We start from the raw sequence: 144,179 nt of genomic DNA on the forward strand, positions 1-144,179 counted from the left end.
AATGAAAACTGACCTTTTCCAGTCCTGTGGCCACTGCTGAGTTTTCCAAATTTGCTGGCATATTGAGTGCAGCACTTTCACAGCATCATCTTTCAGGATTTGAAATAGCTCAACTGGAATTCCATCACCTCCACTAGCTTTGTTCATAGTGATTCTTCCTAAGGCCCAATTGACTTCACATTCCAGGATGTCTGGCTCTCGGTCAGTGATCACACCGTCATGATTATCTGGGTCATAAAGATCTTTTTTGTACAGTTCTTCTGTGTTCTTGCCACCTCTTCTTAATATCTTCTGCTTCTGTTAGGTCCATACCATTTTTGTCCTTTACTGAGCCCATTTTGCATGAAATGTTCCCTTGGTATCTCTAATTTTCTTAACGAGATCTAGTCTTTCCCATTGTATTGTTTTCCTCTGTTTCTTTGCATGGATCACTGAGAAGGCTTTCTTATCTCTCCTTGCTATTCTTTCAAACTCTGCATTCAGATGGGTATATCTTTCCTTCTGTCCTCTGCTTTTCACTTCTCTTCTTTTCACAGCTATTTGTAAGGCCTCCTCATGAAAGAATTCCCCTGGAGAAAGAAATGGCAACCCACTCCAGTAGTCTTGCCTAAAGAATTCCTTACGGGGACAGAGGAACTTGGTGGGCTACAGCCCATGGGGTCACAAAGGGTTGGACATGACTGAGCAACTAACACTATCACTTTAACTTTCTCACATGTATATATACAGATACACACATACATATTTGACATTTGGTTAACTCTTATGTTGCTAACAACTAGAATTATGTCCAAAGCATATCGAAGATAAATGATAAGAAGCTTGAGGTTGATGTACTGGGCCAAACACCTGCACATTATCATCAAGATGCTTTTTCAAGTAAAAAATAAATGATACCGTTCAGCTGCTGCTGTACCAGCACTGGTACAATTAGCAGGGTATTCAAATCCAGGGCTGATGGCGTCCAAGAGCTCAGTTCTGTCCCTGTGACCATACATGTCCTGAGTGTGTAGAGATATGCCTAATAGTCAGAAGACCCCACTCAGTCTGTGCCGTACATGACTTGTTACTGCCTTTCATTTGTCCTGTTGTAGAGTGAAATAAACACGGTGCTGAGTAAAACCTGTTCTTTCTCTCATGAGTTTAACAGTTCAAACCTAAACCAACACCACTGGTCGGGCAGAGTGGACACTGCAGTCTTAATTTGCATCTCTCCAATTACAATTAAGTTCCCATCTGCATTTCTTCTCCAGACCATCTGTTTGTATTTGTGAAAAATTTTCTCTGGGTTGTTTGTGTTTTTCTGATTCATTTGTTGGGAAACTTCTTTTATATTAGGTGTAGCAACCCTTTATCAATAAGCATTAGGCTGTTTCTCCTAGATTACTGTTCATTTTGTGATTTTGCTTTAATAGTGCCTTTGGCTGTGCAGAAGTTTTTATTCTATGTGATTAAATTTGTCCTCTTGTTATTTGGGGCTTCTGGATTCCTGTGATTTATACAAAGAGTATCCTTTATTTTCTTCTCACAGTTACATAACTTATTTCATATTTTTTTCATTTGGACTGCAGTGTACCATTCCTGATTTCCTTCAAACAAAGTAAGCTGTCCCATTATCATTATTAAATTTACCTTCCCCCCTCCACTGAATTGAAATGCAGGCTACACAGATACAAAGAAAATTCATATTTACAGGTGCACTGTTTCTGCTTTCTATGCTGATCTACCAATGTATTTGTCTATTTCTGTTTTTATTAATCATAGTAGCATTAAGTTGGAGAAGGCGATGGCACCCCACTCCAGTACTCTTGCCTGGAAAATCCCATGGACGGAGGAGCCTGGTGGGCTGCAGTCACTGGGGTTGCGAAGAGTCTCACATGACTGAGCGACTTCCCTTTCACTTTTCACTTCCATGCATTGGAGAAGGAAATGGCAACCCACTCCAGTGTTCTTGCCTGGAGAATCCCAGGGACGGGGAAGCCTGGTGGGCTGCTGTCTATGGAGTCACACAGAATCGGACACGACTGAAGTGACTTAGCAGCAGCAGCATTAAGTTGTTTTAAATCTGATATGCAGGTCTTCCTCCATTATTATTTGCCAAAATCTTCAGTTTCTATTGAGTATGAGATAGGCTACATGGGTGTATTGTACACATGGGAAATATAGTCAATATTCTAAAATAACTGTAAATGGAATATAATGTTTAAAAATTGTATAATTTTATATTGAAAAATAATACAAAAATATCTTCCTCAGTTTCAATTGGCTAACATTTAAGTGCTTACACTGGGTTTGCAAAAACGTAATTTTGATCAAGTCGCGTTGGCTCTCTGGAAGTCACTTAGCAAATGAGGTGAGTGGTTCTCACTGTGCACCATTGCAGTTCATGTACTTATTCTCTAGTTTTCAGTCCTTTCCTAGTGTTGCTGGAGATTTCTTACTTCAAGCTTAGTTGTGTGCTTTCAGTAAGATATCAGTTACCTATCTTCTTTTCTGTGTGAATTTTTTTATTTTTTAAATTGTTTTCTTTATTGGAGCATAGTTGATTTACAATGCTGTGTTAGTTTCTTCTGTAGAGCAAAGTGAATCAGCCATACTCGATTACCTTTTATTCAGCATCCCAGGTAGCTGTGTATGTGTTGTGGGGGGATGTATTCTTGCTATACAGGTAGTTTTATTAGAAGTCTTCACCTTTCTAAGTCTGCAGGGATTTTTCTCTGAAATAAGGGAGTTGGACCAGATTTTCCTCCTCAGTGTGCTCCCTGGAGTAATGACCTGGGCATCCCTTGGGAGATTATTAAAAAGGCAGAACATAACCCCCCACCTCAATGCTATGTTTTTAAGAAGTCTCAGGGCAAGTTTGCATATTTGAGTATGAGAAGCACTGAACTGAGTGTTTCATGTCTTTGCAACTCTAGCCATACAGAAGTCAATAACTAAGTTACAATCCTGGTTCCCTGATTTTTCCTACGTCAGACTGAATTAAGCCTGGGAATATGCTCCAAGTTTGAAGAACTTCTCAAAAGAGTCAGTGAGAGGGAAGGAGAAAGCAGTAATCAGGTTTACCTGAAATTTTCCCAATTCATGGTAAATACAGACAGTGTCGTCCTGGTCACTGGCATGATTGTATGTCCTCTCCTGATCTCCTGGGCTTTCCTGATGGCACAGTGGTGAAGAGTCCACTTGCCAATGTCGGGGACACAGGTTTGATTGCTGGGTTGGGAAAATCCCCTGGAGAAGAGACCCACCCCAGTATTCTTGCTTGGAAAAGTCCGCAGACAGAGGAGCCCGTCAGTCTACAGTCCATGGGGTCACAGAAGAATTGGACACAACTTAGTGACTAAACAACAACAACCTGGTCTCCTGGCCTACAGACTCTTCTCCCTTCCATTCTTTCTGCAAGTTTCTCCTCCCTTGCTCAGCAATATTTCACTGACTCTTGTTCTCCTTCCCTGACAATCTGCTTCAACTGTGTGGCTACACTCTATCCACTTTATATACAGAGTTTCCTTCCAATATTTTATTTGATAATGGGTTCCCTAGTTCAAAAAAAAGAAAGGAAAGAAAAAAGAACTCATCTCTGGCATTCTCATATTTTAGTATTTTACAAGTTAGAAAAGAAAATTTACATAATAAACATAAATAGCCAATAAGGATAGGAAAAAAATTTATTCTCTCTAGTAGCAAGGAAATGCCATTTAGAATACATAGTATTTTTCAACTATCAGCTTTTCAAGGATTAAAAATAATGGGAAAGGTTATGCAGGATAAAGTTGTTTCTCAAAGTGAGAGTATACAACATTGCTTCATTCTGAAAGAAGAAATATGTATCAAAATTCCTTAGAAAAAAAATCACAGTAATCATATTTTCAGGAGTTTGTCCTAAGCAAATATTTAAGTGCACAGAGATATAGCTATAGATAGTCATCAAAATGGTGTCCCTTTTAGGGAAGAGAGAAAAAAAATTGAAATGACATAAATATGAAATAAATGTGAACTAGGTTCAGTTGTTTATGGTAAAATTATACAGTGGAACATTTACCTAGAAAAACCTTTATTTACAAAATAATATGATCCCATGTTAATAAAATAAATATGTGTATTTGCATGTATATTTGGCTTGAGGAGAATGTATTAATAAATGACTTGTCATCTTTTGTTCTGGAATTACAAAGTGTTTCCCCCTTCTGTTTTCTTTTCTGTGTTTTCTATTTTATCTATGATATATATGGCTTTTAACTAGAAAAAAAAATAAGAAAAAAGTATTGATAACTTTCAAAAAGTACAGTCTTTCTCCCAAGGCTGATAATGGATGAAAAAGAGATAAAATCTAAGAAAAAGTTCACCCAGCCTTGTTCAAATTCTTAATCTTTTGTCCTTTTTGATGAAAGCTCCAAATTGCCAAATCACCTTTTCACGAGCATGACTGTCTTGATGGGGCCAATTACTGGGGGGCATTATTCATTAAATAAAAATGTAACTACTTGTATCCCTTCAATAGCCACAGTATCTAGGGCCTTTGTGTCTTTAGTTTCTCTCTGTATCTGACAAGGCATGTTTTAGCACTTTTGCCAAATGGGCTCAAGACAACTGCATATATACTTATCCAGATGACTCACTTTGCCCTTTTTTTAGCAGCTTCAGTCAAACTCCAAGTGTTAAAGTGGGTGAGAAAAATTGGTTAAAGTTTGGGAAAGAACAAGAGATTTTTTTTCAATTTTTCTCCATGTCAACAAATAGGAAAAACCAAATATAAGAGAAACCATTGTATTTCTGATTTCAGCAAGGTTAAAATAGGCACTAATGTTTTGCAAATTGAGATGAAAACTAAATTTATTACTTGTAATTTTAATTTCTAAGCAAGATGGAATAAAATCTAATGAAGAATTTGCAAGTATAATAACTATTGTTTTTTCATTTTAGCAAATAATACAGCCATTTGAATAAATTAAGAAAAAATAGATAAGCAAAAGAAAAATATATTAAAATTACCCATCAATCTCACTGCTAAGGAATGATATCTTTGCCATTTATAAGCTTATTGTTTCAGTCTATTTTCTATTCAAAAATATATGTGTATGCACAGCTTATATAACTTGAATCATAGCATGCTTATTCTTTATAAGCCTTCATTTCATTCAAAAATACATCATGAAGATATTCTATGGATTAAGATTTCATAATGGTAAGTGTAATGACAAAAGAATGATCTACATGACTAGGTGTCCAAATTCTTTTTCATGTAAATTTTAGACTTACAGAATAGCTACAGTAATAATACTTTACAAAGAAATCCTAAAATCCTCCCACCTAAATTCTCTATTATTCTCCTGCCTATGTGTGTCTGTGTGCATGCCTCTTTGACTCCTCTTTGTGTGTGTATGCATGTGTATACTACACTTATTTTCTCGAACCATTTAAGAGTAAGCCACAGAGAAAGTGATACCTGTTTAAACAGTAGCATGCAACTTTCTAAACTGAAGGATATTATCTTGCATAAACACACTACCAAGATTAAAAGCAGGACATTAACATTGATATGATACTTCTGATATACAGAATTTATTCAACTTTTTCTAATTGTCCTATTACTGTCTTTTATAGAATTGAAATTTTCTTTTTCTTATCTGGGACCAATCAATGACCACACATTGCATTAATAAGTTGAGTAAGAGTCAAATCAGGGTGAACATTAAGATGTAGGACTATTCAGCAAAAGACAAGTACTCTATGATACCACCTACATGTGGAATCTAAAACAAAAAATTGATACACATGAACTTATTCATGAAACAGAAACAGATTTATAGACACAGAAGAGAAGCTTATGGTACTGAAGGGGTAAGGGGTAGGGAAGGGATAAATTAGGAATTTGGGATTAACATATATACACTATATAAAATAGATAAACAATAAGGATGCATTGTATAGCACAGGAAACTATATTCAATATCTTATAATAACCTGTAATGGAAAAGACACATATATGTAGGTGTCTTTTTCAGGGTTTACCTGATGCAAAGAGCTGACTCATTGGAAAAACCTTGATGCTGGGAAAGATTGAAGGCAAAAGCAGAAGGGGATGGCAGAGAATGAGATGGTTAGACAGCATCACTGACTCAATGGATACAATTTGAGCAAACTCTGGGAGACAGTGGATGACAGAGGAGTCACAAAGAGTAGGCTACGACTTAAGTGAGTGAACAACAGCATGCACATACATATATGTATGTGTGTGACTGAATCACTTTTCTGTACACCTGGGGCACTATAAATCAACTATACTTCAATAAAAAATAAATGAATTAATATTTTTAAAAGATGTAGGTCTATTAAGAATTTTTTACTTAATCTTATAAAAATAGAAGATACTGGGGGTTTTAAGCAGGAGGGAAGGTTTTGAGATTGTTTTATTTTTTCAAAAGGTATTTCTGTTGTTAAACAAAATTATTTTATAGAAAAAGGTACTTTAATAAATTCTTGGAATCATGAGAGAAAGGAGGACAAGGTAGTGAGTGTATGGTTAGAGAAGAGGGAAAATAAGAGACGGATGAAAATCCAGTGTGCAACAGTCACCCCACACTGATATTCCATAACAGCAATAAAACAGTTTAAGTCTGCAATGCCAGAGCTGCTCTTATCACTGGTATGAAAATTCACACATAAGAAGACAAGGAATGTTCCCTGATTTTAACTTATGCTTACAAAGGATGTCTTAAGATTGAGTCTGTAATGAGTTGCCTATTTCTCAGTGGAAGGGGAGAGCCCAGTTTCACACCTTCCCATTTCATTTCTAAAAGTCCTTCTGTACCATCACAGTCCCTATTATTATACTCCAATTAACCAGTGAAGTTGCTCAGTCATGTCCGACTCTTTGTGATCCCATGTACTGTAGGCCACCAGGCTCCTCCATCCATGGAATTTTCCAGGCAAGAGTACTGGAGTGGGTCACCATTTCCTTCTCCAGGGGATCTTCCCAACTGAGGGATCAAACCCAGGTCTCCCACATTGCAGGCAAACGCTTTACTGTCTGAGCTACCAGGGAAGCCCAATATTCCAATTAAGACAGGACCTAAACACTTAGTCAATGTAATGTTAAAGATCATTTTTTAGGTTTTACTTGATTTTAACTAATCATCTCCTTAGTTATTTGTAATGCTGAACTTCTGTCATGTAACAAGCTAAGCTAAAGAACAATCAATAGCTTTATGAATTGAAATGAAAACATATATACACATGTGTTGTTTTCAAATTCTATAAAGCCTGAGAGGCTACTCTAACCAAATATATCCATCAATTACAAGTCCAATCTGAGAACTTAGTATCTTGCAGATTTCAACATGCACATGACTCTTCCAAGAATAGAGTTAAAATGTAGATTCTGATTTCATAGGTTTGGGCTAGGGTCAAAGATTCTGCTTTTGAACATTCTGCCAGGATTGGAGGTAGGGCATGGCACTGGTTGCTAGACCACATTTTGAATAAAAATGTAGAGATCAATTACTTACCACTAAATAATAGATTTTTCCTTGAAAATGGAGGTGGAACAGCAGGTTGGAAAGAGCACAGGGGTGGGTTTAGGATAAGAAATCCAAGCCCTGTCTGCCATCAGTGAAGATCCTTTAATCATTCTGAGCTTCAGTTTCCACAATGTAGAAATCTGCAGTAGAAGAGTGAATTGCTTTCTAGGACATAAGGTATGCTTTCAATAAAACTTTAAGAAAATTTAAGACTTTAGGATGAATAAACTATAATTGGTTTAATTGCAGTAAATATATTTATTTAAAAATGGTAAATCTTTTCCAGCTGAGAGTGCCACCCCAAATAGCTACCATGTGATTTTATGGAAAATGAAAATTTAAATTACCTCCATAAGAAAGTGACCCTTTCTTTTTACAGTCACAAGCTGAATGACACAATAAACAAAGAACATGACCAAAAACCATGAACCAGAAGATTAAAGTATCTTTTCATATAAAAAAATGGATATACTACTTTTCTGCCTCAGGCATGGCTTTTAGCAAAATACACTCTTTGAACTTGGAATGAAGCAGATTTTCCTTTCAACATCTGTCCCTGAACTGATGGGAGGTAAAGAAAAATCAAGTGTTGAGTCTCTTGCTTAAGGAAGCGTTCAGATGAGTATTGGCAGAGCTCTCCAAGGAACAAAACTGGGAGACTAAAAATCCAAAGGTATAGACATTATACAAAATATTATTTCATAATAATCAGCAAGTGATCAAATAGCAAGGATGGAGCTTTTAAATTCAGAGACAGACAGACAGAGATAGTTTAACTTGGTCGAGGTCTTCACTGTTGGCTAGATGGTGAACAATCCACCTGCCAATACAGGGGTCATGGGTTCAATCCCTAATCTTGGAAGACCCCACATGCCATGGAGCAACTAAGCCCATGTACCACAACTACTGAGCCTGTGCTCTAGAGCCCAAGAGCCACAACTACTGAAACCCAGACTCCCTAAAGAGTTTGTGCTCTGCAACAAGAGAAGCCACCTCAATGAGACGCCTGCACACTGCAACTGCAGAGTAGCCCCTGCTCACCACAGCTAGAGAAAAGCCTACACAGCAGCAAAGACCTAGGCAGCAAAAACAAAAATAATTATCAAATTAAAATGTTTGATTACATTATTAAATACATTACTTTTTTAAATAGTGAGAGAAGTTTTATTAAAAAAAGAAAAAAACTTGGTCAAGCCTTATCCTGAACACATTCATTTACTTCCTCACAAATGTCAGGATCAGCTGTGTTTTTGAAGCAGATGAGTATCCAGGGTCACCTTCTGCCAGCTGCCTGAGTCCTGTTGCTTTTGATCACCTTCTCTGGCAGATGTGATGTGATTCTTTCTGCCAGCTCACTCCTCTGTGTCTGCTAACTTGCTGCAGCCCGCTCTCATCTCACTAGCAAGGCTGCCTCTGGGTGAAGGCACTTACTCCTGCTACAGGTCCCTGTCATCTCCTGACAGCACAGACTCCCGTGGCAGCTCTCCCTCTGGTCCTGGTGTCAGATTCAAAGGCCTGACCAGATTCCACTGGCAGAAGCTGCCTCTTAATTGCTATAGATCAGAAAGTACTGAACATGTCAATTAAAATAGAGTGGAAGAGGGCAGAGAGATCTGGCATTTACCAAGATAACCCATTCCCTGATGGGTTGATGGCTTTCTTTATGCCCCATGGTCCTGCCTGATTAATGGGCAGTTCATTTCCCAGCACCACCACGAGCACAGCAACTGATTGCAGTGTCTGTCTCCTTTGCCCTACTCTAGCAGACTTTTCTCTTTCCTATCATTTGTTCTCTTCTTTAGCAAAAGGGTTTGTCCCTAGAACTAGCTACATATTTCCAGGAGAGAAGAAATCTCCCAAACCACACACACAAATATGAGGAAAGAAGCCCCAGTTCTTTTCATTCACTTATACGTCCTTTGTTCTTTTCTGTTACATTCCATTCATGGAATGTGTGTATGTAATTAATGACATGGCTAAAAACTTGATTCTTAGAGCGGCAAGGGGGCTTCACCATACAGAGTCTAAAAATCAGTGAATGAAGATCCAGAGATTTGAGCTGACTTGCACAGGGCTGACTTGCACAGACACTTTCCTTCCTACCCTGCTTTCTGGGCGATGCACACTTTCATTGCATGGCTACATTCCCAGGCTCGCAGTGTTTCAAGAATCCGATTAAGACCTAGAGAGACAATTCCATGTAGGACTGAAAACCAAGCCTACTGTGCTCATTGGTCCTGCCACCTATTAGCTTCTTTTTCTGTACATTGGGAAGTTACAGAAGTAAGATGGTCAGTGTTGGCAAAGCTCTTGGTCTGAACACATAGTGAATTCTACTCACAGACTCTTAATTATGTGGAAATTAGTATTCAGAAGGTTGATGGGTCCAGGACAAACCTGAATTATGGCGTCTGGGCATATTGAAAATCTGGGGCTGGAAGAGTTTGAGAAAAAAGCAGAATTAGAAAGTTCATCCTGACCTTCCCTCCTTGCTCTTCTTCCCTGAAGCAGGTCATAAACCTCTCATGTGATGGTTCCCTCCCTTGTATCAACTTACTTCTTGAGTTGGGGAGTTTGGAGTTGAGGAATCTGTATAAATAAACCTTGTTAAACTTGCCTTTGTCTTCCCAGTTACTTCTTCACCATTTAGAACTTCAAGTTCAAATACCTTGCCATCTTGCCATTTTTTCATGGATTTATTGTTTCTTTGCCCTTCCTTGGTGGCTCAGTGATAAAGAATCCGCCACCAATGCAGGAGGCCTGGGTTTGAACCCTGGGTCAGGAAGATCCCCTGGAGAAGGAAATGGCAACCCACTATAGTATTCTTGCCAGTGAAATTCCATGGACAGAGGAGCTTGGCAGGCTAGGGTCCACAGGGTCACAAAGAGGCAGACACAACTCAGCGACTAAACAACAACATTGTTTCTTTGTCTTAAAGATATAAAAGTCTCCTGATTTGGTCATTTCTTCAGGTCTTCCTTCTCTTGTAAAACGTCCCATGGACATGTGAAAATTATGCTTTTCTCTTGTTAAATCCTTGTCAGTTTTATTTTCAGACCCTGCCAAGAACCGTAAGAGGGTAAAGGAAAAATTTTCCCTTCTCTACAAAGTGAAAACATCATTTAATGTATCTAAATGTATTATTTAATGTATGTAAATAAAATAGAGACTAATACTCTCTAATTTGGTAGGTCAACAATTGGCCAAATTTTATTTTTCCAAGTAAGCAGATAAAAAAATTCTATTTCCCACCACATCCATTTTGTAAATTAAAGAACACTTAAATTCAAAGTAGTAGAAAGGGTACAATTGGAAAAATAAAAACATTCCTTCTTAAAAAGGAACAGTTCTTTTGCTTTTGATGAGAAAAGATTGTCAGGGCCAGTGTTGGCACAAACCCTGGAGCTCACACGCCCCTTGTCTCTGGTTCACGTTGGAAGAAGCACGTTGCCAGAGGCTGTCTGTAGCCTCCTTCCCTTCACCTTCCTGTGGCAAGGCTCAGGGTCTCTGACTGTGAAAGACAATTTCCAGGCTTCTAAATGGACACCTGCCAATCACCCAAGCCTTAGCCAGTATTCTTCAAATCTGCACATAAACCCAATTTTCCAGAATCAGAATGCCCAAAACATCATCAAAGGTAGATGATAGGCAGATCTGCAAAATGAGCAAGCCCTACCCTTTGTTGAAAAAAATCCATCTGTCCTTCTGGGGAAGTCCATAAAAATGGTGCATGAGAAACAAACAAAACACTTAATAAAAGATCAGTGTGGGCTTTATATTTGGAGGCTCTAACCTGCCATCTTCTCGGTCAGCCAGCTCTCCAATTTTTTGGCCTTCCTAGGTGGTTCTAGTGGTAAAGAACTCGTCTGCTAATGCAGGAGATGTTAAGAGACATGGGTTCAATTCTGGGGTCAAGAAGATCCCCTGGAGGAGGGCATGGCAACCCACTCCAGTATTCTGCTTGGAGAATCCCATGGACAGAGGAGCCCGGTGGGCTACAGTCCATAGGGTCACCAAGAGTTGGACATAACTGAAGTGACTTAGCATGCATGCACATGGGCTTTAACTGCATGAACTGTGTCCATACTTAAGATGGTGACAGCCCTACTCAGCACCGTGGGATTCAGCTGGGAGGTGAGGTACCTGTGGGGACAGAGACAGATTAAGGCACAGCAGTGATCAGTGGTGCCAAAGCCCTAGTCCGCGTCACAAAACGATACTGAAGACCCAGGGATGACTACAGGGAGACAGTCACTGACTCCAAATGTCTGAGGAACTGTCATGAGAAGAGAAAGCAAAACTGCTGGAGGGCATAAGGTCAGATGACTGGAAACAAGGAAAACAGATTTATGCTACAGAAAGAGAAAACTCTTAACTCTTACAGCCATCAAGAGGAAAGAAAAAGAGAAGAGAGAAGACAGAAGGGGAAAGGAGAGAAGAGAAAAGGAGTAGAGGGGAGCAGAGCGAAGGGGAGGAACTTACAGATTTTAACAAAAAGTCAGAGATCTTGATAATCCTGCAGTTTGATCTTGAACATCTCCTGGCTTCGGTTTTTCTTTGCCCACGATTGAATTTATTATTGATGAACTCAGAACATCCTTCCAGTTTGAATATGTTCTGGCTTTTATCAATAAATATGTCTAAGTTTTTTTCCCTTAGTTTTGATTACAACTATCATTCATTGAATATTTTCTATGAAAAAGGCACTGTAAATTTTTTAAGTAGATGATTTTATTATCCCCATTTTTAGGTAGGGAAATTGAGTTTCAGAGTTGATATTTAATTTGTTCAAGTCGCACAACCAGCATGAGAGTCAAAAACTTACTTCTAAACCAAATCTATCTAATGTTTAAATCCCAGGGTGTGAGGCCTGAAAACAGTTTAAATTTATTACCTTGAAAGAATATTTTTCTCATTTTGCTCTAGGAGCCTTTGTTTCATTACCAAATTCTATGCCTAGAAATTGACACAAATTTCTGGTTCCTCAAGGACTGCCTTCAAGATCAGCATCATACATTTTTTGCCCTTCCCAGATCTGTTTCATTCGCTATCAATGCAAACTTCTGTGATGACAACTTCTGTCATGCTCCGTGAGTCTTGGCCCACATAAATGACGTTAGATCACTAAGGGTTCAGTGTCCTTGACCCCAAACTATAGCCATCATTCTTTGCACTGCACTTCAGTCACTTACCTTCTTGGGTTTAAGTCCTTTTCCATATGTAAAATATCCACCTTCTGACCAAAACATTTTATTCTTTACACTCACTCCCTCATTCCCTGACCCCTGCACCCTGATCACCATGATCTCTTGGAAAACTGTTCTGTCTTCTTCAAGAACGTTACTCCCCTGACCCCTGGAGCTCAACCCAAGATCTCATCATACCTCACCTCAACTTCTTTTTTTCCAGCCCTGTGACTCTGCCATGCGTGTCCATCTAAACCCCAACAATAGATCACTTCCAACCATTCAGATCTCCTGCCTCTACATATGGGGTACTGATGTAGCTGCTGGAAAGCAAGCATTCATGAAGACTGATGCCACCATAAATGTAGAGATTCCAATCCCAGCTGCTCTGTCGATCTACATGCTCAGCAGTTCCTAGGCGTCCCCTTCATCATTTCCCACTGCCATTTTTCCAAACTGTCACCATTCTCCACTGGCTTCTAAATCCCACATTTTTTCATAGAATAGAACTTTGCTTCTTATTTCACACTCCTCAGACTTCCAGGCTTATCCCCTCATTCTCAGCACAGGAAATTCTTTTCTGCTACACAGAAGAAAAATAAAGGAATGAAGGGAGGAAGAAAGAAAGAAAGAGAAGGAAGGAAAGAAGGAAGAAATGAAACTCCATCTACTTCCTACCACCAAATCTATGTCATTTATACTTTTTCTCTTGCCTTTATATTATATATAACCTATTCTATAATGTGATCTCTAAGGCCAAATACCTAAATATATACATATATATATATACACACATATGTATATATATGACTATGTCTCTGGTTCCTCACCATATCAGAAATTTTATTCTATGAGTAGTGAAATTTCTCTATTAATAGTGCAAGTTCTGAATAATTATTTTCATCATGGTTGATCAGTCTCATCAGCTTTGAAACATACCCGGATCTCTCTGAGCCCACATTCCCCTTAATGTAACCACGATTACATAGAATTAAATTCTATGTGCAGAAAAGAGCCTGGAACTTTTATTCATAGTAAAAAGTATTTGTGTTTTGGCGGGACTATGGGGGTGATGCATTAATTAATGTAAATTCTACTTATTACAATTATAAAAATTTCTGTAATTAGCACCTAATAGTTTCATAAGGTATTGGTTTTGTAAGAGTATGATTTTTCCTAATTGAACCACTGTATTGGTTTTTACATCCAGCCAATCCAGTCAGTTAAGAGTAAGTCTCTAGTACGTCCGAGTTAAAGACGACTTGTCAGCTGCGAGCGCCCTCTGCTGGTAAAATTTGGGTACAACAGGCAAACTAATGGAATTTACAGTTATGTGAAGGTTAGAATTCAAAAATAGCTCAGATGAAATGGTTGGATAGCATCACTGACTCAATGGACATGAGTTTGAGTAGACTCCGGGAGTTGGTGATGGACAGGGAGGCCTGGCGTGCTGCACAGTCCATGGGGTTGCAAAGAGTCAAACACGACTGAGTGACTGAACTGAAGATTAGAAAACACCATTTGTTATTGATCAACCACTTTATAATTTACAAAATGCCTTCACTTCCATTGCTGTATAAGAGCTAGTTAACATGATAAAATGGGACTCTCCTAGGCTCCGTTTGGACTGATGTTATGTAATAGACCTGTGCTGTTTGTTAGAGGAGCCACTAGCCAAGTCCGATTCCTATATTTGAAATGTTTGAATTGACAGGTTTTGTGAGTATAAAATACACACCATATTCCAGAACTTATTATTGGAAAAATTAAGGTTAAAATATTAAGTTTTTGGAAGTTCTCAGCTATTATTTCGTTCAATAAGCTCTCTGCTGTCTTTTCCTTCTGGGATACCCATTACCTTAGGGTTGCCCTTTCTAAAAGAGCTGATTGTTCTTAGACAATTTCCTCACGTTTTTACATCTTAATTGTCATTTCCCTTCTACCTGTGTCATTTCTATTTCAGGCTCACTATGTCCCTCTTCCAAATCCCCTGCTCAATTACCAATGCTTTTAAATGAATTCTTCATCTCATTTATTAAGCTTTTCAGCTTCAGAATTTGTTTGGTTCTTTTTTCAGAATTTTAATTTCTTTGGTAAGGAAATTAATTTTTAATCAATTAATCTTGTCCATTAATTTTATCCCTGAGCTCATTAAATTGCTTTCCTGAGTTTCCTTGCAGCTTGTTGAGTTTCTTCATGACAGCCACTTTTGAATTCTCTAACAGATTCTAATATTTTGTGATTTTAAGTTTGAATTCTGAGGAATTGTCATTTTCTTTCTGTGATACAACGTTTTTGTGGTTCTTCATGGTGTTTGATGAGCTGTTCTTTTGCTGGTGCATTTAAAGTAGTGAAAGCGCTAACTACTACTAAAGTAGCATTCCTGCTTGAGATAAAGCTTTCTTTTTTTTCTAACTTGATTCTAAAGAGTGAGTCAACGGGTTGGAAATGAGAGGCCTTTCTTTTGTTTCCCAGTAAGTGGCACTACAGCACAACGTTTGGTTTCTCTTCTCTGAGCTGTTTCTGGTTGTATCATCCTCCACCATCTCTGTAAGAGATTTGGTCAAGTGCTTTGATTAGCACTGCTTGCACCTTTGCAGATGCTGGCACTTCGCCTGGAGCACTAAGGTGGTGAGCACTTCCGCAGCATAAAGATCTTTCTAGTTTCTGCTCCCACAGGGGGAGAGAAATGGGAAGACAGGGAGCCAGGGTCTGCCTTGTCCAGGGATGTCAGGTTCCCAGGTCCCGACACTGTAGGCCACAGTCAGGGGGCTGAATTTGTGGGCACCTCCACAGTTGAAAAGATGTGGTATCAGATGCCACTACCTCTACTGTTCAGTTGGGTTTCCCTGGTGGCTCAGATGGTAAAGAATCTGCCTGTCATGTGGGAACCCAAGTTCAATCCCTGGGTCTGGAAGGTTCCCTGGAGAAGGGAATGGCAACCCACTCCAGTATTATTGCCTGGAGAATCCCCATGGACAGAGGAGCCTGGTGGACTGTATTCCATTGGGTCGCAAAGATTTGGACAGGACTGAGCGACTAACACCCACCTCTGCTCTTCAGTTACTTGTGGCCACAGGCACCATTACGGCTGGGGGGCTGGAGTCCTGTACACCACGCTTCTTGCTGATCCTGGGTTCTGTGGGGCTGCAGGCTCATCTGCCATGTCCAGGGGACCAGACTACAGGCACAGCCTTCAGTGTTCCCCTGGCTTTATCTCCTCTGTTCCACCCACCTTTGGATGTACAGATGTGTGGAACTCTCTAGCATCCTGGTATGGTGGGTAGAGGAATCTTTGTTGAGTAGTGGATGCTATACTGGTTGTAGATTGAATGGGACAAAAGAAACACCTCACTCTACCATGATGCTGGCATTGTTCTCCCTTGTTCTTTTATTCTTCATCCTATAAATGCTTCCAGCCTTTCACCCCATTTTACAGTTCTCCAAAAGAAGACTCTGCTTCAGTTTGTCTGCTTAAATAGTTCATTTGTATCACCTAAATTGTCTTCTTTAATAATTTTTTAACACTCTGCATAGTTATGAGGATCCCAAGAATGTCAAAGTTGGAGAGGGCCTTATGAGTCTTCTTTCCATCGATCAATTCACCATGAAAACTTCTACGCTGAGTTCCTACTATGTGTCAGATACTGTGCTAGGCAAGAATAAGATGCAGTCCTAGCCAGGGTTGTATTTGATTAGAAATCACTATTTCTCAGTGTAGCCTATTTCACCTTGAGAAATTGTTTGTATTAGAAAGATTTTGTTTACATCTAAAATAGAATTATAAAACAACCTGCATGTTTGGAGAAAGCAATTTCACTGGGGTTGGAGCATAGCTTGATAGGTAACTTACTACTTCCTGAGGCAGCCTAACAGCTTTAACTGTTAGAAAATTTCACTGACCACTTTGTCAAATTCATCCTGGTAAAGTTTGCAAATTTATAAAATGCCTCTTTTTCACTAGTAATATTTTTACTAAAGTTTGCTTTTTCTGAAATTTAGCACAGCTTTCTTTTGGTTAGTGTTTTCATGGAACATTTTTTTTTTTACTTTCAATTTTTCTGAATCATATATTTTAAATATTTCTCTTATAATCAGCATAAATTTGGATTTTCTCTAGAACATTTAGTTCACAAACAATATAACTACTGAAATGTTTTGGTTTGAATTTACCATCTAACTGCTGGCTTTCTAATTATTTCACTTTTCCCATGTTCCTTTTAGAGTCATTATATTTTATTTTTCCATTTCCTTCAGTATTTTCTATCTTAGTAGTCTTACATTCTTTTACTACTTTTTGTTGTTATAATAAAGATTACAGCAAGCATATTTGACATACCAAAGTCTAATAAAAGTTAGCATTTTTACTCTTCCAAGATATCGCAGAAACTTTACCTTGCTACTCAGTATGTTCTGGGACCAGCAGCATAAATATCACCTGGGAGCTTGTTAAATTTCAAAATCTCCAGTCCCACTCTAGACTTTTTGATTAAAATCTATGATTTAACAAGATCCCTAGGTGATTCGTATGTTGAAAGTTTGAGAAATATTGCTTTGTGGCACTTTAACTCCATTTACATTTTTATAATTCATATACAATGTTTGTATATTTATGTATGAAACTGCCAAGATACCTTACTATTGTTTTAGATTATCATTATTCACTTATATTTACCAACAAATATATACTTTTCATTTATGTTTTTCCTTTCTGTATTTCTGACTTTTCACCCAAGATCTTTTTGCTTTTGCCTGCAGTATGTATCCATCTTTAGTATAGCTTTTCATAGTTTTGTTTCAAAACTTGTTTCCTTGTCATTTAAAAAACTTTATTATGGACGTTGATGTGTGCCGAGTTGCTGCAGTCATGTCCAACTCTTTGCGACCCTACGGACTGTAACCAGCACAACCTCCTCTGTCCACAGGACTCTCCAGGCAAGAAAACTGGGATGGGTTGCCTTCCCCTCCTCTAGAGGATCTTCCTGACCCAGGGATTGCATCACTGTCTCTTGTCTCCTAAATCGGAAGGTGGGTTCCTTACCACTAGTGCCCCTTATTATGGACATTTCCAAAAACATACTGAAATAGAGTTCAGTTAAGTCGCTCAGTTGTGTCTGACTCTTAGTGACCCCATGGACTGCAGCATGCCAGGCTGTCCTGTCCATCACCAACTCTTGGAGCTTGCTCAAACTCACATCTATTGAGTCGGTGATACCATCCTGGTTATCTAGGTGAGTGATCACAGCATCGTGGTTATCTGGGTTATTAAGATCTTTTTTGTATAGTTCTTCTGTGTATTCTTGCCACCTCCTCTTAATATCTTCTGCTTCTGTTAGGTCCATACCATTTCTGTCCTTTATTGTATAGGAGGCAGTGGTCAAGATCATGCCCAAGAAAAACACATGCAAAAATAGAGAGAATAACATAATATACCCCATTTACCCATTCCCAATTATTGATATGTGGCCAATCATTTCTTTTTTATACTTCATTTATATCCTATCCCCTGACACCATATCATTTCATCTGTAAATATTTCAGTGTATATCTCTGAAATAAAAGAACTCTTTTGTTTATAACACAACCCCAATATTATCGGACCAAATAAAATTAATACTAAATTCCTAATATCAACAAATATGAAGTCAGTGTTCACACTTCCCATATCACCTTATAGATTTCAGTCTATTTTCAACTGAAGTTTGCTAGTATCTTATACCCTCCCAATTCTCCATCGTCCTCACAAGTATATTTTATTTTGAAGAATTTTTGCTATTTGATAAAGTTTATCAGTCTGAATTTTGCAGTTCAATTTTATGTTGCTATTTAAAATGGTCCTCAATGCCCTATAATTCCTATATATTAGTATATAAACTAACATTACCAGAAACTTGGTAATTTTGTTGATAATATTGTTATTTTCATTTGGAAGGATATAATACCTGATTTTCCCTCCTTTTAAAATACCAAATGTTGGTGATCATTGTATAGATCTATTAATTCTTTGAGGGTTGCAAAATGATTATAATATCATTCTGTCATTTTTAAAAATTTGACTATTAGTTAAAATGTTCTATAAAGGGAAATTTATCATAATCAACAATTCATTTATTCACCAATAAGGTATAGATCTTAATTTTTTTTTAATTGGCAGAATAAATCCTTGATTATCCCTCTTATTCACCAGTTTTCAAAATAACAAACTGACCCACAGCATCTGAGGAGCCTGGCAGGCTACAGTCCATGGGGTTGCAAAAGAGTAGGACGTGACTTAGCAGCTGAACAAAAACCCACCACAGCATCTGCCACAGGTGATCAGTGTGGGTCATCTTAAGCAGATAAAATCATTTTAAATCATTGGTTTAAATATATTTGATATGTTTCTATCCATTTCAGTTATTATCCTTGTTGATGCACAAATTATCCTCTTTGGCTGGCTGGGGATATACTGACACAATCTTAATTTCTTTGACAGCTTCCTAAGCTAGGACAAACCAGTTCAGTTCAGTTCAGTCGCTCAGTTGTGTCCGACTCTGCGACCCCATGAACCGCAGCACACCAGGCCTCCCTGTCCATCACCAACTCCCGGAGTTCACTCAAACTCACGTCCATCGAGTCGGTGATGCCATCCAGCCATCTCATCCTCTGTCGTCTCCTTCTCCTCCTGCCCCCAATCCCTCCCAGCATCAGAGTCTTTTGCAATGAGTCAACTCTTCGCATAAGGTGGCCAGAGTACTGGAGTTTCAGCTTTAGCATCAGTCCTTCCAAAAAACACCCAGGACTGATCTCCTTGCAGTCCAAGGGACTCTCAAGAGTCTTCTCCAACACCACAGTTCAAAAGCATCAATTCTTCAGTGCTCAGCTTTCTTCACAGTCCAACTCTCACATCCATACATGACTACTGGAAAAACCATAGCCTGACAAACCAAGACAGTGTATTAAAAAGCAGATATTATTTTACTGACAAAGGTCCATATAGTCAGAGCTATGGTTTTTCCAGTAGTTGTGTACTGTATGTTAGACCATAAAGAAGGCTGAGCACTGAAGAATCAGTGCTTTTGAGTTGTGGTGTTGGAGAACTCTTGAGAGTCCCTTCGACTGCAAGGAGATCAAACCAGTCAATCCTAAAGGAAATAAACTCTGAATATTCATTGGAGGGACTGATGCTGAAGCTGAAGCTCCAATACTTTGGCCACCTGATGTGAAGAACTGACTCATTGGAAAAGACCCTGATGCTGGGAAAGACTGAAGGCAGAAGAAGGCATCAGAGGATGAGATGATTAGATAGCATCACTGACTCAATGGACATGAATCTGAGCAAACTGTGGGAGATAGTGGAGGACAGGAGAGCCTGATGTGCTGTAGTCTATGGGGTTGCAGAGTCAGACACTAGTTAGTGACTGAACAACAGTTATTCTATTTTTTAATTTTGTAAGGAACCTCCATACTGAGATTTGCTATAAGAGTAGATCCCAAGCGTTCTCAAGACACACACACACACACACACACAGAGGTAACTATGAGAGGTGATGGTTATGCTAGTTTGATTGTGATAATCATTTCACAGTGTATACATACATCAGAACATCACACTGTACCTCTTAAACATATATTTGTCAAAAATAAGCAGTTTTTTTTTTAAAGGATACAAGGTCAGAAATGAGGCCTTTCAAATGAATGCCTAGGAAGTTTGTGGTTTTCCAGGCCCCCAGTAGTGCATGAGATTCTTCTTTCCGGAGCATCTTAAAGGAACCCTACACATCTTGACAGGATCCTAGAATGTTACAACTGCAGGAGTACTTACAGATTACCAACCTTCACTGCAACAAGTTTATCAGTAGAAAGATTAAGTGCCCCGAGGCCCTGAACCAAGTTCACAGCAAAGCCAGGACTGGGACCCAGGAGGTCTCCTTACTCCTGGTGATTTCTTTAGTCATGGCTTTGCTGCAGTGTTCGGTTCTTGTTTAAGAATGTGACTCAGATATAACAGGGAGGAAACACATGATCTTTCTGCCTCTTGATATGTGGGTGAGATTTTTTCAAATCCCTACCCTATGACATGGCGTAGCCCAAAGTCCTCTCAGAGATGTCTCCAAACTTCCAGTGTAGGAGGTGGCTATGGTTCTTCTCGATGCCTTTAAAGGAGGGGGGTGTCTCGTGTGCTTCCTCTCCACACCACATGGCCAGAACCTGACATTCAGATCCATGCATATGCACAAGACCTATCCAAGAATATTGGGTACCTCCTGCTGCAGATTACAGGAAGTTACCTTAATTACGTACTTAAAGTTTTGTCTTCTAGAGTGCACACTTTTATCCCTACCAAGCTTCATCCATTCTTTAGAAAATGAAGGCTGAATCAGCACACTGAATTTCTTCAACTTAAAAAATGGAGAGTAATGTCTGCACATCACTGGTGCTCCTTCGGTGTCTGGCACTGACACGGTGTTAAAACAGAGCGAAGAGCAATTTTGCTTAGGCAAAAATGAGTGTATTTGGGGAAAGGACTTGCAATTTGGGACAAGCAAGCTATGTTGAAACATAAGCAAGTCAGGAGAACAAAGTGAAGGGCTGTCTCAAACGAAAGTTTGAGGAGAATGAGATTTCAAAGTGGTGGTGTCTTCTCATTGGCTGAAGCATAGGGCAGCTTAGAGTTGCCAAGTGAGAGGAAATCTTCCTTCTTCCTGCTAAATTACACGAGCAGCAACGCGTGGGACGTGTGAGAGCCCTCCTCTCGTGGCTTCCCAACTCCAATTTTGGATTGGGTTTCCTTAGCACATTTTCACAGTAGTATAAATACATAATGCAGATCACTTAGACTCCTTGTAACATTTGCCAAAGAAGAAAGTGAAGTCTAGGGTCTGGTCCACGGAAACTAAATAGTTATCTCTCTTAAATCAGTTTAATAGTCATTGAAAATAGTGTCTTAGCTTTAAGGAACCAGCTGAATTTCTGCAGAATCACTTTCCACATCATGGCTGGTCTAGCAAACAAAATTAGATAAACACACCTCATAAAGCTAAAATGTTCAAAAAATGGTAGTTATTATCGATGCCTATTTTCAACATCCATGGAATACATGTGTGGTGCAGACTGTTTTTGGCCTCACGGGGTGTAATCACTCTGATTATTGTGTGAACATTCACTCATCTGTTTTTCTCTCAAATAAATCAACCAAGCTATCAACCACCACACACAAAACAAAGCCACTTCTCTAATGGATTTAGATTTGGGAACACTTGTTGAGTACACTGAGTTGAATACATTGAGTTAATGTACTAGGCATCAATATACGCTTCCCTGCTAGCTCAGCTGGTAAAGAATCTGCCAGCAATGCAGGAGGCCCCAGTTCAATTCCTGGGTCAGGAAGATCCCCTGGAGAAGGGGCAGCCTACCCGGTAAAGAATCTGCCTGCATTGTGGGAGACCTGGGTTTGATCCCAGGGTTGGGAAGATCCCCTGGAGGAGGGCATGGCAACACATTCCAGTATCCAGTATACTTGCCTGCAGAATCCCCATGGACAGAGGATTCTGGTAGGCTACAGCCCATGGGGTCACACAGAGTCGGACACAACTGAGTGACTAAGCACAGCACATAGGCATCAGTATAATGTTACACATGGTTACAGTAACCAGTGTAAGAGAAAAAGCTGCTGTCATTAAATGACATTTTAGGGTTAACCTTATAAAGAAAAAACAAAAACAAATGAATGTTCCCATAACTCCCCAAGTCCTTGAATGCAGTAAAGAAAACATGAGACAGAGACCATTGATGCAACAAATGAATGACTTTATTAAGAGAAAATGACAAGGTTGGTGTTTGCCTCCAACCATTCAGGAATACAAGCACACAGACTTATACAATACTTTGGTTTAAAAATTATTCATAATATCAATGTTAAACCTGACGTTAAAGGAATCAAATGGGATGCGAGGTGTAAAAAATGAAGCACTGAAACACAAGCTTGCATAGATGAATAGATGGAGATGTATAAGTGGCACTGAAGGGAGGCCTGAGTACCGGAGAGTCATCACCACCTCAGCCGCCCAAGACACAGGAACATCTCCAGCACCACGCTTCTCACTTTCTCCAAAGAGGTCATGAGCAGGAATGTGTGCTGTACGAAGGTGAATTGAAATAGTCTGTTTCCATAAGCCTCGTCCAGAAGGATGCACACATACCCGCCAGCACCCAATCAGTCACCTTTAAGGCATCCACAATGTCTCTCAGTTTCATTAATCTCTAGACAGGCGTGTGATTTGAGGTGGCCTCCTCTTTTTCTGAACTGAGGCCAGTAACTCTATTCCATTAAGGTTCTGTGAGAAAACTATGTCAAAGCTGCCTTTCCCCTAGGGCGTGGCTACAAACCTTAAGTGCTTGGGATAACACTCCACTTGTTTAAACATCCACATTCCAAATGTCAAAGGGCTTTTTACCAAAGCATCCAAAACCTTTTGGGCACTGTGCAGTTATTAATCTCTCTCTCTCAAGAGCGTACTTTTCCAAAATTTGAGACAAATGACAGCACACCTCAAATTTCCTGAGCAACTTGATTCATATGAAAAACTCCTGTACTTTATAATTCAGTACCTTTCAAGATACAACTGTGTTGGGATGGATTTTTCTTAAGGACAACCACATTTACAGAGAATTCTCACTTCGGAATATCATTTTTATACCCTATCATCTCGTAATACTTCATGAACAAATACTACCTTGCTTTCAAGAGGCAGGTGGAAAATACAGCTATTGCTGGGAAATGGCATTTGGCTTTCAGTTGATGGCAAACCTGAAGTTATAGCCTACAAGGATTCCAGCGGCTAATTCAATGAGAAATTTAAAAAATTCTAACATCAAAAACCTTCCCATTATATTTAACAGCTAGAAACTATTTTACCAATGATGGTCTGAAACTCAGGGCAACAAAAGCTTCTCCCAAGCATATGAGGTGTAACAGTATATCCTCTCAACTTTCTCTTTGCTGTCCTTAATCCTTGCTCTTCTGTGAAGGAAATGTCACTCAGACCCTGTCTTTCAGTTCTTCCACTCTTTCTATATGAACCTCAGCAATGAGTCACGGGGCACTAAGTTACACAATTAACTCTGTCCTTACCTGAAATGCTGAAATCAGCACAGTGCCGGCTCCTTAGGCTATGCACATTTACTCCAAAGTCAGAGAAACATTTTCTAGTTTGCAGAGAATACATAAAAACATTTAAGTCTATTAGGAACATAGTTCTAGGCAGTGTTCACAAATATTTAAGGGCAGAAAGAGTGATCTTTAGGACCAGACATTTCCACAAATCAACATGATTACTTAGATGACATTGTATTACTCTGTGGCATCAAATGCAAGCCTAAAAAACCACTCTGGTGTCTTCCCTGCCCTAGCAAAAGTTTTTCTGATTTTCTCTTGAAAGTAAATAGAAACACTTTTCACATCAACAAATCTCCCATTTGAGTAAATGTCTCTGTTTTGTTTGGTTTTTCTCCTTTTTTGTTAACGTATGTATGCATTTCAATACATAAGAGTGTTAGCAAAATTTTTACAGAATAACTGACTTCACTGTGTAACAGAACCTTTGGAAACATCGTTTACACAAACACCGTAGGAAATGAAGACAGTCAACTCTCAGCTATTCAGGAAGTGATCACCTGAAGAATATGCTCAGGAAATTCTCACTCTCCGACCACCAGCCTTCCTGATCATGCCACTGCTCATTCACAGACTGAGAGGCAATTGGAAATGAAATGACACGCCTATCAGTGTGCACGTCACTCATAGCTCGGTGGGAGGAAGTCCAAAACGTCTGATGACAAGGAGGTTTGGGGCTCACCTGTGAATTTGATACCTCAATGGAGAGTTGACAGTCACTCATCTATAGGAAATACAGTACACTGACCTTGGTCAGAATCAAACTAATTTAAGGCAATACTGCTCCTCACAGACGTTGCTGACCTAAGTGTAAGTCTCATAAGAGAAATGACTCTGTACAAGTGAGGGTTTCCTTCTTTACCCTTCTGTTCTTGACTTCTCTAGAAATAAATCTACCATTTCTAATGAGAGTTAAACAGCAGGAGCAACAGCAGCCTCAACTCTTCCCTTTGATAATCTTATGTACCACCAGGGATGAAAGAGACTCTTCCTGGAGAACCCTGGGTGACACTGCGCCCCGCACAGCACTATCAGGACAGTCTCTGGTGTGCTTCTCCCTGCCCAGCTGACCTACGACAGACGAGGGAGAAAAAAGATCCTATCACCAGGAAGACCAGCAGTTATGGCTTTAAGACACAGGCACCACCGGATAGAAGGAAAAATGGGATCACTTTATCTAATCACTTCTCTGACTCTGAGCTGTAAGCAGTAGACAAAGTATTATTACAAATGTTCTTTTTTTTTTTTCCTTTTTGCTCAAACAGCAGGTTTTGATTCTTGTATGTTTGGTTCCAAAAAACTGATGTTATCAGAATATGACACACTATGTAACAGTGAGATCTACCTGAAGGTTCCGTTTCTACATTAAAGTCCCCAACACAAACTAAAGGGAAACGAGGCTTTGAGAGCAAGTTCTGTTTTGTTCCCAGTTCTTCAGAAAGCTGCTGACATGGCAGTCTCGTGCCTTTAATAGGCTGAGGACATTACAATCACCACAGTTACTTTTCAAGAAAATAAACACTGAATAAATGAATAATCTCCCCCAACATGATTTTTATATAAAGGCAACACTCATTAAAAATCAAGGCCCTAAAATGTTAACCACTCATGTGGTAAACTAAATGCACCATATTATACCGGGGGTTTCTAAAGAGCAATTTGGCACAAGACAAAATTCAGAGAATATCTGACAGAATTAAAGAAAAATAATTATCAATTATTTAATAAAACTAATAAACATTAGTTTTATACTAAAAAGTCCCGACATTATGCGAAAGGTATGAACAAAGTCAGCAATGGATTTATTCATCATCCAGTTCTGCTGCAGGCCACGCAAAGAAAAAGGGAAAACAGGTCTGGTTGCTAATTTTCTCAAGTGAGTTCAGTGGAGCACAGGCCCAAGGTTTTGCTTTTTGGAATATGTTGATCTAGATCCAAGCAGCCACTGCTATTCTAGAAAGGTTTTTCTCTTGGGAGCATCTATCCCTATCTTTTCCACTTCAGATGTTTCCCTATGATCAAAACCCATGAAGTCTTTTCTGCAGTTCGTCTGCTGCTGGTTATTGTAAATTCACTTGATAAATATTAAGTCACTGTGTGCAAAGTCACCTTCTAAAAATCTCAATGTCATTTTAAAGCATGTGAAGCAATCGTCTAGTCGCCCAATAAAATTATGTCTAACAACAATTTGACAATACAGTCACATTTTTTCAACTCAGAACATTTAAACTGACCCTTTTCTAACCTTGCTTCCAGGTGATGACTTACAAAAAGTTAGGTTGGGGCGATGGGGTGTCCATGTCCAGCAGCCTCATGATAAGGTTCCACAACACACTGTGCTCATTCAGTAACGCTGATGTTAATGGGGTCTGGCCCCTGGGAGAACAGAGGTATGGAAACAGGAAGATTTTCCAAGGCCAGAACGATTACTTTACATCACAACATTAAAGCATAATACACTGTGGATCTAAAAATTAAACTGTGTGTGTTCCAGCAGTAGGAAAAGAAATAAAATAAATGCTTCCATATTTATATAAAAATGACAAGTGGAAAGCAGAGAACACAGTGAAGATGTTTGGCAGTTTCTTAAAATAAAGTGCTAGTTGCCTCTAAATGGGGCTTCTCAGGTGGCGCACTGGTCAAGAATCCACCTGCAATGCAGGAGACCCAGGTTCGATCCCTGGGTTGGAAAGATCCCCTGGAGTAAGAAATGGCAACCCACTTCAGTATTCTTGCCTGGAAAATTCCATGGACACACACAGTTGCTTCTACAGTCTCAAAATTAACAATAATGAACAATTAAACTATTTGAATGAGATTAAGAGGAATTCAACTGGTTGTTTGATGTGTCTTCTTATTCACAGGAAAAGAATTACTCTGATACTCCTTAAAAAGTGTTTGCTTTACAAAAAAAAATTAAATTAAAATATTTAAAAACTTTGATCTTTTAAAAACATTAAAAAAAATAACAAATTTTCAATACAGATGCTGAATTGTGTGTAACGAGGGAAATACTACCCTTGGTCACTTACTAACAGAGCTGAAACACTAACATCCTGGTTATGTGTAAAGTGACCTGATATTTTTTGAGTAAAATACACCCAGTTAGCATTTTACAGTAATAAATATGATTGCATGAAGTAGTACATGAGAGGATAAATGGAGAATTTGAAAAGAACTGATCATTGTATGAGATAGAAAAATAAACATTTATAAAATAAAAATACGGCAAATGATGTTGCCCATTTGCCTGATTTTCAAATAAAAATACATTGTTTTTCTTTTCTTTAAAGCTACCATAAAAAACTTTTAAAAACATGAAGCAAATCACAGGGCAGACAAAGAAAAATATAGCATTACTATGAATCAAAAGGTCTAACCTTTGATATTGAAAACATCTTCTGGAATTTGATTTAAGGTTAGGACCTCCATTTGGTCTCCTCTTGTCTATTTAACCACCCGCTCCAGTGTTCTTGCCTGGAGAATCCCAGGGACGGTGGAGCCTGATGGGCTGCCGTCTATGGGGTCACGCAGAGTCGGACACGACTGAAGCGACTTAGCAGCAGCAGCAGTCTACTTAACTGAAGATTTTTCTTCCTCAGTCATTTCATCCTGGACATGCAAAGTTCTGTTCTTTTTCCTTTCCCTATTTCTCCAAAATGACTATAACTTTAAGGATTTTATTTCTAGATTATTATTTTCTCAAAACTTAACTCTTAAGTATCCTTTACTTAAGTTCATACAATCCAAAAACTATGAAACTAAAGCTATTCCTCAAAATGAAAAACCCAAATCCTCTGAGAAGCTAGTCTAAAAAACTTCATGAATATTGCCCAACTAGAAAGACTATTTCAAAAGATAAGGCAAACAGAAGGCAGTTCCCTGCCAGAAAGGAATGGATTAACAACTTTTTTCTCAAGTATAAATATGCTGAATATACAGCATGACTGATATTTATGTTAACTAACTGGTATAGAAAAGGAAGCATTTCCATGAGGCTAGAAGATTAACAAAATTCCAGATTTCCTGAAGAGAGGTTTAAGGTCTGGCACAAAGGAATCCAGCGCCCATGTGTCACTAACGTATGTGCAGGATCGAATACTTGGATGAAGAACTTTATCAACTTCAAGTCCAATTAATCTGCTTATTGACAGATACACAAAATTTTTTTGAGAGGTTGCCAACCAATGCTGCTATGTTTTATATGCAAGAGGAAAAATTCAATCTTACAGCCAGAGAAAATGACAGCATCATTACTTACATAAACATCTTTCCAATTCTAATTCCCTTGGCTTTATATGTAAATGTAAAATAAGAGAAGGGATACAAAATTTTTCATCTTTAATTGATCTTGCAGACTTGAGTTAAAACTTCTTAGAATTAAATTTTTGCCAATAAATACTAAAAAATGGTTCAATGCGCAGAGGCTTCAGCATTCTTGCTAATGAGGAGGCAATGGCAGAGACAGTGTTAGTTAATGACATCTAGGCCAATTTTCCCAGGAGGATACGTAAAGATACATAAAACCTCTACAGTCTTTATAGTCAGTTACATATTCAACTGTTCCTTTTTATTTTCTTTTTAAATACTTTATGGTTGTGATTTTTTTCTTTCCCTGAATAGCAAAAAAAAAAAAAAAAGCAAAAGTCTCTTATCTTTTAATATATCATACACTAATGCACCAAAAAAGCTATTTCTTATATTCTTTTATTCTGCATTGCATCCAAACATTGTTTTACTTTGATCATTACCTCCACAAAATCCTAATTGCTAAGTAAAGCCTATTCATTAAATATCAATACCATACCTAATGAAAATGGCATTTTATAGAGCTCTTAGATACTATACCCCTGGAAGCATATGCTCCATAGAGACGGCCACTATTCAGAAGCTAGATTTTCTTGTACTGCCCAAGTGATCAGGAATAACCAAAATATTTTAAATGAATGAAAATTATTCATGGTCCAAAAAACACTTGAGGATAAATCTCAGGAATACAAAATAGAGGAAGAAAAAAATAAGCGTGGAATGTGTTCTGTATTATCCAGTAATTTTGCTACAGTGAGTCCGTTTTCAAGGTAGATTCCTAGGTTTTTACGGTTTATAATGGAAACCTGAGGAGAGAAGGAAAAAGGAAGAAAAACGATTAAGGAAAAAATCTCTGAGACACTGTTTTTCTCCCTGTTCAAATAAAACAATGTTATCTATATTTCTATGCATTTCAAATGGTTCACGTGTTTTGTTTGTTCTTGGTTGTAAGCACACAAATTGGCTCTCCGTATCTGTGGGTTCTCCATCCAGCATGGATTGAAAATATTCAGAAAAAAAAATCCCAGAAAGTTCAAGTTTTGAATTTGACATATGTTTGAAGTATTTACAGAGCATTTACATTGTATTATACATTATTAATATAAGTAATCTAGAGATGATTTAAAGTTTAGGGGAGGGTGTATGTAGGTCATATATAAATACTACGACATTTTATGTAAGGGGCTTAAGAATCCGGGGATTTTGAAATCCTCGGGAATTCTGGAACCAATCTGCTGCAGAAAGGTACCTAGGGAAACTGTACTTATATTCATAATCAATGTGTTGGTTTAGTATTATGTATAAAATGTATGGCAAGGACAGGAATGCACCTCCTAAAAGAAATGCTTGTATATATTTGAGAAAGAAATAAACAAGGGATGCTGAAAAGGTTACCAACTGATGAAAATCGTAGTGTATGGGTTGTTTTGCTAATCTTTTTTTGTCTTATTCTCAACATTGGATAAATGGCAGAATGATAGGGGAGCAGGAGAAGGAGAGCTTTTTATTATTTTTATTTTTAATTGGAGGATAATAAGGAGAGATTAAAAAAAAATACAATGCCTGGAAAAACGTGTCCTCAAAATTCTAATTTAATGGGTCTGGAGCGGCACCTGTGCATTGGTATCTTGTATATCATTGCAGACGCGAAACTTTAAGTAAGCTTGGAAAGGTAATCGTTAGATTTGGGAAAAGATAATGAAAACATCGCCTAAGAAATCTTCAAAAAACATAAAAAATAAAAAACATCAACAAATAAGACCTAATATTTGTGAAGTCTATGGCAATCTGCTTTCATGTATTTTACTTATATAATCCTGGCAATGCTGACACCACTAAAATCACCTATATTTTTAGAAGAGCAAATTAATGAGAAACTACATTTTCATTATCTGATTTTATGACTGTCATAAAATTACACATTAAGTCAATGCCCATCGTTGCTAAAGGAGACAGACCTGATTATTCCTTTCATTTTAAAGATCTGGTCCAACTTAGATCTCATGTTCTTTCCTCATTTTCTTTGCCCCATTTTTCTTATGTGTGATGTGTATCTGTGTACTTTAATCTAATTAAGAGAGAGTCATGGGCAGATGGGAAACAATAGCCAGGACAGTAAAAGTCCAATAGATCTAAATGGGGGACATAGCTACCCATTAAGAATCTGATAAAAGCTATGAACTCTCCCTGGAGAATATGCAAATAAATACTGTTGACCCCTGAACAATGCAGAGGGGGTTAGAGGCACTGACCCTTTGCATAGCTGAAAACCCATGTACAATTTACAGAGGCCCTCTGTGTATTTGTTTGTTGGCTCAACCAACATGGATGGTGTAGTACACTATAGAAGAATTTCTTCACAGGAAGAAAAAAAAAAAATCCATGTATAAAGTGGACACTTGAGCAGTTCAAAACTGTGTTGTTCAAAGCTCAACTAAAGTGCACACAGAAAACCTTCCATTCAATTTAAGGTGTCTGCTTTCTGTTTTTAAATCATTTTTTGTTTTTTAATAAATGAAGAATAAAAGTTATGACCAACCTAGATAGCACATTAAAAAGCAGAGACATTACTTTGCCAACAAAGGTCCGTCTAGTCAAAGCTATGGTTTTTCCAGTGGTCATGTATGGATGTGAGAGTTGGACTATAAAGAAAGCTGGGTGCAGAAGAATTGGCGCTTTTGAACTGTGGTGTTGGAGAAGACTCTTGAGAGTCCCTTGGACTCCAAAGAGATCCAACCAGTCCATCCTAAAGGAGATCAGTCCTGGGTGCTCATTGGTAGGACTGCTGTTGAAGCTGAAACTCCAATACTTTGGTCACCTAATGCGGAGAGCCAACTCATTTGAAAAGACCCTGATGCTGGGAAAGATTGAGGGCAGGAGGAGAAGGAGACAACAGAGGATGAGATGGCTGGATGGCATCACCGACTCAATGGACATGGGTTTGGGTGAACTCCGGGAGTTGCTGATGGACAGGGAGGCCTGGCGTGCTGCGGTTCACGGGGTCGCAAAGAGTCAGACATGACTGAGCGACTGAACTGAACTGAACATAATGATCTTCTCCAGTGGATCTTCCCAACCCAGTAATAGAACCATGGTCTCCCATATTACAGGCAGATTCTTCACCAACAGAACTATCAGGGAAGCCCTCTAATAAATGAAGAGTAATATAATGATTTGCTCAGAAGAAGACTAACTTATTTTTATACTCTAGTGATCTATAATATAGCACCTGGCTTTTCCACTATAGCATGGCAATTATTAAAAAAGATCTTACAGCTGACCATATACATTTGTCTTACCTTTATGAGAAGACTCTGACTTTGAGTAGTGACGTGTGGAATTATGCTGGTTTCCAGAAGAAGTGAAATCCAAACCCTCAGCATCTGTCATGGGAGGTGGTGGTGGCCTAAGAAAAGTCAAGATTTAAAGAGATACTCTACATAGTGATGACTACGATTCCAGCCCTCACTGGATCACTTAGAAAACACAGTTTCAGTGGAGAAGCAAAGCCAGAATATTTCAGAATCCTCATGGTAGTTCCTAGCCAGTTGTATAACCTTGGGTAAGTTATTTAACTTGTTTCTTTGTTTTGATGCATATAATTCAATAAAAACAAGTATCTTCTGAGGCACTGGGTGGGCTTCCCAGGTGGCTCAGACAATAAAGTATCTGCCTGCAATGCGGTAGACCTGGGTTCAATCCCTGGGTCAGGAAGATCCCCTGGAGAAGGAAATGGAAATCCACTCCAGTATTCTTGCCTGGAAAATCTCATGGTCAGAGGAGCCTGGCGGGCTACAGTCCATGAGATGGCAAAGAGTCGGACACGACTGAGCTACTAATACATTCATATTCATTCACTGTGCTAAGCGATAGATAAACATTAATGAGATATGATCACTGCCATTAATGAGAAATACATTTTGTTTTCGCAGGCTTCATCAAGCAAAAGAGAAAGAAAGGAAAAGACAGATGGGGGAAGAAAGTAATTAAGGGAGAGAAGGCAGCAGCTAAGAAGGGAGGGAGATGGGACATTGGTCAACACAGGAAATTTAGAGCAAAGTTCGTTAAACCACTAGGTGGCAGAGTAGAGCTTAGAGAAGGAAAGGACAGTTTTAACACATGTGCAACTTCCTGTCAAAACAAGTCAACTGTAAAAAAATATATAGGAAATTTTTAACACTCCAAACTTTTATTATTTTAATTATATAACTGATTTTCTCAGACACTTGGCATTGATAAGGCTGTAAAACAAAATCTCTCATTTTTTTGGTGTTTCCCAAAGGTGTGCTCAGATTGTGTGTTAAGAGCATGGAATCCTTTGTTTATAAATATTAGAAATTAAATAAGTGTTTTTCTTTCATTATTCACAGACATTTAGAACATTTGCCTTTAAAAAGTAACATAAGTCTTGGCAGGTAAAGTTGAGACAAAGCAATCTGACTCCAGAATTAAGAATGTTAACTAAAGAAGTAACTTACACTCAAGAAAACACGATTTGTAATCAGGGTGGCAGGATCTATATTTTACTCTTTTTATTACCCTCATTAGATGACCAAATACTGGAGAAACACAAGCTAACTGGTACTATCAGAAAAACTCATCACCAAGGAAAGGGATGCTGAAGTGTTGAACAAAGTTTAGGATGTCAACAAATCCATGAGGATAAACAAATCAATCTAGGATGCCCTCAGTTATCTGGTGTGTTGTTTTATTAATTTTTTGCTTATGTGGAGAACAAATCTTGGGTTAATGCTTCCAGGGGTCCTACCAAATTATTTGTTGCACTGGAGACAGTTATTTCAGTTAGGGGTATTTAAATCCAAAGTTGGAAAAATCTTGCTAACTAATTGTTTTATAGTTTCTGATGAATTAGGATTACCTGTTTCCAACTGTTCTTATGAAATGATTTATATCTTTAAGCTAGTGATAAAACCAAATATACTTCAGAATTCACTCAAAATTCATTTCTTCAAGAAGCCTTCCCAGACACCCAGACTAGGTTAAATGTCTCCTTATGCTCTTCTAACAACCTGCATTTTTCATCCTTAGCATTTAACACAATCATAGTAGTTAGTTGTATAATTGTCTGTTTAGATTATAAATTTCATAAGAGCAAGAAAATTTTTGTTGACTGCCACTTACTCTGGGTCTGGGCAGTTACTATGGAGCTCAATAAATACTGGACAAATGAATAAGTGGAGAAAAATATATTTCATATTCATAAGAACACTGTGGGAACCAAATGATATTTATAAAATTCTTAAGTTTTTCTAAGGGAAAATACAAAATCAAAATACCAGGTAGCATTATTAACATAAAATCTTAAACTGTTAAAACAGTTTAGAACTTAGGTTAAACTTTTTCCAATTACAAAGAATTGGAATTAATTCAGATTGCCAACTAGTTTTCTGTTTTTCAGAGTAGAAATCTTTAATGGACAATGAAAATGACTTTTAACCACGACTGTTACAAGCTCTACATGAGAATCTGTTTCCCCTGTACCACTATTAGTACTACAGTGAAGTAAACACCTTGAACTAGCACCAAGTTTCTCAATCCTGGAAACCATCTCTTTCTGTACAAATGGTTAACTCATCTTCCACCATGATTAAATGTGAAAGAGGAAACCACAGAATCTAACGTTAACAAAGCATACGTTCTAACATTAACTGTACAACTTATCTATAATAAGATCATAAGCTATAAGTTTTAACTATAAAAACACAGGTTTCATAAAATTCTTATTCATTTTGTTTTGCCATATATATAGTCTTTCTGCAAAGAAAGATATTTTTTTCTTTTAGTATTTTATTTTTTGATTAAAAAAGTAAAATTTTTATTTTAATCGTTAAAGACAAATATTCCTCTTAAGTCAAAAAATGACTTCAGTTTTACTAGTCATAGGCCACTTTTCACTGATTTACAATGGCCAGTTTTAACACAGGATCATTTGATTATTTGTTCTTTCAATATATTAAATATTTTTAAGAGAACCCATTACATTTCAGAAAGTTGTTTTCAATTTAAATCCTTTAAATAGACGTTTCAGACTGTTCTATCATATGCTGTCAAAAATACTGGTGTTCTAAAAAGTCCAAGGACTTCAAAGGCTGCAAAATAACTCTAAAGATGATTTTAATTCCCTTTATTTAAAAAAAAAAGGCATAATAAGCAACACCTACCTATTTACCTACTGAAAACAGATTAGTTCTTATTTTACTTGGATGTCGTACAGGGATATAAATAAAGCTGAACTAAATCTAAAATTTGCTTTAAAAGACATTTGGCGTGTGTGTAACTAAAAGCTATAAGAAGCAGCAAGTGTACACAATTAGAGAAGGCAATGGCACCCCACTCCAGTACTCTTGCCTGGAAAATCCCATGGATGGAGGAGCCTGGTGGGCTGCAGTCCATAGGGTCGCTAGGAGTCGGACACGACTGAGCAACTTCACTTTGACTTTTCACTTTCATGCATTGGAGAAGGAAATGGCAACCCACTCCAGTGTTCTTGCCTGGAGAATCCCAGGGACGGGGGAGCCTGGTGGGCTGCCATCTCTGGGGTCGCACAGAGTTGGACACGACTGAAGCGACTTAGCAGCAGCAGCAGCAAACAAAGTACACTACTGTGCCCTAAAAGTCTTACAATTATCTTCTGAAAGCCCGTGGGTTTAAAAATAGAGTATGGCTTTTCAAGAACACTAAATATACTCTATTTAAGGAAATAAGTCTAGTAGTTTAAGCGTGAGCAATAAGTGACAACAAGAGTGTATATTTTTCAATGTCATAAAACTTATGCTTTATAATTAGTAAATATATTATTAATAATCAGGACCAAAATACTGTATAAAGTTTCAATAATTTAGAGTTTTCAAATGTTAGATTTAGTGTTACTTTTGTCTTTTTGTATTTAACATTCGCTCTTCCTCTTCCCATCAGTTTTCCCTTGAAAAGCAACAGAAAGCAATAAAGAAAAAATAAAGGTTGCTTCCCAAAGACTTAAATGTTGACAATTTGCAGTGGAAAAGTAGCAGTTCCTCCATAACCATGACCCCAGACTGCCTGAGAGAAGTTAGAAAGTATACATATGCTGTAGCCACAGCTACCTGTTGTTGTGGGATGAAGAACAGTCTGCAATGCCTGAAATGAGCATTTGCCTAGGACACTGAGACTCACACGGAAATGAATTTAGACATGTGTAAATGTCATGCACACACCCGTGTGATCATGGAACTCAGTGAACATTTAAAACCTGAGATTTTACTTACGAAAATGGTTAATCTCATCCCTTCTTAGCTGAGGGCAGTCAATTCAGTGACTCCAGAGATAAGAACTGGTCCTGACAAAAAAGTGCATCTCTCCTTACCTCAGCTTCTGTAAAATTCCCCATTTTCCTGACTTGACTTGTTCAACACAATTTAAAACAGAAAACAAAGCTTAAAAATAATCCTGCAAGACTTGATACCACCTCACAACTGCAGATTTCTGGATCTCCTCTCCAATGAACAAACACTCTTTTCAGGCAGCCAATATCTCTTGCTCACCCCAAGGTCAAGATCCACACTCCCCTTTTCAGGTGTCATCTTACCGTGCTGGTCTGTCATTCTTAGAACGGTGAGGCTCATCACTCTCTTTTGACTTTGAGTGGGCTGATTTAGCTGTTTTGGGCTAAGGGGGAAAGAAAACACACACACACACACACAGAAAACAGCAAACAGAGAAAGATTAGATTTATAGATTATCTAAATAATGTCAAACTCTCCTTTCATAATTTTAGGTTACTTACACCTAGCTTAGCAACATAAAATATTTTTAAACAGTCACTTAGAGACCAGAAAATTGTAGTTATGAAAGAGTGTTGCAGGTTATCAGTACAACCAGATGAGTGGACTAAACCCTCACAAACAGGCTCTACCACAGAGATGCGCTTGGTCACCCATTAGTAACAAGGCAGCTGCATGGCAGCTGACAAGAACTGTAACTGAGCATGAATCTCAAGCCTTCCCCTCCCCCATATCCTCTGCTTCAGCTCTTTTATGAAGTACTTAGATAAAAGTATACGGTGCTCACTTCCTAAGTGGTTTTACAGATGTGAAAACCCCCACCAAATGGAAGACGTGAACTACCTGATGACCACAAGCACATAGTCTCCAGATCTCTTAAGAATGCTTTCCTGAAACCCACCGGGGAGTTCGGCCCTTTTGAGTACTAGCTGTCCCTGACTGCATGTATGGAGCCTTACAATACACGCTACACTTTCCTTTACCACAACCCGGAATATCAGTAGATTTGCTTTACTGTGCAAGAGCAAGCAGATCCAAGTTTGGTTCAGTAACAGAACTGGAGGACTCCCAGAGTCTATGGAATCCAGCTTCATGCTATTAAACTTGTTTCTTAATATCTGACTTAGGGATGATAACTTTCAAGCCCAGAAATAAGGCATATTCATGCCAACTTTTCTAGAAACAACTCCAGCCCCACTGACAGAATCTAAAAATATCAGAAGTCCTGATGCTTGCTAGAAATGTGACCTTCTTCCTCTTCCCTTCCTGATGTGTAATCTTTAAAAATACCTACTTCCAGCATAGCTGAGTTAACAAAGAACTTGAGGAACTCTTGGGCAATTACTTGCAGCTTAATTTAAGTAACAAGAGCATTTGGGAAGCCTTCTATGAAAATGATATATGTCTGTTTGGAGAAATCCTGAATTACGAACAGGGTAAACAGATAACGTGGAAATAATATTTTCATTTGCTTTTGGATTCACAACTGAGCAATAGGCAACAGTAGAGAAATACTATTACAATACTTTCTCTTCATTTTTCTCAAAACATATGCTGAGACTGTGACAGGACCAGCGGCCCAAGGAAGGATTTTGTTGGAGAGGGAGGGAAGCGGGGAGAAGAACGGAGCGCAACCTCAACCATATCATGGATACACACCTGGTTGCATCCTTCCAGCCCAGTACAGACTGCCTCCCTAAAAGCCTTTACAGTATAAATCATCACTCCAGCTCCTTTTGTTTTTCCATTATGCATTTTTCAGCCAGCTTGACCTCACATTTGTTAGCTGTCTATAGTCTGTCTTCTTCCCAACATTATACATTATTCTGAGGAAAATCTATCTTTGTGTCTCCCAGTAAGGCCAGAATCGTGCTTTGCACACAGAAACTAATGAGTAAGATCTGTTCACCTAAACTTGCAGTCACCACATACAATAATTAGACTATGTCAGAATGAACAGCAGTCACTATTTTGCCTCTACTATTTATGATTAACGAGAAGAAGTAACAATTGAAGCTCATAGTAGATAGTTTCATAAGCAATGATGGCTGGTGATAAGAATGGCTGTCCATCTGCCATGGATCAAGTGATGCCAAAGGCAAGAGAGAAAGCTGGCATAGGATCAAGAAGGAAGGACAATATAAGTTCAAAGAAGAGGGAAAGGCCCCTGCGGAAATTTAAGAGCATGTGGAAAACACTGTATTTTCCTAGAAGGCAAGCAGAGTAAAAAACTATGTCTGCTTGTGGCCATAGGCACCTACCTCTCAGTAGGTCTTAAAATGAAGGAAATGAGTTTTTCAGCCTCATAAGTAACTTCTTTACATAGTTACCTTCAAGAATTCAATATGATTTTTCATGGTGAAACAACTTTTTTTTTAAATTTTATTTAATTTTTAAACTTTACATAATTGTATTAGTTTTGCCAAATATCAAAATGAATCCACCACAGGTATACATGTGCTCCCCATCCTGAACCCTCCTCCCTCCTCCCTCCCCATACCATCCCTCTGGGTCGTCCCAGTGCACTAGCCCCAAGCGTCCAGTATTGTGCATCGAACGTGGACTGGCATCTCATTTCATACATGATATTTTACATGTTTCAATGCCATTCTCCCAAATCTTCCCACCCTCTCCCTCTCCCACAGAGTCCATAAGACTGTTCTATACATCACTGTCTCTTTTGCTGTCTCGTTCACTGGGTTATTGTTACCATCTTTCTAAATTCCATATATATGCGTTAGTATACTGTATTGGTGTTTTTCCTTCTGGCTTACTTCACTCTGTATAATAGGCTCCAGTTTCATCCACCTCATTAGAACTGATTCAAATGTATTCTTTTTAATTGCTGAGTAATACTCCATTGTGTGTAAGTCAGATTCACACGAGAGACAGATAATTTATATGCCCTAAATATATCTTTGAGCTTACCTTGGAAAAGGACTCCCCATCATAGTTTTACCTGTATTTCTCTTTAAAAACAAACAGACTCTACCTTCCACTCAGGGTCATGCTTTCTTTTGTCCAAAGATGATTTCTCCCGCTCCCTGGCTTTCTTGTAAGCTTTCTTTTCTTCAGCCATTAGAAGTCTAGCAATTTCCTAAACAAAAATTGCAAAGCTGTAAGTAGAAAATTACTGGGATATTTCCAAAGGATAATAGCTAAACAAATTAACATGCACGCACCTCATCCTGAGCAACCTGAGCTGCTCTCATGTCCACCTGGGTAGCCTATGGTACAGAAAATACAAAAAAAGTATAATTTAACTGGAATCTAGTTGGCCATTGGAAAGAAAAAAAGCTTACATTAAAAAACAAAAAAAAAAGAACCCTGGTATTTGAAACTAATTGTGATCAACATCCCTGAAGACGACAATCAGTTTGTATACTTTGATTAGCCAGTTCAGTTCAGTCACAGAGCCTGTTGCACAGAAGGATTTCCTCATTTTCATAGCTGAACAGTATTCCATTATACACATATATATATATATATATATATATATATATATATATATAGTCAACTATAAGCTGAAACATGCCAAGATTGTTGCAGACGACTGAACAAATAGGGCATGCACCATCTGCCCCTGTAAAGACTAAACCCTGCACTGTGGCAGCTGCTGACCTTCAACACAACCTGAGGGAGCTCAGGGTACAGTAAGGCACTCTGTGCTCCAGACAATCTGGTGGGACAGGTCTTTCAGGTCAGTTCCTCTGCATATCTGAGGATACTGATATTGCTCCTGGCACTAATTAGCCAGAACAGGGTCTATTTTTACCATATTATACACTGCATAATAAAGAGGAGAGTGAAAAAGTTGGATTAGAGCTCAACATTCAGAAAACAAACCATGGCATCCAGTCCCACCACTTCATGACAAATAGATGGAGAAACAGTACAAACAGTGGCAGACTTAATTTTTTTGGGCTCCAAAATCACTACAGATGGTAAATGCGGCCATGAAATTAAAAGACGCTTACTCGTTGGAAGAAAAGTTATGACCAACCGCAGTTCAATTCAGTTCAGTTGCTCAGTCGTGTCTGACTCTTTGTGACCCCATGAATCGCAGCACGCCAGGCCTCCCTGTCCATCATCATCTCCTGGAGTTCACTTAAACTCATGTCCATCAAGTCGGTGATGCCATCCAGCCATCTCATCCTCTGTCCTCCCCTTCTCCTCTTGCCCCCAATCCTTCCAAGTATCAGGGTCTTTTCCAATGAGTCAACTCTTCGCATGAGGTGGCCAAAGTATTGGAGTTTCAGCTTTAGCAACAGTCCTTCCAAAGAACACCCAGGGCTGATCTCCTTCAGAATAGACTGGCTGGATCTCCTTGCAGTCCAAGGGACTCTCAAGAGTCTTCTCCAACACCACACTTCAAAAGCATCAATTCTTCGGCGCTCAGCTTTCTTCACAGTCCAACTCTCACATCCATACATGACTACTGGAAAAACCATAGCCTTGACTAGACGGACCTTTGTTGGCAAAGTAATGTCTCTGCTTTTCAATATGCTGTCTAGGTTGATCATAACTTTTCTTCCAAGGAGTAAGCGTCTTTTAATTTCATGGCTGCAGTCGCCATCTGTAGTGATTTTGGAGACCAAAATGATAAAGTCTGACACTGTTTCCACTGTTTCCCCATCTATTTGCCATGAAGTGATGGGACCAGATGCGATGATCTTCGTTTTCTGAATGTTGAGCTTTAAGCCAACTTTTTCACTCTCCTCTTTCACTTTCATCAAGAGGCTTTTTACAGTTCCTCTTCACTTTCTGCCATAAGGGTGGTGTCATCTGCATACCTAAGGTTATTGATATTTCTCCCGGCAATCTTGATTCCAGCTTGTGCTTCTTCCAGCCAACCGTTTCTCATGATGTACTCTGCATATAAGTTAAATAAACAGGGGGACAATATACAGCCTTGACATACTCCTTTTCCTATTTGGAACCAGTCTGTTGTTCTATGTCCAGTTCTAACTGTTGTGGCCTGACCTGCATAGGTTTCTCAAGAGGCAAGTCAGGTGGTCTAGTATTCCCATCTCTTTCACAGTTTTCCACAGTTTATTGTGATCCACACAGTCAAAGGCTTAGACATAGTCAATAAAGCAGAAATAGATGTTTTCCTAGAACTCTCTTTCCTTTTTTGATGATCCAGAGGATGTTGGCAATTTGCTCTCTGGTTCCTCTGCCTTTTCTAAAACCAGCTTGAACATCAGGAAGTTCACGGTTCACGTATTGCTGAAGCCTGGCTTGGAGAATTTTGAACATTACTAGTGTGTGAGATGAGTGCAACTGTGTGGTAGTTTGAGCATTCTTTGGCATTGCCTTTCTTTGGGATTGGAATGAAAACGGACCTTTTCCAGTCCTGTGGCCACTGCTGAGGTTTCCAAATTTGCTGGCATAATGAGTGTAGCACTTTCACAACATCATCTTTCAGGATTTGAAATAGGTCACCTGGAATTCCATCACCTCCACTAGCTTTGTTTGTAGTGATGCTTTCTAAGGCCCACTTGACTTCACATTCCAGGATGTCTGGCTCTAGGTGAGTGATCACACCACTGTGATTATCTTGGTCATGAAGATCTTTTTTGTACAGTTCTTCTTTGTATTCTTGCCATCTCCTCTTAATATCTTCTGCTTCTGTTAGGTCCATACCATTTCTGTCCTTTATTGAGCCCATCTTTGCATGAAATGTTCCCTTGGTATCTCTAATTACATGACCAAGCTAGACAGCATATTAAAAAACAGAGACATTACTTTGCCAACAAAGGTTCGTCTAGTCAAGGCTATGGTTTTTCCAGTAGTCATGTATGGATGTAAGAGTTGGTCTATAAAGAAAGCTGAGCGCCAAACAATTGATGCTTTTGAACTGTGATGTTGGAGAAGACTCTTGAGAGTCCCTTGGACTACAAGGAGTTCCAACAAGTCCACCCGAAAGGAAATCAGTCTGAATACTCGTTGGAAGGACTGATGTTGAAGCTGAAACTCCAAAACTTTGGCCACCTGATGCGAAGAGCTGACTCATTTGAAAAGACCCTGATGATTAATTATATTCTTTGCAGCCAAAGAAGGAGAAGCTCTATACATTCAGCAAAAACAAGACCAGGAGCTGAATGTGGCTCAGATCATGAACTCCTTATTGCCAAATTCTGAATTAAATTGAAGAAAGTGGGGAAAACCACTAGGCCATTCAGCTATGACCTAAATCAAGTCCCTTATGATTATACAGTGGAAGTGAGAAATAGATTTAAGGGACTAGATCTGATAGATGCTGCGGCTAAGTTGCTTCAGTCGTGTCCGACTCTGTGCGACCCCATAGAGGGCAGCCCACCAGGCTCCACCATCCCTGAAATTCTCCAGGCATAAACACTAGCGTGGGTTGCCATTTCTTTTTCCAATGCATGAAAGTGAAAAGTGAAAGTGAAGTCGCTTAGTCGTATCCGACTCTTAGCAACCCCATGGACTGCAGCCTACCACGTTCATCTGTCCATGGGATTTTCCAGGCAAGAGTACTAGAGTGGGTTGCCACTGCCATCTCTGAAAGATTTGACAGAGTGCCTGATACACTATGGACGGAGGTTCGTGACACTGTACAGGAGACAGGGATCAAGACCATCCCCAAGAAAAAGAAATGCAAAAAAGCAAAATGGCTGTCTGAGAAGGCCTTACAAATAGCTGTGAAAAGAAGGGAAGTGAAAAGCAAAGGAGAAAAGGAAAGATATACCCATTTGAATGCAGAGTTCCAAAGAATAGCAAGGAAAGATAAGAAAGCATTCCTCAGTGATCAGTGTAAAGTTATAGAGGAAAACAATAGAATGGGAAAGACTAGAGATCTCTTCAAGAAAATTAGAGATGCCAAGGGAACACTTCATGCAAAGATGGGCCCAATAAAGGACAGAAATGGTAGGGAACTAAAAGAAGAAGATATTAAGAAGAGGTGGCAAGAATACAAAGAAGAACTGTACAAAAACAGATCATCATGACCCAGTTAATCACGACGGGGTGATCACTCACCTAGAGCCAGACATCCTGGAATGTGAAGTCAAGTGGGCCTTAGAAAGCATCACTACAAACAAAGTTAGTGGAGGTGATGGAATTCCAGGTGAGCTATTTCAAACCCTGAAAGATGATGCTGTGAAAGTGCTACACTCATTATGCCAGCAAATTTGGAAACCTCAGCAGTGGCCACAGGACTGGAAAAGGTCTGTTTTCATTCCAATCCCAAAGAAAGGCAATGCCAAAGAATGCTCAAACTACCACACAATTGCACTCATCTCACACACTAGTAAAGTAATGTTCAAAATTCTCTAAGCCAGGCTTTAGCAATATGTGAACCGTGAACTTCCAGATGTTCAAGCTGGTTTTAGAAAAGGCAGAGGAACCAGAGAGCAAATTGCCAACATCCTCTGGATCATCAAAAAAGGAAGAGAGTTCTAGGAAAACATCTATTTCTGCTTTATTGACTATGTCTTAAGCCTTTGACTGTGTGGATCACAATAAACTGTGGAAAACTGTGAAAGAGATGGGAATACTAGACCACCTGACTTGCCTCTTGAGAAACCTATGCAGGTCAGGCCACAACAGTTAGAACTGGACATAGAACAACAGACTGGTTCCAAATAGGAAAAGGAGTATGTCAAGGCTATATATTGTCACCCTGCTTATTTAACTAATATGCAGAGTACATCATGAGAAATTCTGGGCTGGAGGAAGCACAAGCTGGAATCAAAATGCTAGGAGAAATAGCAGTAACTTCAGATATGCAGATGACACCACCCTTATGGCAGAAAGTGAAGAGGAACTGTAAAAAGCCTCTTGATGAAAGTGAAAGAGGAGAATGAAAAAGTTGGCTTAAAGCTCAACTTTCAGAACACTAAGATCATGACATCCGGTCCCATCACTTCATGGGAAATAGATGGGGAAACAGTGGAAACAGTGTCAGACTTTATCATTTTGGTCTCCAAAATCACTGCAGATGGTAACTGCAGCCATGAAATTAAAAGATGCTTACTCATTGCAAGGAAAGTTATGACCAACCTAGACAGCATATTATAAAGCAGAGACATCCCTTTGCCAGCAAAGGTCCGTCTAGTCAAAGCTATGGTCTTTCCAGTAGTCATGTATGGATGTGAAATTTGGGTTATAAAGAAAGCTGAGCACTGAAGAACTGATGGTTTTGAACTGTGGTGTTGGAGAAGACTCTTGAGAGTTCCTTGGACTGCAAGGAGATCCAACCAGTCCATCCTAAAGGAAATCAGTCCTGAATATTCATTGGAAGGACTGATGTTGAAGCTGAAACTCCAATACTTTGGCCACCTGATTGAAGAACTGACTCATTTGAAACGACCCTGAGGACAACAGAGGACAAGATTGTTGGATGGCATCACCAACGCAATTGACATGAGTTTGAGTAAGCTCTGGGAATTGGTGATAGACAGGGAGGCCTGGCGTGCTGCAGTCTACGGGGTCACAAAAAGTCAGACACGACTGAGCAAATGGACTGAACTGAACTGACTGCTTACTCAATGAATTAAACTGGACACTTTATTCCTATTGTTTTGCTTTTTGCATCCATAAAAAAAGGTATCAGTTTCTCAACAGAAAGGACTAAAACACCTATTATGTAAATGCCAAGGTTGATTTAATTCACAAAAAAACCTGATTCACCTAAAATCTTGTGTTAAATTCTGCTCACCAAAATTTCTTCTTCTTGAAGTTTTCTGGCAATTTCAGCATCATACCATTCCTGATCTCTGTGGGTCACTCGTGATGGCGTAGAAACTGCTTCTTTCATCACTCTGGGCTTCATTCCTAGAAAAAAGTCAGTGCAATAAGGCTATTGAGTAATTTCATGAGAAGTTGCAACATTTAAGAAAAGGAAGTTTGTCTTCAGTATCTAACTGTGACAATACTGCATCGCTCTAAAATTCAGTGTAGGGTGTGATGGAAATGACTGTTTCCCCTAGGCATGGGAGAGGAGATACAGGTAATCCACACATTTAAACACAGTTACCCGCCCAAACCTGCCGGGTAAAAACTGCCTCTCGGTTTCTCCAACAGAAGTAAACCATACAAAGAACTGTAAGTGAAGGTTTTGTAAAACAGGAAGTGAAAAAAGATTAAGTCCCTGAAATAAAAAGAATTTAGAGAAAAGAAAGTTAGTTGGAATTCTGAAGAGACTAAGTTGTCAAGGCTGGAAGAGCTGAGAGGCTTTGCATTTTTCTGCCTCAGCCTTGCACACCTTACTTCAGAGGGAACAGAAACAGCATCGCCTGGGAGTTCTGTGGCAGTGCCTACTAACCAACCAGTGGCCGTGCCCTGGGTTTTGCTCTGATGGTCTCCAAATTCACTTGCTTTAGATCTCTCTCAGCGCTCTGATCAGTTTAATGTTCTTAAATTTTAAGGAGGATATAACTTAAGTGAAATGTCAGACAGCACATGACCTTGAGAGTTTTATTTGCTCTGAGGAGAAAGGAACATGGAGACTAGTAGGGATCTTTGACTTTTTACTTTGAAATGTTATGTGTGTTAGTCACTCGGTCATGTCCAACTCTTTGTGACCCCATGGACTGTAGCCCAACAGGCTCCTCTGTCTAGGAGATTCTCCAGTCAAGAGTACTGGTAAGTAGGTTGCCATTCCCTTCTCCAGGGTGTCTTCCCTGACCCAGAGATCAAATCCAAGTTTCCTACATGAAAGAATCATAAAGAATCATTGCAGGCAGATTCTTTACCATCTGAGCCACTAGGGCAGCATATATTCCTTTTATAACTCTTAGGTGGTGAATGCTAATGGTTATTCCAAAATTGTGTGTATTGCCCTCTTGTTATCCTTTATAAATTACAATTTTTCAACAATGTATTCAACAATATATTATTTTCAAAAATAATAAAAATGTTTTATGCAGTGAACAAGATTAACCATCTGGAACAGTGACTTTCAGTAACTGTGTCACTGAAGGGAGGAAAAGTAATTTACTCCTAGTTGTCTATTTCTTTATATTAGTGGTTCTCAATCATGTCTATACATCAGAATCACTTGGAATACTTTAAATACACGTGAACATTTTTAACCCAAACCCCTGAGATTCTAATACATGTAGTGTGGGTGAGATCTGGCTTTTGTTCAGTTCAGTTCAGTCGCTCAGTCGTGTCCGACTCTTTGTGACCCTATGAACTGCAGCAAGCCTGGCCTCCCTGTCCATCAACAACTCCCAGAGTTCACTCAAACTCATGTGCATCAAGTTGGTGATGCCATCCAGCCATCTCATCCTCTGTCATCACTTTCTTCTCCTGCCCCCAATCCCTCCCAGCATCAGGGTCTTTTACAATGAGTCAACTCCTCACATGAGGTGACCAAAGTATTGGAGTTTCAGCTTCAGCATCAGTCCTTCCAATGAACACCCAGACTGGTCTCCTTTAGGATGGACTGGTTGTATCACCTCTGGAACTACTAGTGTATTATGTCCATCAAATTAACTGTACATGAACATAATTTTTATCAAAATGCCTTACTTTATGATTCACTTGCTTTAAATAAAAGAGGAAAATGTAAAGGAAAAAAATACAACTAAATTCTGGGCAAATGAAGAGTTTACTTATCTGGTGCAGCCTCTTATAGAGCTTTAAATCCAGCACTGTGGTAAAACCAAAAGCCACAGGCTCATCTGCCTTACCACAAGTGAAGACTAGTGAACCTGGGTTTCTTAGGTTAGGCTTGATTAGCACCAGCTAACACAAAATATGGAAACTACTCAACTTCACATCATCTTTAGAGCTTCCAGATCTTATGCTGGCTGGGCTAGTTTTAATGCAGATTTCCAAGTTGTTGGGGACAATCAGGAAACAGTGGCATACTCACTCCCAAGAGTAGATAAACCTCCTTGAGTTATGATTAGCTTGGTTGTAACTAAAAGGGAAGATTTTAGGGAAAAATAAATAGAACTAGATAAGCATTGGGAAAAATCAATGGACAAGATGGATTTCTGTACCATATGCCCATCTACAGAGCCCCCTGGTGTCTCAGACGGTAAAGAATCTGCCTGCAACTCAGGAGACTTAGGTTCGATCCCTGGGTAGGGAAGATCCCCTGGAGAAAAGCATGGCAATCCACTCCAGTATTCTTGCCTGGGGAATTCCACAGACAGAGGAGCCTGGTGGGCCACAATCTATGAGGTCGCAAAGAGTCGGATAGTACTGAGTGACTAACAATTTCACTTCATGCCCATCTACAGGGAAATGACACTTCCACGAGCAGTCCAAAGCTTAGATGAGGACAACAGGGGACAGCACACCCTGTTCCTTCAAGTAATCCATCTAGTGAAGAAATACAGTGGAAATGCACTCAGATTTCGAGAACTAAACTTTCTCTATGGCTGTGCTGCCTACTCTATACCATACAATTAACTAAGAAAATATTTTGCTTTACTATCACTCAAGGATGTTTGGAAGGCATTCAAATGCAATGGTAAAATGAAGAGTTTTAATTGATTTAAAAGGGTGTTAAGTTTATGACTTCCTGGCAGCTATAAAGAGAATGACACATGGGAATTCTGTGGGAGTCCAGTAGTTAGAACACCGAGCTTTCACTGCTGAGAGTGTGGGTTCAATCCCTGCTTGGGGAACTAAGATCCTGCAAGTTGTGCAGCCAAAAATAAAAAAAAAAAAAAAAGAAAGAGAGAGAGAGAATGACACACAGATCAATGGAGCAAAACCGAGAACCTAGATGCATATATGGTCAATTAATTTATGGCAAAGAAGACAAGAATACACAATGGAGAAAGGACAGTCTCTTCAGTAAATACCGCTACAAAACCTGGACAGCCATATTCAAAAGAATGAAACTTGACCATCTACCTACACCATACACAAAAATTAACTCAAAATGGATTAAATACTTGAACATAAGACCCAAAACAATAAAACTCCTAGATGAAAACACAGGCAGTAAGCTTCCTGACGTTATCTTAGAGATGATTTTTTGGATTCAACACCAAAATCAAATGAAACAAAAGTAAAAAGAGCAGGTGGGACTACATCCAACTAAAAAACTTCTTCATAGCAAAGGAAGCTCAACAAAACAAAAAGGCATGGGAGAAAAAAAGAATGGGAGAAAATATTCACTAATCACATATTTGACAAGGGGTTAACACCCAAAATGTATAAATAACTCATACAACTCAATAGCAGAAACACAATCTGATTAAAAAATAGGCAGAGGCTCTGAACAGACATTTTTTCAAAGGAGACATACAGATGGCCAGCAGGTACGACAAGGTGCTGAACATCACTGATCATCAGGGAAATGCAAATCAAAGCCACAATGAGGTATCATATGGCACACTTTTAGAATAACTATTATCAAAAAGACAAGAGGCAACAAGTGCTGGCAAGGATGTGAAGAAAAGAAAACCCTTGTGCACTGTTGGTGAGAATGTAAGTTGGTGTAGCCACTATGAAAAACAGTATAAAAGTCTCTCAAAAAATTTTTTTTAAAAAAATTAGAACCACCATACAATCCAGTAATTCTATTTTTGGAATTTATCTGAAGGAAATGAAAATACAAACTCAAAGATATGTACACCCTGTGTTCACTGTATTATTATTTACAATAGCCAAGACATGAAACAACCTAAGTGCCCATTGATGGATAAATGGATAAAGAAAATGTGAGATTTATACACACACACACACACACACACACACACACACACACACACACACACACACACACACAGAGGAATATTATTCAGTCATTAAAAAGAATTAAATCTTGCCATTTACAAAAACAGGAATGGACCCTGAAGGCATCTTGGTAGGTAAGGTAAGAAAGAGAAAGGTTCAGTTCAGTCGCTCAGTCATGTCTGACTCTTTGCAACCCCATGGACTGCACTATGCTTCCCTGTCCATCACCAACTCCTGGAGCTTACTCAAACTCATGTCCATTGAGACGATGATGCCATCCAACCATCTCATCCTCTGTCATCCCCTTCTCCTCCCACCTTCAATATTTCCCAGCATCAGGGTCTTTTCAAATGAGTCAGTTCTTCGCATCAGGTGACCAAAGTACTGGAGTTTCAGCTTTAGCATCAATCCTTCCAATATTCAGGACTGATTTCCTTTAGGATGGGCTGGTTGGATCTCCTTGCAGTACAAGAGACTCTCAAGAATATTCTCCGACACCACAGTTCAAACGCATCAATTCTTTGGCCCTCAGCTTTCTTTATAGTCCAACTCTCATGGAAAAACAGACTGGTTCCAAATACATCAAGGCTGTATATTGTCACCCTGCTTATTTAACTTATGTGCAGAATACATCATGAGAAATGCTGGACTGGATAAGCACAAGTTGGAATCAAGATCGCCACGAGAAATATCAATAACCTCAGATATACAGGTGACACCACCCTTATGGCAGAAAGTGAAGATGAAATAGAGAGTCTCTCGATTAAAGTGAAAAAGGAGAGTGAAAATGTTGGCTTAAAACTCAACATCTGATCAAATTAAGATCATGGCCTCTGGTCCCATCCCTTCATGGCAAATAGATGGGGAAACAATGGGAACAGTGACAGACTTTCTTTTCTTGGGGCTCCAAAATCACTGCAGTTGGTGACTTCAGCCATGAAATTAAAAGACGCTTGGTCCTTGGAAGAAAAGTTATGACCAACTTAGACAGCATATGAAAAAGCAGAGACATCACTTTGCCAACAAAGGTGCGTGTGGTCAAAGCTTTGGTTTTTCCAGTAGTCATGTATGGATGAGAGCTGGACTATAAAGAGAAAGGTAAATAATATATAATTTCACTTATACGTGGAATCTAAAACAAAACAACAAAACAAAAAATCCTGAGCCCAAAGATACAGAGAACAGATGTGTGATTGTCAGAGGAGGGATTGGAGGATGGGCAAAATGGGTACAGAAAGTCATAAAATACAAACTTCCAGTTATAAAATAAATAAGTCATGGGGATATAATGTACAGTATGGAGACTGTATTATACTGTACAGCTAAAGGTTGCTAAGAGAATACATCTTTAAAGTTCTTATCACAAGAAAAAAATTGTAATTAAGTATCGGGATGATGTTAACTAGACTTATTCTGGTGATCGTTTTGCAATAAATACAAATATACACTTGAAACTTATATGTTATATGTCAACTATACCCCAATAAAAATAAAAATTGTTAAATTTTGAGGTAATTTCTCCCTAGGTTAAATATTTAGAGGGAGAGAGAAGAGTTTATTTGAACTCTTTGTTTGGAACTTGTGGACTTCATTAAGTAGAAAATTTCTACAGCCTGGAATACTAGATTTCTAGACTGACAAGGCTGCTGACTAACTGCAGCATATTTCATACCAAAGGTGAAAAGAGCTTTTCTAAGTACCTAAGAAGGAGTTCCAGATAGTACACTGTAAGCCTGTCATTACAGAAAATAGAGATGCTTCAAAATGTTATTAAATATAGTTAATTCAAAGAAATTAAGAAAATGGCGGTCTTCATTTTGGTAACCTAAACATAATCTGGAAACCAGATTTCAAAAAACCAGGTAAGCCATATTTTCAACAGTTCCACAATCACTTTTTAATCAAATTCTTGCTTATCTTTTTCTGTTCAACATTCTCCAGTTTGAGAAAACAAGAACCTCCCTCAATAAACAAACAAAGCTTACCTTTAAAGAAATTTTGATAAAATAAAACTGCTAAAAGTACTGGTATTCAAGATAAACTTATCTCAAACTATGGAATAAGCTAATATGGTGACACATGGATCCTGATACCATTCACGCATATTTTGTAAAAAGCCAGCCTTGGGAAATATCATAGAATGGTGTTTAATGGCTCTGAGAGGCTGGAAGTTAAACTGCAGAAAATTAATAAGCTGTTTCAATCTAATAGCCCAATAGTGATGTTACCCTCAAAGGTAATATGGATTTACTGCTCTTTAGAAAATTAGCCAATCATATATTTAATTTAGCAGTTTTATTCTGTGTTCCTTTTTCAATGGATCGTACCACAAACCAGTGCTCTTAGAACTAGCTCTCTGTTGTCCTGCTGGTTTTTTCATTTTTAGGTTAAACAAAACTTTGGCCTATGCTAACAACTTTAAGAACTTTTACAACAGCAAGAATAGACACCAGTACATAATTATACTTTAATGTAATCTTCTGACCTATTCTAGGGTGGTGGGTGGATCACAAAATCAAATGCCAACAAAGTCTTTGTAGGTGAAATCTGCAAAGTAAGCTGAAAATGAGATGACAGATGCTAGCAGCTATGTTGTTGCCATTTTAGTAACCGCCTAGTCACACTGTTTTTAAAACTCTTATGCTATTAAAATAAAAGGAACAAAACGTTTGCCTACAACTCCAGTAGTAGGGTTTGTGAGTCACTGAGTTTCTTTCATATTATTTCCACCCTTTCTGAGTCTGTTTAAAATACCCTTGAGCATACTAAAAAAGCCATAGAGGTTAACCAGCCCTCAGAGCACACTTAGCGGGTTGGAGGCACAAACTCAGAAACACAGAGGTCGATGAAATCAGCCTTCCTCCCTGAGACTTTTTGGACTCCAACGTCTTTCTAAATCTGATATAAAGTAACTTACAAAACATACTCCAGGTAGATTTTATCACTTCCTCCTCTATTGCCCCAGAGCTCTTTGTTCACAGTATATCGAATTTGCAATTGCTTGTTTACATATCCACCTTTAAGGCTTGATTCATGAACTGTTTGAGGCTCAGATCCAAGCATCTACCCCTAAACATAAAGCCTGAGGCAAGATTAGCGGCATATAGATACGTGCTGAACTGGATTTTCATTTTCTTTATCACCAAGTCCTTTAAAAACTTAAAGGACTAACATGCAGGAAGAGATAAAATGATAGGGGGAACCAAAAGCATCAACATGAACCTGCAACCTAGAAACCACTCTCCAAACCAGAAGCAGAGGTTGGCGGGGCAACAGTAAATGGAAGGAAGTAAGAAGAGTCGCCTCCTTGGTATTTTCCCCACAATAACCCGAGTCTCTGTAAACATTCCATAAGAGCAAAAGAAAACTAGGGAGATGAGTACAGTCTAATTGAAACATCAGACAGCCAGTGCTACAACTCGTAGTGGTACAGCCATATGGAAAAACATCACAGTGGCAGTTTCCAGAAAAGCATGGAGAGAACATTATCGTGTCACTGACGGACTTCAGAGTAGGGCCTCAGGGATGCCAGAAATGGGAGGCTCATTCACCTCATTTCTAAGTAAGTACCAAGAACTTACCTGACACTGGTGCTTCAGAGCACCAACTGTAGAGCTGAAGCTGGTTAAAGCACAGGAAGGAACTCAAAACAACTGTTTTCAAACTTTAAGAACATAAGAATCACCTCCTGGTAAAACAAGCCCGAGTTGCCAGGCTGCACTCCAGGGATTGATAACACATGTAAGATCCAGAAATCTGCATTTTTAGGAAATAGCCCAACTGATTCTGATGAAAACAAACTAGAGGCTCACTATTTGAAAACACTATCTTAAGAGACCACCTGTCTCATCTCTCACTTCACAACTGAGAAAGATGAGGTGAAGAAAATCCAGTACTTCCAGCCCTGAAGGTCTTCTTTGGAGGCAAATATTATGAAGGTGGTGTCATTAGACCTTCTGGGTTCATGGAATCAAAATCAGAAACTCAGTAGCACTGCTTTAGTATCAGAATCTCTGATGTAAGGTCTTGGCAGATTAAAAATTGTACCTGGGACGAGTACCTCCACTGCAACTGTGGGGCTGGAAGAACCTTGCAAGGAGTGTGTATTCTCTTAGAAAGCAGAAGGGAAAAGGTACAGATATTCTCCTTCTTGAGATTTGAGATTAAGTAAATACCTTTTATAATACCTGGTCCAGGATTTATTTCAAAGCCATAAGCATAAACCAGAGAGAAAGGACATGTCTACAGTGCTTAACAGATACATTTGTTTGTATGTATATACACAGTAGCAGCACTTCCGACCAGGCTGGCCTTCATTACCTGTGTCACGGAGTGGGAGCTGCTCCTCACTCTCTGAGAAGGGAGGAGTCCGGGGCCTGCGATTCCTCTCTCTGTGCTCACCTTGCCCATGGTCCCACCTATAAACGGCTTCCTTGCAGGGAAGCCCCGCTTTCCGTGAGGTTTTGGGAGAGAGCTGGTCTTGCTGTCTGAACTGTTTTTCCCACTTCCGAGTTCGATGGCTAGAGTGAGCCTCCCAGTCATCCGATTCGGTGCTCAGAAGCACCTCACCGCTGATCTTGGGGAGGGGAGGTCTCTGGAGCCTCTCGTGGCCACAGCGTTTTCTTTCAGGCTCAGTGTTACCTTGGGGATCGTCCCTCACTTGACCCGAGCTAGAAGATGACGGAGGTTTCTCTGATGCACAATGCTCTTCCGGTTCTCCCAAGTTCTCCTGTGGATGTCTGGGTCTCTCCCTCCTGTGCTTCACAGTCTTTTCCTCATGTTGGAGTCTACAAGGCCTTGAGCTTCCTGAACCCAACTCCCTTGCCCTCCTTGACCGTGGCTGGTCTGAGCGGAGGTGGAGGAACGTGAAAAACAGAAATGCAGGTTAACTTAATGATTCAGTATGAACTCACTACAGGATGGAGACAGGCCTCAAGCTTAATATATTTTAAAGGGAAGAAGACCATTTTTTCAGCTTAACAAACTGAAACGAATGGATGAGTATTTGCCAGAATGGTCTGTGCATACATGAAGGATTCTAGGTACACAGCCAAAAAGGTAATAAAACTAAAATGAAATTAAATGAAATAAGTTAAATCTGAAAGAAGAGTTTGATCATGATTAGGGAAGGATTAACATAGTAGTTTAATATTTGCCAATAACAAAAATTCCAGTCATTAAGTGTTCTTTTCTATTTATAAAATCAATTTGGAACTAGTATATGGTGGGGGAGGGTGGTAAGTAAGAGATGAGGGAATCTTATAAAAATAGAAAAAGAACTATACTTTGTGATTCCAGTCAGAGACTTTCAAATATTCTTATTGGAAATAACAATAAATTTAGATCAGAATATTGCTAGTTTCTACTTGGTCCAGACAGACAGATTTTGTATTCCTCCACCCTCTCCCCTTAGGTGGCCAAAGAAAACATTCCCAGAAAAATTACAGTTCAGTGTGGAAGAAGAGGGAGCAAAGGAGAATTTTATGTGAGTAAATGACCCTGTTATCTTTGGATGACTCTGTTTCAAATCTTACTTGAAGCTGTGCAGAGGAAAATAATTAAAAATAGATGTCATAACGGAATACATAAAAAGAAGCCAATTCCTAAACATATTTCAGAAAACTTTATGATACTGTATTCTGTATATAGAAATACAACGTGTGCTAAATATACAAGTCCCTAAGTTTAACAGAAACTAGAGAAACAGCACATACATGGTGCTTTGTTGTCAGGTCTTTTTTAGGAACCAGCAAAACTATGAAAACAAAGGAAATGAATTAAAAACGCATATTCCAAGAGCATATTTAACATTTCCAAAGATTTTTACTATAATGGGGAAATAACAAAAAGAAATCCTAATTCCATGGAAAATTGCTAAAACAGCCAAGATTCCCCATTGGAATTAGTCACTTGCTGAACTGCATTTGAAGCAGCTCTTGCAACTGGATGGGATGTAGAAAAAATAAATAACCATACCTTTCCTTAGTTATCAGGGTTTTTTTGTTTGCTTGGTTTGGTTTTGGGCTCTTTGCTTTTGTTAATGTTTGTTAATCTAGTGAAGGAATACAGGAAGGGGAGATATGGATATGTCTTAAATGCATCAATGATGCAAAAAAAGCTTGCATTCAAAACTCTAAATGGTTTCTTCTTGAGCTTTCCAGAAGAAAAGAACATTTGCTTCAAAGACGACATCTAAATTAAAACCTGTCTTCTAAAAAATCTGTAGAGGTATTTATCTTCATAATTTATGATAGAATTTATTTTTTACATAAAGCAAAAGTGAAACAGACAATTACTGTCTGTAATAAAAAAGTATGCTTTACGCAAACTATTATTTTAAATGTATCTTGACAACTGACAAAGAATCTATTTACTACTGCTGTGAATTAACAAAATACTGACCAGCTACTTAAAGGATGATCACAAGGAGGAAACAATGGTTTAGTGTTAATACCAATGTTCCCACAGAAAACTGCAGGAGTGAAGCCTGCCTATAAACCCACACAGAGAAAAGAAAGGTTTTGTTTTTAACATCGACTTCTGAAGTCATGATTGTTTTACTTTTACTTCTTTTAATATGTTAACAGATATTAACAGTTGTACTTTAGGGAAGTGTGTTGCAACAATTAGAACAGGGCTATTACTACATTTTCACAGAGTTGATAGGGAAAAATATTTATTGTGATCACTTGTGATATCTTTAAACCTGAGGCAAAAAAGAAGACACGGATGGAGGAATGTTTGAATCCTTTAAAACCCTGTCCAGTTAAGGACTGAGACGTCTATATTTCTTGAGACCAAGTTATTTGGCAAATATAATTAACTTCCTTACAGGCAATACACACATATATGTATATACATATACATATATATGTGTGTGTGTGTGTATGTGTGTATATATATATATATACACACACACACAAATATATTTGCAAACATTTTGTATTCTTCCATGTTTGTCTTTCAAAACAAAATGATTTTTGTTTGGACAGACCAAATATTTAATACACACATTGCATTAAAGTGAAACGTGAAGTCACTCAGTCGTGTCTGACTTTTTGTGACCACAAGGACTGTAGCCTACCATGCTCCTCCATCCATGGGATTTTCCAGGCAAGAGTACTGGAGTGGGTTGCCATTTCCCTCTCCAGAGGATCTTCCAGACCCAGGGATCAAACCTGGGTCTCCCGCATTGTAGGCAGACGCTTTACCATCTTAGCCACCAGGGAAGTCCGCTTTACATTAATATATGTACAAATAATAATACTTTAGAGTTTAATAAGTCTTCACAAAAATTCTATTGTTTAATCTTTTCAATATCCATGTGAAGGATATATTTTTAGAATCTCCATTTTACAGATGAGAAAAAGGATTACAGTGATTATAGTGGATAACTTCCTTAGTATTACAATTTTTCTAAGGAAGGGATGTAACTTGAATCAAGGTCTAATGACTCCAAAGACAATGACTTAAAAAAAAACCTCTAATATGCCAGCCATACAGGTGAGGGGCTTTGAAAGAGAAACATGGCCTCATAAATAAGATATACAATTTCAGTTGATATAAATCTGACAGGGGTTTTGGATAATTCCAGATTTGTAGAAAATCTATAAATGATTACTTTTTAAAGATTAATTTATTAAAGTTTAAGTAAAATTAAAGCTAAAGCGACCATTTCCATAATGATTCACTGTGATTATTATATAAGAAGACAAAAATTATATTGCACACAAAGGCAGAGAAGTACAATTCAAGAATATCCCTTATGTGTTGGGAAAGGACCACTGCAAAGAACATACAGCTGCTTTGTAAATGTCAGGTGGACTACAATGTGGTTTCTGTGGAACTCACCTTGGTCTAACTCAAAGGCATATAAACGAAGATCACATGTTCAGCAATGTATCATCTCCCAGCAACAACACAACTGAAGAGAAATTCCAACACTACTTTACAGGTACACATTCAGGAGATCCCTAGATCCTATTCCCAATCCCCCCGCCCCAACTCCAAGAAAAGCACATACAGCATTCTCTGTAACTTTACAAAAGCATTAAATGCAAATTTTTTTAAAAATTTAGGTGTCCCTGAAAATCTACTGAATGTCTACAGAGATAAATCACAATGACAATACTCTGGTCAAAACCATCAGGTTTGAGTCCCAATTCAAGTAAGTGACAGGTTTTAAAAGAGGATTGCTAAAATCAGTGCTTTAGTGTACTTATTTACCACCCTAATGTTTCTAGATTCAAGTTTAGAATGGTTATATTTTTATCTGCAACGAACGTGCCTTCTGGCAGAATTACAAAAAAACAAAAAAACACTAGATCATATCTCTAAGATTTTAATTAAAGCCGATGAGTAACTCTTTACCTTCTGATCTCTAGTACAGAAAAATACGGGCAATTTTTCTTCTTGAATGATGTATTACATCATTTTATTAAAAAAAACAGGTTAAGGAAAACGGCTATCAAAAAAGAGTTGAGCATTTCGCATGTGGAAGAACACACCGAGCCACAAGTAGAGAATCAATCTGCTTACTAATTGTGTTAGAGTTGAGCTCTACTCATTTTGAAAGATTCAGAACAATGTGACTGGAAGACTCAACTATAATAATCCTATTATCTACATACACATATTTTTCATTCTACTCACCAAAGAAAAATAGCTACTTACGTTTTACGATACTATAGAAAAGCAACTGATAATTAATTTTCAGGGGCCTTGGGGATTACTCATCTTAAAATCTTTATTCTCTAGAAGCTGCCTTTAGATGTTATTTGGTTGGTATTTGGTATCCTAAATATGGTCTCCAACTGAGCTACCACAGAAACCAAGTTGGTACAGAGGGTAAAGAATCCGCCTGCCATGCGGGAGACCTGGGTTGGATCCCTGGACTGGGAAGATCCCCTGGAGAAGGGCATGGTGACCCACTACAGTATTCTTGCCTGGAGAATCCCCAGGCAATCCCCAGGCGCCTGGCAGGCTACAGTTCATGGGGTCACAAAGAGTCAGATGCGACTGAGCGACTATGTACAGCACAGCACATGGTCTCCAAGCTGAACTACAGTTAAATACTGACACTAAAAACTATAGGAAATAGCCTTCCTTTGATATGTCATTAAAAAGAACTAAATAATACTTGCAAATACTCATTTCCCAACACACTTTTAAGATAAAGAATCACCATTACCACAAGTGCTACCACCACCACACCACCACCACACTGCAGAAGCAGGCACTAGAGAAGGGATCTCTCTCTCGCAGAAAACTTTCTATATGGTAGAAATAGCAAAGAAAGCATCAAAAGCGAAACCTCAACAGAAAATCATAATATTCAATTTTGTCACCAGCAGGATAATCCATTGGCCTAGGTTTAAAAGATAAGAGGCATAGGAAAAAAGCTTTGGTATCCAGTAATCTATAAATGCTGTACCTCCTTTATTATTTATGCTACTTGGAGGCTTCAAACAGTACTGCCCAGATTTCCTTGAGGCAGAGACTCATTTGCCATTTTTCCATACCCTAGTTTATGTGCTTAGAATGTAATATAACATTCTAAGTAGCAACAATGCAAAAGAACACATGTCAGATTTTGCTAAACTATATTCACATTTTACAGCCATAAAAATGACTCCGGTCATCCATCTAAAGAACAGATGGATTCATTAGATAAGATAAAATTTCACCACAATCTAAATGGGCCCTAGAGTCACTACAGACAAATTTAAAGGGTGTCTTGCAACTGAGTCTAAAGACAGGAATTGTTACCTCCATCTTCATAATAGTAACTATCACCATAAGCACTGACTCCAGAAGACTCTGGAAAGTGTTTCTTTCGCTTTTTCTCTTCCTGTAACTCCTTTTCTTGCAAGAGTCGAGCAATGTCCTGCAAATACAGAGAGAAGAAAAATAAATACTTCAGAGAAAGAACAAACGCCATACAGTAACCCTACTGGTCAGTGGTTTGACATTCCACTCCCAGGCTTTTGTGGCTCTGCCTATGGTCTTCTAGACCTTCTGGTATTACGCTCACATTGTCCAAATGTCAAAGACAACTGCTTAACAGGAAGCGCACAAGATACAGATGAGGGAGAAAGGTTTTTTAACTAAATTTAAATCTAACTCAACCTGAAGATATCCAAATATACTATTCCTAAAACTGGTTATGGAACAGAATTTTTAAAATACATATTTATGGGCCCTTTTTCCAAGATGATGATTCACTAAGTCTGAATGAGGAAGACTGCCATAATCTATAACCTTTTTTAAAATTTATTTTAAATTGGAGGATAACTGCTTTACAATATTGTGTTGGCTTTTGCCATACAACAACATGAATCAGCCACAAGCAGACATATGTCCCCTCACTCTTGAACCTCCTTCCCACCCCTCTAGGTTGTCACAGACTGCTACATTGAGCTCCATTAACTTCCCATTAGCTGTTTATTTTATATATAGTAATGTATATATACACTGATTTCCTTCCATTTAAAAAAAGTTTTTTAAAGAATCTTTCAGCTGATTGTGATTTAACTTTGCATTAGAGGATGGCTGTCTTACTTAAAAAAAAAAAAAAAAACAGAAAACAGTCCTCCTCCTGTCTCTCCTATGCTCCATCTCCAGGCAAGTTTTCAGCAGCTGCTGAGTGGCAAATAACATTCTGATTTCATCCCCTAAAAAATCACCACCCCACTTTGAAAACAAAGCAATACACAAATAACTATAACACAATCAAATTGTAAATGCCTCAGAAAAAAGGGGGAAAATGTCTATGAGCGCAGGAAAAAGGGAATACTACTTCTGCTTATATGAATTAGTTCAAGGCTTTGCATTAATGTTAGGTTTTAAACAAAGAACTGGATTCCAACAGGCAAGGGAAGATATTCTTTGCTGAGAACAACACGAGCAAAGTTATAAATATTTTAATGGGCATCACTCTAGAAAACAACCAATAGTCCAATTAGAACACTGTATGTGGGGTGTTAGAGAAAGATGAGGTTTAACAGACAGAGGCTGGATGCTAGGCACCCTTTATAGGTCAATTGTTAAAAGTCTGGTCTATAATGTAAGGGGTGAAAAGTTCCTAAAGATTTTGAGCTGGAGATAGAGTTTGGAATTTGAAGATTATTTCTATAAAAGGTCCAATAAAATAGCACATAAACTTTGTTTATGTATACTTTTAAAAAAATAATATCCCTAGATGTTACTAGGTTCTTAAAGATCTTACAAATATGGCAACAGTACTCACTGATACAAATGGTAATAAAAATCACAGGCAGTTCTGAGGGGCTTACTTCTGAGGCAAGAATTAATCACCATTCTTTCTGCATTTTTCTGAATAAGTCAAATGAAGAATATACTAAGACTGCAAGGCAAATAAAATTCATCTGAATGACTTAATTTTCTCTTATATCAGTGTAGAAAAAAGTTGGATGCTGAGGCTAGATGAATTAGCAGAGGTTATCAGTATTCTTGGAAGGCTTCCCAGGTGGCTCAGCAGTAAAAAATCCACCCGATAATGCAAGAGATGCAGGAGACTTGGCTTCGATCCTTGGGTCAAGAAGATCCCCTAGAGGAAGAAATGGCAACCCACTCAAGTATTCTTGCCTGGAAAATTCCATGGAGAGAGGAGCCTGGCAGGCTACAAACTATGAAAGAGTCGGACAAAAGTCGACTGAGTGACTGAGCATGCATGTAAGCACACACACATCCACGTACGTAGCTTTTAATGTTCACAAAATAGGCTTAAATTCAACTTTATATTATTAACATATATTCTGTAACTGACTTCTATGCTGGAAATTTCTCATGAAACTGTGTAAATATATACATATATTTGGTAAGTTCCAGTTCAAGTCAGAGATGCTTCAGAGACATTGGAAGAAAAACATTAACTATTAAAATGAATTTCTTTGGGCCTGAATTCTTTATCTGTAAAATGAAGAGTCTGAGCTAGTGAACCTTAAAAGTCAAATGTCTTGACATCCCAACACACACTATAATAATCTGGAAATGTTACTGGGTGCCCTCCTCTGTGCCAGGTTCATTACATTGATGCGTTACAATAAAGTAACCAGTTACAGAGGGGTGTGACAAGATAATTTATTCTCCTCACACTAATATCTATTTCAGAATTTCCTAAATCCATATACATCTTACTATGAAAGTAGGAAGAAAATGTAAACACTTCCCTGAGTTGTCATGTTGACTAAACACCCAACACTACATTTTCTTAAGTGGTTTGTTTTCCTGAAAACAAAAAGTCTCCCTTTATGTAACTGAATAAAAATATAGAGGAAAACTACCAGGTCCAACTGCCAGCCAAAATTATTAAACTGCCCTCCAAGGGACTTTATAATTGCTTTCCTACTATCAAATTTATTCCTAATGAATACATAGTAATAGGGCACTTTCTCAATGTGAAGAGCCAAAAATGAACCAAAGAGAAACAAAGTGATACCTGTTTTGTACAATGTATTAGCTGGTCAAAAGGAGTGCCTTTAACCAAGTAGAAAAATAATAATCATAATGTGTCATGCATCTCAGCACTCAAACCTTTGTTCTTTTAACATCTCAGCTCCTTTTTTATGAGTAAGCTTCTTCTGGCTGACAAGAATAAGAACAGCTAGCTGTACTTAAGGTGGGAAAGGAAAAAGGATTTCAACGGGAATCTGCTGTTATACTATAAACCACGGCTCAGCCAGGTCAGCTCTCTTCCCTGCTTTCCAACATTACTGCACAGTGGGTTTAGTTAGGTGATTTCAATTAAAAAAAAAAAAATCTCCCCTGAAACAAGCTAAAGACAGCAATTATTAGTCACCATGCTTGGATGCAGCTTAGTCATCCCTGACATAAACAACCTCCTTGATCCTCTGCTTCCTTCCTGTTAAAGGTTGGTCTATAACAGCATTTCCCAACCTGTTTCTGAGAACACTGGTTATCAAAAGTTCACCAAAAAATAAAAAACATTCAACAGAAAACATGTATTATATCTAATTCTTTAAACATATTAGCTCATGTTAACATTCTAATGAAAGAAAAGTAATGTTATCTTCTTGCAACCCCAGAATTTCCAAATTTATTTTGTGACATAAGTCTTTTTGTTACATAAAATATATACATATATATAAACCTTACTAAATTAGTGTTTGACAAAATATAACTTGGGGAAAAAACAAATCTAAAAGAACTCCAAAATCCTTCTGAAGTCACATTCAATTATTTTTTAATTAATAATATTAATCAGGTAGACTTACTTTGGGTTAATATGCAAAAATAACTGTTGTGCAGAAGACTTTCTCTTTTTTTAATTTATTTTTTAGTTAGAGGAAAATTATTTTACAATGTTGTGCTGGCTTCTGCCACACAACTAATCAGCCATCATTATACATATATCTGCTCCCTCTTAAGGCTCCCTCCTCTCCTCTCACAGAAGACTTTCTAAGTAAACACATTTATTAAAATAACACTCAACTCTGGAAAATGGGAAGCTGTGAGCATAAGTAAAGGCAGAGTTAAGGATTCCTGGACAGTATGGTACTGGCACAAAGACAGAAATATAGATCAATGGAACAAAATAGAAAGCCCAGAGATAAATCCACACACCTATGGACACCTTATCTTTGACAAAGGAGGCAAGAATATACAATGGAGAAAAGACAATCTCTTTAACAAGTGGTGCTGGGAAAACTGGTCAACCACTTGTAAAAGAATGAAACTAGAACACTTTCTAACACCATACACAAAAATAAACTCAAAATGGATTAAAGATCTAAACGTAAGACCAGAAACTATAAAACTTCTAGAGAACATAGACAAAACACTCTCCGACATAAATATCAGCAGGATCCTCTATGACCCACCTCCCAGAATATTGGAAATAAAAGCAAAAATAAACAAATGGGACCTAATTAAAATTAAAAGCTTCTGCATAACAAAGGAAACTATAAGCAAGGTGAAAAGACAGCCTTCAGAATAAGAGAAAATGATAGCAAATGAAGCAACCGACAAAGAACTAATCTCAAAAATATACAAGCAACTCCTACAGCTCAATTCCAGAAAAATAAACAACCCAATCAAAACATGAGCCAAAGAACTAAACAGACATTTCTCCAAAGAAATACAGATGGCTAACAAACACATGAAAAGATGCTCAACATCACTCACTATCAGAGAAATGCAAATCAAAACCACAATTAGGTACCATCTCACACCAATCAGAATGGCTGCTATCCAAAAGTCTACAAGCAATAAATGCTGGAGAGGGTGTGGAGAAAAGGGAACCCTCTTACACTGTTGGTGGGAATGCAAACTAGTACAGCCACTATGGAGAACAGTGTGGAGATTTCTTAAAAAACTGGAAATAGAACTGCCTTATGATCCAGCAATCCCACTGCTGGGCATACACACCAAGGAAACAAGAATTCAAAGAGACACGTGTACCCCAATGTTCATCACAGCACTGTTTATAATAGCCAGGACATGGAAGCAACCTAGATGTCCATCAGCAGATGAATGGATAAGAAAGCTATGGTACATATACACAGTGGAGTATTACTCAGCCATTAAAAAGAATACAGTTGAATCAGTTCTAATGAGGTGAATGAAACTGGAGCCTATTATACAGAGTGAAGTAAGCCAGAAAGAAAAATACCAATACAGTATACTAATGCATATATATGGAATTTAGAAAGATGGTAACGATAACCCTGTATGTGAGACAGCAAAAGAGACACAGATGTATAGAACAGTATTTTGGACTCTGTGGGAGAGGGCGAAGGTGGGATGATTTGGGAGAATGGCATTGAAACATGTATAATATCGTATATGAAATGAATCACCAGTCCAGGTTCGATGCATGATACAGGAAGCTTGGGGCTGGTGCACTGGGATGACCCAGAGGGATAGTACGGGGAGGGAGGTGGGAGGGGGGTTCAGGATGGGGAACACGTGTACACCTGTGGCGGATTCATGTTGATGTATGGCAAAACCAATATTGTTAAGTAATTACCCTCCAATTAAAATAAATAAATTTATAATAAAAAATAAATAAATAAAAACAAAGGTAAACAAACAAAAAAAGGATTCCTGGAATGCTACAGGAATGCTATGTCAAGAAAACAGATTCACCAATTCCTTTCAATGGCTCACATATTCTGCTAGAGACCTCCTACAGAGAAACAAGATACATGGTCATTATCATTAATGTCCTTGTCTGTTAGGTGCTAGAAGCAAAATGATTAACATAATGTAAGACATGCAAAGATGACTGCTCTAAGACAGACATTCACACAGTAAGGTGCAGAGGAGCCCCATGCAACTTTCTCAAATAGAAGACAAATTACTGAACTGTTGGATCCCTTTGGGTACTTTTACGGTTTATACAATTTTATATATCAGGGTTACTTCTCCCTTAAGGTTTTCACCTCTATCATAATAGCAGTGGGATTCAAAATGAGAAAATCTTGGGCATAAAGACAATCTAAGGGAGATGTGAAAATGTGACTGTCAAATGACTATCAGAAGAACAAAAAAAAGGAAAGCCATTCCATTAGATTGCTAAACTTTTTTATTACCTAGCAATTACTATATTAATATCTAACTCAGTAGGAAATGCAAATCAGGTATAATCCCAAAAGGGTCACTCTGTAAGACCAGAAAAACAGGATAGTACCAAATTCATGACTGTAAAAACACCAATATAACTCGGATAAAAGGAGAGAAGAATTTTCTCAACCAGAGGCCTCCCACTCACTCCCCCTGTCTGGCTATGTATGTGTAAACTTATTTTTAAAGTGCCACAACATAGTGAAAAAAATAAGTAGCTTAAATTATTACTACCTGAGCTATTTTCTAGATACTACCAATTTACATAAATATATTTTTAGACCATGAATTTCTAGTCACATTAAGAATGCTATGAAAAAGTACCATGGCTCCCACTAGATTAATTTTTAATGTAAATTGGTTACTAAGTTCATCCCTGAATAGTTCACATTATAAATGGCTCCAAATTGTTGGATTAGTGCCACAGACTTTTCATTACATGGTTGGCCATGATACTATTTATTCAAGGAAAAAAAAAAGGCTTTCCCTAAAAATAGTTTCACATTCACACATATTTATACCTAGGTTCAAAGGCACATATATAAATCAATATTCACATATACACAAAGTAGTTAAGAGTTTTATTTAAGAATAAGTTCAGTTCAGTTCAGTCACCCAGTCACATCCGACTCTTTGTGACCCCATGGACTGCAGCACACCAGGCTTCCCTGTCCATCACCAACTCCCGGAGCTTACTCAAACTCATGTCCATCGAGTCGGTGATATCATCCAATCATCTCATCTTCTGTCATCCCTTTCTCCTCCTGCCTTCAATCATTCCCAACATCAGGGTCTTTTCTAATGAGTCAGCTCTTCACATCAGGTGGCCAAAGTATTAGAGCTTCAGCTTCAGCATCAGTTCTTCCAATGAATATTCAGGACTGATTTCCTTTAGGATGGACTGGCTGGATCTCCTTGTAGTCCAAGGGACTTTCAAGAGTCTTCTCCAACATCATGGTTCTAAAGCATCAATTCTTTGACACTTAGCTTTCTTTATAGTGCAACGCTCACATTCATACATGACCACTGGAAAAACCACAGCTTTGACTAGACAGACATTTGTTGGCAAAGTAATGTCTCTGCTTTTTAATATACTGTCTTAATATGCTGTCTAGGTTAGTCATAGCTTTTCTTCTAAGGAGCAAGCGTCTTTTAATTTCATGGCTGCAGTCACCATCTGCAGTGATTTTGGAGCCCAAAAAATAAAGTCTCTCTGTTTCTATTGTTTTCCCATCTTTTGCCATGAAGTAATGGGGCCAGATAGCATGATCTTAGTTTTCTGAATGTTGAGTTTTAAGACAACTTTTTCACTCTCCTCTTTCACTTTCATCAAGAGGCTCTTATTTCTGCCGTAAGAGTGGTGTCATCTGAGTATCTGACATTATTGATATACTTCTCCTGGCAATCTTGATTCCAGCTTGTGCTTCATCCAGCGCAGCATTTTGCATGATGTACTCTCCATATAAGTTAAATGAGCAGGGTGACAAGAAGCCTTGATGTACTTCTTTCCCGATTTAGAACCAATCTGTTGTTCCATGTCCAGTTCTAACTGCATACAGATTTCTCAGGAGGCCGGTCAGGTGGTCTGGTAGTCCTATCTCTTTCAGAATTTTCCAGAGCTTGTTGTGATCCACAAAGTCAAAGGCTTTGGCATAGTCAATAAAGCAAAAGTAGATGTTTTTCTGGAACTCTCTTTAGCTATTTAAGGATTTTTAGTTATTTATTTTTTTAGTTATTTAAGAATAACTAAATTAAATAAACTAAAAACACATTTCTTGGCTTGATTAAACAATACTGACAAATGCTAAACCTGTGACCAAAGAGAAAGATCCCAATAAAATCTGTCCACCCATATTAACCACAAACTCATGTGATTATGAGGCAAGTACTCCCATAAACTCAGTCCAGTATTACAAAGGGTACATGCTCCTTCAACAGGGCACCAAGAAAGAAATGCTACTACTACGATATTCAAGACACCATGTAAGAGTTAAAAAAAAAGGCAAGGAAGACAGGAAGGAAGGAAAGAGGAGGGAATGAGGAAAAAGAAGAAGGAAGGGAAGGGGCCACAGTGGTGGTAAGAATACAGATCTTTTTAAACTCTTATACATCTGTCTCCCCAATGGAAATGCTACCTGCCTACATTTGTACTCTGTTAAAAAACAGAATAATATTATACAACAACAAAGTTAGACATGCTAATTCACCCACAGAAAGTTGTATAACTCTACTTCTCATGAACAATGTTGTTCAGAAAAAAGTATCTATCCCAAGAGGAAAGGACCTTGAATTCTACATTAGGTTGTTCTGGATGATTATAAGCTACAAAAGAGAGTTGACTCCAAAAACCTGTAAAAAGAGATCTGGGTGAAAATCCAGAGAGGAGTTTTCCACAGCCCCGCTGCTGGGTAAGAACTTATTAGTTAAGCAGACTCTACAAGGAAGCAGAAGAGCACAGAGAGAGGAAAAACAAAACAAAACAAAGAATCCGGACAGTTGATGAGTAACAGGCGATGCAAAGTTGATCAGAAAAATTAGCACTGTTGTTTCAGTCTCCCCTATGAGGTGCCTTGGACTAAAATAAACAAATAAGCATTATCATACATCCTTCAACATCAAACTTGAATAATGCAAATTTTTATTTAATATTAAAACAGTCTAGTCAGCTGGAAGTCACAGTTTTCTACAATTAAAGAATCTCTTGATAGGACAGCCATATTCTAAACTAAAGCATCAGCGAAAAGTCAAAAACGTCTGGAAAAAAAAAAAAGTCTTGAGTTTTTAAAGGCTAGTCTTACTAAACCTCCACAACTAGATTTCTCATCTCATCTCTCCACTGCACTGGACAAGGGGAACATTTCAGTAGGTCAAACAGTAGTGGAGGTAACAGGAGGCCTGCAAAGGCAAGAAAACCCCTCAAGATTCCTCAAATCATACCGTATCGGAATACACTTAACTCTGCTTATTTCACCCCCACCTTTTAATTCAGCACAAATCAGAGTTGTTACAAAGGGAGAATGGTGGGGGAAACACCGGGCAAGAAAGCAAAAAGGAAAGAACAACTATTAACTTAATATGTAGCAGAGACCTTAAATACATGATTTTAAACTTCACAGCAGCCCTTTAGGGTAATGTAGAGTTATCATGACTTCTTTAGTTTGGAACCTGAGGGGCTACATGGCTAAATGAGACGATGGAAGTCTCAGCTAAAAGTTAAACAGGTAAGATTCAAACTCCATAGTTTATGTGTTCCGTGTTGTGTCACAGTACACCCAGGTCGGAGGCAGTCAGAACTGCAGAGACATTTCTCTGGCATCTTACTATAGCCGGGACCAGTCATTCACATACTTCTTTAACACTTAATTTCTTCATCTGAGAAATGCAGTTATTCACAACACTGTATACTTTATATAGTATAACAATGAGATTATTTATTGTGATTGCTATTTAGATTCCACAGGCATAAAATAAAGCATTTTGTTTTCCCTAATACTGCTTTCACCTGAACGGAAAGAAAAAATATTACAGGACACCAGGAGCATTTATAAGAAGCCAACTTCATTACTCTGTGATTTTTAAAATAGACGCTTTCCTGTCTATAAAACATAATCACTTCTTTCAGCTTCCAGACTCATCTCCAAGGAAGTCTTGACTATAGAGAAGCAACACATCCTGCAGTAAGAAAGAGCTCCTGTGTTGATAACAGAAGGATGAAAAGGGATCCCTCTTTCTTACTTACAATTCTGATCATCACATAATCATGGTTTGTTTCTTAAAGAAATAGCTAAATAAACTCACACCAGGTGTCTCACACTCGCCTGGCACTGAACAAGGAGTTCCAGAGTAACAGAGTGGCTCAGTAGGAGAAAGAGAAGATGCAGACTGGTTCACTAATAACCCTGAAATATTTATTTAATAGGGTGACTGCATGTGCCAGTGTGCCCAGGAGAGTACACAAAATTTCTCAGTACACAAAATATCATATGGTCATTCTACTATTAAAAATGATAAATCATTTTTTTTCTTTATTATAAGTTAAGACAAGGGTCACGAATAGCAGAATAGGTATTTAAAAAGCAGACACAGAGTCAACACAATGAAAAAGGAACTGTTTGTAAGAAATGCTGAAAATATAACACAAAAGCAATGATCAGTAAGTAAAATTCAAGTCTTTTTACAAACCATATACTACTGCTAATTTTAGTCATTTTCAGCTTAAAGACAATATAATTTAAAAATATATACAGAATTAAATGGATCACTGTTTTGAGGCAGGGTATCATAGGAAAGTGAACCCACTAACAAAAAAGAGGGAGACCAATGACCAGTCCATGACTCCTGTTCAGGCTACATTCAAGGTTTGCTCTCCCTAAAGTTGTGGGAATAACCCATAGGCAGGTATCTTGTATGGAGCTGAATTATCTCTTAAAAATTCATTTATATCAAGAACTTCAGAACATGACCTTATTTAAAAATAGGGACTTTCAGGCAGAATTATTTAAGAGAAGATCATACTCTATTAGGGTGGGCCCTCAATCCAATGACTGGTGTCCTTACAAGAAGACGAGAGGACAAAAAGATACAGGGAAGAAGGCCATGTGACAACAAAGGTAAAGACTGACATGAAGCAACCACAAGGCAAGGAACGCAGACGGCCAAGAGCCACCAGAAGCTAAGAGGAGGCAAAGAAGGGGTCTCCCCTAGTAGGTAGCATTGCCCTGCCAACACTTAATTTCAACATGCAACCTTCAGAACTGTGAGAGAACCAAGTTCTATTGTTTTACGCCACCATGCTTGTAGTGATTCGTTACAGCAGCCTACAGAAACGAATTCACACCTTTTGTCAAATTAACCATTGTCATCTTTTAAGATTTTACCACTTAAACAACGACCAAAGGGCAATAAACAGTGGTCCATGGAGGGGGCAACCCTTGGACAATGCACCCCCAAAAGGGGAAAGTTTTCCTGCCCGGCCAGCAACCCTACACTGAGCCTGTGAACACAGAGAGTCAGAGCTGAGCAGCCCTCCTCCATGGGGTGGAGGGGCATTAAACAAGTTGTACCTCATCCTTCTTCTCCTGAATGCGTCGTCTCTCTGCCTCAATAGCCAGCTTCTCCTGAATCTCCTGAGCAATTTCACAGTCTTGCTGTTCACTGAAAAACAAAGGAGAAAACAACATGAATGGAGAACACAAGGAATGATTTTTCTAACCACAACACAATTTACTGAATACTCACTAAGAGCCAGGGCATATTTTTATCTCACTTAATCCTTACAATAATGATGCAAAGAGGTCAATACCATCACATCCTATAGCTAGAAAAACTTGAGGCCCAGAGTAGTAAAATCACTTTCCCTAAGGTCACAGAGAAAATAAGTGGTAGAATCAGAACATGATCCCCAGATACTATAATGGAAAGCTCCGGGCCTTTTCTGTATGATCATATCCCAGGTTTAATTCCTGGGTCGGGAAGATCCCCTAGAGAAAGAAATGGCAACCCACTTCAGTATTCCTGCCTGGAGAACTCCATGGACAGAGGAGCCTAGAAGACTACAGTCTGTGGGCTTGCAAGAGTCAGACGTGACATAGTGACTAAACCACCATCACAGTCCCTCAAGATTCTGCAAAGGAGATATACACTATGAGAATAAGATCCACAAATATCCAGGTATGCACAAAGTACACATAAAGTAAGAGTGAATTCACTAAAATGTCAGTAATACTGTGGTCACTTAGAGGTGGTGGTATGACTTCAAAACAATTTTTATATATTTTTAATTAAGTACATTTTTTTCAGTTTCAATAAAACTTTAAAAATGGGGGGGTGGATGTATATTCCACAGCTTCAGGTGCCAGGAGAAACCTCTGTGGCTGATGCCAGTTTTCTTAACACTCAGGCCACTAAGGCAACCAAAGGTTGTAATGCTGCTGCTCCCATAGTTCTGTTTTGTACTGGCATTCATGGATTCAAAAAGGACTCACACAACACGTGCTGTCATCCAGGCACCATGCTCAACACTGAGGACACAAAACTAAATAAATCTCCATCCTGTACTCAGAACCCCACAATATACTCTGCTGGGAGAAACCAGACACATCATTTTGTGGGGAGAAACATGTCCTTACAAACAGCACAAATGAAACAGCAGTTTCAACAAGAAATGGGGTTTGGATATCACAGAGATGGTCTTTTGGTTTCAGGGACAGTCAGACTAGACGAAGTTGCGTTAGTTGTGTCTAACTCTTTGCAACCCTATGAAATGTAGCCCACCAGGCTCCTCTGTCCATGGGATTCTACAGGCAAGAATACTGGACTGGGTTGCCATGACTTCCTCCAGGGGATCTTCCTGAACCCAGGAAAAGTTAACAGGCAGCTTATAATTCTATAGAGTGTGATAATGCTGGGGAGCCAGTGTTTACATGGCCCTTACAACCTTTAGTTGTTACCTGAAGCGATATACATATGCTTAGAGCTTAGTATCTAAAAGATGCTGGAACAAAACTACAGTTGTGGCTTACACATGCAGTTCACTTGCTAAACCAATATTCCCTTTTATTCTTGCCCTGCCAGTTGAACTTTAGAGTATTCAACAAATCTAGTCTTGGTTGTATACTCCCTGTTTAAAAGCAGCCTTTGGTACCTGAAAAGTGTTGGGGGCGGGGGTGGCGGTAATATCCTAACTTCTCTGGAGGAATAGAAATCCACACATTCTATTCTAACAAAAGTGAGGGGATGAACACTATTCTTGTTTGTATAAGGAAATGGTCCTTTTCAACATGTTTGGACATAGACAGTTGGAGATGAAAGCAGACGGGCGCACATACAGGGATGTGTATGTACATGTAGAACATGCACATCGGACAGGAAGCGGGAAGGGAACACATGAGAGAGAACGCAGGCCGGAAGTGGAAACGGCAAGCTGTTTTGGTCACTAGTAGGAAAATTACTGGACAAGATACCTGGAGACCTGATTTCTGGTCCTGCCACTATTAACCAGTGAATCATGCCCTCTCATGTTGTCTTATTAGCTGCAAAAGTTTTGGGATTTAATGACTTCATATTACAGATACAATATTACAGGATTCTGAACATCCAAACCACAGAACTGAAAATAAAAATCTACTCATTCATTATTTCTATATCCTCTTTTCATTCACTCACTTTTTTGAACTGATAAAAAAGTATTTATTAATCTAGTTTTAAAAATATGGAATTCTTCATGAATTTTCAAGTCACTTTGGCAAGTGCTCAGAGTTTTTTCCCTGAGTCCCTTAAAAACAATGGCTATTTTTTATTCATATGTGTGTTCTCTGGTGCCTTTCATGGTTGAAAGGGTTATTTTATTTAGCAAGAGTCAATAAGAATGTTTATGAACAAAATAAGAAAACTGAATAAAATAATGAATAAAGTCCTCTCTGCAAATAACAGAACAGAAAAACCCTTCCTCAAAGATGGAAAAGTAATAGGCTCTCATGTTTATTTAAATAAGACAAATAAACTAAATAGAAGGGTCCCTTCACCTCTTCCTTTACTCCTTCCTTCTCAAAATGATTTTGTAGTTAAGTCTACCACTACAGATTGAAGTACAGGAACCTCTCTCAAAGAAGAGATGTATTCTGTGAGCTTTCAAAACATTAAAAAAGAAGTTTAAAAAGTCATTATGATGGAACAGACCTTAGACATGATCTCTCTATTTAGGAGATGGAGAAGTAATTTTGGTCAGACACTGAAGTTATGAAGTGAACGGAGGGTACAATTCAGAACTTTCCAAAAGATTCTGCCTCCATATAAAAAGCAAGGGGTTCTTGACTTCCCTGGCAGTCTACTGGTTAGAACTTGGCACTTTTACTGCTACAGCATGGGTTTGATCCCTCAAGGAACTAAGATCCCACAGGTCAAGTGGCATGCCCCTCCCCCAAAAGGCAAGGGGTTCAAGGAAAATAAGAGCAACAAACATTACTAGGAAATAGTAAAGGAACCCAGTAGACTTCAGAAAATTCTGTGACATCCAGTATTTTGCTAGATTCCCCCCAAAACCACAGGAGGCAGAGGAGACAGAGATCATTTTCCCATCGCACAGTTAAGGAAAAATGAGACACAGAGCTGGACCAGATGGCTCAAAGCCATCAGTGAAAAGTGCTAAGTCCTACCAGAAACTGCATGTCCCAAAACCTACAAAGGAATCCCAACAACAAAGACAATTTTTATAAATCAAAAAAACTATGGGATCGTCACTGTAGGATTTATAATCTAATAGTGAAAGGAATCAAAGGGACAGACAGAAAGTGCTCTTCCCTGAAAACCAGTCCTGGCACAATGCTCTCCCACTCCCCAAGTCCTCACAGGTCTTTATAGCGCTTCTGCAGCTGAGCCTGGGCTTTCAGATCTTCCTCTTGAAGCTGCTTAGCCACCTGCAGATCATGCTGGACCAAACGGTTCCGTTGAACATTCGATGCCAAATGATGCTCAACTGGACAGGAAGATTGGAGAGAGGAATTACAATGCTTTGGCTTATTCGTAATAAACTTAAGAATAAACTTAAGAAGAGCCTTTCAATTAAAAAGAACTTCACAGCCATCATTTCCACGTATACACTTAGTAATGCTGCATAATACGCAGCACAGGAGTTGGCATTCTCATCTTTTCATTAAGGAAAAAGAGAACCAGAAAGGTTAAGTCATGAGTATTTGGTCAGCAGTGGCAGTGCCTAAACTTCTACTCAAACCATCTAAAGCCAGGGCCGGTGCTCCTCCTGTTCCACAAGTTGCCACTTCATTTAAAAACTACATTTTTCAACACCTGATTTTTATACTGACACACAAATTACAAGTTCACATATATGTACTTTTGTATAACACATATAACTTAGATTTACTTTTCATAATTACATACATAAATATTCAGAAAACTCTAAATCTAGATACCACTAGGTATGTTTACCAATTGGTATCTTTACCAATCTAAGTAAAGGTATTTGGACCCCTATTCTTATGCCAGCCTTCTATATACTCCTGATCCACATATAACCACTGTATCCCTCCTACAACATTAAAGCAAAGGAAATGGCTCAAGTCCCTCTTTTCCTCCGATACACCCAACGGTCTTCTCATCCCAGCAGCTGTCTCACTTCAAAACACGGAAAAGTGCATTCTTCACCAAGGTGTCACCTGCCTAGACAGATCCCTTGGGATGATGGGTGGTGTAGCCTGATGACTCTGTCTTCTCCCCGCCTCACCGCAAGAAATCTGCCTCAAGGCTACCACTAAAAAAGAAAACTGGAGGAGCTTGCAGGGGGCTATTACTCACTCTCTTGTTCCTGCAGGCTGTGGGCCAAGGTGTGGTCCTCCAGGACAGCAAAATCTCGGCACACTGCAGAGGATGGAGAAGGGCAGACAGAAAAGCTCATTAGTAGCGCTTCAACACAAAAAGAAAAAGGCTTTGTTCAGGACTTCAAAGAATCCATTCTTATAGTTCAGGATGATCAACTTTATAACTGGCAATGTACAAAAGAGTAATTAGTTGGTAAGAAGTCTTCATTCACACAAATCCAGATAGTACCTGCTCAATGCCATGTACAGGTGTACAACAAAGTAACAAAATAATGGTGAGATCCTGGCCTAAGGATGAGGTCCGGAAATTCTAATCCATGTCTATAAAGGGAGGGCAAGTACTGCAGTGACACACACACACACACACACACACACACACACACACACACACACACACACAGCTTATGTCTCAGCCATCTGGGGTTCAGCAGATCCTCTCCCAGAGACTTACGTTTATCCTGATCCTCTCAGGGAAAAACATACCTTTATTAGCCCCTCAGGCAAGAGCAGATCTCTACTTAAAATGTAGTCACATTCAGTGGGTCTACACTTTCACACATGAGTTAGAACTGGTTCTCTAGGTTTCTCTAAATGTAGAGATACCTAAAAAGAATCCGCAAACCAAAAGACAGTAAGAACCTTGGAACCAAGCATCTGCCACTAACTGCCTCCACCGGGACAGCCACCCAGAGTATTTCCTGGACTATTTTTTTAGACACCAATAGGAAGAGATGGTCTTAAAGGTTCATTCCAGGGTACTCTTTCTGCCCCCTTCTGATGCCTATGTCAGAAGCTTTCTCTATCTTCTTTATACTTTAATAAAACTTTATTACACAAAAGCTCTGAGCGATCAAGCCTCGTCTCTGGCCCCGGATTGAATTCTTCTCCTCCGGGGGCCAAGAATCCTGGTGTATTCGCGTGATTCAACAACAACCTTTCATCTTGGGGGCTCGTCCGGGATCCTTCAGGACAAGGTAAAAATGTAATGAAAACTTTAAAGAATATTATCAAAAGGTGTGAGATTTGTCAAAAAAATAACCCAAAGACTGAAAAGCTAGCAAAATCTGGATTACAACGAAGTGAGAAGTATCCTGGAGAAGATTGGGAAATTGATTTTACTCATATGCCAAAAGCTAATGGATATTCTTGCTTACAAGTTTGGGTAGATACCTTTACTAGATGGATTGAGGCTTTTCCCTGTCGTAGTGAACAGGCTAAAGAGGTTATAAAGATTTTAATTCATGAAATTATCCCCAGGTTTGGGCTGCCACGGAGCCTTCAGAGTGACAATGGCTCCGCCTTTAAAGCTGCTGTAACTCAGGGGGTATCTAAAGCTCTAGGAATAGAATATCACTTACACTGTTCCTGGAGACCCCAATCCTCCGGGAAAGTTGAAAAAGCTAATGACATTATCAAAAGGCATCTGCGCAAATTAACTCAAGAGACGCAAGACAAATAGATTAAAGTCCTACCCATAGCTTTAATGAGGGCTCGAACTACCTCCCAAAAGGAGGGACTGTCCCCCTTTGAATGTATTTATAGAAGGCCTTTCTTACGCACAGACATTGTTATAGACCCTGAAGCCTTGGAATTAACTAATTATGTAACTCAGCTCTCAGCTTTTCAACAGACATTAACAGAACTCCGGGAGAAGACTCCTGACCCAGCCTCCGAGTCAAGCAGGCCTCTATTTGAGCCAAGAACCGAGGTCCTCATAAAAACAGTGGGATCTGGGGGGCCATCCCTCGAGCCTCTCTGGGAAAGTCCTTACCAGGTTATTCTTTCCTCTCCCACAGCTGTCAAAGTGCCAGAAATTGATTCGTGGGTACATCATACTCGAGTTAAGAGGTGGCACCCTGACCAAAATTAAGTGACTTCATTTTATGTCTTTACTTTCTATGCTCTGACTTTGTACCTTTTAGATGGGCCTGATAACCTATGTGAGCTTACTTCTGCTGACTCCAAATATCCTGAGTCTGCCGTTGGATCCTCAAGACAATGTCTTCCTGTCCTGGGCTCACTCCTATGCTGCATTCCACAATCGGTCTAACTGCTGGGTCTGCGGAGCGCTCCCCTCTTCGTCAGTGGAAGGCTTCCTGTGGTGGACATCCCCACTTCAAGGAAAAGACTTTCTCCAAGTCTGTGAATACCTTCGACAACAATCACATACGATGCCTCTTCTTCATCTGATGACATCTACCAACCCTAAAATGGACTGGTGCAACTTTGTACTTTAACTATGGACATAATGTGACTTTTAATTTTAATTCTGATTGTTTTGTTTTTGCTGTTTGCTCCCTGCATCTGTAATTGTATAACTGGATTTGTTTCTAGTCTCATGAAAGCTTTTAAGTTACAAATGGTTGCTCAAACTCCTGCTACTACTGTAGCTACCTCCAGCTACTATTTGGGGCCCCTGGATCAGATATCCTCAATATGAGGATTCGGAGAATATGTTGCCTCACCAATTTAGGGACAACGCCCCTTGTCAGCTCAGAAATAGTTATAGAATGAGAACGACGCCCCTTTTCCCTAGGCAACATAATTCTCCTAAAAGAAAAGGGGGGAATGAGAGGGTAACAGGCAGGAAGGCCAGGGGTCTCCAAATAGAGGAAATAGCCTGCAAGTGTCAGACATTTTTATCTCTCTTAAGCGGCAGGAGGAAACAAACTAGCAATATTTTTTCCTTCTCTATACAAATTTAAAGGGAGGTTTCTCTTAAAATACTGTGTTGCCATAATGACACCCGGCTTCGCCTGAAGTTAGCTATTCTCGAGTCTAGAGATAACCAATGCCTTTTTCTTATGGAAATGTTTGTCTTAAGCTATGCTAATGTACTATGCCTTTACCCCAAACTCTGTCTCCAAGTCGGTTCCGCCTCTTGGCCCAGAACCTACTTGACAAACCAGTATGGATATTGTTCCCCTAATCTATGTAAATGAAACTATTTGTATGGTGGTCTGCCCTTCTTCAAGATTCAAGTTAATCATTTTATGGCCCAGGATAAACCATTTATCCCAAAATGCATCTTATGGGTGAGGGGCCTGGTGCCATTCTGAATTTTAAGACATTCCTTTCTTTCATTAACAGACTGCTAGTGACTATATAACATCCAGCTAAACACTAGCAGGGGGGTACTCTTTCTGCCCCCTTCTGATGCCTATGTCAGAAGCTTTCTCTATCTTCTTTATACTTTAATAAAACTTTATTACACACAAAAAAAAAAAAAAAAAAAAGGTTCATTCCACCCAAACTGTAATTTAAAACTGTTTCTTAAAGCAAACACACACATGAAGGACTCTTGTCATGAAAAATACTGTTCTGTTTAAGGATGTGTGGCTTAGGTGATATATCCTTACTCTATTCCAAACATGTACCTCACATTAAAGAGCAAAGTTCCCAAAGCCTCAGATGCCTGCCATGTGTAAGACTCAAGAACCTGTCCTCCAGGGCTTTTACCAGAGTTTACAGATTTTTTTCCTGCAGCTCTGGTTTTGTTTGTAAGGACATTTAATTAAAACAGAATGCAGAAATATTCCTTTGCCATTCTTAGCACTTACGAACGTTCACATACACATTCACACAGCCCTGTCCCTAGTTGAGAGATGATAAAACCAAAAAGCAGGCAGAGCTTGGAGACATCAGATTACTCTGAAAAGGCTTTATGATGGAAAATCATTTCTGTCTCAAAATCATATTAAACCAAATATGACCTGCTGACCCCTGGCTCAAATGCAACCTCAAAACCAGCAATTTCAATAGAAAGTCCTATTCTTTCACACCAGATATATTCTCATAAAATTTTAGTAACTGAGGCCCAGGTCAAAGTTCTCCCATATATCACAGAATGAACCTACTTTTAAGAAGAGCTAGTTAAACCTTCTGTTTAATAGGTGAGGAAATGAGGCCCACAAGGAAGAAAGGACTTATTAAGGGTTTATACACAGACTGTTGGTGGCAGGGCTGGGAGTCAGTTTTTGGGCAAGAAAGAATTCCTTCTGTTCTTGACGCCATGACAGCCCTCCTGGACTCATGGAAGACCACAGTCAGGACAGACTGAAAGGAGATACAAAGACTAAGATGCTTTCTCTAAAACACTTAGCTATTAATAATTAACATCAATTAATTAAATGGCTAGACATGCATGGATATTTTTCATAGAAAACAACTATTCAGAATGAGTTAGCCAAAATAAATGTAATCAAACCTCTTGCAGAAGAATGTTATTTTAATACGAGTGCTCAGTTGCTCAGTTGTGTCTGACTCTTTGTGACCCCATGGACTATAGCCCACTAGACTCCTCTGTCCATGGGATTTTCCAGGCAAGAATACCGGAGTGGATTGCCATTTCCTCCTCCAGGTGATCTTCCTGACCCACGGATTGAAACCACATCTCCTGTGTCTCCTGAACTGCAGATGGTTTCTTTACCGCTGAGTCACACTACCTTACTATCTGAAGCACATTTATTAAACTACAAAAGTTTTTATTATTTGCAAACTAAAGGCAGTATTAATTTTAGATTAAGACTAATTTTTTAGATTACTAATGTTTTTCAAACCATGGATGGCAATCTATTATTAGATTATAAAAGCAATTTATTGAGCCTGGGACAAGCATTTCAGAATGACCAACCTGGAAAATAGAGTATATCACACACAGTAGAGGAAACTATGGTTTGGAGAAATCTTTTTCAGCTTTATATACACATACATGCGTATGCGACATGCATTAGGCCACAATGTAAAAAATTATCATTCTGCAATTACATTCAAAAAAGTTTAAAAGCCACTTCAATTTATGTTATTAGGGCAAAAAGTTCTGTCAAAAATATATTTTTTCTATACTTTTAATATTATGCTGAATAAAATAAAAATTATAAAATTAGTGCAGTTTTCCATGTGGATAACCATGTGAAGAAGTCAGCATGACATTAAAAATATGTTTATGGATACATATGCCTGTAGAAAAAACATAAGTTTTTAGTATTTGGCAGTGATATAACTGAATCGAGAACAGTGGTGACCCCAGAGACACAAGTACATGAGCAAGTGTGCCTTCACCACATACCCTGTTCCACTGTTTTACAGAGAAGACTGAAGCAAATAAGGAAAAATATTAATATCTATTAAATTCAGGTGGTAGGTTCCTGGGGTTTTTTATGGTATATTTTATATATATTTATTTTCTATGTTTTCTGTACTTTTTGTAATGTTTTATATATATTACACTTAAATTCTACAACCAGATATTTGTTAATATAAAAACAATATAAAAACTTATAAAATTCACATCTTTTATTTCAGTAGCAGCACACACTACTAAACCAAACACATGATGACATATATGACATATCATAATAAGCCAAGGAATTTATGAACTTATGATTAACTTACTAAGACTCCTGTCAATCATTTCTTAATATTTAAAAAGTAAGGCTGAAATACATTCAATTATTGTTATTTGACCTTCAATCTTATTACAGTAGAGGCTAAACTGGTACCCATAAAATATGGGTAAGGCCTGAGCTAGAAAAGAACCTAGAAGATCTTCCATGACTACAAATATGTACAAGAATCCCTACCTGCATGAGGCTATGCTGCAACACACAGAGAGTTAGCCTTTAAGGTTTACTAAAAACTTCCAAATCATCATCTCATTTATACCGAAGTACTACTTGCTTAATCCATAATTTCTTATACATCCTCCCTCAGTTCACTTCAGTCGTTCAGTCCTGTCTGACTGAATGGGGTCTTTGCGACCCCATGAATCGCAGCACGCCAGGCCTCCCTGTCCATCACCAACTCCTGGAATTCACTCAGACTCACGTCCATCGAGTCAGTGATGCCATCCAGCCATCTCATCCTCTGTAGCTCCCTTCTCCTCCTGCCCCCAATCCTTCCCATCATCAGAGTCTTTTCCAATGAGTCAACTCTTCTCATGAGGTGGCCAAAGTACTGGAGTTTCAGCTTTAGCATCATTCCTTCCAAAGAAATCCCAGGGCTGATCTCCTTCAGAATGGACTAGTTGGATCTCCTTGCAGTCCAAGGGACTCTCAAGAGTCTTCTCCAACACCACAGTTCAAAAGCATCAATTCTTTGGCACTCAGCCTTCTTCACAGTCCAACTCTCACACCTATACATGACCACTGGAAAAACCATAGCCTTGACTAGACGGACCTTTGTTGGCAAAGTAATGTCTCTACTTTTCAATATGCTATCTAGATTGGTCATAACTTTCCTTCCAAGGAGTAAGCGTCTTTTAATTTCATGGCGGCAATCACCATCTGCAGTGATTTTGGAGCCCAGAAAAATAAAGTCTGACACTGTTTCCCGTTTCCCCATCTATTTCCCATGAAGTGATGGGACCGGATGCCATTATCTTAGTTTTCTGAATGTTGAGCTTTAAGCCAACTTTTTCACTCTCCACTTTCACTTTCATCAAGAGGCTTTTGAGTTCCTCTTCACTTTCTGCCATAAGGGTGGTGTCATCTGCATATCTGAGGTTATTGAGATTTCTCCCGGCAATCTTGATTCCAGCTTGTGCTTCTTCCAGTCCAGCATTTCTCATGATGTACTCTGCATATAAGTTAAATAAACAGGGTGACAATATACAGCCTTGACGAACTCCTTTTCCTATTTGGAACCAGTCTGTTGTTTCATGTCCAGTTCTAACTGTTGCTTCCTGACCTGCATACAAATTTCTCAAGAGGCAGATCAGGTGTTCTGGTATTCCCATCTCTTTCAGAATTTTCCAGTTTACTGTGATCCACACAGTCAAAGGCTTTGGCATAGTCAATAAAGCAGAAATAGATGTTTTTCTGGAACTCTCTTGCTTTTTCCATGATCCAGCGGATGTTGGCAATTTGATCTCTGGTTCCTCTCCTTTTCTAAAACAAGCTTGAACATCAGGAAGTTCACAGTTCACATATTGCTAAAGCCTGGCTTGGAGAATTTTAAGCATTACCTTACTAGCGTGTGAGATGAGTGCAATTGTGCGGTAGTTTGAGCATTCTTTGGCATTGCCTTTCTTTGGGATTGGAATGAAAACTGACCTTTTCCAGTCCTGTGGCCACTGCTGAGTTTTCCAAATTTGCTGACATATTGAGTGCAGCACTTTCACAGCATCATCTTTCAAGACCTGGAATAGCTCAACTGGAATTCCACCACCTCCACTAGCTTTGTTCGTAGTGATGCTTTCTTTTTTTTTTTTTTTTTTTATTTTTAAACTTTACAATATTGTGTTAGTTTTGTTAAATATTGAAATGAATCCGCCACAGGTATTCATGTGTTCCCCATCCTGAACCCTCCTCCCACCTCCCTCCCCATACCATCCCTCTGGGTTGTCCCAGTGGACCAGCCCCAAGCATCCAGTATCATGCATCGAACCTGGACTGGCGACTCATTTCATACATGATATTATACATCACCTCCACTAGCTTTGTTTGTAGTGATGCTTTCTAAGGCCCACTTGACTTCATATTCCAGGATGTCTGGCTCTAGGTTAGTGATCACACCATCGTGATTATCTGGGTCGTGAAGATCTTTTTTGTACAGTTCTTCTGTGTATTCTTGCCACCTCTTCTTAATATCTTCTGCTTCTGTTAGGTCCATACCATTTCTGTCCTTTATCGAGCTCATCTTTGCATGAAATGTTCCTTTGGTATCTCTGATTTTCTTGAAGAGATCCCTAGTCTTTCCCATTCTGTTGTTTTCCTCTATTTCTCTGCATTAATTGCTGAAGAAGGCTTTCTTATCTCTTCTTGCTATTCTTTGGAACTCTGCATTCAGATGTTTTTATCTTTCCTTTTCTCCTTTGCTTTTCACTTCTCTTCTTTTCACAGCTATTTGTAAGGCCTCCCCAGACAGCCATTTTGCTTTCTTGCATTTCTTTTCCATGGGGATGGTCTTGATCCCTGTCTCCTGTACAATGTCACAAACCTCATTCCATAGTTCATCAGGTACTCTATCTATCAGATCTAGGCCCTTAAATCTATTTCTCACTTCCACTGTATAATCATAAGGGATTTGATTTAGGTCATACCTGAATGGTCTAGTGGTTTTCCCTACTTTCTTCAATTTAAGTCTGAATTTGGCAATAAGGAGTTCATGGTCTGAGCCACAGTCAGCTCCTGGTCTTGTTTTTGCTGACTGTATAGAGCTTCTCCATCTTTGGCTGCAAAGAATATAATCAATCTGATTTCTGTGTTGACCATCTGGTGATGTCCATGTATAGAGTCTTCTCTTGTGTTGTTGGAAGAGGGTGTTTGTTATGACCAGTGCATTTCTTGGCAAAACTCTATCAGTCTTTGCCCTGCTTCATTTCGTATTCCAAGGCCAAATTTGCCTGTTACTCCAGGTGTTTCTTCACTTCCTACTTTTGCATTCCAGTCCCCTATAATGAAAAGGACATCTTTTTTGGGTGTTAGTTCTAAAAGGTCTTGTAGGTCTTCATAGAACCGTTCAACTTCAGCTTCTTCAGCGTTACTGGTTGGGGCATAGACTTGGATTACTGTGATAGTCCTCCCTAGTGCCTTTCAAAATCAGCCTCTACATTCTTTGCATTTCTACTCTAATTCAAGATGGGGAAGTCACACAACCAGCCACTTTTGTAAATCAGTAACCAGGTTGGGAATTACAGAAAACACTACTCAGTCAGGACAAGTTCAGACAGGATCTTTGCTCCTCCTCTAACCTACTTTGAAGCAAACAGCTAGAAACTGTACTGAGAATAAAGAGCATCAACTTATCTGACTGTTTCCCTGCAGGCACATTTAAGAGGAACCACTGGACCCTGGGCTTTTACCCTCCCTATTCTCAAACTTTTCCCTCTCATGTTCATTCTCATTCACCCTAATCTCAGGCTATCTTTTTGCCAGGAATAGCCAACTGCATCATTCTCCATTCTCATCCAACCCTGCAGTCTCTATGTATTCCACCCAATTAGTGCTGGATATAGCATAAAGTAAGACTTCAGGAGATGGAGATGCTCATTAATCGAAAAAAAAAGGAAGAAAAACTGGTCAAAAAAAGTCAGAGTTCCATAGACAAAGGACGAAGATGATATCTTATGAATAAAAAGAATTAAGCTCTGTTTTTGATGACAGCATCACAGAGGCTTGTAAAATTATCCAAACATTCAAATAAAAACTAGAAACATCTTCCTTTCCCATGAAAAGAACAGAGTTTTAGTGATTTTTAAAATTCAGATATGTACATATATACAGTGGAACAGTTTACATAAAAGCAAGCAAGTCTTATAAATGGGAAGTAAGATTTATAGATCTCTCACCTATTTTCCTCAAAAAGAAAGATGATTCTCACTCATCCGTGGATCCCCTTAAATAAATAAATGGCACAGTATTCACCTAGTTAACACAGTTATTCAACAAACATTTACTGAATTCTATTATTAGAAGGGTTAAGTCATTTACAAGTCATCAAGGAGGTGGAAGTGACAGGTTAACAGACAAAACAATAAGTTTGATAAAGTTTATAAAGACCTATTGGAGAAAGGGATGGCAACCCACTCCAGTTTTCTTGCCTGGAGAATGCCATGGACAGAGGAGCTTGGTGGGCTGCAGTCCATGGGGTCACAAAGAGTCAAACATGACTAAGTGACGCAAACACACATAAAAACCTATAGAAAATTCTTTGGAGGCAGAATAATGGAGCAGTTATGCTTGTTATGAAGGGGGGTGAAGGGGAGGGACAGGTACAAGGAGTGGAAGTGACCTGCAATGCTGTATGAGGAAACCTTAAAGTAGCTAAGATACAAAGCCAATGTCACAGAAAGGTTTAAGCGGTAAGCATTCTTAGCAGAGGGACCATTTAACCATACAAACTAAAAGAGGAGTAAAGAAGTCATTCCCCTTTGTCATTTTTTTACCCACATTGCTAACATTCTGAAAATACAATTGCTATGACTCAATCTTAACAAGCTTCCTCCCACATAAAAATGCCTAGATTAGTAATACATTCACTAGAAACTATATCTTTCAACTGTCTGTATTACCTTTTATGTTCTGGTATAATTTTGTGAATTATTCTGTTTTAGTGTAAATGCTATTAGTAGCAGATGGAATATATCCTCAATACTGAGAGCTGGGTTTAGGCTTGCTTTCCTTTTCTCTGTACACACGGGTACACATTCTATGCATGGGGAAGATGTTGTCTTGAAAAGCTGGTAATAAAAAAAAAAAAAAATTGGTAATAACAGTCAACTACAATTGACACTGATAGAGTACTTTGGGGATCACAATGCACTTTCACACCTACCTCTCCTAACCTTCTGAAGGTAGAGGTTTTATCAGTATCCTCACTTTATTTATGAGGAAACTAAGGCTCAGAAAAATAAAGTGCCTTGACCAAAATAACACAACAAATGAGCACATGAATTGGAAACCAAACTGAACTATTCTCGCCTCAAATACTTCTGTTCAAAGAACTCGTAGAAGAAATGGGTCTATATTTAAGTATGTCAGAAAAGAGTGGTATTATTAAATACTAATTAAGACAAGACAAATATGAGTTAGGTTCTTTGAAATTGAGGACAAAATAAAATTCAGGTCAGAAGGTGGATTCCAAGTCTTAAAATAGAGCAATAAAAATGGGACATAGTTTACTTTGTCTCACTAACAATCACAGTTGGCCTATGTTCACTTTTGAAAAGCAAGGACAAAAAAAAAAAAAATTCCTGTCATTTGTACAGTGCTTCACAGATGACCTATAAGAAAAACCCTAGGTAGTAACTGCAGTGGGAAATTCCAAGGAAAATCTCCCTCTGGGATCTAACAACCTTCCCCTATCTCCATCCAAAAATCAATGGCTTTCCTTTCCTTTGGTAAGATAGTATTAATGAATTCAGACTAATGTGTCTAATAGTTGTTAAAGACAATTTTAACTAAGAAATGATAGCATATGTAAGTCACTAAGTTCTTGTTCACTGCCCTACAAGAGAAATGTCTCTAAACCATTAAAGAAGAGTCTCTTCCCTGTATTTAAAGTTTTAATAAAACTGCCTCAGTAGAAGAGAAATGGGATGCAGGTAAACTGTGAACAGACCTCATCCTAATGCCAAATCTTCCATACTCTCAATCCCAGCAAAGTTTATGCCCAGGTAGTAAGGCGACATCAACATCACCACCACTGAAACCAACTCCAAAACCAACCCCCATCCATCACCACCACCATCAGCTTCTTAGAGAGGCTCAGCTTTGTCTCTTAATGGAAACACTCTCCTAACCACTTGCCCCAATTATGAGTCCCCAAAAACCCCAAAATTAGGAGCCTCAAAATAGTGTTGAGTCCCTGGGTCACTCTGAAAAGTGAAATTTCCCACTTTCAGGTAGAAAGCTGAAAACAACTAGAATAACATCTGAATAATGCTTGAGCAATTGATTTTTCAGGGATAAATGGTAACTGAAACCTTTGACCCTTCTCTGACTTTTAGTGATTCTAATTTCCATCTTGTGGTAATGAACGAAATTGAGGTACAATATGACAGAGAGAACACAGTGGCACCTAATTTTGGCTGATGTTAACAGCACAGCTGCTCCATTTTCATTTACTTTGTTCCTGCTCAAAAGTAGCCAATGGAAAGAAGTGTTACTTTTCTGATCTCAAGTCTCCAAATCCCCTGTTCTTTCCAATTTACTACGGTTACTCCATCTGTCTGGGAGACAGAGGATCCTTCTCAGCAGAAATCTATAAAATATGGTAATTAAATCAGATCCACCTTCCTGTACTTACTATCCTTGGTATAATTACCCCTACTTACTAAACTACCCACAAAGTACATAGAGATTTCTGCAATTCCTTTGTGAAAGGCAAAGATTTTCATTCCACATATTGTACAACTGATCAGGGCACCAAGTATCATTAACCAATGTGTCAGTTGTTTGGGGATTTTTATGGTTATTGGTTTTGGTTTGAGTTTTTCTTGGTTGGTCAGTGTGGGTGTGAAACACACAGAACAGGAGAGCCATGTAAGTCTGAGGGGAATTCAGTGACCACTATATACATGGTGGAGGTAGGGACCCTTTCCTTTCTGCCTGTGGCACCTTTCCAAATGTCACCTCTTTATGAACCCAATCCTACAGGACATACAACCAAAACCATCACAACTGACACTCTGCAAAACCCAGCAGATTTACTTATGCTCTTTTCCCCAATGATTTCATAAAATGTAATAAACATAATACTTGAGGACTAATCATATTATAAATACATGTATTCATTTCTTTCCCCAGCAAACATTCAAGACCCTGAAAGGCAGAAAAATATCTTATGATCTTCTTGCTAACATTTATCCCAGTATCTAGGATAATAATTTTCTGATAAATCCCTATGGAAAGGATGGCTCCTGAGAAAAATGACTAGTGTAAATAACGTGCCATGAAATTCTGTATTTTTTGGAGGTGTGATCCATCCTGATTCTCCACCAAAACAAAGCTAAGAAGCTTCACATATACCCACACAGCCTTAAGTGACAGTAAAGGGTTTCTGTTCCCAACATCCAGATTTCAGATGTATTATAATGCAAAGGATAATGACCTGACAGACTCCTAGAATACCTGGAAAATTTGTACACTCAGTAAGGTGGTTAATTGTTGGTTCCTTTAGATGACAATTAAGCACATCACTCAATAAGGCTCTGAAAGTTGGGATAACATGCCAAGAATCACATAGTTAAATATGTGGCACTTTCAGATTAGACCTCAGGGCTATGAAAAATGTGTATACATGAGGACATGTTTGTTAAACTAATCAACCTGACAGGGTACATAGGATGTACATGGTGTTTTGAAGCAGAACACACTGTGCACTAATGTGCTGGCATGAATTTTCAGAATCTGGAGCTAATCCCCTGAGTTATTCATTTGAAAAAACTGTCTCATGTCCTCAGAAGTCCTCTGCAATTGTGCTCAGTCGTTCAGCCGTGTCCAACTCTTTGTGACCCCAAGGACTGCAACCTGCCAGGCTCCTCTGTCCGTGGGATTTTCCAGGCAAGAATACTGGAGCTGCAGGCTGCTAAATAGTCCCGAAAATTAGAAAATGTTAATAAGTATAAGGTGAATGGAAAACGAATCAAAATTGACAGAGACAAAAAAAGAGGGAGGTAGAGGGGGAGTCTTAAGAAGTCTAGTAACAGAAAGATGTTTTCAAGATTAATTACCCTTCCATAAACATTACAGAAAGTCAGAAAGCTACCCTTTTTAATAAAAAACTCCACAAAGACCAGAACAGTGTAACTCAAGATTTTCTGCAAAGCTCCACCAAATATCTGATCTACAAATCCTTGATCAGAAATCCAAAATGTCTTAGAATATCAAGAGGCTTTAATCCCCTCAAAATATCATGAAAACAATAAAGTTCCTGGATGATAGGTTGAGGTTCCCAAGTTTTGTCAAATATTTCTACATGTCAGTCATTGTTCATAAAAAGGTGCTGACTGATTCATCACTTTCTTAAAATTATAGAAACCGATTATCAGAAAGAGTGTGAGTAGCTGCCATGTCCAGCTGTATCCTGTCCAAATAATCATTTGGACTCCTCCTAAATATTTAACCACAGGAAGCCAACTTCCCTTCCATATAGCTTTCAGACAACTACAAAATTGTCTGTGGAAGGACTCTCCTGCTAATCTATAGATATTCCCTGGGCCTAGTTTCAGCCTCAGAGCACTCACCTTTTCCTAGAATGTACGTAGATGCTTTGTACAAAGCACTGGCACTCAGAAGTCTGTTATTTTACATACATGATAGATGACTATTCACGTGGAATATTACATGAGCTATGCCCAGGTGAAGGAAGTCCTGAAGACTCGACACAATAAGGGCAGAGCCCAAGGCTGATCTCTGAGCCTCTGTCTAGTATATGCCTATACTACAGAGCAGGGGACTTCCCAGATGGGGCTCAGCGGTAAAGAATCTGCCTACCAATGAAAGAGACGCTGGTTTGATCCCTGGGTTGGGAAGAACCAATGGAGTAGGAAATGGCAACCCACTCCAGTATCCTTGCCTGGGAAATTCTATGTACAGAGGAGCCTGGCAGGTTACAGTCCATAGGGTCACAAAAAGTCACACATGACTGAGCACACAGGTACGCTATAGTGTACATGGACTACGGTAGAAATATCTGGTTTTTCAATTTAAATTTCATTTAGAAAATACTAGAAAGAATAAACATCAAAGTCCTAACACTCATTATGTACTGTAGGACTATAATGTAGCTTGTTTTTCTTCTAAAACGTGTTTATATTTTATTTTCTAATTTATTCTATTTCTAACCCTAACCCTAACCCTAAAATCATGAAATGGAATCTTATTATTCATAATCCTTTTCATAATATTTTATAAAATTTTATAATTAAAAGATAGATATATGTTTTTAATCCTATTTAAGCACCTAAACAGTGAAGCAGCAAATATTTAGAGGAAAAAACGAGTTGCAGTAGCAATGTTTATTTACTCAATTTAATTATATTAATACTGTTTCCCTAAGATTAGAGAATAAGCTATTTTTTTCTTTAAGGAAAAAAGTATGCTAACAAAAACAAAGTCTACATGAGGCCCCAAATTTGTATCTGATCTTCCTGAGAACCAAAGCAATCAGGAAAATATGTAAAGATGCTCAGTTCCCATTATCAAAAAGGAGAAAAAACACCAGTTCCTGACTGAAGAGAAATGCTTTACTAGCACCAAACATGAAAGCAAGGTCAGTTAACACACTGGAACTTTAGTGCAAACTTTAAGTTATATAATAGACTCATATACAGTTTAAGTATGAGTTTTAAACTTGTGTCTACATATATACAAACATACACACAGCTTCAATAAAAAGCACAAGCCTGAGCTCAGTAAAGAGATGTTAAAAAAGCAGAATAAGTGATTTAATCCAAACATTTAACTCTGATGCAATTTATCAAAATAGGTTCCTGAGTTTCTCCCCGCCCCCCCCCTCAACCTCCCCCAAAGTTAAATGAAAACCTCAGTAACCCAAACCACTTGTTTGGCAAGGAGATATATTATTGCTAACCACAGACACACTAGATTGCAGGCAAGTGGGTTTGAAAATGCTGAGATAATATGTCCTCAAATCAGAAGCACTACTTTAATATCACAAACCATCTACATCATTATCAGAGACCACAGAGTAACTGGGTAGCTTATTGGAAAAGTGAAAATGGCTGAGTCAGAAATTTCCGTATGACAGGGAGAAAGACTGGCGATGAGAAAAATACTGAAAAAAAGGACAGTGAAAACAGGGAGGGAGGTAGCAGGGTGAAAACACAGCAAATTTTACTTATCCAGGTAGAACTGTTGGACAGAGAGAAGACTTTCCATTAGGAAATATTTGACTCAAGTTATCATAAATGATTAAAAAAAAAAATACCCACAAAGTACCTCACAAGCTTTCTGGGCTACAGGCATAAACTTTATGGAATGGTGCTCTGAAGCCAAACCTTTCTGTATTGGCAGTAACAAAATAAAAAAGTTACCCAAGAAAAGCTACAATTCTCCAAAACCCCAAGTCAGGAGGTGTTCAGACAGCCCAGCATCAGACGGAACAGGTATTAGAAAAGATTTCCTTAAACTGAACCAATTCTGTATGTTTTATCCATCCATTATTCGCCAAAGCCTTTGACTGTGTGGATCACAATCAACTGTGGAAAATTCTGAAAGAGATGGGAATACCAGAACACCTGATCTGCCTCTTGAGAAATCTGTATGCAGGTCAGGAAGCAACAGTTAGAACTGGACATGAAACAACAGACTGGTTCCAAATAGGAAAAGGAGTGTGTCAAGGCTGTATATTGTCACCCTGTTTATTTAACTTATATGCAGAGTACATCATGAGAAACGCTGGACTGGAAGAAACACAAGCTGGAATCAAGATTGCCAGGAGAAATCTCAATAACCTCAGATATGCAGATGACACCACCCTTATGGCAGAAAGTGAAGAGGAACTCAAAAGCCTCTTGATGAAAGTGAAAGTGGAGAGTGAAAAAGTTGGCTTAAAGCTCAACATTCAGAAAACGAAGATCATGGCATCCGGTCCCATCACTTCATGGGAAATAGATGGGGAAACGGGAAACAGTGTCAGACTTTATTTTTCTGGGCTCCAAAATCACTGCGGATGGTGACTGCAGCCATGAAATTAAAAGACGCTTACTCCTTGGAAGGAAAATTATGACCAATCTAGATGGCATATTGAAAAGTAGAGACATTACTTTGCCAACAAAGGTCCGTCTAGTCAAGGCTATGGTTTTTCCAGTGGTCATGTATAGGTGTGAGAGTTGGACTGTGAAGAAGGCTGAGCGCCAAAGAATTGATGCTTTTGAACTGTGGTGTTGGAGAAGACTCTTGAGAGTCCCTTGGAGTGCAAGGAGATCCAACCAGTCCTTTCTGAAGGAGATCAGCCCTGGGATTTCTTTGGAAGGAATGATGCTGAAGCTGAAACTCCAGTAGTTTGGCTACCTCATACAAAGAGTTGACTCACTGGTAAAGACTCTGATGCTGGGAGGGAGTGGGGGCAGGAGGAGAAGGGGACTACAGAGGATGAGATGGCTGGATGGTATCACTGACTCGATGGATGTGAGTCTCAGTGAACTCCAGGAGCTGGTGATGGACAGGGAGGCCTGGCGTGCTGCGATTCATGGGGTTGCAAAGAGTCGGACACGACTGAGTGACTGATCTGATCTGATCTGAGGGTCAGAAAAAAAATTGTTTTCACATTGTTTATGGCAGCTACTAGTCACATATAGCTAGCTATTTAAATTGACTAAAGTTAAATTATAAAAATCCAATTCCTCAGTCTCACTAGCCACATTTCCAGTGCTAAACAGGCATACAGGACTGGTGCTTACCATTTTGGACAATGAGAAATACAGAGTACTTCCACCACCATGGAAGATTTGTTGGACAACACTGCTCTGTACAATAATCACAGTATAATAGAAAGGACAATATCAGTTTAGACAACCAGACCACTCAGCAGCATTTAAAACCATTTTAATCGTGTGCGTGAATGTGTGTGTGTGTGTGTGTGTGTGTACAAGAGGGAGAGAGAGAGAATGCACGCTTATATTTTAACCAACAGATATAACTCACTTTGCCAGTATGGACAATCAACCATCCTAAATATAGTTCTAGTCTTGTAGTAGCTACTGATTTAATTTCAAAGTGTTTTTTGTTTCTTTTCCTCAGCCTTAACGTGATGGTAGTTTTGCTAACCTCAGCCGCATGAAAAGAAAAAGAGATTTTCTACATTGTCAAGTAATCACTACGCAGATATAGTCACAGAAACAAAGTGAACAAATATCCTCTTGGAAAGGAAAGTGAGCTGTTAATTCAATACAATTACAGTAATTTGATTCTGTGAAATACAACTGCTACTAAATAAACTTATCAGATCTCTAATACCTTACTGATTATTCATCGAAGAATGCTGGATTCTCATTATCAAAGAAATGCATTTGTGAATTTAAACTGTCTTATAAAATTAAATTAATCATAACCAGAGAACACTTCTAAATTTACTGTCTTTAGTGGTTTTCTTAAAAAACAATTACATTTTACATGGGTGCTTCACTTCAGAACAATTCAGGAAAATATGAATTTACACAGCAGCTAATTACTGTGTACATTACCTAAAAATGATTAAAAAGGAAGCACTCCTGCTTTAAAATGATTCAGCTGATTTCCAAATAGATTTATAAAATTTCATATTTAAACATAAAAAAGATGACTATCAAATTACACTTAGGAAAATATGAAATCTCTTAAACAGTGTTTTCTGTAGTGTGCTGCATAAAGTCCTGGTAAGGAGATATTCTGTGAATACCTACTGCATACACATGCACTTTAACCAAGACTATGCTTACTTAGATTCTAATACTAGCTCTAACACTCACCAGATGAATAATCTCAAATAAATTAATATCATTTACATTTGCTCACCTGTAATATGAGTAGTAATAACCATTATAGTACTTAAGCATCAGAGGAAATTTGTATTTTTTACATTTTTTTTAATTGTTGGAAAATTGCCTTACAATGTTGTGTCAGTTTCTTTTAAAAAAAAGTACTCACAAACTGATTTCAACAGAGATAAACCTTTTATGTAGAAAACAACAGACCACTGATAACCACAGGGGTCTTCAAAAGGGTAAAATACCCCTAGATAAGCAGTGGCAGACAATTTTTTCAAAGCAATTTTCCACTATGAATATCCTCATAGAAAAAAAAAAACAAAAACTATTTCTTTAATTTTTACTCCACGTATCCCTAAAGAAACTACAATGTTCTGGTCCTCTATTTGAAGCACTTTTCCTGGCACTTAAGCCCTCAAATGGTTTGGCAGGCCTCAAATGGTTTGGTTTCTCTGTTTGCCTTAGCCTAGAAAGAAAAGCCACCCATCTCCTTAAACCTCTGTTAAGGTTTAAGGAGATGGTGGCTTAAACCCAGTCATGCCCATTAAAACCCAAAAGATCACACCAATCCAACTTAAGTACAAGTTTACACCAAGGGAAGAAAAACCATTTTGCCTTTATTGGCTTCATATGACAAGTTTCCTTAAGTACTAGCTACTGCAAGTTTTATTTATCCTTGAGTCAGACATTTCCACTTTCAACTTTTCTGCAAGCAGATACATTAGCTAGCACTTTTGTGTTAGGATTAGTAAATTAATTTCAGCTTCAAAAATCTGAGAGAACAGTAATACTCAAAGTTTAAAAAAAAAACAAAAAAACTGCTCATGGGATAAGTAGGTATGGGAAAAATATTCTTACAATCTGTTCCCATAAAGCAAACCGCAACACTCACAGTTCCACTGTGATAACCATTTGTCAGAATTCTACAACATTTCCAGTCATCTTGGACTATGTAAATCTCAAAGTATGCTGCTAAGTCACTTCAGTAGTGTCCAACTCTGTGCGACCCCATAGACGGCAGCCCACCAGGCTCCGCCATCCCTGGGATTCTCCAGGCAAGAACACTGGAGTGGGCTGCCATTTCCTTCTCCAATGCATGAAAGTGAAAAGTGAAAGGGAAGTCACTCAGTCGTGTCCGACTCTTCACAACCCCATGGACTACAGCCTACCAGGCTCCTCTGTCCATGGGATTTTCCAGGCAAGAGTACTGGAGTGGGTTGCTACAAATGGGTGATCTCGAGATTTCTGGAATCTTACTCTGATATGCTGCCATATGTTCAATAATTGGTCATGTTTACTGACTAAAAATGTGGTTTTTGGTAAAGTATCTTAAGATCATGGGTACATTCCTAGAATCAACTGTTTTTACACTTACCAGGGGATTGCCTCCTTGGAATACCAGGAGATTTCTCTTATAAGCAGGATTACACTAAAATCAGAGTTCTTCTCCTAGAAATACTCTATACAGAAGAAGGTTAAGGACCCAACAGCAAATTGGAAGACGTGAGCCTGAGTTCCACAGTACAGCCAGAAACTTCCTAAGCAGGTAATAGGGAGATGTGTGCAGATTTTAAAAAAGGATTCTATCAATCACTTCGGGTTTCCGTGTATTGATAGTTCATCAGAGGGGATATTTTTTTTTTTTCTTTTTGAGGAAGAAATCTGTATTCACCTTATTGGTATTTAAATTAGATGTGAACTTTTGATTGTCCTCTATTCCCAAAGAAAACTGGAAACTCTGTGAATGGAAGAGAGAAGCAAAAATTGAAGTTCAGTAATAAATTCCAATAAGGGGTATGCTGAGGTTTCTTCACACAAAGGTAAACAGAGTACATAAAATGGCATCATGGTTCTGATTTGGATTTTTAATGTTTAAAAAGTATTTCAGAAAAGAAAAAACACCTTTAGAGCTATATAGATCAGGATTCAAATACCGCACTCTTATTGGCTAAAAGATTTTAGACAAGTTATTTGATCTCTTTGAGCCTCAGGTTTCTCATCTGTGAAATGAAGATAAATGTTGTGAGGACTAAACAGGTAATGAAGGGCCAAAGAAAATATCTGTCACTTGGTAAGAGGAAGTTCAATAAATGGAACTTCCAATTATTATTGGTATCATCAGAATTAGAGGCTTCCCTGGTGGCTCATATGGTTAAGAATTTGCCTACAATTCAGGAGACAAAGGTTCGATCCCTGGGTCGGGAAGATCCCCTGGAGAAGGGAATGGCTACCCACTCCAGTATTCCTGCTTGGAGAATTCCATGGACAGAGGAGCCTGGTGGGCTACAATCAATGAGGTTACAGAGAGTTGGTCATGACTGAGCAACTAACACTTTTTTATCAGAATTAATGAATTTTTATAATTAGTTATTTTTTATTAAGTATTTCTTTTAGTCAGGTCCCACTAAGTCACGGATTAACACAGATCTATCACTTCCCTAATATAGAATCTATAACGGAATAAGCAATCACTACTTTCTCTTATGAATGCATGAAAATATTTTCTGGCAAGGAATTACAATATAATCAACAGTTGACCACATTTCAATAGCTCTTTCCTACATCATAGGTTTTCTCATGAGGGAGAACACATTTTCCACACATATACACTGTGGGCCTGAGTTATAAGAAAATCAGAATGCCTAGAATGTTTAATAAGCTCCACCACACCAAACTTTTTTCAGTTGAATATTAATGATTAGAAAGTAAAGAAGAATTCTATGTGAAAGTCAGGTAGTTACAGTTTATCAAAATATAAGAATCATCCAAGTATCACCATCAGGTATGGTGGGAGAGCAGACTATTGAGTAGAAGTAGAGCCAGTCAAAATCTAAACAATATATTAACATGTAGATTTAAAATACTGCATGCCTAAAACTAGATAAAATTTCCTAATTTCTGTTCCTTGAACTGTAAAAGCTTTCTGCCAAATTCACATGGCATTTTGGTATCTTACTATACAAAAATTTAGTAAGATACCAAAATGCTACATGCATTTAGATATCTCTTTCCCAGGTTGAAGTACAAAAAGCCCAGTTCTTCATTCCAGATACCAGTCAGAACTTTCCAAAATCAGAACCTCAATGTCCTGACCTATTAAGGAAATGGTTCAAATTATTTTTAGTAATTCCTCCAACTTAGAGAGTAGTATGAAGTGTAGTTGATTCAGTGTAAGTGATATACATTTGTCTCTAGTATATAAGCACATCATCTAAAAACGTGATAAGCACAGCCTATGTAGACTATCCATACAGGAAGACTGTTACACTTTCTTCTATACCAGATATTGTTTTCTTCACTGTTGCTGATGGTTTTATTTCTGCCATACAAAAGGGCAAAAATCTGCTTTTACATATTTATACAGCGGGCTTCCCTGGTGGCTCAGTCAGTTAAGAATCTGTCTGCAATGCAGGAGACTGCCTGCAATGCAGGAGACCCAGGTTCAACCCCTGGGTCAGGAAGATCCCCTGGAAAAGGAAATGGCAACCCACTCCAGTATTCTTGCCTGGGAAATTTTATAACACAGGAGCCTGGCGGGCTACAATACATGGGATCACAAGAGTCGGACACGAACGACTGACTAAACCACCACCACCCACAGTAGTTTTGAAAGTGGAAGTGTTAGTCACTTAGTCATGTCCTACTCTTTGTAAACCCATGGACTGTAGCCCACCAGGTTCCTCTGTCCATGAAATTCTCCAGGCAAGAATACTGGAGTGGGCTGCCATTCCATTCTCTGGGGATCTTTCCCACCCAGGGATCAAACCCATGTCTCGCGCATTGCAGGTAGATTCTTTACTGTCTGAGCCACCAGTAACAACCAATAAATCTTAAAATAATCTTTTGTTCACTCTGAAAAGTGAAAGTGAAGTCGCTCAGTCGTGTCCGACTCTTTGCAACCCCATGGACTGTAGCCCACCAGGCTCCTCAGTCCATGGAATTTTCCAGGCAAGAGTACTGGAGTGGGTTGCCATTTCCTTCTCCCGGGGAACTTCCCAAACCAGGGATCAAACCCAGGTCTCCCGCACTGCAAGCAGACGATTTACCGTCTAAGCCACCAGGGAGTGCCACATAAAAAGGCAGACTCATCCTGTCTAAACTAGCGGTTCTCATAGAACCTTCAATTTCATGATAAAATGAGACCATGTTAAGACTCATTTACTGTCCAATGAACTCAACTGTGGACTGTGCAATTTACTAAAAGGTTAGTTAACCTGGGGCCAGATGATCGGAGCACAGCCTGGGAAAGCGAATACCTTTCATACTCAGAAATCTTGAAGATCACCAAATTTAACTTCACCAAGAATGGGTTCTAGATGCCTTGGATTTATTTCCCTATGTGTTGTTACCGAAATTGGCTTCAATACAGTATATTTGGTTATCATGTAATTCCCCTGCAGAGGAAGTGAAAGAAAATCAGAGGCAGCCTGCATTGGCGAACAGGAAGACAAGCTGTCCAACCTTTTCTGCTCTAGAGCATTCACTTGTTTCATTTGTTTTTTAAGGATTCAAAGTCATTTTGATGATTTAAAAATACCATTATAATATCTAATTACCAATATAAATTGGTTTTTGTAGCATAGTATGTTTTTAAAAGGGTTAACTTTTAATACATCAGAATGAAGCTGAAACAGACTAAACTGTATGTCCTAATTGACAAAACCACCCTCAGATAAGTATGAATTAAACATATCCATCCCCAAAGCAAGAAACTCTTGAGCTCTTTTGCTCATGCCTTCCTACTCTCTCTTCATCTCATAAACCACACCAAGTTTACAATTTGTGCATTCATCTTCTTAGTTTCTAACTCATAACTTTTACATTCTTCACAATCACCTCCATAATCAAGAACTTAAAAATACATGTTACATGTGACTTATTTTGTTAAAACTCTGACCCCTCTTCCTAAGGATAAATCTAAAGAAAATAGTAAACATAAAAATTCTGAATAGAATCCAATGCTGTCTAAGAAACTAACTGGATCCTTTAGTAACAGCAACAAAACGATACCATATCACAATCCTGGAAAATTTACACACAGTAATATGGTCATACATAACTAAAATCAACCCATAAACAGGTAAGGTCATTGTTTCCAAAGGAACCTACTATGTGTTTAGGCCTTGAGTTAACCTTAACACCAATCAGCCTCCTACAGAAACCTGAGAGATGGGGAAAATTCATGCAACTAAAAGTGAAAGTGACTGCCTCTAATCCTCTGTTCGGTCCCACTGTATTCATGTAAATGATCACAGCTCTTATTTGAGTGTCATGAGTGTAGTTAGCTCAGGTCAGTCGGCCTGTCAGATAGTCTGACAAGTTTTCCGGAGTATCTCCTATGAATAAGGATCCCCAGAAAGTACTGAGCCCAGTCTGCTACCAGTCTTGTCTTGACAGAGAGCCAGCAGACCAATACAGTGGGTGAGACATGTGGCTTAAGGAAGTTAAGTACCTCAAAAGTAGGTTAGGGAGACACACAGCAAAGAAGCAGGGTAGATGTAACAGAGAATCAGCATTTGAGCTGGGCCTGAGGAGGTGATGAGAGGATGAGCGGAGAGAAACAGGCTATATTTGGATAGTATAGAAGGAAATATCATGTCAAGGACTAGGGCTCAAAGAACAATGGTCTGGAAAAAAAGAGAAGTGGGAGTATTACAGGGTAACTTGAACAGTAATATCACTGAGACTGAATATACAACACTGCATTTTGCAAAAATTTTCATATCCATTTCTTCAATTAACTCTCATGGAAAATCCATGTATTAGACATAGTAAATGTTATTTCCAATAAACAGATAAGGAAACTGAAGAACGACATTGAGTGTTTTCTCTGAGTTCTTACATCAAATGAGTAGTAATGAGGAAATGTGAAACCAAGTCTTACAAGCCTAGGTTCAAAATACTTCTCTTTCCAAAGAAGTTAGTCTGCTTAAACTAAATTTTACACAAGCTTGACTTCAACCTGGACAAATTATTTAATGTATCGGTAAACTAGAGCAAATACTGCAAAATAATTCCAGAAGGAGCTCAATTATTGAAAAGATACATAAGCAGAAACGTACAGAGTAAAATGGTAGCTTACTACTCCTTTTAAAATTAAGAGAATGATAGTTGTGTTACATCAGAAATGTGTGCATTTCTTACCTCTCCTCAGTTGCACAAATCTTTTCAACACCCATTGCCCACTTTCAAGGGGTATATATGGGGAGAACAGATAAACAGGAAACAAAAAGAAAACTAACTAAAAGCAGAATTTTGGGAAACTCATTTATGAACAGCTTAATGAAACTTTAATCTTACTACCTTCTATAGAACCGATTTCATGTTTCATTTAGTATCAGTTATGAAATAGAAAACCCATTAAGAATCTCAAGACAGTCTATGGGAGACAGGTATTCTTTATGCTGTAAGTGTCAATGAAAACTTTATATATCCAGACAGGGTTTTTTAACAAGGACCTCACTTGATCATACCCAACTGCCTGTGGTATTTCAGCAGTCTCTTATATATCTATTCTGGTACAATTATTAAAATTGCCCTTTTTACTCACAAAGTGTCTGGTTTGTCCTATAAATGATTTGGCAGCGCTGCTTTTAAACCTCAATAGGTATCCCAGTTTGAGGAGCTTGAGTGACACTGCAACCAAGTTCCTGGAATCTGGGGATATTGAAAGCACATTAAACTGTGGTCCTATTGATAAGAGCTCCCTAACTAACCATTTTCTAAACCTCCAGCTTCTCCCCTCCAACACACACACACACACACACAGCTAAAATAATCTTTCAAAGATCAGCTCTTTGGCATTTTCATGGGGAAACTACAAGGAGAAAAGAAAAAAAGAAAGGCTTCATGGGTAAGCTAAAGTCCAATTTAAATAAAATAATGAGGTCTGACCATGGAAAACTGGGGAAACAACAGAAGCAGATATGGTAAGTTAGAATCTGGCAATCACTAACAGGATAAGGAACGTTTGTAAAGGCAGACACTGAGAGTGCAAAATCCTTTCTAAAACAGACGCTGGCAGATGTTAGGCCAAACTGAACATGTGCAGATGGGAGGATATGAATCTTAATCGAGTCCCTTCTTTGTCCTCCTCTACTTCTGGTTTCCCATCTAGACAATAAAAATTTGTCTGAATGTATTTGCCAAACCTAACTTTCTGAATTTTTCAGAATTTCATAATATGAAAGAAAAAGCCAATATTTTAAGGTATTTAATGGGAAGTGCAACTCAAAAATTAGTGAGTGTAATATTTAAAGTAAACCACGGACTCTCTATATAGTCAAAAGACAACAACAACAAAAAATTGCTGATGGGGAGGCAGAGAAGGGGTAAAGATATCCTTGTAAATCATCCCTGCTTTTACTAAATGCAATTAAAGTCCTTGAGTAATGTTAACGGAAAGTGACTCAGTCTTTATGAGTCACGGGAAAAATAACAGCCAAAAAGTCCAGGGGAGACTCCCCTGTTTTGGTCCTTGAGAAGCTGCATCAGGACTGGAAATGCTCATCACACACTGAGCCTTCAAAGTTTAGTGGTAAATCAACCTAGGTACTTCTGATGCAAGTTTCCAAGAGACAAAGTGACACTTCATTCATGCAAATGTTAGTTTGCGTGTTTTGGAGAGAGTCAGTAATAAGTAATAAACTAAGAATCATAAGCAAACTTTTCAAAAGTTGAACTTGTTTATTCATACACTTCACCTATGAAAGCCCCACTGGCCCTTACTCAGAACTGGCAAATGGATTATTCTTACTTTACATAAGGTTTCTACTTTGATAATCAATTTTGAAGTACCTAGATGTTTTCAAAGAAGCACATGTTCTTCTTTAAAAAATGAAAATCAAATGTAAGTCTGTATTTTTAAAAGTCACTACAAAAATAATACATGCTGTCACATGGGTTCAACCAATAATAGTCTCCAACAGTGCACCACTGTATCAAAAAAAAGTTTTGATAACTGATGTTTATAGTGATTAATGAAGCATCAAAAAAAAAAAAAAAACCATTAGGGAAGTTTTTAAAAGGTTTCACTGAAATGGTCCAAGAGAAATTATCTTTTCTCCACAGAGTAACATAGAGTAAACAATGTAAGTTTTTCTGACCATAGTCTGTGCTGTAATTACTCACTCATTTCAGCCTTTACAGCACAAAAGCAGCCACAGACAGTATGTAGACAAATGAGCAAAGTTATGATCCAATAAAACTTTAGACACAGAAATTTGAATTTCATATCATTTTTACCTGTCACAAAACATTCTTCTTCTTCTTTTTCTTCAATCATTTAAAAATGTAAAGGCTATATTCAGCTCCACTGTATAAAAACAAGCAGTGGATAGCTGGACTGGCCCACAGGCCATAGTTTGCAAACTTCTATCCTAGAAGAACAAATTTCAATTACCAAAAGGAAAAACATGCTGCCATTCTTTAACGCTGATAAAGGTAATGAGTTGCTACTGAAAAAACAAAAAATTAAAGTAGGGTAGGATGCATCCCTGCATTACGGTGGCCACAGTATTTTTAGTCAGTATATTCCAAATGTCCATTGTAAGCCCAATGTATAATCTGGGTATAAAAGACTACAGTTTCCTGGGACTATCTCCAAGAGATTCAGCTGATATCAAGTAGAGCAGGAACCTGCTCACAGCAAAGCTCATAACATTGCACCAAGGTTCAAAGACCACTGATATTTACAAAATATTATCTGAAAAGAGAGTTGAATTCAAATACATAAAGAGTTCTCAAAGCTCAATAACAAGAAAACGGCCTGATGTTTTTTTAAAGGCAAACTTTAGAACACTCACTTCAACAAATGATGTAAGAATAGGAAATAAGCACAAGAAGAGTCTCCAATCACTAGTCATTACAGAAATGCAAATTAAAGCCACATGAGGTAATATTATACTGTTAAAATTTAGATCACAGCTACAAAACAACAGAACCAGAATTTAAACCCTTAAGAAAATTGCTTAAAAATTTTTAAAATATATCTTGACAATGTAAAGTACAGACAAGGATGCAGAGCAATTGGAGCTCACATACACTGCCTGCGGGAATGCAAAATGGTACGGCTACTTTGAAAAACAGTTTGGTAGTTTCTTATAAAGCTAAACATATATTCACCATACAACCCAGTAATCCTACCCCAGGTTCTAACCCAGGGCTTCCCTGGTAGCTCAGCTGGTAAAGAATCCGCCTGCAAAGCAAGAGATCCAAGTTTGTTTCCTGGGTCAGGAAGACCCCTGGAGAAGGGATAGAGTACCCACTCCAGTGTTCTTGGGCTTCTCTGGTGCCTCAGTAGGTAAAGAATCAGCCTGCAATGCAGGAGGCCTAAATTCAGTCCCTGGGATTGGCAAGATCCCCTGGTGGAGGGCATGGCAATCTACTCCAGTATTCTTGCCTGGAGAAGCCCCATGGACAGACGAACCTGGCGGGCTGCAATCCAAGGGGTCACAAGGAGTCTTACATGACTGAGCAACTAAGCACAGGTGCTAACCCAAGGGAAGTGAAAACACATTCACACACACACACAAAATTGTATGCAAATGTTTATAGAGACTATTTATAACCACCAAAAGTAAAAACACCTCAATATTCATCAACTAGTGAATGGATAAGCAAATGTGGTACAGCCATTCACTGGAATTCAGCAATGAAAAGGAACAAAATTACTGATATACACATGGTATTAGATGTATTAGGCTAAGCGAAAGAAGTCAAACACAGAAAGCTATTATTGCGTGATCCCATTTATATGCCATTTTTCTAAAGGCAAAAGTACAAAGCCAGAAAACAAATCAGTGGTTGGTTGGGGTGGGGAGGAAGGGGTAGAACAATTTGGGGGTTATGCAATTGTTCTATATCTTAACTGCTGTGGTGGTTACAAGACCAAACATTTGTCAAACTCAGAACTGCACATTAAGAAGAACTTTTACTATACATGAATTACACATCAATGAGCCTGGCTAAAAAGAAAAAAACACTGATATATAAGCAAGACTGGTTTTACACTGGTTCTGGTTTATTAGAAAGTTTTCAGTGCCTTTCTGTCAGTGTATGGTTACCAATATCATATGAAGACCTACATATCTTAATGTGTGTGTTTGTTTTATTGAAATAGTGACATAAAAAAAAAAAAAAACCACTTCGAGTATGCGTGTTTGTGGTGTCCTTTTAAAAATAGTCAGTCTGTTCAGTCACTCAGTCGTGTCCAACTCTTTGCGACGCCATCGACTGTAGCACGTCAAGCTTCCCTGCCCATGACTAACTCCAGGAGCTTATTCAAACTCATGTCCATCAAGTCGGTGATGCCATCCAATCATCTCATCCTCTGTTGTCCCCTTTCCCATCCACCTTCAATCTTTCCCACCATCAGGGTCTTTTCCAATGAGTCAGTTCTTCACATCAGGTGGCCAAAGAATTGGAGCTTCAGCTTCAACATCAGTCCTTCCAAAGAATATTCGGGACTGATTTCCTTTAGGATGGACTGGTTGGATCTCCTTGCCGTCTAAGGGACTCTCAAGGGTATTCTCCAACACCATGGTTCAGAAGCATCAATACTTCAGCGTTCAGCTTTCTTTAGACTCCAACTCTCACATCCATACACGACTACTGGAAAAACCATAGCTTTGACTATATGAACATTTGTTGGGAAAGTAATGTCACTGCTTTTTAATATGTTGTCTAGGTCAGTCATAACTTTTCTTCCAAGGGCAAGCGTCCTTTAATTTCATGGCTGCAGTCACCATCTGCAGTGATTTTGAAGCCCCCAAAAAATAAAGTTTGTTATTGCTTCCATTGTTTTCCCATCTATTCATCATGAAGTGAAGGGACCAGATGCCATGATCTTAGCTTTCTGAATGTTGAGTTTTAAGCCAACTTTTTCACTCTCTTCTTTCATTTTCATCAAGAGGTTCTTTAGTTCTTCTTCGCTTTCTGCTATCAGGGTGGTGTCATCTACATATCTGACGTTTTTGATATTTCTCCTGGCAATCTTGATTCCAGCCTGTGCTTCATCCAGCCCAGCATTTCTCATGATGTATTCTGCATATAAGTTAAATAAGCAGGGTGAAAATATACAGCCTTGACGTACTCCTTTTCCTATTTGGAACCAGTTTGTAGCTCCATGTCCAGTTCTAACTGTTGCTTCTTGACCTGCATACAGATTTCTCAGGAGGCAGGTCAGGTGGTCTGGTATTCCCATCTCTTGAAGAATTTTCCAGAGTTTGTTGTGATCCACACAGTCAAAGGCTTTGGCGTAGTCAATAAAGCAGATGATTTTCTGGAACTCTTGTTTTTTCGATGATCCAACGGATGTTGGCAATTTGATCTCTGGTTCCTCTGCCTTTTCTAAATCCAGCTTGAACATCTGAAAGTTCACTGTTCACATACTGTTGAAGCCTGGCTTGGAGAATTCTGAGCATTACTTTGCTAGCATGTGCGATGAGTGCAATTGTGCAGTAGTTTGAACATTCTTTGGCATTGCCTTTCTTTGGGATTAGAATGAAAACTGACCTTTTCCAGTCGTGTGGCCACTGAATTTTCCAAATTTGCTGGCATATTGAGTGCAGCACTTTCACTGCATCATCTTTTAGTATTTGAAATAGCTCAACTGGAAGTCCATCACCTCCACTAACTTTGTTCGTAGTGATGCTTCCTAAGGCCCACTTGACTTCACATTCCATGATGTCTGGCTCTAGGTGAGTGATCACAGCATCGTGGTTATCTGGGTCATGAAGATATTTTTTTGTATAGTTCTTCTGTGTATTCTTGCCACCTCTTCTTAATATCTTCTGGTTCTGTTAGGTGCATACCATTTCTGTCCTTTATCGTGCCCATCTTTGCATGAAATGTTCCCTTGGAATCTCTAATTTTCTTGAAAAGATCTCTAGTCTTTCCTATTCTATTGTTTTCCTCTATATCTTTTCACTGATCACTGAGGAAGGCTTTCTTATCTCTCCTTGCTAGTCTTTGGAACTCTGCATTCAAATGGGTATATCTTTCCTTTTTTCCTTTGCCTTTCATATCTTTCCTTTTCTCAGCTATTTGTAAGACCTCCTCAGACAACCATTTTACCTTTTTGCATTTCTTTTTCTTGGGGATGGTCTTGATCACTGCCTCTAGTTCTTCAGGCACTCTACCAGATCTCATCCCTTGAATTTATTTGTCACTTCCACTGTATAATCATAAGGGATTTGATTTAGGTCATACCTGAATAGTCTATAGTGGTTTTCCCTACTTTCTTCAATTTAAGTCTGATAACAATTTGGCAATAAGGAGTTCATGATCTGAGCCATAGTCAGCTCCCAGTCTTATTTTTGCTGACTATATAGAGCTTCTCTCTATTTGGCTGCAAAGAACGTAATCAGAGGGTTGGCCAAAAAGTTCGTTTGGGTCTTCTGTTCCAGCTCACTGAAAAACTCTTCTCTTTTAGCCAACACAACAGTATCTGGGCTTCTCTGGTAGCTCAATCTGTAAAGAATTCGCCTGTAATGCAGGAGACCTGGGTTCAATCCCTGGATTGGAAAGATCCCCTGGAGAAGGGCAGGGCAACCCACTCCATTATTCTTGCCTGGAGAATCCCCATGGACAGAGGAGCCTGGTGGGCTTCACTCCATGGGGTCACAAAGAGTCAGACACAACTGAGCAACTAAGCACAGCACATAAACCACACAACAGTATCTAGAAATCCTTGTACTGATTTCTAAATTCAAACATCTGGGAATAAACAGTCTATATAACCCCAAGGTATATAAGACCAATTATCCTTTGTAGTTCTTATTTAGGATCTAGGGCACCCTAATTTTACAGTTTTGAAGCACAGGACACTTTTAAATAGGTCATCAGCTTAAAGCATTAATCCAACAATCCTTCCAGTGGCTACATCTGAAATTGCAAACATAGCTGTGATAAGGTTTATTTTTCCCCCCTATAGCTCAGGGTAGTTAATTGTAAAATACACTCCTTTACTTAAAAAACTGGGATTTCAAGAGAAGTGTGCAGTATCACACTGTTTTTTGTTACTGAGGCAAAAATTCACTTATCTCAATCAAAACTCTACATCTCTGAAGAGAACTAAGGAAAGATAATGGCCCACAGCTTTATTTCCACAACATGTTTAATCGTCTTAAAATATCCAAGCCTCTAAACATTAGCCCCTTCAGGTTGAGTGTACAGAGAGGAAATGCATCTTCTGTGTAGGAAAAACCACTGAGGCAGGAATATGACCTCCTGTAGTTCATGCAGCAATTCATTTGCTGAATCAAAACAAAAACCTGAAAAAAAAAAAGCTTTTAATTAAAAAATAAAATGAAACCTAGGTCAACTTTTTAACATTCATATCAAACATTATCCCTAAAACAACTTGAGAAAAAGCTCTGAAATTGTTTGGCCACTCATTATTTTTATACCATTGTTTTTCTCCGGGGGCTCTAACAGTACAGAATCTGCCTGCCAATGCAGGAGACACAAGAGATGCAGGTTCGATTCCTGGGTCAGGAAGATTTCCTGAAGAAGAATACGGCAACACACTCCAGTATTCTTGCCTGGGAGATTCCATGGACAGGGGAGCCTGGCAGGCTACAGTCTATGGGGCTGCAAATAGAAGGATACAACTGAATGACTGAGCACACACACATACACCCATTAAGGAAATACATCAGGAGTGATTCTTTTTTATCTACAGAATAACTGAAAAGAGAGAGAAGAACACAGAGATGGAACAAAAGAAGAGCGACGAAGGGAGGAGACGGGAAAGGAAGGGGAAGGTGAAAAAGGAGAGAGGAGGGAAGACTGAGCTGTGGAATACTCAACTCTAAACTTCTCTAAATTTAGGCCCTATGTGGCAATTTTTAGATATGTTAAGTCTAAGGGGTTTACTACAACTCACTTCCCCATCCTGGCTCTCAGATTTTCATCTGGAAAATCTGGTGGAGCAGTGGTTTCTAATAGTTTCCCACAAGGGAGAAGTTGGCCTTTATGTACTTGTCAGTTTAAAAAAAAAAAAGGAATTTCTTGAATTATTAACATAATCTTTATTTTACAAATAGCAGCTATTTCAGTTTTTAAAAATCACTGTATTTATTTAAGAAGGTACTACATACCTGCATATAGCAATGTGAGAGGCATTCCGGGTGGAATTTCAAGAGTTCTTTACAACAACTCCTTGAACATCTCCTTGAACTCTTTAGGACTGCCTTTCCAGCACAGTCAAGATCACACCATCCACCACAGGGCACTTTTTACTGTGAAACTACCCTCACACAATAGGTGACACACATGTATCTCTAAAAAATATGTATCTAAGGTTCTTTTCAGCTTCCAAATTATATGATACTGCTTTGCATTTTACCTCGGGGGGGCGGGGGGGGGGGGAATTAAACCTATTACTCAAAAAAAAAATTCAAACCACCAAATAGCATTTTCAAAAATGTTTTTACTAAAATTTTATTCTTAATAATGATTACCTTCCAAATCACAAGGAAGAGCACGCAATGACTTTTTTTTTTTTACTTTCTATGTTATCCATAACTTTGTATGAATTCCATTTATAAGACATATCTATGAAAAAAAAAAAAACACTAGAAAAAATACATAAAACATTTTCATAACTATAATAGTGGCACTAAGATACATGATATCAAGGTTAAAAGGCATTATCTCTGCCCTCTAAGAACTTATGCTCTGAGAAGGAACAGGAAATTATGCCAGAGATAGGATTTCTAAACTAACAGAGAGAATTTAGTAGTCCATGATTTACTCATTTATTCATTCACACATTCACATATTTGCTGAATCTTTGCCAGCTATGTGAAAGATGTGAAGCCAGATCAAGGTAAAGAAAAACAAGACACATACCTAAGTCAAGATTTAGCACAGGTCTCACTAAAAAACAATAACCACCCCCTACCCCCAAAAAAACCTACGGAATTTTGAGGAAAAGAGAAACTGAGTTTGTCTGAGAGCCAGAAAATGGACCTCTTAGAGACCTCCATCACATTATGTGTCTTGTGGGCATGCCACATGCTTTAGATCTTTGGGACTACTTGATTAACTTACTGTAACAGACATAATTTTATATCTTTCTGCTTAAAGTTCTGGACTTAACGCCATTAATTTAATTTACCCTCATCTTGCCACTATGGTGTTCTGGACCTAAAATGAATCAGTGCTTTCTAGGCATATTTCTGAAAATCATTAACTTTGATCTTTAAAGAAAAAGAATTTGCTCTCAGAATAGCTAGCTACCTTCATTTCAAGAAACGTCTCTACCACAAGTGCACAGGTGCTCATCAGATACTAATCAAGTAAACTAACTTTGGAGATGTTGGAACTTCCCATATGAAGGGCAGTAAAAATACATAATACATAATAAATTCCCTTACTGCTGAGAGGAAAGAAGAAAGAAGGTTGGCCTGGTAGATGAGAGGACTGTAGATTGTATGCTCAATGTTTAAAAGTGGGAAAACGCTAATGACTAAAAAACTGCAAAGGAATTAATAAACTTTAAAGAGTCTAGAAATGGCTTTGATGCACAGTCTATACCTCTCAGACCAAAATCTTAAGATAATGTGAAAACTTTGCTAAATACAGGAAAGAGCAAGATTAGCATGAGCAATTCAAACTAAGTAGAGCTATGGAAGCGGCTTCCCCAGTGTCTCTGCAATAAAGAATCCGCTTGCCAAAGCAGGAGACATGGGTTTGATCCCTGGGACAGGAAGAGCCCCTGGACAATGAAATGGCAATCCACTCCAATATTCTTGCCTGAAAAATCCCATGAACAGAGTCTGGCAGGCTACAGTCCTTGGGGGTCACAAAGAGTCAGACATACAGCGATGGGAATCAGACTGGAGACAGCAAAAAGTGGGGAGTCTGGATTGTGGTTTTAGAAAGAAAATTCAGCAAAGAAGCTAAAACTGACCAAAAATCTAAGTTTGTGCTTTTTTTTTTTAAAAGGGAAAAAAAGCTTTGATCTAAACTAAAAAAAAAATGTGGAATATTGTTGGAACTTTTTTCTATTGGAGAATACTTTTGTCTAGCATTCACAAATTGCACGATGCATTTGAGATATACATCTACTGATATAAAAAAATGGTTGAGAATTATTTCAAATCTTGTAGCAGAGAACCTCAAATGTTTCCAAAGAAATAAAGCATTATTTCTAAACAATGGCAACAGTATTTCCATTACAAAAAGTATGCAGATGTTCCCCCCAAAAAAATGCTTTTAAACCCAGAAACAATGATGTATGTTAAAATTCATCTTAGACTTAATTCTTGACTTAATTCTTTTCACTACAAATGAACTCAAACACATCTCTGTCTCCTATTTTAAGAGGGATTTCCCAAGGTAAAACTACTGCAGTAGTTATTTTTTCAAAGGTCTGTCCAAATGATGAGTATCTTTGACCATCTTAAAACTAAGCAAGTGTTAGATTTTTAACCTAGAAGAAAAAAGTTTTCAAATATTCCCCTTCCCTAAAGTCAGCCGCTACCATGACCTCTGTTGAGAAGTTCACAAAAAAAGTCCCAGGGCGCCCAGCCCCTTCCTAAAGAAAAGGGCAGTGGGAAGGGGCAGACATCCACTGCATTGTTCTTCTCAGTCTCTACTGGAATCTGCCCAATGATTCCAAATTGTAATTGTATATAAAGGTTTACATTAATAAGAGAAGTAGAGAGTTTTTAAAACTGGAGTTTAAAAATCTATGCCAGAATATTAATCAAATTATTACTAAACTTCCTTTTCAAACTGAGTTAGAGTTTCAATATTAAGAACAGTCTCAATGTTTGTGTATGTTTTACCCAATCATGGTCACCAACTTTATTTTCTTTAATTAGGGTCCAAAAAAAATCATTAGGGAGCAACCAGACTATAATCAAGACTTATATTAGAGAAAGATACACTTTATTAGATGTGAATACCTCCCAGAACAAAAACCACACTGCCATTAGGACATTCCTACTATAGTGTATCATTTCCTTTGATGATCTTTGAACCAGAAAAATCACATGCTTACAAAAACAAAGATCTTCTCAACAATTTCTGACCACCTTCAAAGTAAATTAATATATGTAATTCTAATGTAATGCAACAGCTACATAAATTTCCATACCAATTTACCGTATTATATAAACTGGACTGCCTCACATCAAGTTGTGTAAAACAAAAACCAATCCAAATGAGTTAAACGCCAGAGTTTAGCAATGGAAAAATCTCGCATTTATAGATGGAAAGTGTTTGTTGAAACCCTTGAGAAAGAATATACTAGAATTAACCATTCATATCTTGGTTAGAAACCAAAAGACCTAAGAGTAATATAAACGCATACATAAGAAAGTGAGTTTCAAGTTCGTTTCAGGTCACTAACATGTACAGGGAGCAAGGTAAATTCATAGCACTACATGACTGTGTGCTGTGCTTAGTTGTGTCTGACTCTCTGCAACCCTGTAGACTATAGCCCGTAAGGCTCCTCTGTCCACCGGGATTCTCCAGAGAAGAATACTTAAGTGAGTTGCCATGCCCTCCTCTGGGAGATCTTCCCAACTCAGGGATCAAACCCAGGTCTCCCACACTGCAGGCAGATTCTTTACCAACTGAGCCACCTGGGAAGCCCTAGTTTACAAATTGAGGTTGTGTCTGAACTCCAGTTCTTATCCTACTCCTCACACCCCCCAAGGAAGCATTATATATACAAGGATATATATAAACACACACACACAACTTCAGACCACAAAGGTTAAAGACTATCTCTAAGACTAGGACCTTCAAAGAGCAAATTTGCCTTTCCCACCACTCTGGCTCCAGCCTTGACAGTGCAAAGAAAAAATCATTTGCATATGAATGCAAGAACCTTTACCAAAACCAGGATGGGAACTCAAGGGTTGAAAAACACCGCTTGCTAAAAAATCTCCGGCCTAAAAAACTCTAACATCCTTTAGGAACAACAGGACAGGCCGAAAGGCATTAAAAATTCTATACAAAACCAGCGACTGTCTCCTGGTGTTTGGAACTCTGGGGCCTAAAGCAGTCAAGCTTTCTTTGGATCCTGGGTTCAGCCCTAGCAGCCACAAGACCCTATGAGTCAAATCTGGTTGGCAATGAAACACACAGTTCCAAGAAAGCAAAGATCCTTTTCAATTCCACCTTCCCAGGACAACTAAGACCACAAGAGTCAGCTGAAACAAATGACATCCACTACAGAAGCAATCTGCAAGCCCGGATAGCACTCTGGGACTTCCATGCTTCCCAGGGACAAACAACAGCCTAAGATTACTAAAGATTACGGCGATCCAGCACCCAAGAGCTCAGTTAAAAAAAAAAAAAAAAAAAAGGTCTAGGATGAAGACAAGAGGCAAGAAGTCAATGGGCTTCTTGCTAGAAGTCAAGCCAGACCAGTAGTAATCAAGCTCTTACATCTGGATATCAGTATAGGAAGCTAGTAAAAATCAAGATCACAATGAGTCCCCTGCTCCCCTTCGCTTACTCCTTTTTGTGAGAAAACGCTTATTTATAGCAGCTTCCCATCTGGCTGCTCGCGCTGGGCAGTGCCCAGACTAAACTTTTAAACCTGGAAGAAGGTGGGAAAGTCAGCCAGCCAGACGCAGCGCTAGGAAACGTAGACAGAAGGAGGGAAAGAGTCAAGTTTCAAAACAAAGGTTCCACAAGGAACTGAACGTCAACCACTCCCCACTTCCTAGCCTTCAAGCCAGTTAGGCTGGGCCTGAATTTTTAAGAAGAGAAATAAGTCAGAGGAACCCAGGTCTGGAGTTTTCACTAACGGCACGGCTATTCCAGAGAACCTCTGCACAACCACTTGATGAGAGTGGTGTTGGCCTCTCCCCCCATCTCCCGACGGTGGAGAAAAACTGGGGCTCAGAACTTAGGCGACTTGCCCAAGGTCCCACAGCAGAACCGGAATTCAATTTCTTCCCGGCCAGGGCGGGCCGGCACCCGGTGGGCGCCAAGCGAAGGCCGAGGGGGGCCCCCGAGACTAGGAAGGCCCTCCTCCCTCGGGAAGGACCCGGCGCTGGAAGCCGGAGGGGCCCGGCGCGCGGTCCACGGCCCGGCCCCTACCTTCCTTGACTCCCGGCAGCTTGGACTGGTCGATGGTGACTTCAGCCATGTTGGCCTGGGGTCCGGGCTGCACTTCGCCTCCGGCTTCCCGGCCGCCGCCTGCACACAGCACGGCCCGGCGCGCAGCAGCAGCAGCGCCCGACGCGGCGCAAAGTCCAGGAGGCAGCGCTCAGGCCCGGAGAACGGGGCGGGCCGCCGTGCAAGGGCTGGCGACAAGGGCGGCGGGAGACGGACCCGGGCGCAGCAGGCTGCGCCGCCGCAGCCACCTGCTCGCGCCCCCGGCCCTGATCAATACCAAATACCCGGAGCCCGGAAATGGACCCGGGCCGGCCAGTACGGAGGGAGAGAGGAGACAGAAAGGCGGGCAGGCGGGCGGGCGGGCGGGCGGCCGGGCCTGGGTGGGGAGGGGGAGGGGAGCTGCAGGTCTGTAACCGCAATTCAAGTGGCTGGCGAGCGCAGATCTGCTCCTGCGGCCGCCTCCCTGCTGTCTCCTTTGTGCCGAGTGACGCGCCCGAGGCTAAGGCCCCCGCCCCCGCGCCCTGCCTCCCTCCCAAGGGAGGGTCGCGTCTGTCGGCGGGGGCCTTGTGTCCTGAAGGCCTCGGCCAAAAGGTCGCACGGATCCCCCACAAGAGTCGGTACTGTCGCCAGTGTAGTTCCCATTCTTGGGTTCTTTCCACAGGATGCTTCCTGTGTGCCTGGCTCTCTGGGGCACTCTTTGTTTCCTGGGATTAGAGGAAAGATGGTGTTTGGGCATTAAAAACTCTCTACTACAATGTACAGAACTAGAGAGCAGCTGATCAGAAGCTAGGCCTGTAAAGAGAATGTTCACAACCAGTTGAGGGAACTGAGTCATTCATTCATCAAAAATGCACGAACGTCTACCGAGTCCGATGTTAGATTCTGTGGGTGATAACAACATGCGTCAGACATCTCCCTCTTCTGGCATGTCACACATTGGTCTATAATTGTGACATTTTTATTTCCCTGAAATAGCATCTCCTGGCAACAGAATTCTCCCTGCCTTTGGGAAGTCCTCTTCGGGAGGGGCCTCCTCTCCCAAGCTTGTGCAATCAAAGAACCTCTCCACCATCAACAAGCTTCCTCCCTCACCTACATACATTCATCTAAGGATAGGTGTGTGACCAAGACAAGTCAGGCAGAATACTTCTCTGGGGTTATTATATGAAGAAGGACAGATAGGCATTGTTTCTTGTGAGGAGGGTTGACTCTTCTTAATAGACAATGAGGCCAAACTGAAGACAGAAGTAAAGGTAAGAAGACAGTAGAGATGAAGAGGGTGTGTTCTGGTGTTACCATAGTAGAAAACCAGCTGGTCCCTGAGATTCCCACTGCTCTGGATTCTGGTATTTACCTCCAGCATCTTAATTGAGGCTAGCACATTTTACTACCTTAAACTAGTAAAAGTTGATATTCTGTCACTCGACAGCTCAAAGAGTAACTGTATGAGAGGCCATGTGGAGGAGGGTTTATTTGGACTTGCCATTGATTTAAGATTACCGAAAAATTAAGAGAGGATTTTCTAAGCCAGAGGGTGGCAAACCCTGGGCCACTGGATTTGAATGGCTGCTTTTTATGTGTTTAAATTATTACATTTAACTGCTTATGGAAATACAACATAATATTTTCAATCTCGCCTCTTTGTACTCAGATTATAAAATACTTACTATTGGACCATTTCCAGAAAAGGTTAGCCAACCCTATTACTAGGCAGAAAGAACACCAGCAAATTAAGTGTGTAAATAGAAATATTAGAAAGGTAGCTTTGTGGGGATTTTTAAGTTGCCTGCCTTCTATGACTTTTTTCTTTTTAACTTCCCATGGTCATAGAGAATATTTATAATAACAGTATTGTCTGTTTTCCTCCCCCAAATTCATTGTCTTCATTCCTCTGTCATGCTCTGCTCTGGGAGGGTGACATTTATGAAAATATCACCAGGGTCTCCTTGCCCTGTGGTTTTGTTTTGAGTTAGACCAATGCACAACACTGGCAAAAGATTAAAAAAAAGAAAAGGAGGAGGGAAATGTCAGGGTGTGTATTACATGCCTTTCCTTTATGCTAGCTAGGCCAAAATTTTGATCATACTGTGTCTCTCTGACTACAACGCCTGTCTAGAAGCCTCTTTCCTAGAGTTCCAGCTCTCATGAGTCTCTCATAGTACCGTTTCTTTACAATGCTCCTTTAGGCCTAGAATGGTAATAGCTTCACACTGTTACTGGTTCCCTTAACCATACCCACACCATTGTAAATACTCCCTTAATTATATTCTTTCCAGTTTAACCATTTTGAGTATGCCTTCTTTTGCCTAGACTCTGATTAATATAGTTGAGATATGCCAAAGAGTCACTGCTTTGTTTTCCTTAACAACATCTACATTTCTTATGATCACTGTAAGACCATAAAACATATTCATCTATTCATATGATCTCCACTTCCTATTCTCTTGGTCTTTCTTAACTATTTCAATCATAGTTTTTAGCCTCACTGCTCAGAAAAACAGCTGTTTTTATTAGAATTAACAGTGATCTCCATGTTGCCAAATCCGGGAGTCAATTCTCAGCTTTCCTCTTATTGGCTTGTTATTCCCATGTAATAGATATGATTCAACTCATCTTCTTAACACTTTTTTTGTTTGGGGCTTGTTTCAGTTTTTGTGTTTTCACTTAACTCATTATCTCCCTCACTAGCCATGTTGTTCGGAGAAGGCAATGGCAACCCACTCCAGTACTCTTGCCTGGAAAATCCCATGGACAGAGGAACCTGGTAGGCTGTAGGCCATGGGGTCTTGAGGAGTCGGACACAACTGAGCGACTCCCCTTTCACTTTTCACTTTCATGCATCGGAGAAGGAAATGGCAACCCACTCCAGTGTTCTTGCCTGGAAAATCCCAGGGACAGTGGAGCCTGGTGGGCTGCCGTCTATGGGGTCGCACAGAGTCGGACACGACTGAAGCGACTTAGCAGCAGCAGCAGCAGCAACCACGTTGTTAAAAAATGATTCAAATAATGTAAGTTCACTTTTGAGGGTTCTTCTGGATACTGGTATCTGCCAATTATTGGAGATAGTTATAGGCTTCCCAGGTCATGCAATGGTAAAGAATCTGCCTGACAGTGCAGGAGATATGCGGGATCAGGGTCCGATCCTTGAGTTGGAAAGATCCCCTGGAGAAGGGAATGGCAACCCACTCCATTATTCTTGCCTGGGAAATCCTGTGAACAGAGGAGCCTGGCAGTCTACAGTCCATGGGTTCACAGAGTTGGACACAACTGAACACACACACATAAGCTAGCAATTCCATCTGAATTGCTTTTACCAGGTTATAAAAAAAGTATGTCTGAAACCAAATTCATATATACACACATTTAGGTACAAAAAGTCATAAAATCCACTCTGAAAACTTAATAAAGCTTAAATTCCTTATCCTTTTATAGCCTCTAACTACACAATCCATAAAAGATTTGTGCAAACACACACATTATTTTGGAATCATGCCTTGAACACCATTGTACAAATTAAAGACTGAAAGGCTCTCTTGGTTCTTACACCCTACCCAAGTAAGAGTGGGGAATTTCTTTAAAATATTTCAGCCAATTCACATATCTATATATCTAAAATATCACCAAATTTAAACTGATTCCTAATATTCATTATATTGTGCTATGAAATTTCTGTTATTAATTTTTTAAAAAAATAGCTTAATGTTCCTATTACAATTTTCTTTGGAGTGTAGCCTTCTGGTAAAATCCTAGGTTATAACACCTGCAGTTTGTATTCCTAGTTAGGCAACTGACAACCCCTAGAATGTACACCAAAACTAAACACACATACACACACACTGCTATGTGACATTCTTTATGGGTTCCTCCCAATTTCCTAGATCTTCAAATGCTGGAGTGTTTTAGACTGCACTTTAGTACTCAAACTATTCCTTCCTAACTGTTCTTATTACTTTTAGTTATTAATCCAGTCTCTTTGCTTTAATTATTAACTCTTGGGTAAATGAAATTGCCAGTATGGCACAGTTTTGACTGAAAAAAAAAAATTGACAATTACTGTGGTTCAACCTAATATTCTGACTAACCCCAAAATTTATATTTTCTACCCAAATTCTCCATGAGTTCCACCTTCATGTACCCAACTGCTAAGTTTCATATTCATTTAAAGGTTTGATTGGCTGTAGTGTCAAATATGTTGACAAAATAAGGGCAAAAAGGACTGGAAAAGGGAACTTTTGATTGACTTCCAGGTTATTCATAAGGAAGTAGCAATAGGAGAGTTGAGAGAGAGTAATCAGATTACAAAGTTTTTTGTATACATATCAGATCAGTTCATTTCAGTTCAGTCGCTCAGTCATGTCCAACCCTTTGCAACCCCATGAACCACAGCACACCAGGCCTCCCTGTTCATCGCCAACTCCTGGAGTTCACCCAAGCTCATGTCCATTGAGTCGGTGATGCCATCCAACCATCTCATCCTCTGTCGTCCCCTTCTCCTCCTGCCCTCAAACTTTCCCAGCATCAGGGTCTTTTCAAATGAGTCAGCTTTTCGCATCAGGTGGCCAAAGTATTGGAGTTTCAGCTTCAGCATCAGTCCTTCAATGAATATTCAGGACTGATCTCCTGGTTCAAAAGCATCAATTCTTTGGCGCTCAGCTCTGTTTATAGTCCAACTCTCACATCCATACATGACCACTGGAAAAACCATAGCCTTGACAAGATGGACCTTTGTTGACAAAGTAATGTGTCTGCTTTTTAATATGCTATATAGGTTGGTCATAACTTTCCTTTCAAGCAGTAATATATATATATATATATATATATATATATGTATAATATTTATATTTTAGAAAACATGAATTTTTGCCTAACTAAAAAGTGTATGACATTTTAATTCTACCTGTTTGACTCAGTATGAATAGAATGCTAGATTTATACTTTTAAAAAATGGACATGTAATAAGCAACAAAGGGAATAACTTATAATGGAAAATAATTTGAAAAAAATTGATGTGTATATGTATAACCAAATCACCTTACTGTGCACCTGAAACATAGTAAGTCAATTAAACTTCAATAAAATATATTTATTAAGAAGAAAAAAAGTGAATGGAGATATTTCAGTAAAGATGGTGGATTGAATCCAGGTATCCAATTCACTCTCTGCTGAAAATGCACCAAAGCCACACTCCCATTGACATATAAATTTAAAAATTTGTGTGTGTGTGTGTTTGCAGAGGAAGAAGCTGAAGCAGGGAGAGGTAAGGTCATTTGCACAGTCCTTGGTGGGGATCTAAGATGCAGATCCCAACAGTCTGGCAGCAGGCTGTTGATGTTTATGGTCAGTAGACTAGAATTCCTTTCAAACTGATGACAATCAAGACAACTGGGGAGAACAGGCTCTGGGAAGCCCATCCTATGGCAATCCTAAAAGATCTCAAGTGCCTAGCAAAGGATTTACTGGGACTGGAATGTAAGGTCCATACCTGCCAGCTGAACTCAGCCCTGGGACCCCTTGGGTTCACCAGCCCCAGAAAAGCGAGGAGAGAAGAAGTCCAGGTAGTCCTGTTCATCATGAACCCAACTGTCCTGAAAGGAGCACACACTGGTAAAACGTTTTCAGAAATAAATGTTGAAGCATGATGTCGGTATTCACAGAAACTGTGCATTCAGAATTAGTTTCCACCCCATGCTTCTGGCAACTGATGGATATGACCATAAACACATCAGTATCCAGAAGCAAGTTTGCCAAAGACCCTCTGTTTCAGGAAGGACACCTAGCCCTCAGTGCTCAGGGAGCAGCTGAGATCAGCTGATGCCAGGTGATGTTCTCTGACAGTTCTCAGGATCCATTCCTCCAGGATTTTGGACAGTGTACGCTCCAAAGCTGGTCTTTCCTCTCTCAGAATATGATGTAATTCTCCGAACCTAAACCTCAAATAGTTTGCACATTTTCTGGGGTGACTGTGTTCTGAGATGCCAGGTGGTGAGAGCACACTGCCTGAGAACTGTGGACAGCATATACATGGAAAGCTGCTCCTAGCAGGCAGGAGGTGCCTGGTGGCAAGTAACAGAAAACACGACCCATACTGATGTGCATGAGAGAGGGAAGCTTGCTGGCTCCTGTAACTGAACATCTCTGGACAGATTTCAGGTGAGGATGGATATAATGACTCAACCACAATCACACTCAATCACAAGTGACTCAATCACATGAAATACACAAAGAAATACCATTCTTTTTATCTCTTTTCTCTGCTTTCTGAGTTTTTAATGAGTTATAGTTTATATACAATATTATACATTACAGGTGTGTAATAGAGTGATTCACAGTTTTAAGGGTTATACTTCATTTATAGTTGTTATAAAATGCTACATTTCCTATGTGGTACCATATATTCTGTGGTTTATTTATAGTTTATAGTTTGTAGCTCTTAATTTCCCATCTCTGTGTTGCTCCTCTTTCCTTCCCTTCCCCTCCCCACTGGTAACCACTAGTTTTTTTCTCTGTATCTGCAGAATCACCTACATTGCACTTGAATCCTTTGCACCTACATTTTCAAATATGAGTCAAAGAATGTTACTCCTTTGCACTTGAATCTGTGGCATTCCATCTTCTTCAGACTATAATCCAAAGTGCATACCATAATCTACTGGAATCACCCCTACCACTCTGATTTCATTTCCTTCCTCTTGAAAAAAGGAAGAGGGCTTCTCTCACTCTGACACCTTGCTGTTCCTCCTAGGCCGTGCATATCCTTGCATCAATACCTTTGACTTAACTGGTCCTTCTTCCTGGAAAGCCTTCCCCCTACACAACCCTTTGCCAAACAACTTCATGATGTGCTCCCCTAATTTCATTCAAGTGTCTACTCAAATGCCACCTCCTCAGAGAGATATTTCCTGACCTTATCTGTCATTCCATATCTGTCCACTCTTTTTTTTCTCTCCACGTCAGTTATTCTTGCAGATATTACAGGTTTATATGTTTATTCAATACGTCTGTCTAGTTGGGTGAGAGGATTGGATCTTTGCCTATGTGAATTATTACTGAATCCTAAGTACATAGAATAGTGTTGGCATATAATAACTGCTCATGAAACATGCATTGAATACATTGTTGAATAAAGTATTTGGTAAAGAAGTATTAAAATGCTGATCAAATAATATTTTTAAAGTAAATTTCTTAATATTTTCTTTTCAAAAATGAGTTTTAAGAAAAAAAATCTAGACCTTACTAGATTGTAGACATCCTTGAAAAGATTTAGAGAAACTAGGTTAAAAAGACAGAACTCTAACTTTGCCAAGAGGAAACTTTAACTTATTTATAACCACGTCCTGAAGTCTAACTTTTGCTTATGGGGCATTTATTTCTTATGTACAAATACATTTCTTAAGTGAAAAAGTAAGGACCATAAAAAGTAAGTATGGATACCACTGTCATTTGGGAGATTTTTCATGGCTGCCACGAGAGTGCAGGCAAGAGACAACAATGAAGAAAGTGAGTCTACATGGAGCCAGAGCAAGGGACTCTCATCCAAGAGACTTGGCAGCAACTAGGGTAAGATGTCAACAGGCTTCACATCCAGGGATGTTAAGTACACTGGCACAGGTTCTGACTATGCAAGGTGGAGGATCATGACCTAAGACAGAGCTAAAGCAAGATACAGCAATGTGAGCTGTAGTAAAATATTCCTAGCCTCTGGGGGAAAAATCTTGTGTGATAGAGTTACTATCATTAGTTCCACTAATGTATATATATATACACACACACACATATATATGAAATGATATGCAAATTGTATAAATAATAAATCTCTCATAAAACACAATTCCATTTTTTTAATGAACTCAGGTACATTTGTGGTTCATATATAAAATTTTTTATAAACATTACTAAGATCAGCGTAACTTTCTGTGTATATATATTTTTTTCAACCAAAAGTAACTGCAAACAATATGAATGAAGGAAGGTCTAAATTAAAAGATCTTCCACTTAGAAAAGATTGGAATGCACTCTTAAAGATGAACTGCATACTCAATTTTTCTGCAGGAGACCCATAATTTAGGAATCTTCTTTCTCCATGTTATTTTCCCCATGATACCTATAACTAAAAGGCAAGACTATAAATTTAAATTGAGAGAAGGAAACAGTATAAACTTGTGTAACTCAAGTTGTTAGCACTGTAATGGCCTTAGAAGATTCTTGGATAAATACATCTAAGGAATTTCTGTCATGTTACACATTTGTAAATTTCTTCAATACTTTGTTTGATTCTATGTAAAGAATGCTTGAAGTATGAAAGGTGTTCTGTGCTAGAGAGAGCTTTAATAAAGGTATAAAAATATGAATAAGAAGTTTAAACATTGATTACAGTGGCTACCTCTGAGTAGAGGAGGAGAGGAAGGAATAAGGAATGCAGAAGATTGTGAGTTGTAGATTATATTTGCAAAAATGACCACAATCTTGGTTCCTATCATACATGCCCTCTTACATAATGACATTATAGACCTTCGTCAACACATGGAGTCTATTCTCCTCCCATTGAATCTGGGCTGGATCTGTGACTACATTGACCAGTAAAATGCAGCAGAAGTAACATTCTGAGACTTGAAAGCCCTGGCATTAAGACTAGGCAATTTCTGCTTTGACGCTCTGAGAGAAGTAAGTTGCCTTGTAAGAAATGTGACTATCTGAACAGCTCCATGCTGTGTGAAGCTCATCTAGCCGTGTGGAGAGGTTATCTGTAGGGGAATAAAGATCCCAAGCCTGAACCCCTAGTGGAGCTCCCAATTGACAGCTAACACCAAGAAGACTGCCAAGCATTTTGAAAATGAATCTGTGATTTCATTTTGATTTCAAGATTTTGGATCAATTTCACTATCATTATTTGGAATTCTTTATTAGGTAGATTCCCTATCTTTTCCTCTTTTGTTTGGTTTGGTGGGCATTTATCCTGTTCCTTTACCTGCTGGGTATTCCTCCGTCTCTTCATCTTGTTTAAATTGCTGAGTTTGGGGTGTCCTTTCTGTATTCTGGCAGTTTGTGGAGTTCTCTTTATTGTGGCGTTTCCTCTCTGTGTGTGAGTTGGTACAGGTGGCTTGTCAAGGTTTCTTGGTTAGGGAAGCTTGTGTGGGTGTTCTGGTGGGTGGAGCTGGATTTCTTCTCTCTGGAGTGCAATGAAGTGTCCAGTAATGAGTTATGAGATGTCTATGGTTTTAGGGTAACTTTGCGCAGCCTGTATCTTGGAGCCCAGGGCTGTGTTCCTGTGTTGCTGGAGAATTTGCTTGGTATGTCTTGCTCTGGCACTTGTTGGCCCTTGTGTGGTGCTTGGTTTCAGTGTAGGTATGGAGGCGTTTGATGAGCTCCTGTCAATTAATGTTCCCTGGAGTCAAGAGTTCCCTGGAGTCAGGGTTTGGACTTAAGCCTCCTGCTTCCAGTTATCGGGTTGTTTTTTTTTTTTTTACAGTAGTTTCAAAACTTCTCCTTCTATATAGCACCAGATTGAGAAGATGCAAGAAAGGTTTAACAAGGACCTAGAAGAAATAAAAAAAGAGTCAATATATAATGAATAATGCAATAAATGAGATCAAAAACACTCTGGAGGCAACAAATAGTAGAATAACAGAGGCATAAGATAGGATTAGTGAATTAGAAGATAGAATGGTAGAAATAAATAAATCAGAGAGGAAAAAAGAAAAACGAATTAAAAGAAATGAGGACAATCTCAGAGACCTCCAGGACAATATTAAACGCTACAACATTCAAATCATAAGGGTCCCAGAAGAAGAAGACAAAAAGAAAGACCATGAGAAAATACTTGAGGAGATAATAGTTGAAAACTTCCCTAAAATGGGGAACGAAATAATCACTCAAGTCCAAGAAACCCAGAGAGTCCCAAACAGGATAAACCCAAGGTGAAACACCCCAAGACACATATTAATCAAATTAACAAAGATCAAACACAAAGAACAAATATTAAAAGCAGCAAGGGAAAAACAACAAATAACACACAAGGGAATTCCCATAAAGATAACAGCTGATCTTTCAATAGAAACTCTCCAAGCCAGGAGGGAATGGCAAGACATACTTAAAATGATGAAAGAAAATAACCTACAGCCCAGATTATTGTACCCAGCAAGGATCTCATTCAAATATGAAGGAGAAATCAAAAGCTTTACAGACAAGTAAAAGCTGAGACAATTCAGCACCACCAAACCAGCTCTCCAACAAATACTAAAGGATATTCTCTAGACAGGAAACACAAAAACGGTGTATAAATTCGAACCCAAAACAATAAAGTAAATGGCAACGGGATCATACTCATCAATAATTACCTTAAACATAAATGGGTTGAATGCCCCAACCAAAAGACAAAGACTGGCTGAATGGATACAAAAACAAGACCCCTACATATGCTGCCTACAAGAGCCCCACCTCAAAACAGGGGACACATACAGACTGAAAGTGAAGGGCTGGAAAAAGATTTTCCATGAAAATAGGGATCAAAAGAAAGCAGGAGTAGCAATACTCATATCATAAAATAAAATAAACTCATAAAATAGACTTTAAAACAAAGGCTGTGAAAAGAGACAAAGACGGTCACTACATAATGATGAAAGGATCAATCCAAGAAGAAGATATAACAATTATAAATATATATGCACCCAACACGGGAGCACCACAATATGTAAGACAAATACTAACAAGTATGAAAGGGAAAATTAACAATAACACAATAATAGTGGGAGACTTTAATACCCCACTCACACCTATGGATAGATCAACTAAACAGAAAATTAACAAGGAAACACAAACTTTAAATGATGCAATAGACCAGTTAGACCTAATTGATATCTATAGGACATTTCACCCCAAAACAATGAATTTCACCTTTTTCTCAAGCGCACATGGAATCTTCTCCAGGATAGATCACATCCTGGGCCATAAATCTAGCCTTGGTAAATTCAAAAAAATTGAAATCATTCCAAGCATCTTTTCTGACCACAATGCAGTAAGATTAGATCTCAATTACAGGAGAAAAACTATTAAAAATTCGAACATATGGAGGCTGAACAACACGCTGCTGAATAACCAACAAATCACAGAAGAAATCAAAAAAGAAATCAAAATTTGCATAGAAACGAATGAAAATGAAAACACAACAACCCAAAACCTGTGGGACCTGTAAAAGCAGTCCTAAGGGGAAAGTTCATAGCAATACAGGCATACCTCAAGAAACAAGAAAAAAGTCAAATAAATAACCTAACTCTACACCTAAAGCAACTAGAAAAGGCAGAAATGAAGAACCCCAGGGTTAGTAGAAGGAAAGAAATCTTAAAAATTAGGGCAGAAATAAATGCAAAAGAAACAAAAGAGACCGTAGCAAAAATCAACAAAGCCAAAAGCTGGTTCTTTGAAAGGATAAATAAAATTGACAAACCATTAGCCAGACTCATCAAGAAACAAAGGGAGAAAGATCAAATCAATAAAATTAGAAACGAAAATGGAGAGATCACAACAGACAACACAGAAATACAAAGGATCATGAGACTACTATCAACAATTATATGCCAATAAAATGGACAACGTGGAAGAAATGGACAAATTCTTAGAAAAGTACAACTTTCCAAAACTCGACCAGGAAGAAATAGAAAATCTTAACAACCCATCACAAACACGGAAATTGAAACTGTAATCAGAAATCTTCCAGCAAACAAAAGCCCAGGTCCAGACGGCTTCACAGCTGAATTCTACCAAAAATTTAGAGAAGAGCTAACACCTATCCTACTCAAACTCTTCCAGAAAATTGCAGAGGAAGGTAAACTTCCAAACTCATTCTATGAGGCCACCATCACCCTAATACCAAAACCTGACAAAGATGCCACAAAAAAAGAAAACTACAGGCCAACATCACTGACGAACATAGATGCAAAAATCCTTAACAAAGTTCTAGCAATCAGAATCCAACAACACATTAAAAAGATCATACACCATGACCAAGTGGGCTTTATCCCAGGGATGCAAGGATTCTTCAATATCCGCAAATCAATCAATGTAATACACCACATTAACAAATTGAAAAATAAAAACCATATGATTATCTCAATAGATACAGAGAAAGCCTTTGACAAAATTCAACATCCATTTATGATAAAAACTCTCCAGAAAGCAGGAATAGAAGGAACATACCTCAACATAATAAAAGCTATATATGACAAACCCACAGCAAACATGATCTTCAATGGTGAAAAATTGAAAGCATTTCCTCTAAAGTCAGGAACAAGACAAGGGTGCCCACTTTCACCATTACTATTCATCATAGTTTTGGAAGTTTTGGCCACAGCAATCAGAGCAGAAAAAGAAATAAAAGGAATCCAAATTGGAAAAGAAGAAGTAAACCTCTCACTGTTTGCAGATGACATGATCCTCTACATAGAAAACCCTAAAGACTCCACCAGAAAATTACTAGAACTAATCAATGATTATAGTAAAGTTGCAGGATACAAAATCAACACACAGAAATCTCTTGCATTCCTATACACTAATAATGAAAAAATAGAAAGAGAAATTAAGGAAACAATTCCATTCACCATTGCAACAAAAAGAATAAAATATGTAGAATAAAATAAAATAAATAATATATATTATTTATTATATTAATAATATTAATATATTAATATTTATTATATTAATAAAATAAATAAAATAAAGAAACTAAAGACCTATATATAGAAAACTATAAAACACTGCTGAAAGAAATCGAAGAGGACACTAATAGATGGAGAAATATACCATGTTCATGGATTGGAAGAATCAATATAGTGAAAATGAGTATACTACCCAAAGCAATTTATAGATTCAATGCAATCCCTATCAAGCTACCAATGGTATTCTTCACAGAGCTAGAACAAATAACTTCACAATTTTTATGGAAACACAAAATACCTCGAATAGCCAAAGCTATCTTGAGAAAGAAGACTGGAACTGGAGGAATCAACCTGCATGACTACAGGCTTTACTACAAAGCCACAGTCATCAAGACAGTATGGTACTGGCACAAAGACAGAAATATAGATCAATGGAACAAAATAGAAAGCCCAGAGATAAATCCACGCACATATGGACACCTTATCTTTGACAAAGGAGGCAAAAATATACAATGGATTAAAGACAATCTCTTTAACAAGTGGTGCTGGGAAAACTGGTCAACCACTTGTAAAAGAATGAAACTAGAACACTTTCTAACAGCATACACAAAAATAAATTCAAAATGGATTAAAGAACTAAACATAAGACCAGAAACTATAAAACTTCTAGAGGAGAACATAGGCAAAACACTCTCCGACATAAATCTCAGCAGGATCCTCTATGACCTACCTCCCAGAATATCGGAAATAAAAGCAAAAATAAACAAATGGGACCTAATTAAACTTAAAAGCTTCTGCACAACAAAGGAAACTATAAGCAAGGTGAAAAGACAGCCTTCAGGATAAGACAAAATAATAGCAAATGAAGCAACTGACAAACAGCTAATCTCAAAAATATACAAGCAACTCCTACAGCTCAATTCCAGAAAAATAAATGACCCAATCAAAAAATGGGCCAAAGAACTAAATAGACATTTCTCCAAAGAAGACATACAGATGGTTAACAAACACATGAAAAGATGCTCAACATCACTCATTATCAGAGAAATGCAAATCAAAACCACTATGAGGTACCATTTCATGCCAGTCAGAATAGCTGCAGTCCAAAAGTCTACAAGCAATAAATGCTGGAGAGGGTGTGGAGAAAAGGGAACCCTCTTACACTGTTGGTGGGAATGCAAACTAGTACAGCCACTATGGAGAACAGTGTGGAAATTCCTTAAGAAACTGGAAATAGAATTGCCTTATGATCCAGCAATCCCACTGCTGGGCATACACACTGAGGAAACCAGAATCAAAAGAGACACGTGTACCCCAATGTTCATCACAGCACTGTTTATAATAGCCAGGACATGGAAGCAACCTAGATGTCCATCAGCAGATGAATGGATAAGAAAGCAGTGGTACATATACACAATGGAGTATTACTCAGCCATTAAAAAGAATACATTTGAATCAGTTCTAATGAGGTGAATGAAACTGGAGCCTATTATACAGAGTGAAGTAAGCCAGAAAGAAAAACACCAATACAGTGTACCAACGCATATATATGGAATTTAGAAAGATGGTAACAATAACCCTGTGTATGAGACAGCAAAAGAGACACTGATGTATAGAACAGTCTTTTGGACTCTGTGGGAGAGGGCGAGGGTGGGATGATTTGGGAGAATGGCATTGAAATATGTATAATATCACAGATGAAATGAGTCGCCAGTCCAGGTTCGATGCATGATACTGGATGCTTGGGGCTGGTGCACTGGGACGACCCAGAGGGATGGTATGGGGAGGGAGGAGGGAGGAGGGTTCAGGATGGGGAACACATGTATACCTGTGGTGGATTCATTTCGATATATGGCAAAACCAATACAATATTGTAAAGTTAAAAAATAAAAATAAATTAAAAAAAAAAGAAAATGAATCTTCAAAATCCAGTTGAGACATTCCAGATAAAATCATATGGGACAGAGATAAACTGTCTTCATTGATCTGGAGCAATTTGTCAAAAAGTGGAAGTGATAGTTGCTCAATTGTGTCTGACTCTTTGTGACCCCATGGACTGTAGCCCACCATGCTCTTCTGTCCGTGGCATTTCCCAGGCAAGAATACTGGAGTGGGTTGCCATTTCTTTCTCCAGAGGATCTACATGACCTGTGAATCAAACCTTCATCTCCTGCATTGCAGGCAGATTCTGTACTGTGAGCCACCAGGGAAGCCCTCAATTTTCTGAATATCGAATAAAGAAATGAATGTTATTGTTTAAAATTAAGAAGCTGTAGAATGATATATTGTGCTCAGTTGCTTCAGTTGTGTCTGACTCTTTGGAACACCATTGACTATAGCCTGTCAAGCTCCTATGTCCATGGGATTTTCCAGGCAATACTGGAGTGTATTGCCATGTCCTCCTCCATGGGATCTTCTCAACTCAGGGATCAAACATGAGTTTCCTGCATCTCCCCCATTGCAGGTAGATTCTTTACCATTGAGCCATTAGAGAAGCCCAGCAGTAAATAACCAAAAGAGTGTATTTCAATTATATCCGTAAAAGTTTCGATTCTTTGAGAAAAAAGCCACATATTTGAGGCTAGTATGGAAAAATACTGACTTTGGTCTGGATGTGGAGATATTTTCCATTTTTTTCTTTACATATAAAATATTACATATTTCATCATTCAAAATTTAAAAGCTTATTTAGACTTACACTTCTTGCTCGGATAGAGTCAATAGTTCCAAGCATGTCCTCCCTCCATAAACAAGTATAATTTTAGAGAAAACATATGTGGCAAATGTTTTAAAGTCCTGGGCTTTAGGCAATATGATCCCTGGGAGAAGACAAATATGTGAATGAGCTCCCATGCTCTTATTAACTTTTTAATTTGGTACAATTTTCCAACTTTTTTTTTCTCTTTTTTTTAATTTTATTTTTTAACTTTACAATATTGTATTGGTTTTGCCATATATCAACATGAATCTGCCCATCCTGAACCCTCGTCCCTCCTCCCTCCCCGTACCATCCCTCTGAGTCGTCCCAGTGCACCAGCCCCAAGCATCCAGTATCGTGCATTGAACCTGGACTGGCGATTCGTTTCATATATGATATTATACATGTTTCAATGCCATTCTCCCAAATCATCCCACCCTCTCCCTCTCCCACAGAGTCCACAAGACTGTTCTATACATCAGTGTCTCTTTTGCTGAACTTTTATAAAGGGAGTGGAATCCCAGTACTCTCTCTGGGGAGTCATAAAATAGAGTTCAGGGCTTCTGACACATTTAGAACTTGTGGGGCAGGGGATTGAAGAAGCAGAAACTGCACACAGGAGTTCCCAAGTCCTTGGTCAAAGCTGGCATTGCATATCCGTCTGATGAAACCAACCCTATGAGGCCTAATAAAAAGCAGCATGCACAAAATAGAGGATGGAATGGCCATTCTAGAGGGCACCAGATGCAGGAAAATGTTCAAGATCCACCGACAGTGGAGAGATCTCATTAACACATCTGGTATTCAGGTAAGCTACCAAAAAGGCCATAAATTATATGGATAGCCTACTTGTAAAAAGTGTTCTGTAGCTAATCTAATCTAACACACCCTAAAACCAAGCTTTGACAGAAAGAACTTCTAGTATATAACTGCCTGCTGAAACAAAACTCAACAGTCATTAAAAAAAAAAAGTTAATTTAACCCAGATTTTTTACAATGTATCATTCAAAATGTTCATGAGGAAAGAAAAGTTTTCCCACCCAAAATTACTAGACAGGTAAAAGAGTAGGAAAATGTGATGAATAATCCAGAAAAAGGCAATCAGAGGAAACAAACACCAAGATGACCCAGATGTTGAATTTAGCAGTCAGGGACATAAAAGGACTATTTTTAGCAGTTATTACAAATATTTTTAAGGACTTAGAGCAAAATATGTGGTCATAATGAATAAATAGCTAGAAACTCTCAGTTGTCCAGTCACTAAGTCATGTCCAACTCTTCTGCAACCTCATACACTGTAGCCTACCATGCTCCTTTGTCCACTGGATTTCCCAGTCAAGAATACTGGCCTGGGTGCCATTTCCTTCTGCAGGCCATCTTCCCAACTTAGGGATCAAACCTGCATCTCCTGCATTAGCAGGCAGATTCTTTACCACTAAGCCACCAGGGAAGCCGAGAAACTCAGTAGTGAAATCAAAATTACACACAAAAAAACAATGAACAAATATAGAATTTTAGCAGATAAAAACCAAAAACTTATATGGAAATCCTAGAAACAAAAATTACAATTTCTAAAGTGAAAAAAAAAAAATCACTGATGGACTTAATGATATATTGGAGATGACAGATACAGACTCAGTGAACTTGAGAACAGATGAATAGAAATTATTTAGTCAGAAAAAAGAGAGAAAACAGATTTCTTTTTTAAAAAAAAACCCGTATTACCAGTGGAATAATACCATACTGTTTATAACACAGGGATTTAAGGACACAAGATAGGAGAGAAAGGTAATGAGGTCAAAAAAAAAAAAAAACCCTTGAGAAAATAATGGTTGAAAATTTCCCAGATTTTATTTCAAAGCATCAGTCTACAGGTCCGTGAAGCTCAGGAAAACCCAGGGAGAAATACAAAGAAAAAGCATTTAAACCACTTTAGTCGAAATGGGTGACAACCACAAAGGAACAGAAAATCTTCAAAACATCCAAAGAAAAATGACATGTTATTGGGCTAGGCAAAAAGTTGGTTTGGGTTTTTCCATAACATTGTATGGAAAAACCTGAAAGAAGTTTTTGACCAATCCGATATATACAAGGGAAAAGGTATGTAAATGATGACTGACTTCTAACTAGAAACAATACAGGTCAGAAAATAAAAATTACAACTGTAAAGTAATAACAACAAATACCTATCAAATGAATATTCAATATGTTACAAAATGGCACTTCAAAAATAAAATAAACAGTTAAAATAAATAAATTTATATTTAAAATAAATAAATAAAGGTAACTTATTAAAGATGAAAGCTCAGAAAATGTGTAGCCATAATATCTACACTACAAGAAATACTACAAGAATTTCAAGAGGCTGAAGGAAGACTAGCTTCTTTTTTTTTTCCTTTATTTTTCTAAAAGACAACTCATTGCTTAAAGCAAATAGTTCATTATAGGTAGTGTTTATAAAGTATTTAAAAATTAGATTCATGATAACAAAAGCATGAAGTAATAGATGGAAAAATGAAATTGAAGTACTATGAGGTTGAAGCGTGAAAAGAGAAGAATGAATCAGGAGGTGGAAGCATGACCCTATTTATTTTGTGTGTCCAGCATAACACTGATCGTGTAAATAGAAACTAGAAGGGAAGCAACTGCTGGAAGTAATACGTTTAACAAAGGCATAGAGTACAGTTCAACACACAAAAATCCATTGTATTTTTATATACTAGCAAGAATTAGAGAATAAATAATTTTAAATCAATTTCCTATAGCATTACCAGCACTTTATAAGAAACAATATCAATTCCAAAGGAATTGAAGAGATTTGAAGTGAAATGAAGTGAAGTCGCTCAGTCGTGTCCGACTCCTTGTGACCCCATGAACTGTAGCCTACAAGGCTCCTCTGTCCATGGAATTTTCCAGGCAAGAGTAGTGGAGTGGGTTGCCATTTCCTTCTCCAGGGGAAGAGATTTGAACCACAATCAAATATCTAAAAGATCTAAAAGATGTATCCCTTAGCCTTCCCAGGCAAGGCGGGACACTTGGGTTCAATCTCTGGATCCGGAAGATCCCCTGGAGAAGGGAATGGCTACCCACACCAGTATTCTTTCCTGGAGAATTCCATAGACAGAGGAGCCTGACAGGCTACTCCACAGGGTCACCAAGAGTCAGACACAACCGAACAACTAACACTTTCACTTTCACCCTTCGGATCCACCATGGACTCTTGAGGTGCAGGGCTTCCTTGACCTCAGACTGGATTCATCTGGCTGGACTCAGGTAAGTCATAGGAGACTGTGGCCAGCACAGCAGCACATTGCTCTGTATTTGGTTTCCCTCTTTCCACAACTTACTTTCCCTTTTTGTACCATTTGGGAGGCAAAATAGTACCTCTAAGCCTCTTAGAGTTTTTGGCTGGGACTCAGAATTAAATTGACATAGACAGATTAATGGAGAAATGTATTAAAATGAATTTAATATCTATTTTACAGGCTAGAGAGCCCTCAAAAGTAACTGAAGACCCAATGAAGCTGTTAGAATTGAATGCATATTTATTCTGAATTGGATGAAGAGTAGTAAATCATGAGAATGTAGCAAAATAGAGAGGGTAGCAAAATAACTACCCTAGAGCTAGGGTAGTTAATTGAGTAGAAAAGTGACCAGCAAGATAACTGTTAGTTTAACAAGGTTTATTTTTATAGTTTTCTCTCAGATAAGAATGTTACTGTCCTCTTGGTATGAGAAGGGCATATGGGGGGTTTATTTCCTGCTTTCAGGAAGAAAAAGAGGAGGGCACAGTATCCATCTTTCACTTCTTTTAATTTTCAAGTGTCTTTAGCTCAAAATAATCCTTATGTCAAAGTGGCATATTTTAAAGTGGCATATTCTGTCACCCTTCAGTACCCTCCAATAAAACATCAGCATGTAATTTTGCCACAGGTTTTCTTCTGTAAAATACTTGGTCTAAAACACAGTGTACTGGCATATAGAGGCTATATGGAAATGTAGTCAGCAAGGAACCTATAGGGATAGGTTGAGGCAGGTTAGGCTAGGTCAGGGAGGCCTTCAGTGTCAATTTCAGCATTCAAAGCAAGCGAAGGTTTCAAGAAGCTATGATTCTGTATTCAAACAGAGTGGTCGAATGGAATTCTGCATCAATAAAGTGACTCGGTGCCTGTCCAGGCATTCATTAGCTAATTAAACTCGGGAATGAAGATTGCTGATTCTTTCTCTTCACATAATTCCTATGAACCTCTCTTTCATTTAATTACATGGGTTGCACTCTCATTCCTGTCAGTAGCCCATCTCTCATGTGCTGGAGAGAAAAGGTCTGCCAGAGGTGAAGCAAAGCTTCTTCAGGGAATTAGTTAATGAGAATTCTGCAGCAATCTCCAGCGTGAAATTTCCCCATCCTTACCGGAGGGGATGATTTAGTGCTTAAGCAGCTAAAGAACCCCAAAGCAGGTCTTTTGTCCATTTATCAATATCTCTATCATGCTTTAGGCAATTTCTGAAACTGATACAAATCTAGTGGTTATTGTATATTTCTGACTTAAATTTGGGCCAGGGCATAAAACAAGAAAAGACATAGACTAAACTAAAAAAATGCATGACAAGCAGATCTTTGCAGGACATTTGGTCCTGTCCAAAACGTAAGATACTTTGTTGTTGTTTTTATTGTTTGCTCATTAAGTTATATCTGACTCTTTTCATCCCCATGGACTGTAGCCCCCCAGGCTCCTCTGGCCTTGGATAATCCTGGCAAGAATACTGAAGTGAGTTGCCATTTCCTTCTCCAGGGAATCTTCCTGACCCAGAGATCAAACCTGCATCTCCTGCATTGGCAGCTGGATTCTTTACCACTGAGCCACCACGGAAACTCCCTAAGACATTTGGTCCACTAGATATTTGGTCCATGCCAAAATGTTTTTATATTTGCATGACCATTTGGTCCTGTCCAAAACCATTTGGTGTGGACCAAATATGCCATTGGACATTTTAGATAAGAAATGTCTATTAACCTAAACAGATTATCTGCAAGTTGTAAACGTACTAGAGTTAAATCATCATTACATCTAATCTATAGATGACGAAATCTGTGAACAGGTTGACAATTTCTCTGAAGTGAATTTGTGCTCTTTATGTTTTTATGTTAATGTAGTCCTCTATTTTATAGGGTAAGTGAGGGAAAAGATAAACAATATGTACATAACTTGTTTTTGTTGAATTTATGTACAATGGAGTTTTGAGGTTAATATTATATATACACTGCATTAAAGGTGTCTTAATTTGCTTTCAGTAGAAGTGCACCTTTAGACAAGGATTCAATAAAAGTAGTTTATTTGGGAGGAAATACCAGAAGAGATTGATGGGGACAGGAGTAATGAGCCTAGGAAAGGAAGAAGGCTGATAGAGTACATTATCAAGTAGGTCACTATTGTGGAAACCTGGAGCATAATCTAATAGGGAACTTGGGCTGTCAGTGAAGAACATGCTTCAGAGTTGTCCCAGTCAAGGACAAGGAAGCCAACACAATTATTTCTTGAATCCCTTCATTGATGAAGACTGTCTCAGGAACTTTACTAGATATAATTTGAAAGCCATCAGTTAAGTCTCTTTTCTACAATAGATCCTTCACCAAGTTGGCCCTCAACAAGTATGTCTTATCTTATTCTATGTCTTAGTTCAGTTCAGTTCAGTCACTCAGTCGTGTCTGACTCTTTGCAACCCCATGAACTGTGACACGCCAGGCCTCCCTGTCCATCATCAACTCCCGGAGTTTACTCAAACTCATGTCCATCGAGTCGGTGATGCCATCCAACCATCTCATCCTCTGTCATCCTTTTCTGCTCCTGCCTTCAATCTTTCCCAGGATCAGGGTTTTTTCAAATGAGTCAGCTCTTCGCATCAGGTGGCCAAAGTATTGGAGTTTCAGCTTCAGCATCAGTCATGCCAATGAACATTCAGGACTGATTTCCTTTAAGATGAACTGGTTGGACCTCCTTGCAGTCCAAGGGACTCTCAAGAGTCTTCTCCAACACCACAGTTCAAAAGCATCAATTCTTCAGTGCTCAGCTTTCTTTATAGTCCAACTCTCACATTCACACATGACTACTGGCAAAACCATAGCTTTGACTAGACGGACCTTTGTTGGCAAAGTAATGTCTCTGGCTACACAGAAAACTATAACTCCAGGTGGCTTGGCTGTGAGTTTGTATCATATGTATAACATTCCACAGACAATGAACAGTTGCTCATTGTACCATCAGCTTGAAATACTGGGAAGAAGAGTGGATGAGGAAGAAGATAAATCAAGATTCACCAGGCATTGTGACATTCATGAATAGTGCATCACAGATTGAACTTGGGCATTCTGAATCTTAGTGATGGGTTCTTACTATTAGGTAGCACAGCTTATTAAATGATTTTGTCAGGGGAGTGTAATCTCGGTTCTGTCTCGTCTCAACAAAAATTTGAAGCGACGGATGTTAAAGCCCTCAGCACATCACAGCTCTTGACAGTCTGTGTTATAGTTCTCGGACAGATCAGTTTCATTTAGAAAATAAAGGAGAATACATCCTCCAGGCGTGAGGGCATGCCCACCCAAAAGGTGCGAAGAGAAGAGAGAGAGACAGACAGTCTGTGCGCTGGAGAGAGAGAGAGACCCCCGGCCCCTTTGGCTCCTCTTTTTATATGTTTTCTCCTCCCCCTGGGCCTGCCCTATGTAAATTGGGCTATCCAGGAGTGCTGTTTGTTCTGCCTGAGGTCCTCACTCTGGTCCTTGGACCTTCCTTTGTTCTATTTTCGTGGACTTTTCCCTTCCTTTTCTTTTAGCCATGTCATTCTGGACTCCTTTTTCCTATTCTACCTACATAATATCCCCCCCACCCCCAAGAGATGAGAGACCCAATTATTTGGGAATAGGGGTGTCAAGGTCTTTCTGGCTACTTCCTGCTGAACTGGGATGGCGAGGGGCATTGGACCTATCCCTCTTGCTAGTCTCAGGCCTCAGAGTCCTTATAGCGGTGTCCATCTAAGGGTGAGTGATATTTTCCGTGGTCAGCTGTAGTTTTATATATCCTTGTTGAACTGTCACTGCATGTTGTAGCTTGACCTGGGCAGAGACAAAACGGCTTAGAAAATTGATAATACATGGAACAATCATAAGGAGCATCAATATGGCATACCAAGGACTCATAGGTGCATTAGCCAACTCCAAATTCCCATAGCTAGGATGGCTCAAGTCCCTCCTTGTTCAGGGATCAGAAGATCTATCTCCTGTCTGTTTTGGAGTACAACCCCTGCCAAGCTGTGTTCGCTCTTTAGAGCGATCCTGATAAATCTTATCCCTAGAAACTTAATTTTGGGCATGTTCATTAGAATGGCACTCATTTGTAGTTCTGAATAGGTGTCTGGGAGCTCCCAGGGGCTCATAGGTGTATTGAGTGTCCTCTTCTCTTTTCTTCCAAGGCTTGACTCGTGAGTAGTGAATCCAGGAGTTGTGTCCTGGCACCTTGACTGCTGTGGGGGTAGAAAGTCTTACAGGGTAGGGGCCCTTCCATGTGGGCTGGAGTTGAGCCTTAGGGGACCCATCTTTCCAGATTTTAATTAGGACTTGTGTCCCCAGATCATATAGTGGTGACTCCTTAGAATCTTTTGGGTCCTGGTTTATACCCCACAAGCATATATCCTGTTGGAATTGCCCAATGGCCATAGTATAAGACGGGAGGGTCTGAGCCTCTGGATATAAGAAGAGGTCATTGATGTAAACAAAAGGCCTCCCACATAGCATCTCATAAGGACTAAGACCAACCTATTCCTTAGGGGCAGTACAGGTGCGGAGGACAGCTATTGGTAAAGCCTTCTTCCTTCCCAGGGAGGTCTCCTGGGTTATCTTTTTTATTGCTGATTTTAAGAATTGATTGGCTCTTTCTACTTTTCCTGAAGACTGAGGCCTCCAGGCACAAAGGAGATAATAAGTAATGGCCAATGCTTTAGAAACCCCTTGGGTGACCTTAGAAGTAAATGATATTCCATTGCCACTTTGTAATGACCTGGGCAGACCAAATCTTGGAATGATTTCATGGAGAAGTGTTTTTTTTTACCATCTCCTCAGCCTTCTCAGTCTGGTGGGAAAGCTTTCAATCCATCCTGTGAATATATCTATCATGACTAATAGGTATTTATACCCTTGAGAAACTGGCATCTGGATGAAGTCCATCTGCCAGTCCTCTCCTGGGTAGGCCCCACGTAGTTGGATGGGCTGGGCCAACTGGGGTCTTCAAGCTCCTTAGTTGTTTAATTAGCAAGTGGGACAAGAGGAGACCATTTGCCTTATAGTCGTTTGGAGGCCTGTTCCTCTGAAGGACCTTTCTAGTAGTCTTTGGAGGGCCTTTTCCCCTAAATGAGTAGTGGCATGTAAGGAGTTAACCAACTTCCATTGGAGGTTTCCAGGCAAAAAAAGGAGTCCCTCCTTTTGGAACCACCCCATATGATCTTCTTGAAAGCCCTCACTCTTAGCTTTAAGAGTTTCACCTTCAGTATATGAAGGAGTTTCTGGCAAATTAGTCTGTGGAACTAAGGTGGCAACCCCTATTAGGTCATGGTTCTGTAATGCTGCTCTCTTAGCTGCCTGATCAGCTGCTTGGCTCCCTTGTGCCGCTTCTGTGCTCCCTTTTTGGTGTCCCTTATAGTGGGAGACTGAAATCTCAGTGGGCAGATAAACTGCCTCCACGAGACTAAGGATTAGATCACCATATTTGATTGGGGACTCTCGGGTGGTCAAGTGGCCCTTTTCTTTCCAAATAGCAGCATGTGCATGTAGCACAAGAAAGACATACTTGGAGTCAGTGTAAATGGCTATTCTTTTTCCTTTTCCCAGCTCTAAAGCTTGAGTCAGGGCTATGAGCTCAGCTAATCAGGCTGAAGTACCTGGTGGCAGAAGCTTAGGCTCTATGGTCTCAAAATTGGAGACTACTGCATATCTGGCTCTTCTTTTTCCATCCAAGACAAAGCTGCTTCCATCAGTGTACCAGATTTCCTCAGGATTGGTCAGAGCATCTTCTGACAATCCCTCTCGGGGTTTTGTCCAGTGGTCCAAGGTTTCTAGGCAAGAGTGAAAGGAGAGAGAGCCCTCAGGGGTAGGCAGGAGGGTGGCTGGGTTAAGAACCTCACAAGGAGATATAGTGAGGCCTGAATTTTCCATCAGCACTACTTGATGTCTGAGGACTCTTTGATCAGTTCAGTTCAGTCACTCAGTTGTGTCCAACTCTTTGCGACCCCATGAATCACAGCACGCAAGACTCCCTGTCCATCACCATCTCCTGGAGTTCACTCAGACTCATGTCCATCGAATCAGTGATGCCATCCAGCCATCTCATCCTCTGTCATCCCCTTCTCCTCCTGCCCCCAATCTCTCCCAGCATCAGAGTCTTTTGCAATGAGTCAACTCTTCTCATGAGGTGGCCAAAGTACTGGAGTTTCAGCTTTAGCATCATTCCTTCCAAAGAAATCCCAGGGCTGATCTCTTTTAGAATGGACTGGTTGGACCTCCTTGCAGTCCAAGGGACTCTCAAGAGTCTTCTCCAACACCACAACACCACAGTTCAAAAGCACCAATTCTTCGGTGCTCAGCCTTCTTCACAGTCCAACTCTCACATCCAGGAAAAACCATAGCCTTGACTAGATGGGCCTTTATTGGCAAAGTAATGTCTCTGCTTTTGAATATGCTATCTAGGTTGGTCATAACTTTCCTTCCAAGGAGTAAGTGTCTTTTAATTTCATGGCTGCAGTCACCATCTGCAGTGATTTTGGAGCCCAGAAAAATATAGTCAGACACTGTTTCCACTGTTTCCCCATCTATTTCCCATGAAGTGATGGGACCAGATGCCATGATCTTAGTTTTCTAAATGTTAAGCTTTAAGCCAACTTTTTCACTCTCCATTTTCACTTTCATCAAGACATCCATAAATGGCCTCTCCCATTTAGGAGTTGTTTTACTTGGTGGCTGGTAAAAATAGTTTGCCCTCAAAAGAGAGAGATGCTTTAAAACATCTTCTATCAAGAATGCAATAGCTGCAAGGTTTCAAAGGCAGGGAGAGATTTCTTCCCAATAAGGGAGGACAGTCGGGGATCACTAGAAACTGGTGGGAAAATATTTATCCATCCCCAAAACAAAGTGCTTAGGTGAATCTTTTTGTAAATGTTTTTCCTGTAGCACTCAAAGTGGTACAGGTTTGGGAGGAGAAGGCTCTGGAGTAGGAGGTCAGGACAGAGTAGGTAGCCCCTGTGTCAACCAAGAAATTCTTGGACCTACCTGCAGTTGCACCCTTGGCTCCAGCCCTGTGATGGTTATCTGTGACAGGAGGCTGGCTGGAGAGGGCCTCTTCAGTCCTGTTGAACCATCATGAGGGAAGGCTCGGCACTTGACCTTGAGGCTGTTGGGTCCTGAGGGCAGAGTGCCACCCAATATCCCAGTTGATGGCATTTGTAGCAAGCTGTTTTAGGAGACTTGTCATGGTTTGGACAATCTTTGGCCCAATGCCCTGCCTGTCTACAGATTAAGCATTTGCCTCATGCCTTGTCCTTTAAGGTCTCAGGGTTTGCCATAGGGCTTCCCTGGAGGGCAGCCAGCATCTGGGCATGCCTTGTCTCTTTCCCTTTCTCCCTCTCCTGGGCCTTGGCCTCCTTCTCCTGTTCTCTGTTATAAAGGGTATTGGTGGCTGTCTGGACCATCTCATCTACAGCAGGGTCCTGCTGCTGTAGCTGTTGTAACTTTATTCTGATATCTGATGCACACTGAGACAGGAATTTGTCCTTTAAAATCACCTGCCCCTCATAAGAATCTAAGTCCAGATTGGTAAACTTTTGGAGAGCCTCTTTTAGCCTTTCCAGAAAGGCAATAGGGTTCTCGTTGGGCTCCTGAGTTATTGCTGAGACCTGGGCATAGCTGATTACTTTTTGCTGGGCTGCTTTCAGTCCTGCCTTCATGCAGATTAGAAAATGATCCCTTTCCCAGATGTGCTCAGGGCCATTATAATTCCAATTAGGATCTGAGGAAGGGACTGCAGTTTCTCCTACTGGGTATTTATCACTTGACATGTGAAGCCACGTTGCATACCTTCGGGCTTCCTTTAAGACCCTAGCATGCTCAGGGTCTCATAAAGTTTGACATAATATGACCATGATGTCCTTCCACATCAAGTCAAAGGCCAAGGTAATGTGTTGGAATGTATCTATATATTTGCCTGGGTCATCTGTTTAGCTTCCCAGGTCTTGTTTGATCTGTCTTAGTTCTAAGAGGAAGGGCTTATGGACCTGGGTTGGTCTGAATTCTCCTCCAGTTTTGACTAAGGGTCATTCGAGCTGGCTTTTGTGGAGGGAGTGCTCCGGGACATGGGGGCACATTTGGATACAAGGAAAGAACACCAGGCAACTAGGGAGCTGTGGGAGGGTCCAGTCTCTTTGGGGGCTTGGGAGGTGAGCCTTCACAGGGGGTTCCTTCTCTTGGTTGCCTGTGCCTAACACCATTTCCCTAGTAGGCTCACTTTTAGGGCATACAACAATCCCATACTTAACACAGATTCCTTCACATCTCTTAGTTGGAAGAAAATTTGGACATAGGGGATCTCTGTCCATTTCCCTTGTCTTTTGCAGAACAATTCTAGCTGCAGGATGGCATTGTAATTTAAACTCCATCTTCAGACCAGTGTTCCTCATCCCCCAGAGGATACTGTGGCCACTCAGTGGCACAAAAGAATTTTAAGCGACTTCTTAGAGGATCGAACAGCTTCTAGTTATCAAGGATAAATCTCAAGGGCATCTGCTGGGAAGTGGATTGGTTATTTCCCTTCTGAAAGACAGTCATGACAGGGAGGAAAAGAAAAAGAAACAATAGGGCTCCTTCAATTTCCATGGGTCAACTTCCTTAGGGGTGAGTCTTTCTGAAAATTATCCTACCCAGTACTGTTGCAACCTGAGAGCCAGATGTCCCTGGGTCAGGGTGCAGATCCCCAGGCAAGCTGAGGCATGACAGCCTCCTGGAGATCGAATCCCTGGGCAGGTTGAGGCAGGTCGGCCTCCTGAGAATTGGGTCCCTGGGCAGGTTGAGGCGTGATGACCTCCTGGGACCCCTGGACTGGCGGATCCCCAAGCAAGCTGAGGCATGACAACCTTTTGAGGACCAGATCCCTAGGCAGATAAAGGCAGGTTGACCTCCTGGGACTCCTGGACTGGAGTTGGGCATCCCCAAGGTCTCCAGCGTGACCAGTGCTGGGTAGGATTAAGGGGTTTTAATTTTAACTCATTGCCAGTTTGTTCACTACAGATGGGACTAGATATCATGATGTAAAGCAATCTAAGCCTGTGCCCTAAGACTGGGAAACTGAAACAGTCATAAGCCTTATCCGCTTACTGCTCTAAGGGATTGTAGGTCACTGATTTCTTCCCCTAGTCCTCCATAAGAGCAGTTTAGGGTGTCTCCAATGGTAAACATTTCATTGTCATAGACCCACTTTAGGTAATAACAGAAGTAATGACAAAGGAGTGGGTTATCTGGCTGTGTTAGGAGCATTAATGTATTTTAATAATAGACTGGGTGGGGGTTCGAGGAAATAAGAAACATGAGTTTGTAAAGGAATTAAGATTTTGTGAGGCATATGTCCCTCCAGACATAGGAGCGAGGACCTCCTACCTTAATTGGAGGTCTTCTGGAATCTGAGACTGAGCTATGTGAATTTTCTGCTGAGTTCGTTTTTCGCTGTCCCGGTTTCCAGCACGATGGGCCTCCTGTCACTTCCCCTGCGCTGGGTTTTCTTTGCATTCTGCTTCTACCTTGGGAGCTTTCCCTGAGTTGGGCTCCTGCTGTGCTTGGCCTCCTCCTTGCTCGGACTGCACCAAGGTTGTTTCAGCCAGGTTAAATCCGAGTCACGGCACCATAGATGTCAGGGGCATGTAAGCTCCGGGTTCTGTCTCGTCTAGTCTCAACAAAAATTTGAAGCTACGGATGTTAAAACCCTTGGTGCATCACAGCTCTTGGACAGTCCGTGTTATAGTTCTCAGACAGATTAGTTTTATTTAGAAAATAAAGGGGAATACATCCCCAAGGCGTGAAGGCATGCCGACCCAAAAGGCGCGAAGAGAAGAGAGAGAGAGAGAGAGAGACAGAGAGCACATGTGTGTGTGCGTGGGGGGGAGCGGTGTGCGTGTGTGGGGCCGTGTGGGGGCCGTGTGGGGGGGGGCGATGTGGGGGGAGAGAGGGGGAGAGAGAGAGAGACCCCTGGCCCTTTGGCTCCTCTTTTTAAATGATTTTTTCCTCCCCCTGGGCCTGCCCTACGTAAATTGGGCTAGCCAGAAGTGCAGTTTGTTCTACCCAAGGTCCTCACTCTGGTCCTCGGACCTTCCTTTGTTCTATTTTTGCGGGCTTTTCCCTTCCCTTTCTTTTAGTCACCGTTATTCTGTATTCCTTTCCCCTATTCTACCTACCTAACATTTTTATCCTTTATATCACTTGGCTCACTGATGGTTACATGGTTGCGGTTTAATAGGTACTTGTGAATTAACTGTGAGTTTTTTTTTTTTTTTTAATAAAGAGAATATGTCCCTAGGTACTCCTGTCCAATTCTAAAGTTCTCCATTCCCAGAGAAAATATTTCTTCCAAGGGGTACTGATGAAGATGTGTATGGAGGTGAATCTCAGCAGTCAACAAAATTGATTGTTTCTACATCCTCACTTCCCAAAGACTCTTTTCCTCTCAACTCACACATCTTAGAAAAGCTCTCAGTAGTGGCAATAAATCTCAGCTCATCCTGTTATAGTACTTAATGGACTTAAGAATAGCTGAGCTGAAAAGTCGTACCCAGGCAGGAGTTACAAATTATACAAGTCAGGATAAAAGCTTCATAAATATTGACTCCACCTAATGGTTTATGTCAGAGGAAGAAATCTCATTATGATAATGGCATCTTCTTCCAAAAGCACTGCTCTTTGCACTGAAGTTCTCTGGGTGCACTAATATCATCAAGAATTTAGTTAATAAAACTGAATTGTTCAACATCTAATTTCATCCATTACTTAATGTATTGATAGCATAGAAGATTTCTCACAGTGAAATCTTGAAAAATATTGTAATGAGAAATAAAAGGAAATTTGTGGGTGGCAAGGTAGCATTGTGAATCAACTAAGACTGAGCAAAATGGATTATGTGAAGCCAAGCAAATCTGAATGACTGTGTTTCATTCACATCTTCAGGTCATCAGTTAAAATGAGACAAATTCTTTTGCTGGTTTGACTAAGGCTTACATAAGTTCTTACATTTGTTTAGCCACCCAGAAAGACTTCCTGGAATTCAACAAAAGGGGAGGAGATGACTCAGTCAAGGAGAGGAAAGTGACATATTGTGGTAAGGAGTAAGTCACTACTATAAATGGAAGAAAAAGAATAATAAACCAGAATACACACACAGACACACAAAATCGATTTAATGAGAAAAAAAAATAGTAACCATTTTAAGTTAAGGGCTTCCCTGGAAATTCAGACTGTAAAGAATCTGCCTGGAATGCAGGAGACCCAGGTTCAATCTCTGGGTCCAGAAGATCCCCTGGAGAAAGGAATGGCTATCCACTCCAGTATTCTTGCCTGGAGAATTCCATGGACAGAGGAGGCTTGTGGACGACAGTCTATGGGGTTTCGAAGAGTCAGATATGATTGGGTGACTAACACACATACACATTCTAAGTTAAACAAAACAGTGATGTTTTCATAGTTTAAATTGATGAATTTTTTATGAGGCTACTATGGATCTATTATTGTGTTCAGTACTATCTTGGGTATGAAAATATATGACAAGAATTTAGCATTATTTTTAAGATGATTTTGCATGACAATATAGCTTATAAGAAAGTATTTAGCCAAATTTTGCACAGAATATTTAAGGAGAAAGAATCTAAGATATAATTAATCTCAGCATCTTACATGGGGAAGACTGGAGTCCAGATCTTCAAAGTCCCAATATTACATGGTAGAGCAACTTGTATTCATTGTTTTTCTAAGGTAAGTGACAAAAGAACATTGAACCTGACTGGATAAAAATGAGCATATTTAAGTACATTTTATAATGAATAATGTTTTCTTAAATAAATTTTCTTAGTAAAGAGATCATCTAAATGAAGATAATGAATGGTGAAATTCATTAATTCACCTTGACCAACATTTATAATCACAAACTATGTGACATGAACCATGCTAATTTTTTTAAATCTCATATTTTCTTGCTTAATTCTCACCACAGGCTGGAAGATATATGTTACAGTGAAAAATAAAGAATAACTATCCTTGTCTTCAAGCAACTCAGATTTAGACAGTGATCCAGATGCTGACTTAATTAGCAACCAATATTATGCAATAAGCGCCATAACACATAGAATTATATTATACTATAAATATATGGAAAACAAACAATTTATTCTTCCCTAAGGAGATTTTATAACTATTAATTGAAAAATACAATCTTGGATTTCTGTTTTTTAAAAATGAATTTCCAAGGTAGGTTAAATGAAGGTTAAGAATCTTCTCGATGATGGGAACTACAGGAACAAAAGAATGATCTCTTGAAAGTGTTTTCCCAACTCCACTGCAGAGTGAGGCAAATTTTAAGAAACCAGATCTCAGAGCAAGAGAAAGGAAAAAGCTGAAATTAGGGTTGCTGCTGCTACTGCTGCTAAGTCACTTCAGTCGTGTCCGACTCTGTGCGACCGCATAGACGGCAGCCCACCAGGCTCCCTCGTCCCTGGGGATTCTCCAGGCAAGAACACTGGAGTGGGTTGCCATTTCCTTCTCCAATGCATGAAAGTGAAAAGTGAAAGTGAAGTCATTCAGTCGTGTCCGACTCTAAGGGACCCCATGGACTGCGGCCCACCAGGCCCCTCCGTCCATGGGATTTTCCAGGCAAGAGTACTGGAGTGGGTGCCATTGCCTTCTCCGAAATTAGGGTTAGAGAAGGGCAAATAGGACTCCTGAGATTCGTTCCTAACAGGAATAAAGTCAGGAATGGCCAAACATATATGAATTACTCTATGAGTCAGACACTTACAAGGGACAAAATCTTTAAGTTAATCTGCAGTCCAAATCCCAAAGTCACACACAAGGAGAAAGAGAAAAACACTTATAGGGAAGTTCTTTATTTGAAGAGATTCTCATTAAAAATGGCTTTTTGCTCCTGAGCTTCTCTAGGAGAAGCCTTGATTCAGGCTATAAGTGAACTGCAGGATGCCTGCCAGGTTCCTTTTCTGACATCATTTGGTTTTCAACACTGTTCTTCCCTATAGATAATAACATTCTTTCTCAAGGATAGCAAGCATAATTATAGTTTATTGCTTGGTCTATATACACATTAAGATGTTCATATATATATATATATATATTCAATTAGTTTGCCTATTAATTCAAAGTCATGCTCAATGCCAGCTATTTCCTAACTTAGGAGAACAATGAAAAATGAAACATAATGTATGCCAGCCTTTGTTTTCTCTTGTCCTCTTTTCCTCTGGGCTCTGAGATTCTCAGCCCTGCCTCGTTTTAGGCATCCTTCCACTTTTCTTGAAATAGCCCTATTCTATGTCTAGAATAGTTCAGAGCCTTCTTGCCTCTAGCAGGTGGAGTTTAAATTAGTCATACTAATGGAAGACATCCAAGCACAAACAGGACTACAAATGGACCCTTCATCGTTATATATTCTGTGGAAGACTGTTATAGACTAGGATCTCTTCTGGTTGCTGGGGATATAGTCATGAGCAAGACAAACATAAACCTTACAGGTATAGTGAATGAACCTTATAGTGCAGTGGAGACAGACAATGCACAAAAACGTACGTGAGTAATATCTGCCATTCAGAAAAATATGGCACGGTGGGAGGCTATGATGGGAGGACTCATCCAGTATGGAAAAATCAGATATTTTGCTAAGGAAATGATTTTAACTGAGGAATGTGTGTGTGGTGGGGGGAGGGGGGAGAGGAGAGTGTGACTTTCTGCTGCTACTAAGACCCTGTGGCAGAAAAAAATGACATTTTTGAAGAATTGAAAGAAGGTTGTTGTGGCTGAACTGTGGTAAGAGAAAGGTGGGTCCGGACAAGATGGAAGATGTAGATAGAAGCGGAGAGTGTAGGACCTCACTGACCATATTATGCCTTTGATCTTTATCCTAAGTGTAATGGAAAGAAGTTGAAGGGTAGGAGTAATACAGACTGGTATTTTCAGTTTCAAAAGATTAAAAGCTTTCTGGAAAATGGATTGAAAGGGATAAAAGGGGATGCGAAGAGACTTAAAAAGTGTACTTCAGTAACCTAAGTGCGAATGATAGCTTCTTGGTCTAGGGAGGTGGTATTGAAGATAGAAATGGAAAGATCTGAAAAATACTTATGAGGTTTAGACAGAACTTTGTTCTTGGTTGGAAAAGATGGAGAGGAAGGGTTTTCCTGAATGAGTAACTTGGTAAGGGCCCTACTATTTACTCAGGTAGTAAACACTAGAAGAGAAGCGAAGCACTAGAGTGAAAAATGAATGGTTCTCTTTTGTATATGGTTGAGAAAATTGTAAGAAAACCAGGCATGGTAACCAAAGAAAGGTGAGGTGAGAGACACATTTTTGAGTCCCTGGTATGTAGATAGTTAAAGTCATACATTTCCTAGAAGAGATTGAAGCCTGATAAGAAAAAAGAATCTAGAATCAAAACCTGAGGAAGTTCACCTTTTAAAGGTCAGAGGAGGAGGAAATGGTAAAAGAAACTGAAGAAGAATGACTAGCAAAGTAGGAGAACACCAGGGAGTTTTTCAGTAAGAAGAGTTTGGTCAACCAAGGAGATTCTGAAAAGATAGCCACAAAAAGGAAAACCTAAGCAGTAATAAGGTCATTGGGAAGGACCATTTCAATAGAGTTGGGAAGAGGAAGCTGAAAGCAAGGTTGAAATAGGCTAATGTAAATATCAGAGAAAGCAATGGCAACCCACTCCAGTACTCTTGCCTAGAAAATCCCATGGGCGGGGAAGCCTGGTAGGCTGCAGTCCATGGGGTCGTGAAGAGTCGGACACGACTGAGCGTCTTCACTTTCACTTTTCCCTTTCAGGCATTGGAGAAGGAAATGGCAACCCACTCCAGTGTTTTTGCCTGGAGAATCCCAGGGGTCGGGGAGCCCGGTGGGCTGCCGTCTATGGAGTTGCACAGAGTTGGACATGACTGAACCGACTTAGCAGCAGCAGCAGCAAAGTAAATATACGAGAAAGAACTGGGGGCAGGAAATTATTTCAGGAAGTTTGGCCTTGGTGGAATGGAGAAACTCAGAACATAGTTGAAAGACTATGTGAGTAGTCTAATAAAGTTGATTTCCTGTTTGTTTTAAAATGGGAGAGAAAAAAGCCCTGAGTACGAACAAAGGTAGTGGAGGTGATGGAATTCCAGTTGAGCTATTTCAAATCCTGAAAGATGATGCCATGAAAGTGCTGCACTTAATATGCCAGCAAATTTGGAAAACTCAGCAGTGGCCACAGGACTGGAAAAGGTTAGTTTTCATTGTAATCCCAAAGAAAGTCAATGCCAAAGAATGCTCAAACTACCACACAATTGCACTCATCTCACATGCTAGTAAAGTAATGCTCAAAATTCTACAAGCCAGGCTTCAGCAATACGTGAACTGTGAACTTCCAGATGTTCAAGCTGGTTTTAGAAAAGGCAGAGGAACCAGAGAGCAAATTTCCAACATCCAATCTTG

The 144,179-nt window shown here is 39.1% G+C and overlaps 1 protein-coding gene across 5 annotated transcripts; it reads right to left on the reverse strand.

Moving 5' to 3' along the window:
* Nucleotides 1-22,478: 22,478 nt before the first annotated feature.
* On the reverse strand, nt 22,479-110,417 carry CCDC50 (coiled-coil domain containing 50). Of its 5 annotated transcripts, XR_011566725.1 has the most exons (14): nt 110,063-110,417; nt 73,037-73,099; nt 72,074-72,200; nt 68,791-68,881; nt 57,890-58,007; nt 52,442-52,966; nt 44,136-44,251; nt 38,632-38,676; nt 38,442-38,546; nt 35,755-35,834; nt 31,469-31,575; nt 27,242-28,975; nt 26,130-26,237; nt 22,479-22,823 (listed from the first exon to the last, which is right to left on the reverse strand). XR_011566725.1 is itself a non-coding variant. In XM_019958107.2 (12 exons), the coding sequence occupies exons 1-12, from the start codon at nt 110,109-110,111 to the stop codon at nt 28,956-28,958; spliced, it is 1,446 nt and encodes a 481-aa protein (XP_019813666.2). In that variant the 5' UTR covers nt 110,112-110,417; the 3' UTR covers nt 22,479-28,955. The 5 variants fall into 5 exon arrangements, 2 of the variants coding, with proteins under 2 accessions (XP_019813666.2, XP_019813668.1); XR_011566720.1 differs by having other exon boundaries at nt 22,479-26,237; XR_011566723.1 differs by having other exon boundaries at nt 26,130-28,975.
* Between the last annotated feature and the right edge of the window lie 33,762 nt (nt 110,418-144,179).

Source organism: Bos indicus, chromosome 1, assembly GCF_029378745.1.
Source record: "Bos indicus isolate NIAB-ARS_2022 breed Sahiwal x Tharparkar chromosome 1, NIAB-ARS_B.indTharparkar_mat_pri_1.0, whole genome shotgun sequence".
In the NCBI taxonomy this organism is placed as follows: domain Eukaryota; kingdom Metazoa; phylum Chordata; class Mammalia; order Artiodactyla; family Bovidae; genus Bos; species Bos indicus.

What these genes read in the sequence shown, in the direction of transcription:
- CCDC50 (XM_019958107.2), bottom strand. Translation starts at nt 110,111, where the DNA reads ATGGCTGAAGTCACCATCGACCAGTCCAAGCTGCCGGGAGTCAAGGAA. An exon ending in CAGAAGCGCTATAAAGACCT is followed by an intron (nt 68,882 to 72,073) that starts GTGAGGACTTGG and finishes TTTGTTTTTCAG; the next exon opens with TGAACAGCAAGACTGTGAAA. An exon ending in GCTCCCACTCCGTGACACAG is followed by an intron (nt 44,252 to 52,441) that starts GTAATGAAGGCC and finishes ACTTTTTTCTAG; the next exon opens with GAATGAAGCCCAGAGTGATG.